This window comes from Pangasianodon hypophthalmus, chromosome 12 (genome assembly GCF_027358585.1).
Source record: "Pangasianodon hypophthalmus isolate fPanHyp1 chromosome 12, fPanHyp1.pri, whole genome shotgun sequence".
Taxonomy (NCBI): domain Eukaryota; kingdom Metazoa; phylum Chordata; class Actinopteri; order Siluriformes; family Pangasiidae; genus Pangasianodon; species Pangasianodon hypophthalmus.
In genome coordinates this window covers 10,296,052-10,417,947 of record NC_069721.1, presented here as the reverse complement: position 1 = coordinate 10,417,947, position 121,896 = coordinate 10,296,052, and the positions used below count along the sequence as shown (strand labels likewise).

Below are 121,896 nucleotides of genomic sequence, written 5' to 3'. Positions count from 1 at the left end.
GAGGTGCCAATAATTTTACCACATACATTTTTTGAGAGAAAGTTCTGTTTAACAAAAATCTTCTTATGATGACGCTTTTTGCTAGAATAAAAGGAAGCAATTTCTCCAGTTTTTTTAAATGAAAATAGTGACTTTTTTAAAAATTGTCCAAAATTGTCCAACAACTCCACAACTTCCAGGCATCATTCACAAACTCAGCTCACACATCCGAACCAGTGGTAGCAGCTACACTCCCAATTAGTCATTTTCTAAAAAGAGCATTTTATTAAAACAAAATGCTTATTTACATTTTACAGTAACAGTCCTTGGATTGGCACAATGTATGTACCATTAGAAAATGCAGGGACATGTACAAACTTGAGTCTAGGCCTATCAGTGACAAACGCATCAAGAGGACCAAGAACCTAAAAGTAGCTAAAAGGCAGCTTCATATTTAGCTTTCTGTATAGCTTGTATGACTGGATTGTATATGTTTTGTTCATTTGGGTGGGTAAAATAAAATATTGTCTCAACACTATTGCTTATTTCTTAATGGTAACACGTATATGTGCTTTGCTGTGTCAGAATAGTGTATAGTTTCTCCGGAAGAGCAGAGAAGATGGCAGAAGTGAGAATTTGGGGTTTGACAGTAGTGTACCAAATATACTCACAGTAGGGTTCACAAAAAGGGTAGAAAATTAAACAATACAGTGGGGACTATTCACATAATGCACATAAAATCCAATGTCAATAATTTATATGAATCCTAAGTCACAAACCAATTACTATAATGAAGCTGAACATTCTTCAACATGTGGCTTACTGGCAATAAATCCTTGGACCTGAGACTTATAAATCATGGAGAATTAAATCTTTTGGGACAATTTTAATGCTGTCCCTGGCTGAGAAAACACAAAAAGCCACTTTTTTGCAGGGCTGTTCTGCTTGCTGGAAACTTTATGCTAAAAACCATGGATGTTGCAACCAATACATGTTGCTAAGCACATCAGGTGAAGAGCAGCCTTTATCAGCTTAAGTACAAAGCAGCTTTTAATGGCTGTGGGAAACACTCAGCCAGAAGCCCTCTATTGACAGGAATAACACAATTATCACAATAAAGCTCATCTGACATGAAAGTTCATTTTTTTCTGAAGTACAGTTTGCACGTAATTTCATCATACCCGCCGAAAAAGTCCTACATGTTTAGTAAAACCCAGTGCCGCAAGACACATTTAACCTGGTCAGTCAACCAAACTGCTTCACAGTGACCCTTCCCTGTTACTTAAAACTATAGGAGTGAGTCAATGTTTCTATAGCCACGGGTGCCAGGCTGGGTCCATGCGACACAAGTTGTCCAGACTGTTAGCAGCTGCCACCAGCGTGTTCACTTTACTCTCTCCACCCTCAAACTGAGCCAGGCTGTGCAGGCGCGTCATGATGGCTGTCACAGCCTTCTGGACAAGTGACACCAGCTGCTGGCTGTCCATGTTCTCCGGTTGTCCAGCAGGGGACAGAGGCATTGATGTGTCCTCTTGGGTCTTCTTGTGCCAGGCAATGATCTCGTCTCTCAGTACTGCCTTCAGAATGCCATCCACCTGAAGGAATGGATATAAGAAGATGATGGAGGATCAGCAAATGTTTGATTCAAAGGCACTACTTTGTTTTTATATATATATATATATATATATATATATATATATATTACATAGAAAATGCTACCTTGAAGTTGGGCTGGGCGAAGCAGCGGGCGACAGCAATCATGGAGGCTGTGAGAGGGCCGGACACACCGATAGTGGTTAGAAACTCTGAGATGTTGGGTGTCAGGCGGAAGGGAACAGGCCGGTTGGCATCCAGATCTCCAGTGGCATCATTGATGTCAAAGCGGAAGTAAGAGACGTTGAGCTTCCCCGTGTCCTGGTAAAAATAAAAATATAACGTAAAAATGCAGCACTAGTGCAAGGAAATCCCCTTCATGTTCAGAACATTTCTGCCTCTCAGAGGGAAGAAGTATAGACGACATGAAACTGAAGATACTGGTCTAACCAACAAGCCCCAATGTGGCAGTGTGCCAATAAAGTCTATTTTAGTTGGAAAAGATCAAGTGGGTGAGTACTTCTGCAAACTACTGCACACACGAGATATGTGCCATGGTAGAAACTCTAAGCCAGTATTTATATGTACCCATCATGGTGAAGCAATTTAGAAAGTTCAGGAAGCTTATTAAAGAAAAACAAAAAGGGTACTGCCTTACATCTAATTCTGCATTTCCATTGTTAGTAAATATGTAGACACAATAGGCCATGTGGGACCAAATTCCCATAATGCATGCATATCTAATGCAATAACAGTTGACTCCTAAATAGAATATGCTCAAGACAACCAAAGTAGACCAGGGTGCAGAAAAGGTTCTCTCCACAGGCTGACCTCAGACACAATCAATGAGCAAATATACCATAATAAACCACAGACAGGTGAACGCACACTTGTGCTTGGCTCTGTAATCTCACTGCGCCTAATAAGATCTGTAGAAAGGAGCACGCAGTGAGGAGACTTAATAGTGTCGCTTAGCTGCCTGCTCCTCTGCTTGTCACAAAAAGCAGATTAGGATCAGCGGATGGAGCATCTGTTTAACAATCATTTCTAATAAAGACTTTCAAATGTGCTCTTGTGCTCTCAAATCAACTACCTGCCCCATTGCGCTAAGGATGTAGAGCCAAATCTTCTACACTCAGCCTTTTTAAACTGAATCAAGGCTGACAGCTGGAGAGTGACCGGATAATCAGGCCATCTGAAACACTCCTCACATCCGAGAAGCACACCGCCGCTCAGCAATACATGCTCAGTGCCATGGGGGTGCATCAGTGCTTCATCTGCCGTGTGATAGGCCACACAGCATGCAAGCCTTACTGAAGTCGCAAATCTCAGATGGATCCCTAGAGCTGATTGAGTCGGACTGGACTGTGAGCATCCATAATCACTAATGTTTAAAAAGTGCAGCTATACAAAGAACTATTCTTTTATATCCAGATCTAGCCGTGTTACAGAACTGGATATTTATCGGTAAATCTCAAGCACTTTGTGGGCTGTAACTGTGTAGCTGAGCAGTCGTTACCTGGGCAATCTGTAGCATTTCAGGGTTGAGGCGGTTGAGGTGCAGCATGAACTCGGCTAGGCCGATAAGAGCCAGCTGTATAGTGAACATCTTGCGGAAGGTCCAGTAGTCTGTGGCATTGGGGAAGGTGTGCAGCGCCCATTCCTTCAGCATGCTGCGAGGAACCATGTTGCCCTGTACTTCCTTCAGAATGTCCCGCAACACCTGCACACATACACAAGGAAGAGTTATGCTGTGTTCAACTAAAAATCATTACCCCCGTTATATTTTATGTACTAGTATTTGCTTTAGATCAATCAAAATACAGACATACTAGCTTGTTAAATCTAGAATGCCGTCTATACAGTTCAGTAGTTAGCTTGCTAGATTTTTGCTAACAAAGGACAAACACAGGCATCCATGGTTTTTCCCCACTTCATAGCTCGAACACATGGTTGGAGATGATGCAAAATGTGAATAATAAAAAGCCTATAAAATGATGAAGGCAGACAGATTGAATAAATGATGATGCATTTAAATCAATAGAAATCTGTGGGACTATTTTACTTTAATTCTGTTTAAACTAATAGGTATTCGTTGCTGCATTTTATTTCTTAATTTATTCACTTCTTATTAATTTTTAATAATAATAAAAAATGTGGTCTTCTGCTGTTATAGCCCATCCATCTCAAGGTTTCATGTGTTGTGCATTATGAGATGCTTTTCTGCTCACCATGGTTGTAAAGAATGCTTATTTGAATTAGGAAGAACCTTCCTGTCAGCTTAGATGATTTTTTGCATTGCGCTGCTGCCGCATGATTACATGATTAGATAACTATGTAAACTGCATAAATGTGCAGTTTTACTGGTGTTCCTAATAAAGTGGGTGGTGTGTGTGTGTGAGTACACACACACACACACACACACACACACACACACACACACACACACACACACACACACACACACACACATACATACATACATACATACATACATATACACACACTAAAATGTGGATTTTTTGCCTTTGAGTAAGTAAATATTACAAAAAATTGAATAGAAATTAAACAGTGATGTTCTGACAGCTCTACTTGATCAAGACTACACACACTTCAGTATGCCATCAGACACAGCACTCAGTGAATAAATGTAAGGCTCCAGCATAACAGATGTGTTTTACCTGATGGCTGGCCTGTGTTCCTCTGGCCTGTACCGTAGCTAATCTGTCGTAGTAGCGGGAGATGGGGTTGTCATGCTCGATGCCTTTCTTAGCACAACGCTGTTTGTAGATCTCCACCAGTGAGAGGGATGAAGGATTATCCTCCACCAAGCGCATCTGAGGAGACACGGCCACCACCCTGGGCACTGCACAACAGCACAACACAATCACATTTAATGGAGTCAGACAAAGACTGGCTTAGTAGAAATAAGGCTTGCTTTCAAACCAGACAGTATTAGGCTATAAGTCTCAAACTGAATTACACGACAGAAAAACAGCACAATGCATTAGCAAGTGTGGCCATATATTTAAAATCCTAAAGAACCCTAGACTATGAAGAAACCTAAGCTCATCCATTAACCATCTTCTAAACATTTCCACAGACGCGCCACTGTCGATACAATCGTTCCATTTACACAGTGAGTGAACTGAGACTGCAATTCCCCAGTCATATCATTTTTAAACAAAAGCAATCCACGGCTGAGAGAGCCTGTGAGAAAACACCTGTGAGGAGAGAGCTCTCGGGAAAACACCCACGAGCTCTGAGCACGAGCTGCAGGAAACGACTAATATGCTGCAGGTTTGCACTGCAAGTACTTTATTTGCTTATAAAGACAAGTGACCTGATAATATGCACTAAAGAAAACCAACGCAAACAAAGACAGACTGAGATCAAATTGAGACAAAGTTTACAAAAAAAAAAAAAAAACCCACACCACACAAAAAACAGCCAATACAAATATTTAAAATTGTTAAGCTGTAGAAAGAACGCTGTAAGGCATTGCAAGGTGTCCTTGACATCTATCATGAGAAAATGATTTACATTGTGCTCCATTTATTTCTACCAGGAGACAGGCAAATTCTTTTCTTATTTCTTCTGGTTGTCGTACAGCAGAGAGAGGTTGAGCCATTGTAGCCTCGTCCTACATCATTTTCACTGCAATATCACACTCCACTGCTGATCTTACTGGCAACAACCAGGCCATTTAGCTGAGCTCTGTACAGCAGGTCCAAGTACAAAATATACAGGCCTCAAATGCCAGCCAGATCAAAAATATACTGCACAAACAGGGCTAAGATGCTAAGCAATTATTTAGCTAGATAGATAGCTAGATAGATAGCTAGCTAGATAGATAGATAGATTGATCTTTTCCTACATAGCATAATAAACAATTCTTTTAAAATGAAATGACAGTTAATAATTTATCCATTTTAATACACAATAGCTGAAAACTGAAATTTCATTTGACCATTTGCCAAACGCATATCTCTGGACTTCCACTTCTAAAAACACTTAAAATGGCCTTTGCCTAGCAGCTCAGTGATAAATGTGCAGTGTGCAGCTTAGTGTGCTGCACTTAAAGATATATTTTTTAAAATGTGGACCTCTGTGTGATTTTACATTAGTGATGTTTTGTCTTTGCGCAGACCAACCTCTCATTACACAACACCAATAACGTAACTCACAACTCTATCTCCAATTTATAAGATGCATATTAAAGCAGTCTGTAATTAAGATATATTGTGATGAAATGTGAGGATGGTACCTGTAAAGAAGAGGTGTCTCTTGGTGGTCTCCTTCCTCTTCTCCAGGCAGGGGTTGAGTAGGCGTAGGAGCTGCAGTACCCGTTCTTCTCTGCGTGACTCTGTCAGACAGGCATCATTCATTACCAGGTATGGGTAAATCTTTCCGTTGTGCCCACGGATGTACAGGCGGCGGGCAGCAGTGTTGTGCTTCTGAACGATCTCTACCCTGGGCATGAACCTGAGGATGAGAACATCACCACATGGGTTAATCATTGCATGGGGAATTTTCACAGCTGCAGGGAAAAAGAGGTGTGTCAAAACATCTTTCCAGATGAGTAGGTAGGCAAGTGTGTGGGTGGTATAAATTTTCCTTACCTCGCTATCTTGATGTAATAGTGTGTGGGCTTGGGCATGAGGAATTCTCCTGGGATCTCCACTTCGGCTGTCTGGGCTGAGAAGTTGCTAAGGAAACGGCATTTCTCCTCAATCAAGAAGAACTTTGGCAGCTGTTTGGTCTTGGCTTCCAAAATCTTGATCCATTTCTTTAGTTTAGAGATGAGATTGTGCAGCTTCATAGAGCCGGGTACACTGAAGTCGAAATCTGCACCAGCAGACAGAGACATGACAGAACGACAGAGACAGTGATAAGACGAAGGAGGGATGGGTTGTTTAAAAAGGATTGCAAAGCAGGAAGAGGAAAGGAGACAGGTGAGAAAGGGGGAGAGAAAGAGAGATGTGTTATCTAGGGATCAGGAATAAGAATAAGTGCTGTGCTGTACTCTCTCCCATGTTCCTCTTGTGATGCAAGTCTACAGATAACATCAGCGTGCATGGAGAGGGAAGCAAAGCGATTACATGCTCAGTTCAACTTTAAAATGACATTGGCTGAGAAAGAAGGCACAAAAGGTGCCAGCTTAACACAAGCCATGCTCCTAATTCTGGAGACAACCTCAGGGCACAACTTTATCAAACAGGCTAAAACCTGTTTCACTTTCATAATGCTGTTGTGCCTCTCCCGGCCTGCAAAACAATCAGAAAACGGCCTTGCCACTCAACTTGAGCTTTAAAAGAAGGGCAAGGTTGTCAACATTTCAGAATGATGTGACAATCCTCACACCCTTCCCATGTCTTTAAATATTTGACTGAAGTGCATATGATTCAAAGCCTGTCACACAGAGCTGTCAGTCAGCTCGGAGTAAAGCAGTGAAATGTGCCTCATGCATACTGATGGGCCACTTAAAGAACCCTGACTGCCTATGTAACAATGTCAGTGTTCTGTGTGTCATTTTGAGTGGAAACAAACTGCCATAAGCAGCACCACAAACTCCTATTTTAACACCCTCTAAATAAGACACAGCCATCATTAGACACACCTTATAATATTTGTGGCTAAATTAGAAGATTTTCTAATGCTTTTCCTGGGAAAGTTTTAGGTACTCTTTAGGTTCTTCACAGCTCCAGGCTCATAGTTTGATCCTGAGTTCAGATTATGGTCTCCCCGTGCCCATGTGCGTTTCGTCCAGATGCTCCAGTTTCCTTCCATCCCCCGAAAACATGCCGTTTGGTGACTTGACTACTCTAAACTGCCCTAGGTGTGAATGAGTGTATGAATGTGTGTATGGTGCCCTGTGATGGACTGGCATCCCATTCTTGCCATGTGGGAAATTAAAGCCCCTTCCTTTGTTTTTCACCCCAAAACACACAAATAAGTGCTCTCTAGGCTAGAACACTTGAATGTCAGTGCAACAGAGGAGCTTTCTGAATGGACAGGTAACATGACTGGTTGCATGTCGGTGGTCCACATCATTTGTTTTCTCTCCTGTTCACAGAGCCTGGGGTGCCAAAGAGGCTGGAGTTTTCCCATTTAACAGGTGCCACAATATCAGGAAAGCTTTGGAAAATATTTTTTTTAAAAGCTGCTAACTTAAAAATCACAGAGCTAATATTTACAAATAGAACATAAAAGCATATAATCTAATGATAATGTAGTGGACTGAGATTCTCAGGAGCACTTGTAGGAAGTCTCTTTATAAAGGCACAATTCGTACTGTGTGGGAAGAACATGATGTTTGCTGATAAACATGCTGCCCTCGAGAGGCTGGCTACAGAGTGTGTGTGCACAGACACAGCATGAAGCAGGATTTCAGCTCCAGAGCGTGCCCCCAGATCTGCTCTGCTCCTTAGGGTATTGCACCTCACAGCATCATGAAAACAAACACCCTGCTCTCTGACCTGTGGACACCAAAAATGAAAGGAAGAAGTTTTCTCCACCTAATAACAACCAGAGTGCAGAAGTGGCCAAGTGCTAGAAATAGGCCCAGAGTGTGGTGTCTGTGCCTCCCTGTGTGCACAAGCTCTCTGCTTTAAATTCCATCACAGGACCACTCGAGTGAATGCAGCCTGGCTCTGGTAGGCCGACCAGAAGCCTGAGCCAAGCCCAGTAATGCAGGGATTTCCAGCAGCCTGCTTTTAGTACCTGGGCAAGGTTATCACTTGGCTAGAGCAATACATATTTCATAGCATCAGACTTATTGTGCAACATTACATTTTCCACAATGTAAGTGAATAGGAAACTCAAAAAGCAGCAGAGGACAGATTTTTTTTTTTTATTGGGATATGATGGATTGGATTGGAAAATAGACAAGACAAGAAGATTCTAGAGGAAGGGATGAGAAAAAGTAATAGAAATGCATCCAGCTATGGCAGCCGCCCACTATAAATAAGGCAAATGGTTTGGCTATGATCAGATTAAATGGGCTCTGCCTGGCAAATTATGTGCGGTGTAAGCGTGTGTACTCTCATGAATAAAATTATATTTTCTATCCTTCGTCTCACTTTTGAGAACCAAAGTATGTTGCACAGAGTGGTGGGAGAAGGAGTGTGAGTTATGCTGCACTGCCTCACTACAGAGGAACAGCTGGCACCACCACATCTGCTTTACACCCTCTTATAGTCCCCCAGGAGCCCTGTGATCGAGCATGCACGCGCGCGCACACACACACACACACACACACACACACACACACACACACACACACACACGGAGTAGCACTTTGCTTTAGCTATAGCTGGCATTTCCGCGACTCCACAGGCCTGAGGAGCTGGCCAGAGGAATACAGGCAAGTGAGCTGGACAGATGTGAGCTGTGTCCTCCGAAAGGGAGGCCTTATAGGATATGGGGGTGTTTATACGAACGCTTCACACATTTCTTGCCATGCTTGTCCTTCTGCCAGGTGAAACAGGGGAACTTGGAGGGTCGTATAATATGTTCAGAGGGTAAGGGAAAGTCTTCTGCCATTCAGAAATTATAAGCAAAGTGTAAGAATAGTTTCTTGCCACAAAGTAGTCATATAGCCAACTCCACCAATACAAGGAGTTTGTTTCTCTAATTTGTTAAATGAGAACATAACCACATGCAATCCACCATCTTTCTCAGAAACAATTTTGCAGGCATTACGTAAATTGGGGAAAAAAAAAAAAAAAAAAAAAAAAAACATCTTCTGAGCACTGAGTCGAAACAATGAATTAAGAAACATGCTGAATTAAAGCCTACATAATCAAACCGTTACTGAGCACACCCAGTGTCCTATAGTCATCCTGCCACACCTTATAAATATAATCATATGGTTCATAGCCCCAATTATCTCCTGAGCCAGGCGTGGCTAATGCAGCACAGAAACTCTTGTGTGCACCAGATGTTTAAAGATCATAAACTGCAATCCTGATATTCCACCATAAACACACACACACACACACACACACACACACACACACACACACACACACACACACACACAGGAACGGAGTGGACTAGAATTCATATCCTGTCTACTAAAGAAGGATTATATATCAGTATATATATCCAAGATCACTAGTGTTCATTACAAGAACAAAATGCAATCAATAGGGGCTATCAGCATTACCGTTTCCCCGCAGTCACATGACTTAGGCCTTTCCTCTATGTATGTATTTCACACCATGATTTTCATTAATAGAAAGTTCTCTGACAGAGTGGGTAAACACACAGATAATCAACTAGTGAAGTAGTTAACATACACATCACATATTTTTGTCTACTGTGTGATGGGCACTGTGATCACGTGATGTCATTTCTTGATTCCTTGACTAGCTTTACTAGTACATATTTATTTTGTAATTGTGCTTAATTCTGTCCATTTTCAAGTGTTTTGTTCCAAAGACTGAGACAAGCCTTTTTTTCTATCCAGTTATGACAAATCAGCTGAACAGTATACATGCAGTGAATAATCTGATCGAGCTTACTTTAGTAAATATTACAGAAAATGGGTACACATAGTGACTAACATTTTTGTATAAACTAGTCTCTTCTGGTTACTACAGTGTTTGCAGTGTTTTTTTCTCACTGGGATTCATGCAGTGGATGTACACCTAACCCCTAAACTATGACAGACATATTTCACATGCTCATTTGTTGATTTGGTGCAATGAAATCCCACATGCTCTAGCTGGCAAAAATAGATGTAGGTCAGACATATATGGAGGGCACTGTAAGAATAAAGAAAACAATGGCTATCTGTGTGTTGTGTGTGACAGGAGCCAGACGTCATGTTATCTATCTCCAACACTAATGAAATTTGAGCTAGGAAATTTCTCAGGAACTGAGAACTTTTCGTCAAAACACTGCATGTTTAAAATTTGGTGGACTTGTCGCCTTAAGGCACCACTTAATAGGGGTGAATAGGGGTGTGTATGGGCATGTGTGTGTGTGTGTGTGTGTGTGTGTGTGTGTGTGTGAGTGAGTGCTGACCTGTGGTAAACTGGCCCTTCATCTTCTGGAACACAGGGTCCTGGGCAGTGGCCTGGGCTCTGCGAGCCAGAGACTCAGAGGCAGCGCTGGAGAACATGGTGGAGACGTTGGAGACATTCTCCAAGCCCACTCCGAACGTGCTCACCAGCTTCTTCACAAAGTTCAGTGTGTGTGGTGTAATCTTAGCATCTGACACTGCACCGCTCTTCTCGAACGCCACAGAGTGGCACTTAGCCAAGCCTTGCTGGAGCTGCCGCAGTACCTGAGGATGAGAGCAGGCTGTGAGGGGAGAGCCTCCAAATAATCCAATTTTAGTATTTTTCAATTCCTCACCACCCGGAAGTGTGTTCTTTTTTTAGTCCAGGACAAACCTTATACATACCTTCTTTAATATTTCTACATTTTTCAAAAAAAAAAAAAAAGGGAAAAAAAAAAAGACATGATATTCCATTTTCCCCTGATCTGAGACTCCCTCATTCCCCCAGTGTGCCAGATGCAGAGGACCGTCCCTCAGGACAATGTGTTCACAGTCGCCTTCCATCGTCCCTGTCCGGCCTCAGCACATCACTGCATCTGCTGCTGTCTTGGGCTGCCCATCTCCCAGTGCCCAGTCCCTCTCGCTCTCCACAGCCATCAATCATACCTCTCTGCTCACCACAACCCAATTAGCATGAGAGCAAAAACCTCCCCAGCACTGCAAAACCACTTTTCAGCCTCACTGAGCCCTGCTTCAACGCCTGTGTCAGCTTTCATCTGCACAACTATAGAGACTCTATAGACACCTAGGTAGAGACAACTATAAACGCATTTCTACAGCAGCGCTGTAGAAATCTCATATCTGAGGGTATGGATTAATTTTCTATAAAATTAGTCACAACTCTGACTTTATTTCCAACCATAAAAAAATTAGGTTTAAATTAATGCAATTGTTCTAATATGTTATTGCTTTTTAGTGCCAACACATTCAAGGGGACTTGCATAGCGCCCAATCTACATAATCTAAGCCTAATAACAAATGGATTAAAATTTTGCGTTGCTTTTTTAAAATGAAAATGTATAATGATAATGTTTGTTTATTTAAAATTTATGGAAGGAGTCTCAAGTGTCAGCGCTTTGTAACAGCTTGTAAATTTTCCATCATGGCAGAGTTGTAAGCATAAAGGACTTTGCACTTTCAGGTTTTCTCATTTATGCGACAAGCTGCATATTTTTTTAATTTATTATATTCAAGTGAGGGAAAAAAAAAAACAGAGGCCAGTAAGGGAATGCCTGTTTATCGCTGCTATAATGTAAGTGATAACAGCAGCTGACTTCTCTCACCAGATGTTTCAAAACATTAAGTGTAACTATAAACCATTAAAAAGCATGACATGTCATTATTAAATAAAAAATTTAATCATTGCAAATCTCTGTGGTATAAGAGGAATAGAACATAATGGAGTGTGCTGATCCCACCACCCACTATGGATTATTTTTTTAACTGCACGCCCTATTGTTTTATATTCCGGACTTAATGTTAAGACACAGGAACTTAAGACGAAAACTGCAGACAAATGCCCCTTGTTTAATATATATTTTGAATTGGCCTATTCTCATCTACACCAGTCTTATTCCAACCATTACATGTAAAAAACCTTTGTGTGTATCATGCATCAATCACATATCCGCACTCAACTCAAACACAGTCATCAAGCTCTCTTGGGACCAAACGCATTGCACAGTTGGTGGTGTAGCCTACCTCCTCATGCCAATTCTCTCGGAACCACACCATCTGGTCCACAATGCCCTCCAGAGATGAGAGGAGTGTGGGGTGCAGCTCTCGCTGCATGTGCATGATGCGGCTGCAGCGCCACATGGGTGCCGTGGCCCGGATGGGGCCTGGATCTGATGCAGAGTGGCTCTGAGCTCCCACTGAGCTCGGCTGCTGCTGCCCAGAGTCTAAGGAGACATGAACAAGCAAGCACAAAATCAGTAATAGCATACACACAAACTACTGTAAACATTCATGATGCTGCAGTAATAGTATATTTTTAAAGAAGATCTAATATAGTGTAAATTGAAAGGTCTCAGACAGTTATTATGAATGCAGGTACCAAAAGACTATTTTACTGGGAACCTTCACTTTCCATCTAACTACTATGAGCATACATAATACTGCAGTAATAATACAAAGTGTATACATTTATCATGTCATATTGTTATTATAAATGCAAGAAACAGGAGAAGTCTAACTTACCACTCTTGTAGCGCTCCCGCTGCTCGATCTTCAGTGTCAGATACAGAGTTCGGATGGGAAAGTACACAGCCTGAGGGTAGACACGTCCCACCTGAAAGACACAGGCACAGATTACACTTAAGATGGTCCCTGCAGGGCCGGTGCTGGAGTAGCACGTCGGTGACATGTCTTCAAACTGCTGTGCGATAGCATGGGATTTTGAAAATGAATCCGCAGTGAGGAGAAGCAATAAAAATGGACAAACATCAAGGGCAGATTAAAACCATGGCTCAATATGACATTTTGTAAAAGCTCGTCATGTCTGGACAGGCCCTCTCCCTTTGAGATCTGCAGTGCCCTTGAACAGCCTCAAAGAGAGCTTGGAGAGCAAAGCCTATTCATCAAAACCCTACTCAGCCATTTACACTAAAGACGCTAAGAACAATATCTGTGTGTAATCAGAGCTCAAGGTCAGGAAACAATTTTACTTCACACCTTGATGATGATCAGCATTTTCCACTTGCTTGTGGGCACACCTTATTCCCAGCTCTAACTACAGGCGTAAAAAAAAAAAGCCTCCCCAGGTCACACACACGTTATCTTTGTGCTGCTTCAAAGCACCTTCAGGGAACCTCAGCTCATACGGCATCAATACCTGGCAGACAGTATGCTGGTGCATGAACACTGTATGAATGTTGGCTGGTCTGTTAGGGTGAGACTGTAGCTAACGGGAGGAGTTCTTCTCCTCCAGCAGCCCCTCTACTCCTCATGTCTCTCCTGGACAAACAGCCATTAGAGTGGACACCGGATCCGCAACGAAGCAGACCGCAGGGTGAGTGCTAGCTAGGTGTAAAAAGACACCTCAGTGCCTGGAATGGCCTTCATATGAAAATAACCAATAAGTACAGAGAAGACCTGCCTTTAAGAGCTTGGTAAGTAGTGCATTAAAAATTAAAAAGGAAGAACGAGAAAAGAACACCCCAATAATCGGAGACACTGCTTGTTATATTATAAAATGTGTATTCTCTATGCGAGTGTACAGCAAGGTGTTGGGTTCCCTTTGGTTCTGTTTCATCTGTGAATACTTCATAGCTCACCTTCATCAATTTTTCAGCAAAAGTTTTAAAAACGTCCCGCCAACTGAAGTGAGGCTAAATAATTCAGCACCTGAGATTAAGGTACTCCATTCACTGGAGACTTCACTTCACAATGCGGAGAGCTTCTGCGTTCACCCTTCAATCAGCACCAGGCAGTGACAGCTCTTAAGATCAAACTCAAAATGTCCTCCAGCACCGAGAACGCTGCATGGCTGGACTAGCCTCAACAACTCTGTTAACTGAGACTGCAGTATGCGAACATCTCTATTTCACTTGGTGATTATTGGTTTAAGTGGCCTTAATCTCTCAGCAAAGCATCTTGAATGCAGGGGATCATTTGGGGTGAAATTGGCAGATTAAGAGGCATTGCGCTTGTATATGCATACAAGAAAGAAGAGAGGCCCAGCTGCATTCTAAACATCTAAAGAGAGGAGGGAACAGAGAGAGAGGGAGGTTCAGGTTTAAGTTAAAAGTTCAGATCGCTCGCTCTGCTGCAGTCCGAAAGGCCCCTGGTGCTGCTGCCTGCTCTTTGAAGTGGAGGTGGTTTTGAAAGGTTCACAAATAAAACTCCATCAAGCAAGGGAAATTAGGCCTTCATTTAATTTGCTTTGTTCCTGCATGTCCGGGGTGTTTGATATTAACTCAACAATAATGTTCTGCATAAATAATTAAAGAGGTGGAGGGAAGGCAGTAAAATAAAATTGATAAACTAAATTTACAGCATGCCAAGAACAAAAGGGACTGATTCTGATTAGTTTACTGATGTGCAGGTTCACAGGGGTAGACAATACTCCTGAGTCTTAACATCTACGAATGAGACAACACACCAGTATACATCTCTTGTTCAGTTTTATTGAACATGACAAGCGATCATGCCAAGCTCTTGCCTGTGTCTGCCAACAAATAATACAAATGCACCGTGGGCCACATCAGCACTGTAATAAAGAGCAGGATAATTGAGGCACACACCTGGCTGATGAGGTTGAGAAGAGGTTTGCCTTCAGAGCCCACCAGGCAGGTGAGGAGTTGAGGGATCCAAGCGAGCCACTGGATTGGCGGCACTCCAATGCAATACTTATCCACAGCATCTGCCAGTGTGTTCTTATCATCAAAACTCAGCAGCCACAATACCTGAAAAAAGGTTCATTGTTGATAACATCATATCCTGAAACATGAAATAACAATAAAAACAATCCTGAAATCTAGGCGACACAAGTGTCTGATGACATTCTAAGTGAGGAACCAGCTGTCTGTCTAATGAAAAGTAATTTACATGTCCACACATCTCAGTGAATCAGACTCATCTACACAACACTGGTCTGATCTTGTCCATATCACGATCCAAATGAGCAATCCTCACTCGTGTGAATTTAACACCCGCTCAGCCGTACAAAACAGGCTTAATGGTTTGTGAAATCATATCATTGCCATCACACTCCGCTTGCTTGTTAGAAGCTTCTGGAAGTGGCGGCTGGGGGCGGGGGTTCGGGGGGGCAGCGGGCGGGTGGGGGTGTGATGGCAGGTGAGGCTCAATCCCTGGAGGCACTGATGGAGACATTAACCCCACGATGGGCCACCAAGGCCACACAGCTTGTGGGTAATTACTGATAATCAGTGGCCATCTATTCTCATTTATCATCTCTAAACTGCACCAGGGCTCTGTGTAGTACACAATTGGATGGTAGTACTCCCTACATAATCAAATGCCCTCCCGGTGTCAGCCCACCGGAAAAATAAATACCCACAAGCAACTGGAGTGAGAGTGCACCCGAGAGCACAGCACCATGTGTGCAATGTTCATACAAAACCAAACATCAGCTCTAATAATATAATTGCACACATTATCCTTGGTCTATATCTGACTGCCACCTCTAATGCTACTGGATTAATTTCATAAAGGGCTGCTTTTGTTTACAAAAATTCAGGAAAGAGATGGAGTTAGGGGAGCTGATAGGGCTGATGTATCCCTTGTTCTTTGAGTTTCACAAAATGTCCATGACAAAACTGAGTGGAGAAATCTGATGGAAAGTACCTATAACAGTAATTCCAGCATACTAAGGCATTTGTATTTGTAACAGAAGTTTGTTCCCCTTTCACCTAAACAAAAATTTTGATTCAATACTGACGACAAGGTACCACAAGGTACCCTACCACCATCAAGGTATTGATTACTTGCGTGAAGCAGCAAAATGGTAACACAAGTCACAAGAATACCATAAATTAATTTATCAGATCATTGCTACAATACCTGCTGAGGTAAAAAGACCTTATAGCTGCTGGTCACTATAAGTGAGAGGTTTGAGAGTGACGGAAAAAGGAATGCTGCTTATATAAAGGGGAATGTGGCCTTTCTCCTCCTGACCTGCTGCTAGCAGATCACACAGTGTTTATTGATCGACTGAAGCAGGCATCTCTGTGGTGAAGGGAAGGTAGGGGTGGGGAGGTGGGGGGTCCAGGCTGAACAGAGCTGCTTAGATTGGACTGACAGGGGTGGAATTAAGCTCTTAACCTCTAAGATGGTGGTGGGGGATCCAGCCAGGGCCTGCGGGGGTGGCAGTAATTGTTAAAGGGTTTCTCAGTGTGCAGCTCCAGGCGTTTAAATTGAGAATGAGCATTTATCCATGTAACAGAAGACCAACAGAAACAGGCAATCAGAGAACCTCCTTGTGATTCTGTTCAGCAGTCTGCACTAGAACATTAGCTAGCTATAAGATGTCTTTAATGGAATATACTTATCTCCTACAACCCTCATTTAGGCCAGTCTAGCAGAGGACAGCGAAGGCTGCTGTAAGGCAGGAGATCTTACCTTGGCTAGGTACTTGCGCGACTTGCTCTCGTTCTGATGGCGGCAAGCGTGGAGGTAGCATGTGATCGCCGACACACCCAGGTGTAACTGACGGTCTTTCACAAAGATGTTCTCCAGGTAATCGCCCCACATGGCCCAAGCCTTCACTAGCACATCGTGCATCTGCACAGCTGCTGAAAAGGCTTTATTGGCTTCTTCAGATCTGCAGAAATTGAGAGCAGGGGAATAAATCAACTTCTCTACAGATTGACTGATGAAGATTAAAATACTTTCCAGTGAGCCCATGTGATGGACATCTTTGCATATACAAAGATTCCCCATACAGAAGTGATAAAGAATCAATACAAATGGGTTAATGACTCATTGGGGAAAATGGAAAACAATCTGATACACAGTTATAGCAAAAAGAGCAAGGATTGCAGATATGTGGCAATAAATTCAATATTACATGAACATGCAGGTCTATAAAATAAATATGATTTCAGTGTATTAGGAAACTTGTGCTTGGTAAATCCTGCCAAGGCAACTTGCATCTCACTAATATTAGCTGACAGAGTCCAATATTTTCTTTCATCAGCCACTCTGCACCTTTGCGAGCCTTTCCTCAGTGATTATGCTTTCCTCAAGTTGGTTATGTGCTGCTTTTAGAACAGACCAGCACATGAGCTCATGAAACGACTTTATAAGGGACTAAAAACAGCTGAGAGGGACTTAGTAGCATGGCTTAAAGCCTCAGCCATTACCACCATCCCACACACGTCTCCAAGTATGGACCAATGTGAAATGTTTCCCAGGGCAACCACTTATAAGAAGAACGTATAACGAGCATGTGGCATGCAACAGGATTGAGCTTGATTGCGATGGGAACCAGGGGAGCCCACATCCACTGAAGCATTCACTTCGTTTTGGACATTCACCATGTGCATCAACACACACACACACACACACACACACACACACACACACACACACACACACACACACACACACACACACACACACTCTGAGCTGGGTACAGAGTGTGTGGCTATTCCTTTGCCCAGTCAAGTGTTTAAAGCCTCCCTCTGACAGCACCATTTCTTTATCAAATCCCCTGTTAATATTTGCAGAGAGTGAACATGCAATGATTACATTAAGCACTGCTGAGGCTAGGGAAAGTTTTGCTGATCCCAGAGATTTTACAAATTGCTACTGAGTTAATTATTCTGCGCTTTGTATTTAATAAGGCGTTGCGATTCAGCAGTGCCCTCCAGAGTCACCATCACCCTGAAGGGCATTGTCACAAGTGGTGAGGGCAAATGTGGGCATGAAACCCACTGAACTTCAGTATTGCAGAGAAGATTAAAAGTGATGTGCTAGAACCAGGGAAACCAAACAATGGCCCCAACAAAGTTTACTCTAGCCCCAAAACTTTCAACACCACTTTGTCCAGTTACATAAAAATTATGTAGAATCTGTAAAATAGGGTGAAGTATTGAATACTGTCCTTGTCAAGAGCATTGCACTGCCTCGTACTATGTTCTGCTGGGTAACCTTGGGTCCTGGCACTCATGTCGATGTTACTTTGACACGTACCACCTACTTAAACATTGTTGTAGAACAAGTACAACCCTTCATGGCAATGGTATTCCCTAATGGCAGTGGCCTCTTTTGGCAAGATAATGCGCCCCACCACACTGCAAAAATTGTTCAGGAATAGTTTGAGGAACATGACAAAGAGTTCAAAGTGTTGACTAGAACCTCCAAATTCTCCAGAGCTCAATCAGATCGAGCATCTGTGGGATGTTCTGGACATACATGTCCGATCCATGGAGGATCCACCTTGCAACTTATAAGACTTAAAGGATCTTCTGCTAACGTCTTGGTGCCAGATACCACAGCACACCTTCAGAGGTCATGTGGAGTCCATGCCTCGATGGGTCAGAGCTGTTTTGGAGGCACAAGGAGAACCTAGACGATATTGGGCAGGTGTGTTTTTTTTTTTGTTTTTTTTTTAAATTGTTATGGCTGATCAGTGCATCTAGTATTTCCTATTACAAGAAACAAAATACACAATTTTAAACCTCTTTCTAGAACATGTTTACTAATTTCAAGCTTGAAATAGTCTTGTTCTACTGGCATATACATTCTTTTTTAATTTTAAGCATTTATTTCTAGAAAGAAGCAAAATTATCTGCCAAGAAAATTTAAGGCTTGAAATGTGTTAATCATCAACAGTCTGAATAATCTTACGTTTGCTGCTGTAATTATGATAATCATAATTAAAATAACAAGAGGTATTAGAGAAATTTGCCTATATTCAAGATAGTTTATATGCTAAGATATCATTTTTAAGCAGTGAAGTATTGGAAAAACACTGAAGAATGAAAATGTTAAAAGGAAAGAAGAGACATTTCAGTTTTAAATGAAATGACCATGACTGTCTGAAGAAATGTGCAATGAGTAGCAGTGTTTTTTTTTCTTTATTCATAAGAGTAGTTTTATGGTGGATTACTTTTAATTCTCACTTGTGATGTAAACTTACCATGTTATATTCAGCTATTTTTCTGCCACATTTTTTCTGTGGTTGAGTATCAAATGATTTAAAATGACTATGTAGGGTATACAAAGCAATTGTGTTATCCTCTCTGCAGAGCACATGACATACGAGTTAAAAAAAAACAAACAATATATCGTTGCCACGTTTTATTAATCCATTCCCTCATTTTGTGTAAATCATGGCCATGTTTTACTAATTCGTTCCCTCATTTTAGGTAAACACATTCGAGGGAACGAATTAATAAAACGTGGCCATGATTTAAATAAAACAAGGGAACTAATTAATAAAACATGGCCATGATCTGCCTAAAACGAGGGAACAAATTAATAAAATGTGCTCAAGTATTAATAAGTCTTGGGAAAGAATTCTTAATTCGCGGCCACGATATATTATTGTTTTTTTGTTTTTGTTTTTTTACACGCATGTCGTGTGCGGGGCGCCGTATAAAACACAGTTCAAATATATATATATTTTTTTTAATTTTTATTTTTTCAAAAAGCGTTTGGTGGATTTTGATCCCCTGTACTAAAAGATGGAATGGAAAGCAAGAATAGGCTTGGCAGTGCCTACAGACTTTCTCAAAATGAGACTGCTTCTAAATTAGTCTCACATTCAAATATTTCAACGTAAATCTTGAGAACCTCCAAACTGAGGATTCAACAGTGAGCAAAAACAGAAAATGTCACTCAATACGACTCTGACCAGTCGCGTCAATCATTGTACGAGCGCCCATAGCCATTATCTCCATTCGTGAATGCAGGATGTGAGGTTAATTAGTCATCATCCACTCATATTGGCTGCTAACGATTGCCTTGACCTCATTATTGGCCTAATGCTTTAGGAGTGATCATTAGCGGGGAAAGTAGAAACACACAGCTGTTTATCCATCTTCTCCGTAATGACTCTTCTCTGAGAATGTTCATTTAAAAAAGTCTGCGCTCTAAATGGTCAAAGCTGTCTCGCAGACCATCATCCCATTTCTTTAATGTCACTTTAAACCAGCATTAAACGTGATGAGAAGTAAAGGAGAAAAAAGGCTCGATAATGCTACAAAGAAAAGAAGAGAGACAACCAGACAAGGACAGAGGAACTTCAAAGACGGGAATCCACACTTACTTATTGATCTGGGCTAAGAACATGCCCTTGAGTGCGTAGAACTCCGCGGTCATCTCCTTGGTGAAATACTTGAGATTGGTAGACTCAATCACCTCAAGCCCCTAATATGACAAACAAAAGGAGTTCATGTGATTTCACAATATTGTAAAAATTATTCACCATCCACATTGTCTTATTTGCTATTAAAAGATGGCATTTTGGTGATTAGAAAACATATGTATACAGTAATGGCTGGGGCTGATTTCTTTGTAGCCAAGACTGTTGTTCTGCATCATTGATTACACCCTGTACATTTAGTGTCTGTAGGACCTAATCTATTTAAGCCTGCAATACTGTCACATCCATAATGAGCCATCAGCAGTGATTGAGAAGGTGCACATGCAATACAACGGCGGGCATAATAAACAAACGAGATGCTTTACTTCTTCAAAAATACATGGTTTCAGTGTTTGCTTTTTTTTTTTCCCCAAAATGCCTTTAAAGGAGATACTACAAGTAAACAGACTATGCAAACATCGGGCAAATCAAGGTACAAATTACACAAAAAGAAAAAACGGCAGAACCCTAAGTTCTTGATTTGAATGAAAACGCTGGATAACGGCAAGGAAGAAAGAAGAAACCAAACAGACAGCGAACTATAAAAAATAAATAAATAAATAAATCATGAAAGAATCATTCTGCTCCCAATCAATTCCCCTGAAGTCTGATGAAAGTTTCCCTTTAAAAAAAAAAATCCAAACTAATAGCAACAGTCCAAAATGATGGAAAGATCTCAGATAATGGTACCTGCAGTGTTCTCAGAAGTGGATTCTAAGTACTAGAAAAGTCAGGAGCTACTCCTAAGAACACTGCAGGTGCCATCAGCTGGCATCAGGCAGAGGCTGAGACTGAGGCAGAGTAATGATGAAAGGAAGGAGAGTGGAGCAGCCCTATTAATCAGGCTTAAGAGGATGCTGAGGCCATTCCTTACACTGCTCGTGACTGACAGCAGAGCAACGCAAGTCCTTCTCAAAGTAATGGAGAGCAGAATTATTTGGACTAAAGGCCTTGTTAAAAGCAAATGTGCAAGGGAAGAACAGACCCAATAAAAGAGAGGTGTAAAGAAGTGGAACAGGGATTCTGTAATTCCATGTTGAACAAAAATGGCCTGATTTATTGAAGAGGTATGGGTGAGTAGTATTCGATGCACGAGTAGTTAAATATGCAGGTTTACCAATAAGCATGAATAAGCAGTTTTACCAATTAATTAGTCAGAGTCAATCAACTGTCTATTTCTTACCATTCAGACTAAAATGGAAAATGTTATACTTCTGTTATAAAATGTTATCAGCTAGAATACAAGTTTTAAAATTACTAAGTAATAATAAGGATTCTAGTGTATTTATAATTTTTTTTCAAAGCCTGACTAAACAGCACTACTATTGACAACAGTGAGTGTCTCGCTCACCTGCATACACTCGTTCTTGCCCATCACTCCTGCCAGCTGCAGATAGCATTTCACTTGCTGCCGGATTTTCTGAAAGCAGTCAACAATCGGCACGGTGGGGATGGTGTGGATGCGGCTCAGGATGTCCAATGCAACGTTGACCAGCCCCTGCTTGCGAGCGATCTTGCCATACTGGATGATGGCAGAAGCTGACGCGTGCACACCCAGCATGGCATTGTTGGTGTTGGGATCGTGCTGTGTGTTACTCTCATAAGCTGACACAATGGCTGCACAGATATTTAACAAGTTAGCAGACAACTCCCCTCTAAAGCCATAAACACTTTTACAAATTACAGTGATGTGTCAGAAAAGCAAACTGAACCCTTCTTGATTACTTTTTAACCTACAGCAGCACACTGTGCATTACCTAATGACCTCTGTGCAGGCAAAATCCAGTGGGGCACAGCAGGCCATATATCCCACTTTACCTTGGTAGTGGTGTTGGCGCCACATGAAGATGCTGCTCCAGTGTGACAGGTCATCAGATACAATAGGGAGCCGGTTCCTCCACGTCTTCACTACAGTCTTCATGTCATGCAGGCTGGTGTTGCGGCCCAGGTTGGCTGGCTGGAGACCCACGTTGATCTGAGCAGCCTCCTGCAGCTCAATAATCTGTTGGGCAGCCTGTGTGAAAGAGACAGAAGGTTGAACATATGAAACTTTAACTGTGGACACAGAACATCCCATTCCTCAAAAAATTTCACAAATCAGTTGCCTCTGATTAGTCTCACCATCAAGATTCCAAAATCAAAAATACCTCACCGATTACATTAGTAAATGAATCTTTTAGTTCTGCCTATCCAAACCCCTGGCAGGCACCTTGCACTCTCCTGCACACAGCAATCTCAAACCCATTACTGCAGCTGTATTGCAGGCTTATGATTCTTATTGGAGAAGACAAAAAAATAGAGTGAAATGACGCCTGAGGTGGCTGGGCAAAAAGGGTGGATCAAAGTATCTTCTAACCCATTTATCCCAAAAGACAAGAGAGAGACTGTAAGCCGCCCAATGTGCTCCTGCCTTTGTATAATCATCCCATCAGAGAAAATACAAGAAATATGAACAGAAAATGGACTTGCAAAATGATTTGACTTAGAAATGTAATCTATTTCTCACTACATACTTATGTGTAACTGATTTTAACACATCATGCTATAGAGGAATAGAATCAGTAAATGTAATGCCAACCCTTATACACACATATTTATAAACTTTATGATTATTAGGCCTATATGATGTATTGTTCTATGATTACTCATAGAACGACAAGTAGAATGGTGATTTATAACATGACCACTCATTGTGAGTACACAGATTACACAGACAGAGAGAAACAAGAAGGAACCAAATTCTTACACGTACGAAGGTTGAATGTGCTTGAAATGACAATTTCTGTGGAGCAAATCAAAGCTCTCGAAACAAAATAAATGGGGAAATACAATATTTTTCACAATTATCAGTTAATATCAGCTGATGCCACATTATACTCTTCATTCCAACTGCCCATTCATCATGTAAATGTAATTTTCTCACAGGTATTTAATCAAACGCTATCTGATGAGGGGGGGAAAGTAATTACTGCCATTTTAAACTTACTGCTTTACTCTCTCTCTCTCACGCATGCCCTCAATGCCTGCGTGCCTGCCTGCCCCATCACTTTTAATCGCTTTTATTGGATGAGGGAGGTGTTTTTCCCCCCCTCTGTGGTACCTATGAGTCACTATAGCAGCAACAAGAGTAAACAAAATTTCTTGAAAACTCCCACAGTAAACTGACCCGAGCAGAGAGACAATCATCTGCTGGCAAAGACCAAGGCATTATTTCACCCATCACCCTAAACTCACAGAAACGCAGAGGAGCCACATAACATCAATTCCATGGAATGATGCACATTATTTCCAGGCTATGGCACAAATATTAGTCACCAAAATCCATTATAAAACCACTTTATGGGACATTAATGCCATCATATTAGCCTACATTTACATATTTTCTTATATTTTAATTTCTGAAACTGTACAAATTCACCAAAAACAGAACCTTACACAGTTTTAAAAGTAACAATTGTCCTATTTTTTAATTACATTACAGTGTGCAGACTGCACAATCATTGATCTGTTTTACGAGCTCCACCCAGTGACAGTACTGCTAGCTTTGTGCAGCTACAGAAAACACCTAGCATGGCAGAAGTAATCTACAGCCACACATCACCTTCCCTATTGTGTGCATGGTCTGATTATGCATGTGTCACTCAAGAAGCTGTAACACACATTGAATATTAATACCTCTTCAGAGACTCAATAGTCCAGTCAACACACACGGTCATTCCTAATGACTTTAGAAGCCATAACCACAGGAGACCTACGGTATTACTCAGAAAACAAACATTTAGCGAATAAATGTGCAAAAGGGAAGGAAGGAAATTACATACAGGACACGGGCAAAGCAGGTGTTATCATGAGTGATCATGCATTTTATACTTAGAGCAAGCAATATGATGCAAGAACAGATTTCATGTTACTTCATGGTCTTCTTAACTGAGTTTGAGACATTATTCTTCTGAACTGATTGTGAAGTATGGCTATTTTGCCAGGGCGATGCATGTACCTCGTTTGTATGTTAATTTGTGCAACATAGACAACAATAACCACTAAGTATACTGTGGACTGAGATCGCCTGCTAGCTGGTAAGTGTGTGAGAGGTTCCTGACCTGCAGCAGTGGGGTGTGGACATGAGAAACGATGTGAGGCAGTCTCCGCCACTCTCTGATAGCCAGGCTGCTGGCCATCTCCACCAAGCGCTCAATAAAGTTGAGTTGCTGCTCCTCTGGGTGACAGATGGCCAAGTACCCACGGTGCATGTTCACTTTCCATGCCATCTCCTTAGGACAGCTCAGTTCCACCTGAGACACACACACACACACACACACACACACAGTCAAGTTCCCTTAAAATTCCAATCGGATTTTAATTATTTAAAAGATTTCAGTTTACTGCCTCCAGAACATAGGGCAAATCCCAAATGGCTTCTGATTAATTACATATCCTCACTACATAGGGTATAATGTAATGGCACGGTGGAACCTACATAGTGCACAACACATTCAATAAAATGTCATTTGGAATTCACAAAGACAACACCAATAATTACATGTAATTTTTTGGTTAATCAGAACTTTGACACCTGATTTTAGAAATATGTGAATATTTCCCACATCAAGTGACACTGGATCCAAAAGGTTGAGGAAACCTCTTTTAATAAACTTATGTTTGGTGGCTAAATGCAAAACATGGAGACTTAAACATAAACGTAAAAATTATGAAGTAAGTATTAACATTTTTCCAGGCACCCTAACACACTCACTCTAATTCAGTACTCATTAGGCCTGGGTGGTACACCTTAATTTTTTCTTATACTGATAATGATGTAAATGTAAAAATGTAAATGTGTTTTTGCAATATCTTAATCAACTGTATATTTCTGCTGCGTATTAAAATTGCTCAAAGCAAAAGTATAAGAATTAGAATAAGAATTTGTGACGTTCACTTTATATGAACAATTTCACATCCTGACATGAGGCACTGCATTGGTATAGCAGTATTATCCAAGTTATTTAACCAAGATGTTGGTCAATGTTAAATGTTACAAAACAGATTATTAACTACGTCAGGGAAAACAAGAGAACAAAAAGTTGCTGACATTCAGCTGTGCAGCATGTTGATGGGAGTGGGGAGAATTACAGCTGTGGGTCACAGCACATTTACCCCGCTCAACATTTTGATGAATATCCCTACAGCAGCATTTGCAATATCGTCTATGCTTTAATTGAAAGCTGGAATATTCCAACTTCCTGAGAGCAAAAGCTACTACGGCACACTGCACCCTGGCACAGCGCAAACAAATCTCTTCCCAGCAGATGTTTGCGCAATTATTCGTGCATGTATCCGTAACTAGTAGATGCATAGCGAATGAAGGGAGAAGGCAGAGAAGTGGGCCGACAGTGCCGGACAATTTAATTAGGTGTCACCTTAGAACAGAAACCTCAGTGGATTCATTCCCAGTCTCCTTGAACAGGAGCAAGAGTATTTATAATGTGTCAAGTGGCATCATGTCCTTTTTCCTCCTGACTTTAAAAGACAGGGTCATAAATTAACCACCAACAGGGAGGCTAAATTTCTGAAAGGTTGTAAACAACAGCTTCCTGTTTACCACACACCACCTATCAGTGTTCTCCTGATATTCAGTCTGAGCTTTTAATAATGATTATGGGTGTGTAATTTGGGGTATTATCCCTGCTCTTTAGTCAATCAAGGAGAAGTGTAGGAGATGATAGACAGCTGAGGGCCTGGGGGGGTGTTGCATTTTAATCTGGGCTTACCTGCACCAGTGCCTCCTTCATGGCAGCCCAGTTGGAAACTCTCCACGCACACTCCAGCACCAGGTATGGGTTGGTGTGGCCTTTGGACTGGCCGTATTCAGTCAGCGCCTCCCACTGGTTCAGTTCCTTAGAGCAGCTGGAGCAGAAGAGAAACAAACACAGCCCATGGTTAAACCATTTCTGAATACATGCCTCACAGCAAAGTAACTCAACGTATGCCAAATTCCATAAATTGAGTTTTGGAAGGATTACAACATCCAGCGTGGATTTAGGAGAGGAGCCTGTCATCTTGGGCCAAGTTCTGAGGGAATGTTTGGCTATGCAGCAGAGAGCTAAAACAGGTCAGCTTCAAATGATTTAAAAAGGCTACGGAACCTACCGGATCCAGTGATCCTCCCATAGCTGGTACTCAGGGAAGATGGCAGGAGACGTGTTGGTCCTCTCATGCTCTTTGCGGGCTTTCTCCATGGCTTTCTCATAACTCTCTTGTGCCTGATGGGAAGAAAATGGCAATTAATGTTTACAGATTCAACAGGAAATGTCGGGGGTTTAAGCTCAGGGTACACAGTGTTCATCTACCTGCTCAAAGAAGCCATGCTGCTCATAGGCAATGGCTGTGCTCGTCTCGGGGAACTTGCAGCGCTTCTGCCACAGCCCCGCCCACATGTCCTCTTCCTGCAGCAGGGAGTACAGCTCTGCCAGCGAGTCCAGGATCTCCTAAGGGACATAAACACATGCTTACAGGCTATTGAACAATACTGAACCATATCAAGCTTGTATTTGGGGATGTGAACATTTTATTCGTCCATATAATTTTTTACATCAAAACTTACATTGGCTCAAGAGTAAACTGTAGACATGGGTAGGATTAGATTAATATATTAATATATAAATACGAGTAAGTCTGTTTAGGTTTATGAGTGTATGCATCAGCTGTTCATCTGTTGGCCCGTTTGTATCACTAGCAAGCAAAACTGTCAACGTTTGCAAGTAATATTATTGTAATTTTAAGCATATTTCATTTCTTAAATAATACAATCAAAAGTGTTTAAGGTTTGCCTTCATATGGTCAGTAAAATTTCAACTTGTGCACTGTGTGATGCTAGTAAAGATCATTTTCATTAAAATGAATAAGATGCAGTGCAGCAAACATGCAAGTGGACTTATATCTGTATCTATGAGGTCTTTGCTTAGAATAAGCCTTAAGTGAAGCTGGGCAGATCTCCAACCTACCACACATCATTAAAATACAAGACAAAAGAATTAGGACGGAGTCCTGAGTCTACCTGCTGAGGGGGTGTGATGCTCTCCTGCTCATAGAACTCGGTGCTCTGTTTGGGTTTGATGTGAAGACTGAGGCCTTTCTCGAAGGCCTGCTGTTCCAGCATGAGGGTGGAGCGGAGCCACAGATTGTGTGTCTTGCCTAGGTACTTGAGCACACAGGGCCTGATGGGGATGGGAGGAACACACTGCGACATGGCCTCCACAAAGCAGTTGAGTGCACTGGGCTGGCAGTCTCGCTGAGCCTGGTGACTGCCGCTGCACAGGAATGGGCCCATCTCCCCAGACAGGGCCTGCAAAGGGGCCATGGGGCACAAGGGCACTTTCAGTATTCATAGAATATGGTTTAAAAAAGAAGATTATTCAGCTCTGGGAGCAAGCATATCGAATGGCTTTAAAAAGCATCATTCTCTTGGCAATACATACCTGGAAATATTTTTCAATGAATATTTATCATCAAAAATGGCAAGTGGAATAAAAATGTAAATGACAATCAGAAAATCATATTCACATGACAGATCTTGCATTATGTACGCTAATTCAGTTCTTCCTTGCCACTTAGCCAAAACAAAGCCATAAAGTACTCCATTTCAATACTTTGGAAATGCAGTTTAAAGATTCATAGCACCCATTATCACAAATCAAAGCTATTTAATTACAATCTTAATGCTTGAGACATCTGGCCCATTAAATTCCTGATATTTGCATAAATGCATGAATTTCTTCCTCATTACCATGTCCTGCATGTGTAACTGCTATTGAAGAGGGCAAAGAGTCAGAGTGCCTGTTTCCCATGAGCCTACTGATTGGCCTGGTGTGAAGGACAACACATGACCTCTGACACTATAAGGGCATTTAGCTTGCAGAATAGGTAGTGTTGCGATATGCATCGTGAGTACTGAAGCACTTCAATGGGTCTAAAGGTCAAATGAAGAATTTGGCACAGGGCTATTTTTAGCAAAACTAAGTACTGAAAGGCTTTTTTTTAATGCTAGGCTGTAGCTGAGAGGAAAGGACAGCGGGACTCACATGCTGCTGGCGGTCTGACAGGATCTTCCAGAGACGAGGGAAAAGCTGCACCCATGTCTTCTCAGCCAATGGTGTGGAGATGTGACAGAGCTGTACGAGAGCATTCAGCAGCGCTCCCGTCTAAGAAAAACACACATACTTTCAGCTCAGTTATTTACATCATGCAGGTAAAAAGGCAGTTCATTTTCTAAGAGGTGGTGGGCTCTCCTGTTCCAGATTTAGATCCAAAGGGATATAACTGGGATTCATTATAAATCCATGCTAAAAGTATGAAAACATCTCTGACATCTGCTCCTCTGGAAAATCGTGTCAGGTCTCTGATCTCCCCCAGCCCTTGAGCACAAACAAAAATCACAGCTTAACCCGAAGCAACCTTGAGTCTATATGATGCCTTTTATACAGCAAATCTGTCTTATTTTCCATAGAAGAAAAAGTGTGTCATTGTGTGTTCTGCACAGATCAGCTTGAGTCACGCATACTTGAGTAGCATATGTTGAGGTGGCCACTCACCTTGACCTCTCGAAGGGAATCCAGGAACTTGTCATGGCGGTTTGTGAGCATGTGCAGCTGGTTGCCGGCGTCACGCTCTGCCTGCTCCTTGGTCTTCGGCAGGCTGGTCTGATCCCCGGGTGCCAGCTCAATGTCTATCTCCACATCCTAGACACGAGGACAAGGCATGGATTTTAATGAGGCAACTTTAAATAAGTGACTTTAGTAATATTAGTTTCTATGTCTTGATAACTTTGGGACCAGGAAATGCATACTGATGAGTAGGGATATTCAGATCAAAAGAACTGCAAAAAATGCTACACCAACCTCTTCTTTGGTCTCACTGTTCTCTCTCTCACGTGGCTCCTGTTTGATGTGAGTGGCCATGGCAAAGGCTGCGCGGTCGTGGCTGTCAGCCAGGTTGATGACATTGGTGATGGAGGGCAGCATAGAGCCTTGGCAGCTGGTGCCTATGATAGTGCCCTTCTCGCACACAGCCAACAGCAGCTGAGGAACACAGAGTAGAGGTCTCAGTCACTGGAGTTTGATGCCAGCCTCCATTATAACTGTTGCCCCCCTCTTGGGGGTGGGGAGTAATCAATCCCCATTTAGGTCTACACCCTGGCCATGCTTATTGATATCAGTACAACACAGGGTTGACTTCTGATCTGCTGCACACAACTGCAACTGTTGCAGATTTCTACACTGACAGAGGCCTAGAGGGCACGAATGCCAGAATGTAGTTCCGCTCCAGCACAGCAGGATGAATCAGTACACGCCACTAGGGTGTGTAGGGCGACATTAATAATTCACCAGCAAGCAGTCGCATTGATTGTTGCAGAGATGAGGGATTTTTTTTACGTATGAGCTGCAGCCCACACCGCTACCCTCAAAGTCAGAGATGTGAGATTGATGGCAATCACTTAACACTCTGAAAACCGTTTGCAGAAGATTAAACTGAAGTTAAAGAGAAAGGACAGATTTCTCAATATTGTGTAGGTTCAGGTTGGGTTTCTGGGGGAAGACACCAAAATATATAGGGTGGGCAGGGTTAATTCATGACAAATACTATTTGCAAATGAAGTAAATCTGTATAATTCATCCATTTACAGATGGGATTACTTCAGAAAGGAAAGGAAAGGATATGGAAAGAAAGGAATTTGTGGTTAGGAGTTACCAACTTAGTGCCAGACCTTGAATGGGTACCAGGAAACTTTTGAGAGGGTGCCAAAAGTATCTGGAATTCCTTTATACTATACTGTTTCAATGTTGGAATGATACAATAGCTCTAATTCAAAAATGAAAAAAAAAACAAAAACACAGTTTTTTTTTTTTTTTTTGGTCTTATACCAGAACTTTTGAATCTGAGTTATATAGCTGTATTTTGTAAATATCAACAACTGCCTTTAGGTTGATGTGTTGTCTGTTCATTTCTCAGTATGAGAAAGCCTGTTTAAGTTTTCTCATGGCAACTTCACATGCTATACAGTTGCAGTATACAGATTAGATATACCACTGCTGGAGTATTCCTTCAAAGCAGTGTATCTCCACCCTGCCCACCCTGCATATTTCGGTGTCTTCCCTGCTCCCAACTCACCCGAATCAACGAATCAGCTAATTAACCATCCTGACCCAGATTGCTGAATTTGAGAAGGGAAAATCCCCACTATGTGAAGTGCTGTGGTACTCCAGGACCTGGATTAAGAAACACTGCTTTAAGTAAATGTATTTCAGTGTATGTGCTTGCTCTGTACCTCAATGCACTGTTTGATCCAGAAGTGACTGCCCATGGCCTCCCAGTTCTGGGAGCAGCAGATGTAAAGGAGCCTCTCATAGACACGTCGCTTCATGGAGGCATCGAACACCTCAAAGAACTTCGCTCTGATTAGCGGCTGAGCACAGCGTAGCCCCGACAGGAAGGCCGGCTCCAGCTTCGATGTGATGTCACTTCCTGACAGGCTCTCATCCCTGAACAACAGTGAATAGAGGAGGGCTCAGAAATTTCATATGTTTGAAAAACTTTCATTTAAAATTTGTGTGAGAGAGAGAGAGAGAGAGTGGGATATTCTTTGAGAAGCTCAAACATAAACAGAAAGCAGAAAACACAGGCACTGGCTTCAGTGGTGTCAATGTTGACTAAGGATGGGCACCAGGACCCCTTCATGCCACCTAGCTCTTAAACACCAAGGCCTGCTCAAGCCCTTCAGCCATCCAAAATGGCCCTGCACCCCATGAATCAGCTGTGGCCTTGTCGCTATGGCAATAGATGGACGGGGCAGCACAGCCACACAACCCATGATTAATTGGTGCAATTACCTGTAGACGTAATTAACGAGGTCCAGAAATTGTGCATTTAATTCAAGGTCGTCAGGAAACCGCTTCTCAATGTAGGTCATCATTTTCACCAGCAGAATGGACTTCTCTCGGAGATTAGGCATCTGGGCCAAAAGAAAGAGAGATGAATGAGAAAGACAGGTACAGGGAATAAAAAGAAAAAACTAAGCCAGAAAAAGAGTGAAGAGGAGGTAGGCACAGGGTGAACAGATTGATACAGTCCATTTATCTCAAATCCATCAGGAGGGCTATGCGCAGCACCGTCGCTCAGCTCCTTTCTCTCAGTGTCAGTTCTGTTGCCTCAGGCTAACTGAGAGAACACCTGGGTACAGCCATCCAGCCAGGGCATGCTGCCCACTAAACAAAGCTATGGGAGCGTTACAGAAGCACTGAATACACCGACATACCCACAATCATTAAAGCATGGGGTCACAGCCTAACATGTTTGCATCTCAATGCTTACGCCTAATTAGCAATATAACCCAGACTTCTATTTCTAAAATGTACGGATTTTAAAATATCTACCTGGTTGGATGCCATGGGAGAATTGTTCTTCACCCATTCCTCCACAATCTTCACCACAGCGCGGAGGACCTTTGGGTCAGGCGATTTCTCGATCAGGGAGGTGAGAATGACCTGAATGAAGTTCTTCCTCATTTCCATGTTCATCACAGACAGCCTTGTCTTCACCAGGTCCAGACTCAGCATGACCAGCTCACTCGTGACTGACACACAAACACACACAAATATATATCAGTAGAGGGAATCTGAGGTTAAAATATCATGTAATTATCTGTACAACTAGAGTATATTTGGCAAAGGAAGCTTTTACAAGTCGTGGCATGGCCCTCTTTCACACAGTGGTTCATTTCAAATTCAAATTTCACTCTCAGCTTGACAAAATCATCCAGACCCATACTGTCAAAAGATGAAAAAGAGATCCCTTTACAACCCACCACCAGAAGGACTTCATTTTAGCATAGCGAACTGAAGCTAAGGAAAGCTAGAATCTGAATGCATTTTCTGGTTGATTTGTGAGCGGTTAAGTGTGAGTGCTGATCAGCTGTAGCAGTGGGGAGATGGGGATTGTGCTAGCTGCAGATTGCTGATTTGAAGCTCTGTGTGGAATCATGCTGTGTGCACAGGGCTTTGACACAACTGCCTTGGTGACACTGCAGAGTGAAGATGAGTGACAGCTAAAGTGTGTGCATATGTGCACAAGCCTGTTTATGTGTGTCCTGAAGCACATCATCCATGACCAAGATAGCACTTTGGGAATGTATGAGCCAAGAAGTCGGATTGGAGTTGCTAAGCCATTGGACAAGGTGAGGAATTTTCTAGCAGAAGTTTCTCAGTTCAGAGAAACTATTGGTCCCAAATAGCAATGGTTACACTGGTCCTTCTGCAGCACCCAGTGGTCAAATGCAGACACCACAGGATACGCTCGCCTGCTCTAAGGTAAAGACCATGACATATCTGACTTGAGCCCGGTCACTTACTCATACGTATAGCTGATTCTAACTCAAACAGCAAATGGCATACAGGAGTAAGCCATGGTAATTACACATACCAAACAGATGTGACAGATAGTGACTATTCCCTCATAAAATCTAATTATACTACAGCCAGCTCCGGGCCAAAGAAAAGAATTGTTTCTCCACAACATACAGAGTCGTGGCATCAGAACAAAGCAGGCACGAAGGAAACTAATCACAGGAATGAGGACGGTCGCATGTGTGCGTGACACAAGATCAGGAACAAGCACCTGCAGGTGGCGTGTCGACAGAAAGAGGCCAGCACTCAAAGCCCATTTTCGTTCAATTTGGCCTTGGCAAGCTACGTTATATCACCTTAATGCATCAGCTCTGAGACAGCAGCTAATAAGAATTAATTCAGCATCGTGCAGGTTATCTGGAGTCCTTTAACAGCTCACAATAGTGATTTAGCCTGTGAGGATTTGGGTGGCTTACCTGCGCTGGTCTCTGTAGCTCCAGGGTTGGTCTGTGGGCTCAGGTGCTCTCGTACCATCTTCTGAAGCGAGCGCATGAAGACGGAGATGAGGCGGTCAATGTAGCTGGAGTTGTAGCTGCAGGCTGACTTCAGGATCATCAGAGTTCCTGTAAGGGAAAGAAGGAGGAAGAGAGGGAGAGAAAGAGAGAGTTTAGATGATCTATTTGGGGTCTCTCTATTGCACCAGTGCAGGGCCATTTAGTGGGGACACTAACAACTTTGAAAGCAGCTTGTGTCTCACACTCGTTGAATTACAAGGTCATTTTAAAGAAATCTGACTGAGATAGCAGCTGAGGTGGGGGTTGAGAGGATGAGTAATGCTTTTTTTGGGCTGGGACTCTGGGGAGCAGAGACAAATGTAAAAAGTCACCCTGGGCGAGACACATACATCATATCAGTGGTGCATGTGCAATTGTATGCCTCCAGCAGGGCAGAATCAGGAGGTATTTATTGACCAGCAGTGCCATTTTGGGCCTGGATCAAATACCACTAACTATAGGATGTAATTCAATAGTGTTTTATCACCTATTGTGTGTTTATGGGAATTAAGAAACCTCCTGCTTTATGGAATTTGAGAAATCGGCTTCAAAAGCACTTCCTGTGACAGGATGTAATATGCTTGCAAAGATCTATGTGAAAGTAGACTAAATATACAAAAACCTTTAATTATTAACACTACTGACATTAAAGTGGTCTTGAGAGACACCTCTTACCAAACAGCTGAGTGGGGTTGGCACTGGTGGCCTTCTCATAATTGGTAAGACCCTCATAAATGACTTTCCCTACAGCTGCATACAAACACTCCAACTCCTCATATTTAGAGGCCACTGAAGAGGTACCTGAGAACAGAGAGGAACAGAAAATATTAGATATTAGAAACAAAAATAAGAACAAAATAAGACAAAAGACCTGTTCAAATGATGTTTCCCAACAGATAAACTCCAAAATGTTTCACAGGTGTTCAAGTGGACTGATATCCGGTGACTGTGAAGGCCACAGCATGAGATTTACATTGTTTTCCCCACTCATCAATTCATTCAGTGAGTCCTTGTGTTCTGTGGATGGGGACACTGTCAGAAATGTGTCATCATAGAACAAAGGCGAACAGTCAGAAGAACTTCATAATGATTCACAGTCACCTGATGAACGTTCTTCTTCAAGTGTTTCGGGGCATCGTTGTTGACGTTCTATTGGTACCCATGTCATTGCGCTCTTGGGGATCCAATGGTTCTCCATTCGGAGGACATGGCCAGCCAGAGTCTCCTTCGCGTGACGATGACGTGGAGCTTGTACGTACCACTTCTTCGGAGCACCTCTTCATTGTTGATATAATCGTAATATCAGATCTTAAGTGTTCGGCATAGGCACCTCTGCTGGAAGACGCTGAGCTTCTTGTTGATGCTTGTTGATGCCTTCCAGGTCTCACCGGCACAGCTTGCCATCCTTATCACAATGGAGGTAAAGGACCAGATATTGTTCATCCTCCGAAAGACAGCTGCTGCTTTTCCTATGCGGTATTTGACGTCCGCCTCCGCATCCCCATTCTGGGAGATCTCACTACCCAAGTATGTGAACTTCTCCACCTCCTCCAGTCACTGCGGTCTGACCACGATCCTCCTTGTTCTACCCGTGGCATTCACGTGCATGATCTTCACCTTTTCTGTGCTTTTCCTGAAGCCAACTCTGCTTGCTTCTCTTTCCAAGTCAGTCGTCGCCGTTTGCAGCTTCTTCTCGTCTTCAAGCAGAGTGATGTCATCGGCAAAGGCCAGGTGGTTTTGGTTGAACGAGTGGATATCGGCCCCAAGGCATGCTCCTGCTTGTCACATGACATAATCCATGGCAACAAGGAAGAGGAGAGGGGAGAGGATGCACCCTTGTCTGACCCCGGTGACACGCCAGTAAAATATCCTCCACAGCATAACGGAGCCGAGATTTTTCTTGTAATTTGCCACCCATCTGGATGTCAAAATAAATTTACCAATACATCTTAAGTAAGCTCAAGCTTTTGCTAAAGGGTCTAGTACCTTTTGTTACTAAAAGCACCTTTTTTCAGTGTACAGTGTGGCTCAACATGCCTTGGTAACAAATGTGAACCCTGTATCCCGCCAACTGTGTGTGTGTGTGTGTGTGTGTGTGTGTGTGTGTGTGTGTGTGTGTGTGTGTGTGTATATATTTCTCATCACATAACTCCAGCCATGAAATCAGGAGTTTCTCTGGAATGGGTGGTGACTTGATGGGTGAAATAGTGAAAGACTACTCAAAATGTTTAAATAAATAAATAAAATTTAAACAAAACCATCTCATTTGTTATTAAAATGTTCATGGGGTGAACTCTTGAGCACAAGACACAGTGAGTTTGTTAATGGCAGCACACGTCATTGCCAGTATAGAAGCAATTCCAGTCAGACTCATTAATTGGGATGTCTATGAGACTGTGTTTGGACAACTGATGATCTGCACTCCTTTTTTTTTTTTTTTGTTTTTAACTCTAGCCGTTTGTCTCTGCTCAGCTCACATAGTACCTGAGCAACAAGGGAAACTAAATTCAGCCGGAAAACTTAAATATGGCACAAATCACTTGGTGGTAGAAAAGGCAAAGACATGGTTGATTATGGGTCATTCGCGGAGCTGAGCCACGCTGCACCATCAGGTGGAAAAGCACTATAATTGTGGCCAGGGACCACCTACTTAAAACAGGAAGAATTCATGACTGACACTGCAGTCAACCAAATACAGGCTTCTGCAGTAGTAGATCAGCAAATATCTTGTGTACTCACCAATACCTGTTTCAAACAAACCTTTAATAAAGAATGCTGTTAACTAGTTTACAAGTCAATAATTATCTTGTTCAGAAAAGCTAAATGAGTTACTATTTGTTTTTCCTGTCAAATGTTGCATGTATGTGTGTATACATGGAGGTCCATGTAGCCAATCAAACTGATTCAATATTATGAAGTCTGTACCCAGAATGGTGTATAATATCAGATGTATCAGATGTTCCTTTAGCTGTTCTAATGCATAGCCACTAACCGATAAACAAGAAAGAAAAACAAGATGCCTCTTTATCAGAAAATGTTTGTGTTTATCTGCTTTTTTTTCTCTTTGCATGTTTTTGTCTGATGGAGACTATTATGTGATGCTGTATGCTTGAGCACTTCTAAACCCACCCCAAGAACGATTCATTCCTCTTGGTACCGTCTTGACCAGCATACAAAACCATAATAAAGGAATCTTTGTTATTGGAAATGGAAATGCATACTTGTATATACCCTTTAATGGTACTTTGTGCAGTGGAAAAAAATCTTAATAATAAATACTGCTGGCCTACATCCAGGGTGTTGACCTAGGCTCTTTAACTCACTGGGCTCAGTGGGGAAGATGCTCATGAGTCTGGAGAGCAGAGAGTGTACAGCTCGGAGGACTTTGGTGTTGCCGCAGGTCATGCAGGCTGCAATGCCTCGCTGCAGAGGCTTGAAGTGGGTCAGGATGGCTGGAGACTGCAGCACGGTCAGCAGGAAGCTCAGGATCTCCAGCCCTGTGCAGATGTTTGAGAAGTTGGCCTGGTTGGGCTGCTCCTATATAAAACAGAAAGAAGCATATAACAGCTTAACAGAAACATTCAGCTTTAAAGTCTGATCTCTACCAGAAAACAAAACTGAGACATTGCTCTTCAAAGAAGCAGCAGTTTCACAGATTGAAAGCTTAGCACATCAAGTTGCAACTGGGACTGACTCATGAAAAAGAGGCCTGCACGAGGCTCAGATGTGTCTCCAGGAGACACACAGGTAGATATGCAGTGAGCTGCCCAACCCAGATGTATGTCCCTTAAACACAGACAAGGCAGCACAATGAAATGATAGCAATCAGATTTGTGGTGCACTTCATTTATGAGAATGGGGCTAGGCAGGTAGTCTACTCCCTTATGAGACCCAGAACAACCCATAACAACTAGTGTTCTCTTTGTCAGAAAAATAATGGAGGGCTGTCTTCCATGGGGCAAGGCTAGGACTTACTGATAACCTTGCTAAGACCTGTCTGTATAAGGGCACATTACATAGCTGTAGAAATTAATCCAGGAAAAAAGTTTGTTAAAACAAGACTCAGTGGCTTGGAAGAAGCATAATAGCTACACATACCACTTTGCAGTTTGGACATACATCATCGAACACACCTGCTCATAGAAGAGTTTTCTTCATTTTCACTATTTAAGAATAATAATGATGTTCACACTATGAAATAACACATATGGAAATATGGTGTCATAAGTAGGCTGAGCAGTAGATGGATGTTTCTCTTAAATTCTAAATGAAAAATAATTAAACTAAATTACAACAAACACTTATTTGTTTCATGAAGAAAATACCTTATTAAAAAGGAAATTTCTTTTGGTACATGGACATTAACTTCATTATTTGCATTTGTCTTAGAAACAAATTTCAGCCATACGTCTTTATCAAAATGTCTTTTCATATTCTCATATTTTGACCATGCATGTAAATACACGAGCCGCCAAAATAAATCAGGAATCCAGTTCACAGCCACTAACTGCTAAACTGTTCAAAGTGAGAAAAACAAGATGTTTCCTGGTATTCAAGACAAGCAAATGCCAAACTCCAGGAATCTACAATTACACAAGCTCCAAACAGACTGCGCTGTCATTTTATTGCAGCCTGGGGAATAAGGCCCCATTTGTGCATTTCAATCAAACACACAAGCCTGGAGAAGGGCACATGTGTCTGATCCTGAAAAGAATCAATAGGATGGTGTGTCTGGAAGACAGGAAGGCCATTCCAATGGCAGAGGGAGGAAAAGAAGGAAAGAGAGGGCAAGTGAGAAAGAGAGCACCAAAAAGGTGGAACAAATACAAAAAAAAAAAAAAAAAAGTGAGTGAGCTAGAGGAAGTGATGGAAACAGAGAACACACCCTGAAAGAGTGGATAGACTGCCTAATTGAGACCCAGTCTCCTAGATGACAACAGAATTAGTCACAGTGCTGAGCTCCAGAGAGTGAGAAATCAGTCATAAGCCAGAGGATATCGATTTGGCTCACATCAAAACAGCTTTTGGAAAGGCAATGGAAAGAATGAGGAGGAATGGGACAGGACGAGGACAAAGAGAACGTCTCTATCAAGACAAAAAGGGCAGAAAAACTTCAAAAGAACAAAATATTTAACAAGCTCAGAAACATAGCTGAACTGCCTGGTGGGAGGTCTAACCACCACGTTCTAACTTAAATGAAATAAACTTTAATAAATAATTCATCACCTAAAGCCAGGTTTAACTGTTTTCAAGCACACTCACCACAGTCATGAGCAGCTTGTCAAACCACTGCAGTTTCAGCTCAGCACGCGGCCACATGTCTGGCCGGAGGGCCATCTTCATCAAATTCACGCAGCGGCGGGAGAGTAGTTCACCAGGAGAGCCTGCCACGCTAGTGCTGTCATTCACCTAGGAACAGAAGACAATTAACAAGCTGTAGAGTTAAAAATGGTACAATGCAAAACGCCAGCTATGAAAAAAAGCTCACATGAAAATGATCTCATTGACGTCAAGTTACCTAACTGTATTCCTTCTATTGACAACAAGAGCCTAGGACAAGGTGGTTTAAATACCTGGCAGGCGATGCGGATGAGGAAGTTGACCACGGTGTCGGTGTGCTGCTTCTCTACAGGTTTGGTGAGCAGCGCCTCAGTGCCAGGCATTGACTGACTGCGGCCAAACACCTGATGAGAGAAATACGAGACTTTGTGTTCAAACATGGCACTTCGAATCATTTAAACAGATACAGACAGAGAGAGAGAGACAAGACTACAGTTGTGACACATCAAACTGACGTTGGGTTTAAGATTTCCTCACCGTGCCCACTGCACCGGTGGCTGTGCGGAACCTCTTAACATCCTGAGCAGAGTCCACAGATGCTCCCCGCTTCAGCGCTCCAGAGCTTGTGCCCTCGCCACCAGCAGTTGCGTCTGCTTCCGACTCCGGCTGCCACCAAAACATATAATTCACAAAAGGGTTTTATCTCTGAGAAATGGAGAACTCTGCGGGAAATGCAAAGGTTTGTAGTGGCATTTAAGTTATTTTAATCTAAATATGAAAAGGTGCCTAACCTGCTGATCTTTGATCCGCTGAAGCTCCCATTTGATGACCACTTCAGCCAGGTCCACAGCCAGCTTCCTCTGCTCGATAGTGACACTGGGGGTGAAGCCAAGTCGCTGCATGGCGCTGATCATGTGCTGCACAAGGTGATGCCTCACAGGGTAGTAAACCTGACCACAAACAAGCACGATGTCATCAAGAATAACAGCAAATGGACTGTCCCTTTCTGTTTGGGTGTAACCTTAAACTGTATTCATATTCTTGGTCTACAATATGAGCTGAATAAGTGGAGGCTGACTCATACCCTGAAGTGCTGCACAATGAGGTGCAGTATATGGACCAGCTGTGGCACAGTGTGGCCCTCCTCCACAATGATCTTGCGAGTCCAGTGAGTGAGCATCTGATGCCCATCCTCCATGCGGGCGGGTACAGCTGGGGTGAGGATAGCCATGGCCTGCCGCACGATGGCACGAGCCTCCATAGTGTGAGCTTTCAACAGACTGTGGAACACCTGAAAACAAAACATTCATGGGTACTCAGGTCAAGATAACAGTTTACAAAATAATATAAAAAAAAAACAAAAAAAAAAAAAACAACATCTTTCTAATGGATCTGCAACATTGTACTTATAAACTGCATACAATTTTAGAAGGAAACTTGTATACTCCTACATGTATGATCTTAGACTTTGCTCTTAATTTTCTAACCTGCAGGACAATCTTCTTGTGAATGGCAAATTTGGCGATTATGTGGGCCAGGAGCAGATGGCCGCTGTATTTGCAAGCTGGGTCCACGCAGGCTTTGGGTAGCAGACAGGGCCAGGCGAAGGTCATGAGGCGCCTCAGTTTGCTGTTCCTGCTCTTGTTGTTGTCATGAATGTGGTGGGGCGCGTGTTCCACCAGCAGTGTGGAGAACTGTAGCAAGTTGATCCTCAGTGAATCCAGGAGGTCAGATTGCTTCTCTGGGTCCAGCACCTGCGCGACAAAAAAGGAGACAGACTTACAATTTTTCATCCTTCTAAATACACTATTACAGCCAGTAAATACAGAGATTTGAGGTGGCTACAAAGAATCAGGCCAAGAGAGTAACTGATAGGCCAGGCTCTTTGCCACGGTTAATGCCAGACTGGGGAAGAGATAATCAATTTGAGTGTGAAACAAATGGAGGCCATTATCCTCCAGCATTTTGTCTTGGCTATAATCAGATTCGAAACACCACAAACACTATGACCTTTAACAAGGTTGTGATATTTCTTTCAGCCTAATATTAGCCCCCAGTCAAGAGTGAATGACAGCTCGGCTGTGGACGCCTGCAGCATTACCTTGGTGATGAAAACACTAGTGATGCTCTCGGGGTTGTCGCCCTCTGGGTTGGGAGGGCCCAGGAGCTGCTCACCTTCCCCTTTCTCAAAGCTGTACAGAAAGGCTGGGTGCAGGATGTGCTGCAAAACCTGAGGAAAAAAGTCACAGCAATGCAAATAAACAAAACATCCATTATAATTAACAGATCAAAAACACTTTGGACTAGGAATGATACAATGAATGCTAAGCCCAGGCTGCAGGAGTGACCAAGTTGTCAAGAGTGTGCTATAATTGATTGCTTCCACAGAACAACTGCTGCTGGGTGGCAGCTCTGATTTTGAGTCATGGGTGGCAGTTCATTCTCCAGCTCTGTGATATTAATCACAATGACATGAGAGCACATTACAATAACGTCATTAGACTGTTTGTGTTCCCCTCTGGCTCTCCTGCTCAAATTCCAGGAAGGAGAATGATAAATGTAGAAAAAATGTAACATGTTTTAAGTGTACAAAGGAGGAACAAGAGATAGAAGGAACAAAAGAAGAAGAAAAAAATTTTGTAGCACAGCCCATTAATAGGGGGTTTACTTATGGAAACATCCAAGTTATGATACTAGGCAAAAATCTTAGACAGACAAGCTGGTGGTAAAAATGAAAGGAAAAATATGTATTCTGAAATCTTTGTACAGAAGTCTTTTTGCACAGCTTCGTATATATAACAAACCCCAAAAGCAAACAAAAAAGATCAAATCCTCTAACTGTTCTTTTCTTATTATTAAGACTGACTTTTGCATAAAATCTTTTGCATTGTCTTTTGCAGTATTTATCACGATGTTGCAAGCTGAAAGAGTGAGTGGTTGTGAGGAGAAAAAAAAAAAAAATCATCCAAAGGTGTTGCTTAGCCAAAAATATGTAGTTGTTTCATTTACTTCTACTCAATGTCGTGTTCTTCTGTATGTTTGACAGCCGCTGTGTATGATAAAGTTAAGAACATGTTAGAACAGGCAGCAGAGTTAGCAATGTACCGTGTTTACAAGAGTAGTGAATTACACAGCCAGTGCTTCCAGTGCAGTTGTGTCCTCTGTACAGAAAGTTGTAATTTAGGGGTATTCCAGAGAGAGGGGAGTTACGAAATCCAACCTATTTTTTTGGGAGTCACAGCCGGACACAAAAGGGATGAGAACCACTGAAGTAAGGAAAAATAAATGGGTAAACAGTAATAGAGGAAATGCTGTTTAATCATTATTTTGAAAACAATTCAACCATTATATAATTGTCCTTTCATATATCATGACTAATACTAACAAACCTTACTGTTACATATGTGGGAACATTTAGAGGAGAACCTGTTCTGCAAAATCTTATGTAGAATAAATATTTTTATACTTACATAAAATGTCTGATTAATAAATAGAATTATTTCTGCAATTCCCATTTCTTAATTACAAGTAAAAATCATCATCTTTATAAACTACTGATATCACTTTTCTGAAAAAATACCAATCAGCATAAGCCCTCGAAAAAGCAATCAATTACTATATATACTGTATATACACACACAATACTCAATATAAAACACCACATTTTGAAAACACTAATGTCATGTCTAAACGCTCAAGTTGTTGGGCTCTCTCTCAACTCTATCTCATTAAGCCCTTACAGAAAAGCATCTGGCAGCATCACTTGAGCTAAGACACTTCCCATTAGAGAAAGTGATCAATAATCATGTCTGCTCATCCCCCAGGGTAATTCAGACCAGTGGGCAAACCCGCTTTTGTCTGTCTCTGCAGGTGAGACAAAAACTGGCTGTGTGTCGTGTTGTTCGATAGTGGCCGGTGCGTGTATGTTTCTGTTGTGTTAGCGTGTGTGTAAAATAAATGACGGCACGTACGGTGCTGGTATCAGGCAGGCCGCAGGGCTGCAGGTGCGCCTTCATTATCCCCCACCCTAATGAGCCCCTACGCCGTTAGCATGAGTGATGGAGCAGCACAGACTCCATTACACACTATCTATTATGGCAGCACACAGCCCCTAAACACAGACACCCCCCTACACATCCACTACAAAACCCACAGAGAACACCACTCAAAACAAGCATTGCGTTAAAACGTGTTGCTGCGTCTACTCTCGGAAAACGTCTCTGCATGCACTTTTAGCGGCAGTGATTCAGATGCGGACTGGCAGGAGGTGGAAATGGTTACTATGTACGGAGCTGCAGGAGTGTGGTGATGGCTAAACCACCAAAAATCAAGGAAATAGACTGTGTTTGTAGAAGGGAAAAGGGAAATTAATCAAAGGACATTGAAGACTGTCAATAATGAAAGGGTGCATTAAAAAAAAAAAAAAAAAAGTGTGCATATATTTACATGGATAATTCTTGACACTAAAATGGGTTCACTAGGACACCATTCACTGATTGTTTAAATCTGTTCATCAACACCAATGTTAAGCAAACCTCCTCTAACTGTAGCCTCTACTTCTGATTGATGCCCTACCTGGCTGGATATGATTTGTGTAAAGTTGCATAATCCGCAGAAAAATATTCATTAGCGCTCCTCAGAGAGCTGCACTTGTGTACATGCAGTGCCTCTGAGAGCAAAGCTGAGTTTGTCTGTGATAAAAGCTTCCTTCCTGCTTTAGTCCATGTATATTCAGCAGGTCCTCTCAAATACAGGATTATACTCCCAATGCCCAGGTAGCATGACAGGAGCACATTGCGATCTCATGCCTCAGCCCTTTTGCCTCTAATTAAGTATAGAGCTAGTGTTTATTATGCGCGAGAACGCTGATCCATGTCATAAAATCAGTCACACCCCCAAATAAGTCCCAGCTAATAGAGAAAAAAGAGTCACAGCAAAGTTAAGCCAGATCAGGCATTCTAAATACCTTGGAGAGTTTCTGGACTGGTGATTTTCTAGGGTCCAATTCTCAAGCCTTGGAAATTCACTCCTGTATTATACTTAGCCAACAATCTTTTGGACTTAGGTGAACATTTTCACCAAAAGGTGTCTCACCTTGGCTTTGAGCTCATCATTAAACTGCGGGTCGTTGAATTCCACGAAGCGGAAGAAGAGCGCTCGTTTGTGTGCAATGCTGTAGTTCTTTGGAATCTCTTCCTCCATGTACTCCTTTAGGAAGGTCATGTTGCACAGGAAGCGGCCAGTGAAGGCTCGCAGCAACTGGAACAGCAGCTCGATCTCAGAGTAGTTACGTCTGGCAAAGCAACAGTCCACTCAGTCAACAACCAAATATGAATTCCTTTAACATAATCATACAGATTTCTGCATAGTCATGTGATTGAGCAACATTAAGAATGTCTTGGTCATACTTGCAATAGCTGAGCAGGCAGTAGGCCAGCAATTTAGGCTCCTTCCAGTTAGTAGCAGCCATGTTGTCTTTACGGTGGCGCTCCTGGAAGGCCTCGCTGACCCAGACACGCCTTAGCTGGCTGACCAAAGAGTGCTGACCAGCCAGCCAGCCTTCATCATTCTTCACTATGATGCTTATGATCTAAGACAGAAGAGAAATAGTTACACTGCAGTCCTGTGAGTGAACAGTCACTCTTCGGATTAATGTTGAATGACGAGAATAATGACCCAAGACTTCTGTTCACCTTAATGGCCTGGAACTGCAGGTCGAGGCGAGCTGTGCTGGTGGAGGGTGAGCCGGGCCGCACTGTACCTGGAGTACCTGCCGGAACTAGAAGGGGGACAAAGCGGCTCGGGTTCGAGGCCAACACGTCTCGGAGGGGCTTGGCATCTTTGTGCTTCAAGAAACTCTGAAATAGGAGGTTTATCAAGTCAGCAAACGATTCAACCGTATGCCGGTCCTAAAATAAATATGTGCCTATAAGCAAAACAATCAAAAGGTTTACCATGAACATGCGGCTCCACTGTGGGTCATTCAGCGTGGCCTCCATCATGAACAGTTCCACTGTCTGGGAGGGATGACGCGTCAGGAACTTGATGAGTGGCTCTCGGAAAGGACTACCCGCCTTAATGGACACACACAGAAAAGTTCATACACCAGTTGCCATTATGACAAAACACAACACACGCAAGCCAATGGTTTGACCTTTTTTGATGATAAACAGTCTGGGGGAAGAAATAAATAAATAAATTAAGAAGCCAAAAAAAAAAAAAAAAACCACTGTACCTCAATTAGCATGGCTCGCTCAGTCTTCATCACTACCTCCAACAGAGGTTTGACCAGAGTCTGAGGAGCGGCCGGGATCAGGTGAAAGAGGTTTATGATGGCTGAGCAGATCTTCATCTCCTATATGAAAAAAAAGAGAACAAAAAAGTCATTCTGTTAGTAATTTGTACACAAACGTTATGACTCAAGGCACAGACTGAACAGCGAGGAACACTGGGAAAATCCTCAGGAACAAAACAGAGGGTTTTACATTTTTTATGTTGAATAGTAAAAATGGGCTATGAAATAAAAAAAAAATTTTCAGATATTTCTAAATTAAGATTCGCGGACTGTTAAGAAGAGTTCAGTAATTTGGTTTGTTTTAGAGGACTACACAAGAGATGCTTCTTGCTGACCTAGGGCAGTGTGCATGTACTATTCCGGGAGGAAAGCATCACAGCAAAAGGCTAATTTCCCCAGGTATCGAGTGCTTGAGTTTCAAAAAGTTTGGTACTTTAAAGCACCTCAAGCACCTTCAGACCATCAATGTTTAAAAACAGCAATTTTGTAGAAAATGTAAAACCAGCATGAAAATATCCTAGTTCAGTACATGTATACATACACTCCTGATCACCAATCAGCTGTCTGAATACTTCACTCAATAATGACTAAGTCTAGACTTGAAAGGGACGAGCATAGAACAAAGGTGATACTCAGAACTCAAACACGACACCACAGACACAGAGGCACAGTTACAGTTACAAAGCACTCCATCAGCACAGAGAGAAAAAAAAGCACAAGCACAGGAAAAACGCCTCCTAACACAGGACCATCTCACCTCCACACCCTCCATGGCAGGCTGCTCCGGAACAAGAGAATAATGGACACACAATCAGCAAAGCAGTGAGTGACAGGACAGCAGTGAAGAACATCAATGATGGAAGGGTGGCTGAGGTGCGAAAAAGAAAGGAGATGCGAAGAAGAGATGCGACGTGACAACCAAATGAGTGGAGTGGGCTGGTCATGAAGCACAGACTGACACAGGGACTGAGTGGGCTCTAAAAATTGTAGAGATAAAGTTCTAAACTGTCCCACGACACACTCAAAAGACAAGGTTGAAGAAATTTACAAAAACATCAGTGTTCACTTTTCCCAGCTCAGTATCCTGAGCCCCACCCCCTGCACCTGGCTGACCCCGCCTTATAAGCATGGCCGCTCATTAGTTTCATCTACAGAAGTCCGATTTGCATGTAATTACAATATGTTTAGAGGAAGTGGGTGCAAAGAATGCACCATAAAGGATGTCAGTTATCTATGAGGTTCCATCCTCTCACCTTTTCTTCCCTCTACAAGGTTATCTGCCCACCAGATAACAAGGATCCAGTGCTCGGAGGCTTGTTAGCAAGCCGACCCTTGGGAGCCTGGCGCCTAATTAATCATTGATTGTAATACGGCCACCCGCACCTCATATTTGAGCGAGCTGTTCTGGGGCAGAACACAGTGCAGACACCTCAGGCCTCTGCTACCACTCTCATTACGCAGAGCACTGCTAGAACGGTGCTACAACGCTGACTGCACAGACTTGAGCTAAAGCAGAGAATCACTCAGAGGAATATCTACATTTGGAAAAATTTGAAGGTCACAGTAAAGACACCAAGAGTCAGCACTGACTCCCAATAATAAGCTCACTCAGCCCTGCTGAACCCTGCAAGCAAAACGAAACACGCTCACACTTACACTGCCATCACTGCGCTGGCCTCCTTTATGAGTGAGCACCACCACCTCCATCCATTTCCTCAAATGTTGCTGAGAGAAACAAAGCCGAAAGGTTACACAGATGTAATACGACTGTCTTGACATTTCAGAATAAATGACAAGGAGCAATATTAATTGAAATGTCTTGTCTCACCATCATCTGGTCACAGAACTTGTCGTTGAAGGAGTTGGGGAAGAGTCTTGTGACGGAGGTGAGTCTGTTTACCACATTTAGAGTCAGACTGCGATAATCTCCCAGCATCATCAGCAGAGGCCGCATGTGGGTGTGGATCTGATCCACTTCAATGGTGGCTCCCTCCAAGAACTGGGGAAAAACATGAAACCTTTTGAAACATGAAACATGAAACATGACACACACATTCATTTAAATCGGCTTTTATGAAGCTGTTGGCTGGGCAATAGAGTTCTGATATTGACATCATATCAAAAATGGGAAAAATGACTCAGTGAATCACTGAGCAATATCTAAAAGTCCATACCAATACAAAGGATTTTTTTATCTGCATGTTTGTAAATTTTTAAAGATCACCATCTGCGCACACTAGTCAGTCAGACCACACCTTATTCACTGTGTGTAGTGCAGCAGATGATGGCATGCACACTAGTTACAGCATTGAGGTGAGTCCCATCACTAGGAAGAGCATTTGGTTTCGTATGTGCGTTCAAACATAACATTTTCTCTTGCAAATATCAATAAGCAGAGGGTACTTCTTATTCCTCTGGTTGTTGAACCTACTTTTCCATGAAACAACTATTAAAAAAAAAAAAAAAAGATTATTTTAATAATGATATTTACTACAATTCTGCTCATTTAAAATATGCAAAGAAAAAGTACATATTTTTTACTTGATTGTTTCAGCCTGTGAAATGGATCCATGAACGCTTCATTGAGAACCAGACGTATAGAATTTGGAATATTATGATAAATTCAATGCCGCATCAGGTATATTAATGCAAGTGATTTTACTAACACATTATAATATAATATCATGGCAACAATATACATCATTACCCAGACCCGATATGTGTAACTTCTTAAAAGAGGAGAAATGTGACTTTATTCTACAACAGCATCATGCTGCACAAAAACAGCACGCTGCCTTTCAATCTCCTGTCAACAGTGGGGAAGAAAAACTCAAAGCCCAGTGTATCTCCATTAGCAGAGGAAAGGCCACTCTAATAAAGGCCAGGCCAGTCTTCCATAGCAAGATGATGCATCACAGCCACATTCATTTTCCTCACCGCCTGCCTCACTCCATCCTGTATTGATTGTTCCAGGCAGAACTCATTAGTGGCAGCACGGCAGGGAAAGATGCAGAAAAAGAGGAATAAAAGAAGACCTGTGTTGTGAGAAAGCTGACCTTTCTCATGCAGGCCTCCCCAGCCTCCTGCAGCTCACTGTTGGTAGAGTTCAGGGCCTTGAAGAGCGCTGCAATAATCTTCTCCCTCGACTGGGGCAGGTAGTTACAGGCTGCCAAAGCATCTGAACAAGCACACACACAAAACACACACGGGTAGTGGTTTATGCAAGATGCGTATTAATGTTCACAGGAAGTTCACAACTCTTTTGCAACTCTTGATGTGGCATAACACACATCAAATGTGTGTGGCAGTTTGGGAAAAACTTTTGGATGTTGCTGAATTCTGGCAAACAGATAAAAATTACAAAAGAAAAATGTTATAAATTATAAAGCTATAAATTAGGTTATAACAATAGACAGTTCTGAAGGCCATTAAAATTGTATCTCATAATTTGTATATCTTATTGAAATCTAAGGGAAATTTTGCCATACATAGTACAAGCAGTAGATCTTTACTTACGTACATTTTAAATTCATCAGGAGGAAGTGAAATACTTACTGAGTGCAGCGATGCGCAAGGGCACCAGAGAAGGCAGACTCTTGTAGCAGGGCAGCTTCATAAGTGCTGCATCTTCAGCCTCACACAGATTCAACAACTGCAAAAGACACAAACACTGCTAAAGGCAAAAGCACCTGTAACAAGCAATGTCCTAAAAACAGCACACCCTATTAAAGAAATATCCCATGTTTAACCTCTAACGAGTCAGTTTTTAACTTCGGTAGTATGTGTGTCATTACCAAAAACAATAACTGACTTGTACTGGGAAAAATGCTTTTGACTTTAAACAATGTATAATAAAGTTTAAGAGCAGTTATTGTATTTAGTCAAGAGAGATGCAGTGGGTAAACATTAGGAAAAATTATTTTACAAAGCATTGCAAATTTTCTAAGACAGTTGTACTATGAATACCAGGCGTGATCAGTTACACTCAGTGTGTGTGTGATTTCTGGCACTCTGCAGTGTATGTGGTCACTGAGCTTACCTCAGTGTAGAAGACCTTGTGCTCGACGACGCTGAGATCCATGGTGAAGAGGCGAGGCTGCAGCGTGGTGCAGAATGTGTTCCCTTCCATCAGCCCTATCTGAGCATTGGCAGGCTGGTGACGAAGAAGGTGTTTCTTAGGAGGAACCATGTCCTGAAGAACCTGATAGCAAACAAACATCATTCTTAAACTTTTCTAGATTACATGTGAAGGCATACAATCATTTATGGGCTTCTCTTTGTAACGACAAGTTGTGAGGGGTTATATCCTAAGTTACATTTGTCTTTGGTTACGTTTATTGCTTTTAGTATCTTTGTGAAGCATCTGGAAGCTTTGTGTGCACAATATAAAGTTTTTCTTTTTTCTTTTTCACGACTTGTGCTGTATTTCATACTCCAGCTGTATTTCAATCAGGTTCATGTACATCCATCAGTTTGGACAAAACAAAGATGAAGTGGATAAAAACGTCATCATTTACAGCCCTGATGGTACACCACTTCAACACACCTCTTTGTGAGGCTCCATGATGATGGTGACACTCTTGCCAGTAACCTGGGCCAGAACCTGCAACGAGTGCATGGCTTGCTTGCGCACAGTGGAGTTGGGGGACGTGACCTCGCGCACCAGGTCGTGGGTCACCATGTGAAAGGACTTGTCCTGTGCACTGAGCAACTCCTCTGTCTTCTCCTCCTCCTTCAGTGGAGTTGCACAGCGCACCAGAAGCTGCTCCAGGGTGGTCTTTGCCATTGCCACTGCACCATTAGATACCTGCGACAAACAACAGGAGGTCAGTGCTTAGGGTTACTGTTTACTTATAAGGTTTTGGTATTAGTACAGATTCAGGGAACTGCAATGAAGTTCACTGTCTAACAGCATAAATATTTTATTCCACAGTACAACAATTTGTCAGCAACCACTTTTTTTTATCAATTAAAGAACAAAACATAACTTATTCATTTATAGTTACATTTAACGTTGTGGAACATCCACAAAACAAGTTTCTGTTATATGTTATAGCAGCTATAAACAGTTATACAATAATAGGCTTAGATTATGTACAGCATCTGACATACAAGTCCCTGTGAATTACCTGTTACTATAGAAACGATAACGTATTAGACTGAGCACATTAATATAAACCTGCGACTTGCCTTGCAGCCAGCACTACTGTCAGGGCCACAGTTACAGAAAATGAATCAGACCAAACAGAATTCAACAGCACTGTGGTATAACTGTCAGAAAAACACCATCTTCCTGTTATCACTGATTCTGAGTGGAAATATTTATTTTGCGTTTCTGAATAATAATCCACCCATAGCTCACATATTTCATAAACGGTAGTCAGAAAATCATTCAAGTTGTAACGGAAACAAAATGCTAAAGCCACCGCCATCACAAGTTGCCTGTTCTTGATCATCCAGTTTTGCTAGCCAAGAAGCAGCTCTTTTGTGACGGAAATGCATAGAATGACTTGAGATCAGGCATAGCTGCAAAAACAGTAGCAGCACCTTCTGGGTGGAGCAAAGCTAGTGTCTCCACTTGTGCATGATTCTACAGGGACAGGTACTGTCGTCTAGTAAAAGCTTCAAAAACAGAAACATGGAGGTGCAACAATGTGACCGTGTTCCTACCTCACCAGTGAGATCCATCATAACAAACAGCAGAGCCTTGAGGAAGGTGAGCTGGTTCTGCAGCACCCAAATAAGTGGCAGCCTCTCCATGAGGAACTTTATAGACACCACTCCACCAAGCTTGGCATACCAAGCCTGCTCGTAGCAACACGCACACAGACGCTCCACGATGTAGGAAAAGAGTGGCAGCTGGCAAGCCTGGCAGGAGCAAACGCTACACTTTAACTCAGAACCTATCTCAGAAAAATGTCTTATTAAATATCAACAGTCATTTGGCATGAACAGGGTGCGAGTTGAAAGACTCACCCTCTCTTTGGATCCCAAGATAATGCTAGCGACATCAAATATGACGGCCAGTGCGACTTCGCCGATCTTGCACAGCTCCTTCTCCTCGTACGCCATGCAGATGGCAATGGCATCGATCAGCACCAGGGGATCCATTCCCTTAGAGCCATTCTCCTCGCTGTGGAACATAGCAGTACTTGGCTGACTGCCTAGCTGGTAGCACGGCAGCAGGAAAGGACCTACAACATTAAAAACCAAGTTGAAGAAAAAAATGCTCATCTGCATTCTGTATACTGACCATCAGTTGCAGTACTCAAATCTAAAAGTGCATCTACACAAGTGCCAACATTGTTATTTATTGGGCTTGGATTTTGAAGTAAAAAGACAATTCATGGCCGACTGCAACAGGAATATAGGGTCGTACATACCACACTGCTGAGCTACAGCCACCATGGTGTAATGGCGGATGAGACTGGCCACGAAAGGCAGAGCACTGGGACGCAGATCTTTAATGACTGCAGACATGAAGGCTCCGGTCAGGGCCTGTTCAAATGTCCTGCGTGCAGGTGTGTCCTGGGCCTTGTACCGGTGGGAAATGATTACATTGGGGATCCATTTCTCTGTAAAGCTGCAAGAAAAGGAATTTAATGCACTCTTCATGCCAACATTAAAAGAGCAACACAAAGTTTTCAACTCAATCTACCGTACATCTACCACATAGCGCATACGTGATCACCATGGAGAAGAATTTTACACATTACATTTTCCTGTAGTGAGAAACTGATCTATTTGAAATTCACTTATAATGGGAATCTGTGTCAACGCTTACACAGCTGATGAATACATAACATACTACAAAAATAAATCGTGCTTTCAGAGATGAGAGGCCCTTCTCTGGGAATAGAATTTGTATTTTACTATACTGATTCAGAGTTTGAAAGTTAATGATAAAACTACACATTCACCCTGACCAGGATAAAGCAATTACTGTAGAAAAATTAAATTAATGAATAAATCGACACTTGAATATTCTTTTGGAAATATTCTCTATCCATCTATCATTTTCCAAACACTATATTTAGACTCCAACAGTTTAGAATTCAGGTTATTGGCCTAGAGTTATGCATTTCAAATGTCTATTGATGGAATTACACAACTGCCTCTGAATTTCCATTATAACAACGTTTATACAACAGTTAGTTCCGGTCCACGAATTTGATTAGTCGAGTGACATTCCAGGAGTGCCTTTATTACCTATAACCGCACTGGGACATTTCACTGTGTGCACTGCTCCGATCATCTGCGCTCGCCACGTAAAATTCCACTTCCTAGTTCGAAACCGTTACTACAGTAGTTGTTAGTGACATCATCAGAGGACATGACAAACAATATTTCTGGGCAACAGAACTTTTGACTTAAAATATGAAAGCTCGTCAGATCAAATTTTACCAGAAGCACTTTAAAGCTAGCCGACTGTGATTAACTACGGCCAAACCACAGCCATGTCGATATTTAGTATAACTGCATTCTCGCCCGTGTAATATCACTTAATTAGAGCCTGTTGAAATTTTTTTGTATTGGCTGATGTAATAGCTGATGGGTTGCGTGTCAGGTGGTGGACTGGAATTTTCCAAAAAGGTGTTTATATTATATATCAACAGCTCAGTCCTGTGGGAGCTTCTGCTTTGTATTTGACTGGCATTTGGTTGGATGTTTCATTATTTACCCCCACTGATAGGAACGCCATGATTGAGCGGCTGTTTTATCCATGCCTGAGCTTGTATTCTATAAGGCCAAATGCCAGTAGCAGCAGTGATGGATTGTGCCATTTCATTATCGCTTTTTAAAAGACTTTGGCTTTGGCCTAGACAGAGCCGAGGAGCTGGCTAGCGAGGGAGGGAGTGGCGGATCAATTCAAATTCATACCACCGCCACTTGAATGGGACTCCATTATCCGGGCTGGCATTTGAGATATTAAGAGAGCATGCTGCATTCTGAAAAGGCGCTTTTCACGGTGACCGGCGCAGTCTGCCGCCGCTCAAAGTGGGAAAGAGAGGATGTCATGAATCAAGACATCTGACAGCGGAGGCTGCTCTTCCCCCTTCATAACTGACACACTTCATTATCTCTGTGAGGGGCACAGGCAGCAGGCTTTTGGGGTAAACAGACAGAGAGGAAAGTCAATTAGCCACAGCGCGGAGTTCAATGCCTGGGTAATGTGACCCAGCTACCCTCTATGCACAGTCGCTCGAACTGTCTGAGTAATTAGCCCTTTTTAACAGGGCGCACGTGGCTCTGAGGAACTGCAGAGGTGAGGACAATACAGAAGCCAACTGTGCTCACGTTGCGCTCCGAGAACTGACTGAAGCAACAAAAGGAGGGGACAAGCATAGCGGAAAACCAGAGAACGCAACACAACTCCTCGGAACCCAAACTGTATACTGCCTGCCTTATTTGAGATGTCAAGAGTAATATTTAAGGCTTGTGTGAAAGATAAGTGGATCTTACTTTGTATGGGCAAGGAGCTGGTATAGGGCATGTTTGTTATCATCCAGGCTGGTCATAGCCACCAGGAAGCATTTGATCACCTCCCAAGCTTGTCGCCTGTAATATGGCTCCGTGTTGGCACTCTTCAGACAGTCCAGCGCTGTCTCTATGGCCTGGAAAACAGCAAGAGATCTCTCATAGCTCAAAGAGAAACATATACATAAAAACATACAAGCATATACCTGTGGAGTTCATTCATCAGAGAGAACCACTGATTTAATTTGTAAGAAAATAATTCAATAATCATAATAATAAAAAAAAATAAATAAAAAATAAATAAATAAATAAAAAAAAAACATTTACTAGATGTCACCATATTATAGCCCAACTAAAAAGCAAACATATTAAATGTTTTAGGCATTTTCTCCGTTGTATATTCTGTTTAGTTTCTCTCCCTGGACTGTACTCCCCATTATACACACTAATCCTGCTCTGCCATGAACACCAGCAGAATTATGAACAGACAAGCTTTAGTGACGGAGATGATGAGTTAAATAGTCTGAGTCAAGGATAGATCAGGCAGCATTGCCTCAGTGAGTTCAAGCCACTGTCAAAAGGATATATGACAGCTGCTTCATGTGACAAGGGGAAAAAAGATTATAGAAAAAAAGTGAACCAAGCTCTTTTTAACTTCCTGAAACCTTTTTTTCATGAAAAGTGAATGAAGTGGCAAAAAGACACACTTAGAAGAGGTACACACTAAAAATGAGGGGGGAAAATGGAATACAACTGGGGTTCAATTCCTGACGGACTTGGCTGTTCTGCCTTGTGACACATTTATAATAGGGTCAGCCTTAAGCTCACATACAAACCCCAAAAGGCACGCCTATAAAGAAAAACACTATTTTTTCAGATACACATTACATTTCATATTAATGCAGCTTAGCGGTTCAGTAACTAACTTCCCAGAAGAGATTTCTGAGTTACTTCAGTGCGAAATCTACATACATTGTAGTATTCACCAGCAAATTCTAGAAACTGCAGTGTGTGTTAGACTTTATCACCTTGTCTGAAAGCTAAACCTTATTAAAGTCACCATGCTTAGACAAAAGACAAATACAGGCAGAACCTCCAAGGTGACGGAAAATGGGGGAGATTAATCAAGTCGGCTATAAGAGAACTTCGGCATGAGAGCGCTAGCAGTTCTGACTAGAGTGCTGACTCTGCGATACTGGAGGGATGGAAACCTGGAGGGCTAAACTGCACTGCATCATTTATTAGCTCTCAATTCCAAGTGTGTAGCTCAGGTGAGTACAATCACCGAAGTTTATCACAACTTCGGAAAAAGAATGGTCGTTATCACAATCAAGAGTTCTCCATACACTCAAGGAGTAGTCACACTTGGTGCTGGAGCAAAGGGCTGACTGGGGGTTGTTGTTGGTCCTGTGGGGGATATTGAGAGTTATGGAGCATTGGAGCTTCTCTTAATCCAAACCGACAGAGCTGGGCTCCAGGCTGCACTGAAGAGCAGCTGCTGCTCGCCGCAACCGCAAGGCGTATGCAAATGAAATTAAGCTGCGCCAGCGTAATGGCGGGAGGCATCCATCTTGGAGGCACGAAGGCAATTACAAAAATGACAGTTTGTGTTTTCCCAAGTAGCGGCGGGCAGCAGGAAGAGCCATTAGCTGGAGCAAATAATCCCGTCTGCATGGCACAGAGAGATTGATTAAGGAGGGGGAGGAGCAGGAGGATGGGGACGGGAGCTGCTTACAGCCTGATGATCTCTTTAATTACCTGGGGAAGACACTGTCTCCTCTCACACACGCTTCCCTTTGACAAGGATTCATTACACAATAAGAATCTTGTCCCCGGACCCTCCCTCATAGCCTTGGAGCTCACACTGAAATGCAATAGGAAGCAGACTTTGCTCACATATGAGCTTGCACACAATTCAGACAGACCGCTCTCAAATGTCCTAAATATTTTAGGTTCAGTGAATGTTTTGTTACTGAATGCTACCTGCTAAGTGGATGACTGTTAGCTAGCTAATTTGCATATACAAAGCTACCCCACATTACTGCAGTATTTACGGCTGATATGAGAATTTATCTAACTGATGTCATTATAACCATGTAATTATTTATTAATGAATAATTCCTTTTGCAATTCAAGTCATCAGATCCCAGCTGATAGGTCTGCTGCTTTAACCTTGCATCAGTTAAAATCTGAACTGAGCTATGGAGTGAATAACTTCTTGGATTAGTGACCTTTTTTTTTTTTTTTTTATTCATATACAACAGCAACACCTGTTCATAAGACTCTGATGGCTGAAACAGTCATTTGCCTTTTATATGTACTAACCTAGTACAAGAAATAATGGCACCATTCTCTGCATACATTGAGTAATGCACATGACATGTCCAGTGTAAACTGAAAAGCTTCACAGAGCAATGTCTCTTTTTGTTTCTGGTGTAAAAACGGGCTTTATCTTATATATTTGTGGGTTAGACAGAGATTAGGTTTGAAAAGCAATGGAGCATTCATTTAGCAACATTTTGAAATTCAACTTAACACCATGTATATTCAAACTTAAGTTAATTAACTCAATTAAGTTAACTCAAATTAACGTAATACTTATTAAGGCACAGTACACTTTTCGAACGTCAAGCATCTTAACTAGAACAGATGAGCAGCAGCTTTTTTTTTTCAAGCATCTGGTTACTGTAAAATCCAGTATATACATGCACTCCAGTTTCCACTATGATGGGCTTGATCACTGACTGGCAGGAGAGTAAACAACGATTAAGTTGATTTCTAATCATCATTACCATTAATTGCATTTATAAAGCGTTAGATTTAACACTTTGTAGGCCTATTTAATCTTCCCCAGGTCAAAATCTTCAGTCTTTTCTCTTTCATAAAGCTTTTGTGAAGGTGTAAAATGTCAATTCAAACAAATTGAGACTTTTTAAGACCCACAGACATGTTTATATTGAAATTCTAAATCTTAGTTCTAAATGTAAAAATATGCTTGTGAGAGGAAAAAAAAAAAATGCAAAAACCTTACTGTGTTTTTTAGACTAAATAGTGAGTTTTGGGTTGAGTTAGACTGGTGCATGTTCTCATTTGCTTGGTAAAGTGTTGCTTTAGGAGCTATAATGAAGTTATCAAAATTCAACAGAAACTCTCTAACGCGAGTTGTTCTGAACTCAGCATTGCTTCAAATCATTGAGGAAGCATTTGAAGGAAATACCTTCTCCATGGGCAGCTGAATAGAGGCTTTGCAGTCAGTGAACTCAGCCTTAATGCTGGGGCCCTGCACCTCAGTCACCACATACTGCAGCCTCTGAGACTCCTTCAGCATCTTCCGGTTGCTTCCGCCAAACTTGCCCAGCACCCGGTAGGCTACATGAGAGATGGTCTCTGCAGGATTCCTCAAAGTTCGCCAAAGGGCCTGGACACAAAACAGAAACCGTGTGGTTTTAAAACCAGCAAAAAAGAAACACATCAAAATATCCTCAAGTTCAACGTTTAAAGGTGAAAGACTACCTGCATGAGCTCGGCACGGACAGGCTGGATGTGATCGTATAGGAAGTCTGGCTGCAGGTTGTCCACGCAGAGCTCGAGAGTGCGCAGGCCCTGGCTTACCAGTGTCTGGGAGCCATTGAGCGCTGACACCAGCGGGTCCATGAGCATGGGCAGGTAGGGAAGCAAAGAGCTCAGCCTCACAGGTACGGTCAGACACAGCTCCACAAACAGATCCTTCATGTGCTGCTTATGGAGGCCACTCTGCAGCATGTTCAAGCCTGAGAGGAGAGTTTTTTTAAACAATAGGCTTGGCCAATAAAGATACAGACATTGAACAGACATTTAAGACATATCTGGCATGATATCCACGCTTAAGTTAGACTAAAGGAACGTATAATAAAATATCAATTCTTAAAACTATGTTATGGCATGGTTAGCCACTAACCTTGGGTAAATGGCAAATTTGTCCATTACTGTGTTGATTAATATATGATGCTGGGAGGTCATCAATGCTATTATGAAAGCATGATCACTCACCAAAATGACCATTTTTAAAATGTGCTTTTTATGGAGAACTTATGAATTAGAATTTATGCTTTAGAATCAATAACAAAATGCTGTGGAAAAATGCCCATGCTTATGATCATGGAAAGCCTGTATAAATAAACAAGCAAGGCTTTTTAGTTGTGGGGGATCCTTCTACAACATGGCAGCCTGCCTATGTACTTACACCCTATTGACAGCTACATCCATCAATGATATAACGTTTTCAAAGCTGAAAGCCTTTCTAACCCATATTGGATAAATGAACGGCTTTTTCATTTCTACTGGATTTAAAGTTGGAAATTACAAAACAAGTAGCACCATTTAGTTATTCTCAAAGTGCACAACACACTTCAATACTTAACAGCATAACAGAACAAACAGAAGTGTTTGCTGACCCTGCAGCAGGTTGGGTAGAAGAGGCAGGAACTCCTGATACAGCAGGTCATGACTTCCTCCACCAATAGAACGGAACAGAGCCCTGAGCAACAGGAAGTAGTTGTATGGCTCTTTGGCTGACTGGGCAAGTTCCATGGAGCTATTCACAATCTTATGGAGATGGGGCTGCACAGAGAAAAGAGAGAGAGGGAAAAGTGTTAATTTTTGTAAACACATGCTTTTGTGTTATTTACAGTTAATTTGCATGAATCAAAAACATAAAACCTTTAACCAGGAATCTGAATTTAGAGAATTTAGAGAAACACTAACATGCTCCAAAAAATTCTCAAAGCGATGGCACTGAGCATTTAAACTAGGGCAATCAATACATTCATCTTTATCTGTGAAGGCCACATAAAGTATGAGAGTGTGATGTAGCACTAAAAAGCTGAAGGATGAATTACAGTTGTCATATTGAAATGTGACAAGAGAGAACAAGTCAATTAATATTTCTGAATATCATATCATGCTCTCAATAAACCTGGAGCTATGGGTCAGAGAAAGGAAGAATGGGAGCTCTTCCCTCTCTGCACCATTATTTCACAGTGACCTTCACTCAAGTCCTTGCTGTCAATCCGAGGCACAAGTGTCATTTCTCATCTGAGCAGCTGACAGAACGCATTAAAATTAATGTAGCGAGGCTGCTAGCACAGACGCGATCAACGGCATGGGTGTTGTCGTAGTTAGGAGTGTGTGAGAAACTCTGAGCCATCAAAATCCACTTTCTAACCCAGCTATCTTAGTCAAAAAGACTAGGAGGACAAAGGTTACAGTATCTGACCTTAAGCATCTGCTCATTCTCTGCAGCAAAGAGAGAAACAGAGCCAAACACAAGTTTGAAGAGTTTGAGGTAGAGGTTGGACAGCTCCACGTTGGAACCCATCTCAGGTAGCCTCTCCAAAAGGTACTCCACTAGGATAGTTGCAAACAGTGCAGAGGTTGACAAGTTAGCCAGGAAAGAGTTCGCCACAATCTGAAAAGAAAAAAAAATTGACATTTACATCACTTAGCAGAAGCTCTCAGTCTGTATACATATGGCTTCTAAAGCTAACTAGTTAAACACAAAGTTAAAGATGCACTAATCAGTGTGAAAATTCGCTGTTTGATTTACGTGTTACTAGGGATGTGCGCTATACCAGTACTGGAAAAATACCGGTATATGTTATATTTCGAACGGTATGATATCATAATTTTGCTCAGTTCGGTATTTTATTCAGTTCGGTAATTTTACGCAAAATGCAATATCCGCCGTGTTACTGTCATGTTTTCACCCTTTCTTTCCAAACCGCGACAAACGCCAGTCTCCCTTCTCTGCAGAATGCGATACATCCGCTCAACCAATCACAGCGCACCATTCCACGCATTGTAAACAGTAATGGCGGCGCTTTGAATACACCCGGCATCCTAGTTTTCCTCATCTACTTTGTACTTTGTGATCAACAAACAAAAAAAAAAATGAATAATTTTGACGGCATTGATGAACCCGAGTCTGATACATTTTCTTTGCACCATTTGATAAAGACTGAAAAGATATGAAGAGATGATCCTATTTTAATTTCATCTCTTCAGTTTTTTTTTTCTTCCAAAATCAAAATTTGACCCATGTTCCATGTAGGTTTTTTTTTTTTTGTTTTTTTTTTTAACATTTTCTTTGCAAAATTGTTCATGCAGAGTTTCAAGCAGTGTGTTTAATAAATTGTTTTCAATTCACTTATATTTTGAGGCTGGTTATTTGTCACCTATTGTATCGATTTAGTATCGATACAGAGTTATTAGATCCTAGTATCGTACCAAAGTCAAAATTGTGGTATCGAGCCATCCCTACATGTTACTTCCCAGGTTTTGCCTCAATTCACATGTCACATGTCTTTGTGTCACAAATGAATGGCATCTGTCAATCTCACACTTGCTATTGTGATCATAGGGTGATCCAGATTGACTTACAGAAGTGCACTGAAAACCAAATACCAAACAGGCCATGGTCTAAAAATACCATAAAAAGTTAGTCTGAGACTAGCAATAATAATATTCTAAAACACTCAGCATTTGGTTGATTGCCATAAGAATCATACAAATTTTTTGTGCATCATACAAAAAAAAAAAAAACAGGCTCTGATCTAGAGCAGGCATGCTTACCTGCAGTGCGTAGTTTTTGGAGATCCTCTCAACCATGTACGGCACAGTGGTTTGGAAAATCTCTTTAAAAGTGAGTGGGTTCATCATGGTAAAGACTCCAGCAAAGTGCTCCAGGACCTCCTTCTCCTCCTTCATGCGGACAGTCTGACAGTTGGCCACACGAATGTATGTCTGCCCGTTGCTGGCAATCTGTACCTAGCCAAAAGTGGGGGGGTCATCTCTGTGATAAGCTGTAGAACTTCATTATCAGAATTAACACTCTGTGCCTGAGTCATGAGCTCATAAGCCACAGAAAACTAATCAAAAAGCATTATCATTCTACTCTTGTATAGTTTTATAGTCATGATAAAACTGCATTCATCTGTTCACAAAACCAGTTTGGTGGATGTCTATCACAGCCAAGACTGTACAATAATCAGGGGTCAGTCATACCTGGTAAATATCCAAAGCCTGCATGGCATATTTGACCAGCTTGATGTAGATCTGAGTCTCTTTGGGTTGAAGTTGCTTGTTGGGAATAAATTGGGCTTCTGCAGTAAATAGCAAAATGTGCAATATTGCAAAATATCATATTATGATATCTGAAAACATTATGATACACGATATACATAATATTTCGTTCCGCTGAGGATTGCTTATGTGATGCCGGCAAAACAGCAGACACAGTTTAAAAAGCCTACAAAATCAAATGCCATCCCCTTATTTAAAAATCAATTGGAGGAAAATAGTGTTAAGGTGATACTTATACTTCAGCATGACCATACTTGTTAAGTTGAGGGTAATATGTGATGGAAGACAAATCCGAAACTTCTTATTTACAATAGTCAAAAGCTCTTACCTCCCGGGGCTTTGCAGGAGGTGATCCCCCATGTGATGGTCTTCACCCCACACACGAGGGTCTTCACCAGGCTGCGGCAGTCTGACACCTGGAAAGTTTGTTTGTCCTCTTTCTCCCCTGCTCTGTCAAAAGGTGTGGCAGAAGGCGGGGCCGGAGGGACTGGAGTGGGAGGGGCAGGTGGTGGTAAGGCTGGTGTGGTGGCTGTAGGAGTGGCTGGGACACCGGGCAACGCTCCTGGATCCACTACGCCCATCTCTGATTGGGGCTTGCACTTTTTGAAGATGGATACGAGCTGATAGCGTGCAATAGTGTGGAATTTTAACACAAAGACCTGGTGGAAAATATAAGAAAAGGGATTTGACCAACTTTTGATACAAAACATGGATGGAAAAATTTGGAGTTTTGGAGATGCTCTGACCCAGTCATCTAGCCATCACAATTTGGCACATGTCAAAGTCCCTCAGATCCTTATGCTTGCCCATTTTTCCTGCTTCCAAAACATCAACTTCAAGAACTGACTGTTCACTTGCTGTCTAATATATCCCACCCCTTGACAGGTGCCATTCTAATGAAATAATCAATGTTATTCACTTCACCAGTCAGTGGTTATAATGTCATGGCTGATCAGTGTGTAGTACAGAGATATCCACCTAAAATGTGTGAAGATCCAGCTACATAGAATTACTCGCATACAAATGTCAGGATAAACAATTAATATGACTGAATGGTGACAACAGTCTGGGAAACCTCTTTCTTTTCTGAATTAATGTCTCTAGCCCTGTAGCTCTCTGGCCCAATGAGCTGCCTTCAGCTACATAATTTACATAAACGCATAAACTGCCACAGACAATCTTCTACAGAAAAAAGCTGGGCTGGTTTAGAAAACTAGTCTCACTGAACTATGGTTACTTTTGGTCATATATTGACTGGCTCTGCTACAGTATTTTTTCTAGTACTCATTTTGGTTCACTGAAATACTTTGCCGGGTCCACCAGATGTTTAATCCCGGTATAAATCCTGCCTCACCTCCAGCATCCTCATGAGGATATCTCTGCCGTTGCCGTTCTCCTGTTCACTTTTGGAACGGATGCAGTCCACCAGGTTGAGCAGCAGTTTGCAGGACATGGTCTGAATGCTGCTGGGAAGGGACTCATCATCAATGTTCTTAGCGAACAGTTGTACAGCCAGTGAGAGGTCTGTCAGAGGTAAGTTCTGCCTGACGTGGTGTACCAGGTCTGCAAGCGTGCTGTAGGCCAGGGGTCTAAAAGAGAAAAGGACTTTAACTACACATTCATATCCTTATATTATTACTTTCACCTATGTGATGAGAATAAGATCAAACCACAGATGTTGCCCTTTTTTTTGGTTAATTTGTTTGACGATGACAGATCTTTTGAGACAAACACTTGAGACAGGCCGGCCCAATTTTCAAAAAAGCAGTCCAGAATAAACAACTCTAATCATCCTGACAGATCCAAATATGAGCCAGATTTGCCTGCTGAAGGCTGAAGGCTGAGCCTACTCTGAGTGGAAGCTATGCTGGCAGGCGTGTGACACTTTGTGTCTGAGTGATGGACAGTGACCAGCTCCAGGACAGGTTCCCCGCCCTCTATCCCACAAAGGTGCTGACAGACTGGCACTCAGAAAGAGGTACTTGGACCTCCTTAGTCCACCGGGCTTTTTCATATCAGCAACGCATCATTAACTAGTCATTTTCACATTTTCTGATCACTGCATTTCCCCTCTGCACAGATTTGTCAGTAAAGTGGCAGAGACTGCAGTGTGAGGAGCTTTATGAAGATGCCACAGTACCACTGCCAACCCTAATAAATTTCAGCACACTCTGGGATCCGATAGAAAATGTGCCAACACCTGCCAGCATCTCTAATGGGACACAATGATGCAGTCATGCTGACTGGTGTCACATTAATTCACACCTGTCCAAGACATCCAAAGAAAGGGGTTATCAAAGGGTGCTCTTACCGCAGAGTCTCCCTCGCCGTGTAGCCTGAGCCGATGAGTATCGACTCATCGAAAAGCTTGTCCATGCATGGAATGAATTCTGCAAGATAAATAGTCTATCAGATACCAGCAGATCCTCTTAGCATTACAGAAAGGGCAAACAGCCCCTGAACCACGAGCCATCAATGCTGTGTCTTTGTAGTCAGAGCTTCTCATTGATTCATTTATTCTCTACAGGACTAATGATTTAGCCAAGTGTATCACGTTGCCTTCTCAACTGCTATTGACTGAGAACTGACGCTCACAGAAAACACTGCAGGAGTCTAGCACAATGCGGCTCCATCAATTTTGTACTTCATTAAAATCTTTGTAAGATAATAGACATAAATAAATTCACAAAGATCATTAGCATCATAAAATGACATTTCAAAACACCCACATTGTGCTAAATATTTTCCCACATCACATCTAACCACAGTTTCAGATATTCAGCATACTTTGTTTGTGTACCCACAATAAAAATAGTGCTGAAAGTGTGTGAGCAGTGTGGGAGTGTGTTATAGTATAATATGGTGTATGGAGAGGGGGGACTTACGGCTGCGCAGATCTGTGGTGAGGATGTGCTTAGCAGCGATCAGCAGCTCTTTGCGCAAGTGAGCGGTCTCAGGAGGACAGTTAGACAACAGCTGCAGCATCCCTTTCACCATCTGCTGAGAATACTTCCCAACCAGATCCTGACCAAGTGCACACACACGCGCACACATACACACACACACACACACACACACACACACACACACACATACACACACACACCAATTCAGTAATCACACTAAGAGAAGTCTGTGGATGAATTAAGTCAATGTCATTTACAACATACCTGATAGATGCGGATGATGTAGGCCAAAAAGGACAGGGTCTTGATTTGAGCAGCAATGAAATCTGCATAAAGTTCTTTATTATATAGTTTGTGTTGCCTGTAATGATCAGAGATAAGCACAAATCAGAATTTGATAAACTTTAAGTTCATTTATACCATAGGTTCTCATCTTTATGGTTGTAACCCAATAAAGAGAGGCCTGAGATGTGGGAGATTTTTAACCAACTGTTATTTATAATGTAGTTCTGTGCAAATGAACTTAATTCATGCAATATTTTTAAATTAATAATTAAAATTCTCAGAAAACTCCATTAGCCTTTATGCACTTTGAAGTGGCTCTTAAACCCATTTTACAGCAGACTGCACACAGTGCCATGACCAACATACTGTCATGTTAATCAAAGTGGCAGTTCGCAGATAATCTCTTTAAAAATAAACATAAGCTTATTTTTACACAGCACGGCCATGGCTCAAGCTGGAAAAACTAATAATACGATATTTATGCTACATTTTGCAGTATATGCCCATAATCTAAACATCACATGGGTGATACTTCAGTCTGTAGCCCATTGCAGCAGTGCCGCTTTGACATTAGTGAAAACCAAAACTTCATGAAAATTCTAATGATGTGAAAAAATCTCAGTATGATCATAAACTATGATTAAATACAGCAATAATGCATGTTTATAATATTTACTACGGCAATGCAAGAAAGCACAAAGACGAATGTTTTTGGTGTAAAATGGGTTTTACGCTCACGAAAATATCATGTGACACAGAATAAGTGAACCTGACTTTACAGAATATTTTATTTAGTATTTACAGTAACACACTAAACTTTTAAAATAGCAGTCCTATAGTTTCTTTTAACTGCCACAATATGAAATATTAGGAGAATTTTGGGCTCTTAAAATAAGTTCCCTAGCCAAAAGAGGTTGAAAACCCCTGCCATATACAATGCCAAACTTTGCACTAGTCGGTTCTTAAAAAGAAGAAACTGACCGTGCTTGAGGGGACACTTGCAGCATGATGGTGTTCATGATCAGCGGAACAAACTCAGACACCACATTGTGAATGTTTAGTTTGTAGAGCTGCAGAAAAATTACAGAAGTCATTAGAACATTGGCAGAATGTACAGCTTACTAGGGTACAGGTAACTTCTACACAGAGTACTGAGAAACCGTGTTCTTTTATAAGGTTTAAGTCTGCGGCTGTATGCACTGTTATGCGTTTTCTTCACCTGATACATGAGCACCACAATGATTGGCAGTTCAGCCAGGACCTTGAGAGACAGCGACCCCCGGGGAATGATGGTATGCTGCAGCACAGAGGGGAGACAAATGAGACACACCCTGCGGGACAACATCACTCAAACAACACAGAGCTTGGCTGCTCAATGGTGCACCAGCTGTCACTAATAAAATATGACACAAGGAGTAATTAATTGAAGCGCTTTTCCCTAGCATGCGGCATAATGATCACCGTGTCTATTCGAAAGGACATTAATGGATTATCAAACAGCTGTAGATGATGCAATGTCTCTCGGTTCAGACACTAAAGACCATAAGCACTTGTAATTGACTGGAAACATGTCAGTCACAGGTGGATGACACCCTCTAGTGGCTGTAAAGAAGAATGCCGGCCAGAGCAAACAACAGATGAGACATGCTGAGTGATAAAAACAGATCTCAGACATCACATAAGCATCAGATTCTCAGCTAAGTGTAAAGTAATCTGTAAAGTGAGCTTCAGTGTCAGAGTCAGAGCAGCAGAGACACTCAGATCTTATCAGTTTTACTTTCAGCGCCCAGGACTGATGGTACTTTAAAGAGCACACTCGTGCGCACGCACTCACTCACGCACACACACACACACACACACACACGTACCATTTTCCGGGCTAAAGCACATCGCTCTCATCATCGTGTCTCAAATATTAATGGGTGCAAAAAACACAAAAACAAACAAACAAAAACTATAGAGTAACATGCAGAGCTCAGAAGGCACTGACCGTGCGGGTCTCGCTGTCCTCCCGCTCAGGAGCGGTCTTCACCAGCACTGACGTGATCATGCCCACCATCTCTGGAGAGGGCACTGTGTTCTCCGCTATCACCTGAGGATTCTCAAAGTACCTCGTCTAAGAGAAACAGAGGACAGGTAAAAAAAAAAATCAGCACTATACAAATAAGGTCTGCACAATAACACGGACAGTGACGATTCATTATTATCATAAACACAGAGCAGCAGGTTACAGTGGACAGTGAGTGATCACAGTTAGTTAGCTCAATGCAGAAATCACAGTTATTCATCCAATTTAAAATCAAAATTTTATTCCACGCTGTACAGGACCAGCTTGTCGTCCTTCAAATGTACAAATCTATGAATCGGAATAAGACGTCCCTCTTAGTCCCATTGAGTGAATCTTTTAATAAAGGAATAATACACAGTAACAGGACACCCCAAAGTGTTTTATTCCTCTTGTACCAAAATTAGCAAATTTCCCAACACTATAATAATTTTTTTTATTTATTAAAGCAGATGAACTTTTGATCAGTTTATAGTTATGTTTAATGTTTATCTCTAAAATAATAAGACAAAAATACAGCTTTGCCTCTGACTGTTACAAATAACTGACACTTGGGACACCTCCTAATAAATAAATAAATAAAATAATTGTCTTCTTACAGAATGTTATTATTATTACATTATTACACATTTTATTATCTGTTCATGTGGAGCCTCTGTTATACAACTTATACAGCTTTTGTAAATTGTTACTATAAAAAAAAAAAAAAAATCTGAAATTGTTTTTTACAGAAAATCAATCAACAGCTCCTGACCAATCAGAATCAATAGTGAATTCAATAATGCTGTGGTATAAATGCTAATAATTTTAAAAATCCACTCAAACAAACCACAAAAGTAAATGCATACATTGAGTAAAATGCAAGTAACTGTACAGCCCAAATACAAATATATAGCACCAAATGAATGATATTTTATCATTTAATATTACAACTACATACCACAACTTTTGGCAGATCTTTGTAGATTTGCTTCACGAAGTCCAGAAAATGATGAATCTGTTAGGAAAAAAAGTATAAATAGTTCCTTTGGCTGCTTAATACTGCAATGAAAATAACACAGCTGGAGATGATGCAGTGTTTCACCTCTTGAGAGATCGGAGGTCTAAACTGCTTATGCAGTTCAATGATGATGCGCAGACAGATAAGCACATTTTCCTCACTTTCAATCTAAAGAATAAAACAGAAAAATTCAAAATGCAGTACTAACAACTGGAGTCAACAGGTAATAGTTACTATAATGTGTAAATAGGGGGACTGTGTTGCAGATATCCTGTAGTGAAATCAAACTGACCTCAAGGAAGCGAAACATCACAGAAAGGATGTTCTTTACGTGAGGTCGCAGGTGCTCATTGGTAGGGATGCGGTGGATGATTTCAAGCACCAGTTTCCTTAATTGCTGTAAGAGAACATCAGAATAAGAAACGTGACTGTGCTTAAACCAAGGCTAAGAGTTACAGCACAGAGAGATTGTTTAGGTAGAAAAGAGAGAGTAAATCACCTGGGTGGGCTTCTCCTGAAGAAACTGCACCTCTCCATCCTGAAGAAAGGTAAGAAAGCGGGGGATGATGTGTTCCAGAAAAGTTGAGTACTGCGGAGACGACGTCACGTTCTAGAAAAACAAGATTTAAAAATATAAAAATTATAAATAAATATATTGTAGATAAAATATAGAATTAATAGTGCAAACTTAAGTGAAAGGGGGGAGAAGAAAAAAAAAAACTAAGCCCTAATTTTAGGACTTTAGGGCTTACCTCAAAGTTTTCACTGACTTCCTGCATCATTTTCAGCTTGGTCTCATCCTCTGAAAGTGACATTAAAGAGAACAGCGCATAGTCGGTGACCCAGATATTACCAGTTTTTCCCTTTCACCACCAAATCTTAAACACACACAACACAACCCTTCACAGTAGTCACACTCTTCCTCATACACACCTCATAGTTCAGGCTAGAACCTTAAGAAGACCTTACTGCTTTTCACCCAGTACTGCCAGTATTTTGGTTTTTGTAATGTGTGTTTATGATGTTTTTCAGTCATCCAGGCCGACACCCCAATCGAAAACCAATCGTGCACTTACTTGGCATCACTTTCCCTCTCACACAGCAGCGTCAAACAGGAAATTTGACCATATTTGGGAAACTGACTGCGAACAATTGGCTCAAGTTGTAAAAGGTATGTTCAAGATGTATGAGGTGTAGTCACCTTGACATTACGGCTGCATTCAATTTATCTCAGAAGTGTTTAGTAAGAGCTCAGAATGACACCATTTTCAACCTCCCTACATTCGACGTACAAAGTGTGTGTGTGTGTGTGTATGGTGTGTGCAGGGTTCATGCACGCTTTCATGTCCGTCTTTTCTTAGCAACAACCTAGCCAGCTAGCTGTGATGAGTGATGTATATTTTCCTCCTCCAAACAGCAAACTGTATAAACAATGTTATAGATTTAACAAGTGAATGTCTGTATGATGATTAACCTAAAGCAAAATAACAAAAAAAAAAAACTAGTATATACACAACTCAGTTACTCATTTAAGAGTAAAGAAGTGCTACTTTGTTTTCTTTCTGATGCTGTGAGAGACATGTTGATTTGATTTGATGTGACGTCACTCGGTAAACTGGGAAGAAACTTACAGTTGAGGAATACTAGTTGACGAGTAGGAAGGAATATCTTATTTGGCTTTTCCTGGTTCAAGGTTTGGGAGTCAGAACCCACGGCCAAATGAACCCATTCACAACGTGAGATTTTCGTCTGTGAGAGTAAAACCAGGCTGAAACAGTTGCCCTCTCGATTGGGGAAGTCTTTTTTTCTTTATATATATTATATAGTCTTTTTGAGTACTCATTGGATATGCGATGCTGACTGACACATGACCATGATGCTCGGTTAACTTGGAGATGTCACTGTGAGATCTTCGAGCACCACTCTGATGTTACCATCAAGTCAAAAACTGAAGAAGTGGCATGGATGCGTGCTTGATACTCACGCGTGTTGTTGTCGGTGAGGGCGGCTACGAACTGCAGGTACTTCTTCATGAGGGTGGTCTGATCCACCACGGTGGCGCTGGGCGTGGCCACGAACGCCATGACGACAGCGCGTGCAGCTCAATCAGGGGTGGACCGGTGTGTGCGGGGTTGATCAGCTCCAACTCATCCTGTCTGCAATGACATGTCCATCACACACACACACACACACACACACACACACACAGTCCATCAGTCACTCACTCACACACACTACACCTACGTCACTGACTTGCTGTGATGTGCACCAGGCGCGCGGGATTTATTGGGCTTTATAATCAGTGTGTGGGATCATTTAAGTAAAATAAATACAGAACTTTAAAAACAGCTGTTATTGATAAGCAGCAATGCACATGATGCATCAGTAAGGCGGTGTCGCAAACAGTCTGCAGTGCAGAACCCTGAGCTTTACAGTACTGTGCACAACTCCTACCATACACACACACACACACACACACACACACACACACACACCTAACACAGCAGGCTTTAAAAGCTGCACACAAACTTCATTAAGGATCCCAGTCAACTTTGAACTGCACGCGCGCCAAGCTGCAGGTTGCAGAGCTACAGAGCTAAGCTAATTAGCGCGCTAACAGCACGAGCTGCTGCTGCAGTAAACAGGACATATCACTGCGGTGTGTGTGTGTGTGAGAGAGAGAGAGAGAGAGAGAGAGAGAGAAAACACACAGGTTATCATTCAAACACGCTTTCATTCAGCCCTCAAGCTGTTTCAGGACGTGAACCATGGCTTAGAAGTGGCCTACCCGCCGGCGCGTGAGCTCTTACACCGAGAATAACACACAGGAGCTAACTTCGCTAACTTAGCAACTCGGAGCCATTTCCGCCTTTCTAATGCTAATTAAACCCGCGCTTTCATCTTTAAACATACAAACAAACAAACACGAGCAATACTAAGCGATTATATTCCGCCTTATATAAATAAAAGTACAAAAAAATAAATAGAAAAAACAGAAAGAGCATCCACGAACTCACCAGCAAACGGAAAGCGGAAGCAGTTTCATGTGTATTTCCGCTCACACTGAATCAAATACAGCGGAGGGTTTTTGAAGAATCCGGCACTCCGCCAGCTGACTGAGTCACTAATACTGTACACATCTAAGATTTCATATCAAACCACAGTACAGTGTATATATCTCCTCAAACATCTCACACCATTAAAGAAACTAAATGTCTAATATTTTTGCCATTTTCAATATGACAATATAGTCCTAGGCGGAAGGATATTCTACCATAGTAGAAGTGAGAAGACCATCAAAAGTAATGGTCTTTCATTTCCATTGTATTTAAACTGGTGAATAATTTCGATGTAGTTTGCTCTAGACTAAAAATAAAACCTGCTTCCTAGCCATCGAATGTCTATCCATGTAAAAGACTAAACACAGCACATACCAACATACCAAAAATATTTAGCTGACTACAAAAGTTCAGTTTACTTTAAACAGTGAGCTCTGGGTACATTTATCATTTACAACCATTTACACATGATTTAAAACCTCCACTGAGCTTAATCACTTCTGTAATTAACCTTCACACATTCAATATCATGCAAAAGAAAGAAAGAAAGAAAGGGCTGGAAGTATAAATATTCAGGTGTAATTCTATTGTAAGACCACATGAGGGCACATTGTACATGGATGGCAATGTACTGTGTGTAAAACTGAAGTGGTTAGATAGATAGATAGATAGATAGATAGATCACCTGTACACCTACTCATTCTTACAATTGTCTAATCAGCCAATCATGTAGCAGCAGTGTAATGCATAAAATCATGCAGATACGGGCCAGCAGCTTTTGTTCACATCAACCATCAGAATGGGGATAAAATGTGATCTCAGTGATTTTGACCGTGGCATGATTGTTGGTGCCAGACAGGCTGGTTTGAGTATTTCTATAACTGCTGATCTCCTGAGATTTTCACATACAACAGTCTCTAGAGCCTCTTGGGTTCCACTCCTGTCAGCCAAGAACAGGAATCTGAGGCTATCAAGGGCACAGACTCACTGAAACTGGACAGTTGAAGATTAGGGAAAAAAATCGCCTGGTCTTTTTCCAGTGTTCAGCTGTCCAGGTTTGGTGAGTCTGTTGTGCCCATGATAACCTCAGATTCCTGTTCTTGGCTGACAGGAGTGGAACCTGAAGTGGTCTTCTGCTGTTGTAGCTCATCCACCTCAAGGTTTGATGTGATGTGCATTTTTGAGATGCTGTTCTGCTCACCACGGTTGTAAAGAGTTATTATATGAGTTACTATAGACTTCCTGTCAGCTCAGACCAGCCTGATCATTCTCTTCTGATATCTCTCATCAACAAGGTGTTTCATGTTTTTTGTTTTTCATACCATTGTCTGTATATATATGTGTGGAGAGAGAGAGAGAGAAACACACCCTTATTCTGAATCAATCCGCATGCATGTCTTCGGACAGTGGGAGGAAACCTGAGATCCCACTGGAAACCCCCATGAACACAGAGAACATGGAAATGTTAGCAATAATAAATTACATCATTTATTTTCTAAAAACAAGGTATTAGATGTAGTTGTAACACAGCAGTAACAGGCTAATAATATGGTAATAACTACTTGTAGTTATAACACAGGAATAATGATTATTACACAGTATTAAATATGTATGGTAATAACACAGTAATAAAATGTACATAATACAGTTATAACTTCACACTGTACTGATGTGATTATTATGGTTTTAGTGAGCCTGTTCCCACTGTGGACTCAGATTCCTGTTCTTGGGTCACAGGAGTGGAACACAATGTGGTCTTCTGCTGTTGTAGCCTATATGCTTCAAGGTTCGATGTGTTGTCTGAGATGCTTTTCTGCTCATCACTGTTGTAAAGAGTGGTTATGTGAGTTACAGTAGTCTTCATGTCAGCTGGAACCCATCTGGCCATTCTCACCTGACTTCTCTCATCAATAAGGCATTACTGCCTGGAGAACTGCCACTTACTGGACGTTTTTGGTTTTTCACACCACTCTGTGTAAACTCTGTTGTGCCTGAAATCTCACAAGATCAGCAGTTTCTGAAATAGCAAAAAAACATACCATGGTCAAAGTCACTGAGATTACTTTTCCCCATTCTGATGTTTGATGTGAACATTAACAGACGCTCTTGACCTGTATCTGTATGATTTCATACATTGCACGGCTGCCACATGATTGGCTGATTGAATAACTGCATGAATGTGAAGGCGTACAGGTATTCCTAATAAAGTGGACAGTGAGTGTATGTTATCTGTCTTTGTGAGCAATGGCAGGCCAATGGACGGACCTGTTTGAGGTGGGTTTCATTATGGGTTTTGCAGTTACATTAACACTAGTATAGTGTGGATAATCTTGGTCAGGGGGTCCAATCATATCCATCCATCCATCCATCCAGTTTCTGTACCACTTATCCTACACAGGTTCGCAGGGAGCCTGGAGCCTATCCCATGAAACTCGGGCCACAAGGCAGGGGATACCCTGGACAGGGTGCGAGCCCATCACAGGGCACAATTACACACACATTCACACACTACTGACAATTTGGAAATGCCAATCAGCCTACAACGCATGTCTTTGGACTGGGGGAGGAAACCCGAGTACCCGGAGGAAATCCCTGAAGCACAGGGAGAAGCACATGCAAACTCCACACACACAGGGCGGAGGAGGGATTTGAGCCCCCACCCCCCGATGTGCGAGGCAAACATGCTAACCACTAAGCCACCACGGCCCCCCACAGTCATATTTGTAAATCCGAAAATGAATGTTCAGGTGTAAGTACATTACAAAACCACATGAGGGCACTGTGACATCATGTGCTGTCAATGTGAGCGTGGGGACTTTGTGGGGAAAAAAATAGATTTCTCAACCTAAATTAGTCTGCTGTCAGGGGTGGAACATACCTGAGCAATTGTCCTTCGTTACTGTATTTAAGCATTATTTTATTTTATTATTAAGTATATTCATTATTACACAAGTATTATTGAAATTATTTTACGCTAACTTAAGAAAATTTCCTGGATTAAGAAAATTGCTGGAGTTACCAATTCACACAGGACGAGCTGTCTCATTTGCTCCCCACATAAAAATGAAATATAGCCTCTACAATTCACCATCAAAACTCAAAATGTATGTTATTTTTAAGTTTGATAAATTTGCTAGTTAAATTGTGTAATTTAGCTAGTTAAATAAGCTAGCAATTCACGTCATGTATTAGCTTGTTGAATTTGCTAGATAGTTCTTTCTATAAGAGTAACTAAACATTAGCTAACCAGCAAGCCAAAATCTAGGTTTGTCTGAGTTAGCAGAATATTTTCCTTATGACTGTTTGCTAAGGGAACTAGCTAGTCATGCAGGATCGGCACGATGTGGTCAGCCCTCTTCATCAGTGAAAATAGCTCCGCTTTAATGTTTGGGTAATGTTTAAATGTAGATACTTTCACTCGAGGGTAAAATACTTCTATGTTTAACTAAATAAGATATTGACACAGTACCCATCTTGCACCCTCAGCTTGCACTATACAGTCATCAGGCAATATTTACATACCGCATCACACTACACTACAGCGACTGTAGCTATAGCAGAGGAAACATGTTAATGTAGATGTTCATGGGAAAAATCAAGGATGCAGGGTTCTGAGAGTGAATCAGGATTCCTTTAACTGCAACTACTACAATTATAATAATATATAGATAGCACATGTGTTACATGAATGGTACTTAAAATTCCAGCACCAATGTTAAATGCCTTCCCGCAATCCTGGGAAAAATAATACAATAAATTATCATTATAACAAATAATAACGAAAAAACTAGCCATCTGGTAACTAAAGTCATTTTCCAACTTTGTCATATGACTGAGCATGTTCAGAATAGCCACACTGGAGCACAATAAAATGATCCAGATGGTGAAAAGGTTGCATTATCATTTCAATGGCTTCAGCGTTGAGCTGCGCCAACATAAAAGAAGAGGTGACATCCTGTGACCCCCAGCGAATGAAACTTCAAAACAGATTAGCTCGATATATTCAGATAAAGCAGATCAAACAGGCAGAGCCTCAGTGTGGAGATAAAATGTGGCCTGCTTGTATGTTGCTTGAATGTTTGATCAGATGTAGACCCTCAACAATCTGAGATCATGTGAAATATTATTTAATTTGAATTGCTGAATTATGACTGAAGGCATTTGTGATTAATTTGGCTTATGAAAAATAACTAAGACACATGCTTTTCACGTCGCCATACAGTTTAGTACATTTTAGATGTAATGGTTACGTCAAGAACATATTTTCACTCTTTTGGAAAATAAATGGAATGACAAACAAAATGAAAATCTCTATAAAGTCATACAAACAAATGATAGCTCTATCTCTAACACATCACTGTTAAATAAATACTATTTTGCCTGTTTTAGATGTATGTTTTATATATGTAATTTTATTACGCTATATAACAGATTACTTGTTATTAATTAATTAAACAATTCATTAGTTAATTGTTTAATTGGTGGGATTTTTTATTTAAAAAACAGTTAAATATCAGTTTCATATGTAGATTTTATAGATATAATTTGAAAAATTTTATAGCATTCTTTAAAAAATAATCTGAAACAGAATCATGCTATGGATTGGTTCTGTAAATTTTGTATTTATGCGCTGGAACTCGTTAAAACTTTAATATCTCATTAATTTCATTCAAAATTATTCTGTGAGTTACTCACCTAGACAAAGATACAGACTGACTGTTAACAGCATTTGGTTAGTGGGTTATGAAACACTTTTTTCCCTACATAACAGAGTTCATTTCCCCAGCAACACAGTGTCTGAGAAATGATATTATTACAAATCTCATTTTCTGAATATGCGATTTTACATTGCATTTTTCACTGTTGTTATGAAACCTGAATGGATGTCTGCTCAGTGCTCACTGTAGCTGCAGACACAGCCCTTCTCAGAGCTTTTCATGAAAATCCTTGAGAGGTCTATTTTATCCATTTAATTTTACAGAATATAATGTTTGAGATTATGAAAGGTTCTATTCAAATATCAAGGACTAAAATCTACTGAAAATGGGGCCCTTTACTTTTTTTCAATTAGGAAAATGAATATCAGGTCTCTATTTCCTTTAGGGGTCAAAACTAATGGAGGATTGGGAACTGATTGCTCAGATTTCCAGGTAAGATATTTTTACTCATCCTTTGTAATATATTGGTCACATATACATATATATATATAGTGAGATCCCTAACAGCAGTGATGATCCTTTGCCAGTAGGATTGCCTGTGTTGTGTAAATATTATTTGTATATCAACAGCAAATATGAGCTCACTAGTGATTAGGGCATGATTATTATCTCACCAGAAAATCTTCTGGACACCTTTCATTCAAAGAAGATTTCAAAATGCACATTCTTAACCCATGAATCTATGTTTGTACATCAATATACACTGTATTGGTTATCATGTTTGGACATCAGTCAAATTATTAAAGCCACAGATTGTGGGTTTTGGTTTATATACTGTACATTAGATTGTTGCCTTGGCTACAATTTAAGTTCAGTTGAGGACTGACCCCCAACTGCTACATAATATTGCGGACGTCAGTGGTCAGAAGTTTTACGCTGACAATGAGATTAGAAGGCTTGACCTTTTAAAAAGTACATCTTTGCCATGCCAGAGCTCCATCCTGTGTCATGTAACACTACCTCCTATTTATATTCTAATTACTCATTTTCTGGTAGGCTGATGATCATCTTTGGTGTGAGTTACTCCTTAATGGTCAATAAGATGATCTACGCTTAAACCATACAACCGAGCCTAGTATCTCCTTTGCGTGTCTAATACCGTGAGTGTGGTGTGAAAGGTGTGAGGATTTTGATAGCTCAGCAGTGTACTGCTGGATCATAGACTGCATCTAGCATCAGCTTTCACTGCAGTGGCCGCTGCAGAGAGCCGAGCCGGGGTCACTCTGCTGCTTACAACACGGTTTATGCACATGACAAAAAAGATGCTGTTAAGGTTATATTTGTGCAATGTTTTTCAAATGCACAAAGAGTGTTTGACCACAATATGTTAGAACACTTATACACACTTCATACACATAGTACACAATATAAACACTTATACACACAATACATGCAATAATTTTACAGGATCGGTTTCTGTATAAAAACTGTAGTAGCCATAGACTAAAATAAATGTTAGTTTTATTGATTCATTTCATCTTTATTATTAACCAGTTCTCATAAGAAAAAAAACCTCCTACTGACAAATGGAAAAAGTTGTAGCATTGGTAATGAAGACAAAGTGTTTTTCTTCGATCTTATGCATGTTGCCGTCTGAATAGAATGCTACTTTTTATTGTATTATACAGTATATAGTTATACTGTATATTTGTTGTCCTTCTGACGTAAGAAGTAAGCTAGATACTGATAATAAAAGAAAAACAGAACTCTTTATTTAACTTAAACTTTAAAACAAATAAGTGCATATGAAATGTCAGGCCACAGCATGCCGGCTTTCTCCCTTCCATAATGAAATTTACAGGAAATTGAATCTTTTATTAACCCACACTTTGAATTAATAGATCTTTAAAGGTGATCTGATTAGTCAGTGTTTATCGTGGACTACATTAACCTTTTATATCATTGACAAGCCAATGCCTCATTGCACAAGTTATATTGCTGTATACAGCCCTGGTGTCACAGACGCGGTTCCCGTCACAGTTCCTTTCTTTTGTGCAAGTTATCTATAGCTGTCTTATAAGTGTGGTACACAAAAGAGAAAAGAAAGGGGGACAAAATTAAGTATTGGTTAACTCAAGGGAGTGTATGGCAAAATTCTTTAAGCAGAGTTTTGCTAGGGGAGAGTGGGGTCAGTTGTAACATTTTTCACTTTCTTTGTAAATATTTGAAGTACAACATTCTAAGACTCCAGGTTTTTTTTATATGTAATAACAACATTTGTTTGTTAACTATAATAAATACCTTTTTCATGTTAATAACAGAGCTATAAAATTCATTCAATGGACCAGAATGTTACAACTGGCCCCAATGTAGTTGTACATTGTACATGTTTGCAATAGGTGGAGCAATTTCCTTGCAAAAATTTATTTTTAGGTGAGTGCAAAAATGTTGGGCAGCACATGACACATGCCAAATATGTCAGTCACATGAATAACAGCTGAAATGTTCAGCTTTTTATGTTCAGGTTTTACACCATGATGTTTTCCAGAAAGGAAACAATTTTTCATGTAAATGAAATCTCTTTAGTGTTTTGTTAAATATCTGTTACAACTGACCCCACACCTTCAACCTTCTTGGAAATTTGACATGCTAGCTAACATCTTAGCATTGTCAACTATCAATCATGCTAACTGATACTCAGTAAATTCTTTAGAGCTGTGAATAAGCAGGCAGAGGAAGCATCACCACTGTAGGTTTTTGCTCATTGGGCAAGTGATAATGTTAAAACGAGTACTTATACTTAAAATACATTGATGAAAATGATGGATAATGTCAGCTAGCTAGCAAATAGTAGCTCAGTCAGTCATGACAACAGTAAAATCAATATATAACAACAGTTTAGCATTTACATATTAATTAATAACAGTGTACTTGCTACTTTGATTTAGCTGATGTGCCATTTTAAGCTGCACTTTAGATAATTCATCACAGACGTGCACATACCATGGCCATTACTGCATGAGCAGGTGAAAAGTGGACCCACTGCCAGTCCAGCTGTATTTACTGCACATGCTCTGGCTCCAAGGTCTAAAAGTATGTACTCTTTTTGTGAAGAAAAGTACATACTTCTGAGTGCGTAGCAAAAGAATATGCAAGTACTGGTACATACTAACACGTCATGTAACTAAAGAGAACGTTGTGGCCCGGAAGAAAACACTGTCGCCATAAACAAACTCCTGGTTGCATTTCAGTTTTTCATCATTCATTATTTCTGATAGATAGATAGATAGATAGATAGATAGATAGATAGATAGATAGATTCTTTATTGTCATTGCACAGGGTACAACGAAATTGAGTGTCCCTCCTAATGGCGCATAAGAATAAAATAAAGAGAGTAAGGGATGACATAAATCTAAAAGGATATAAATATTAACATAAATGATCAGATCTGTTCAGTTAAGATAGTAAAGCAGCTAAGATATTGCACTTAACATATTGCACATTTAAACAGGGTATCCGGTAAGATTTATACATTTTAAATATAACAATAGAAATTAAAATTAAAATAAAACTAAGGTATTGCACATTACAGTATTGCGCATTCGTCTGTTGAATTGCTATTTTGTCTTATGTACAAATTTTTGCAGTTGGGGATAAATAAATATGAAGTAAGAGTCTATAGACATGATTGTGTGTGTGGAGTGCAATTAGTTCCTAACATTCAGTAATATATAAGTTATATAAATTATAATATATCATTTAATTTACCATTCCATTGATTTATTTTTACACATCTCATTTACACCTCTCTAAAATGCGTCCTTGAATTCAGCGAAGAAAACCGTCACAAAACTCCTCCTCCCTTGCGCAAGGAGTTGTGGGCAATATTAGCTGAAAACGTATCCACGGATCCACACTTCGAAAATCTACCAGCAATAGTAGACGATCCTAGGGTACCTTTGGGATACTCACTTTAATATACTTTGATTTGGGACACACTAATTCTAATCTCGTATACCATTTAGGACGGATAGCAGGCGAATTGGGACGCAGCATCTGGCTCCAGGTTTTGCAAGATGGCGACTCCGATTTCAACCCAAAAAAGGCTTCGAAAATGCACCATGGGAGTGAATGGCACCATGTTGTCCACTCATATATACAGTCATTGGTTAAAACTGACCCTTGTTACAACTGACCCCACTCTCCCCTATCACATTAAATAGTTTGTACCAGCATGCACTGGGGGCCAGGTTGCTCCTCAAGTAAACTGAAAACTTTGGGTAAGAGCACACAACCTATCATTTTCTCAAGATTGGTGTCTTCTCAAGATTCTATTTCCTCATTGGCTGGTTTCATTGGTTCATTATTTCACGCGCATTCGTATTGTGACGTAAATACTATCAACCTATCAGGAGGGGAAGAGGAGGCAGTAATCTTACAGTGTCAGCGCGAGCGCAGGACTGAGAGGGGAGTCATACCGTGATTCAGAGTCACTGACTTCACTGATGAAGTGGAGTTTGGTGAGGAAATGACTCCAAAGAGCTGAGGACGCTGATAGCGCGCGCGCATGGGAGACAACCGTGAAAAGTTGACCCTGATTCTCTGAGGTGGACATTATCATCATCATCACCACCATCATCATCATCATCATAATCATCATCATCATCATCATCACCACTGTTGTCATTATTATTATCTCCGAAAATGAGGCGTCCTTCCGTTTTGCTCATGTGCGTCTTCTTTAGCATCAGCTGCGTTAAAGCAGTCCACAGCCAGGAGGACAAGGACAAGCGCTTTTTGTGCACAGTGATCCCCGCTGATAAAGACCCGAGCTGTCCCGTTCAGAGTGTTCAGGGTGATGAAGGCTTGAAGAAGACAGTGCTGCAGCTCCGGGAGACTGTTCTCCAGCAGCAAGAGACAATTACGCACCAACTGGGTGCCATCAAAGAGCTCACATCCAAACTGGCTCAGTGTGAGACCACCTCAGAAGACTCTTCATCGTGGAGGAATGCTAAAGACACGATGGACGATGTCCCGAGGGATCCAAACGAAACTCTGGACGCGCTGGGTAAGACCATGCAGAGCCTGAAGGACAGGCTTCAGAACCTGGAGGTGAGAGAGACTGCTCCCACAGTTACGCACAAGTCTACACATTATACACAGGAATGTCAGGTGTGGCTGATTCCAGCTCAGATGATCTGCACTCTTATTATAAAATACTCTTCTGTTTTGCCTTGTTTAGAATGCTCTATATATGTAAAGACACAGGCACACACACATGCACACACATAGTATAAGGTAAAGATATTAATTTTCATATTTCATATGTCAAATTTCATATGTCAGTTCTGTATCATACATGAGTCCAAATATTTTAGAAATGTTGTCCAACAACACTGTATTATAAATATACTGACATATGCGATAAATTTACTGTAAATCTTGTTTACTGTGTTTAAGAGCTTTTTAATTTTCGTAATTAAGTGTAGGCGGTGAGGATTTACAGGGATTATCCCCCCATCTTGTTCTATCTATATCTCTTACCCCGGGCAAACCCTCACGCCACCGTAATTAGTGAACAATGCCAATTAATTATTAGTCCACCCCTGCAGCTGAAACGATAAGTGAACAACAAAGTGAATGAAGTAATTGTAGTTTTTTTGATTTTGTTTATTTTACAGTGTTGGTGAGGCTCAATTGAGCCACAAGATTCTTATAAAACTCTTGATTTGATTCAGAGGCTCTCATTAGCCCCAAAAATATAATAGGTTTCATGCTTTTTTAGGCAGGTGTGCAAAAAATGATCACAGTATTACTGCATTGTTTATCATCTCCTAGATAATATGTGGATTGGTATTAATTCAGGGTAGTTACTCAAAATGATCATGTTACATACATTGTCAAAACAAAAGCAAAACAGTGCTGCCTTCAATTGATCTCTGAATCTGCTGATTTACTTTCCTGTTCACACGTCTTTAAGTGATGTATTGTGGGCATAAGTCAATATTCTTATATATAAATCATATCATGTTCTCAGCATGTATCAGGACATGCAGAAAAATAACAGCTTCATAAAATTTTCTCTATATCATTTTTTTTTGTTCACAGCAACAGCAGATGCGTGCCAGCCTCTCTGGAGCTCCATTCCCCAGTGAGCTGCGAGACCTTCTGCAACGTAGGCTGGACGATCTAGAGAGCCAGCTCCTGCGCAAAGTCAATGAGTTGGAGGAAGAGAAGTCACAGCTGTACAATGAGACATCTGTTCATCGGCAGCAAACAGAAAACACCCTTAACACCCTCATTAACAGAATCTCTGACCTGGAGCGAGGTATTCACAACCATTTAGACATCTGATATATTTCATATTAGGTCCATTCATCCTCAGTTTTCCCATTGCGTCGCCATTTAATTCTTTATGCAGTCATGAACGTGTATTTGTCAGAAAATTGAAAGTCTATGGTATTAGGAGAGTTGAGGCCTATTTTGATGTTATACAGAAAACTATGTTTCCCACCAGAGGTGACCCATTGCTAATTCACACTCTCTGCCAGCAGGTACAGGATTCAAGTCCCCTGAGGATTTTAAACTCTCCCTACCCCTGCGCACAAACTACCTTTTTGGCCGAGTGAAAAAGAGCCTGCCAGAAATGTATGCCTTTACCGTGTGCATGTGGCTCAAGTCCAGTGCCAGCCCTGGCATTGGGACCCCTTTTTCTTATGGTGTCCCCGGGCAAGCAAACGAGATTGTGCTGATTGAATGGGGCAACAATCCAATAGAGCTACTCATCAATGACAAGGTAAATATAATTGTTTTCAAGCTATTTCTGTGAGACCATTTCAGTCCTCTTAAGCTGGAAGCATCATAAGTTGCTAAATATTTGAAAAATGTATATAGCTGAAAATAACATTTACATAATAACATTTAACAGGGGTGTAGTCATTATTGACATTCACACAGTTGTGAATTTTCTCACCTTTCCATCCCTGTGGAGGTGGCACAGCTACCTCTGTCTCTGAATGATGGAAGATGGCACCACGTCTGCATTACCTGGACTACTAGAGATGGTTTGTGGGAGACCTACCAGGACGGCCAGAAATTGGGCTCAGGGGAGAACCTGGCCCCATGGCACCCCATCAAACCTGATGGAGTCCTCATTCTGGGCCAGGAACAGGTGAGAATAACAGCAATCATGTTGCAGGAAATACTTGAAAGAATGCATGTGCTTACATCATAGTCACTTTTCCATCACCTTGTCCTTTAAGGGGAATTCCCAAAGAAAGTTTGTTTGGTGACTCCTTGAAGACCAAAAGCACTGAGTCACTGAGTTGTAGCTAGGATTATGTTAAAGTATCTGCAGAGTTGACACTGCAATGTGATGTATTTTCCTTTTCAAAAGTGTGAAAACCATGTTGAATGTGTAAGCATGGGTGATAAAATACTTAACATTTAATATACTCTATGCTTTGCTACATTGAAATTGGATTTTGTGTATCCAATTATCGAGAAATGTCAGCTTCCATGTGGCGGAACAGAAAATTGTTCATCCTTTTTGCGAGTTTGCGAGTTTAAATCTTGACAATCTCACAATCATCTGTAGCCAGGAGCCAAGGGAGCAAAGCTGGCCATGCTCTCTGGGAGAGAGGGATGGTATTACTCTCTCCCCTGTCAATCACAGTGACAATAGCCAGTCGTGGGGATCTGTGAGCTCCTGTATGCAGAAGAGGGCAGATAGCACTTTCCTCTGAGTGTGTTACTCTGCCCTGTGATGCCACATGAGCAGCATTTCAAAAAGATGCAGTTGGCTGTCTTCATGCTTCTCAGAGATTAATGTCAGCTAGCTAGTTAACAAGCTGTGCACAGGTTCAAGAAATTTGACTACACAGTTTCCTAAAGAGCTATACCCTCCTCCACATGTGCTGCAATGGCTATTATTGTGATGCAAGTACACACTTGGAATCGAGAAGGGAAAGGAAGTCTGCCATCAGGAAATCTGTTGCTGCATTTAACCATGCCCTGTTTCCACAGGGTATAAATATGAAGTCTAAAACAGTTGGAAGTTTACCAGAATTGGAACCATGAGACATTGTCTTGACATGCAGTGAGGGGGATGGTGAAGCAGTAGGGGAAAAAAAGCTCTACAGTTTTTTTTATTTTTTTTTATTTTTAGAATTCCACAGTTTAGTTGATTCATCAAGTAAAAGAAAAACTACCACTACCACTACCATTAATTACCACTTCCATAATTAAAGATAATAAAAATGTTTGATCATGTACACCATCCTGTACACCATCCTGTTTAATGTCAAAAACTTATACCCACTGTAAAATATGGAAGTGCATCACTGATGATTTGGAGTTGTTTTGTGGCTTCAGGGGCTCTTGTGAAGAATGATGCTATCATGGATTTTGCTAAGTACTAGGACATTTCAGCAAAAAACTTGGTTGCCTGTGTCAGGAGGTTAACATTTGGCAATAGAGCTGTCAACATGATGATGAGCCAAACTTCTAAATCAGCACAAAAATAGTTAAAGAAGCACAAAATAAGTGTGATGCAATGACTGTCTCAGTCTCTGGACTTGAACCTTACTGAAAACCTGTGGTCTGAATTAAAGTCCACAAGCACAAACCTTAGAATATTCATTAAGTCATGTTCAGTAAACGCTTTATCTTGGTAAGGGTTGCACTGGTCCTGAGCCTAACCCAGGAACATTGGACCACTCCATATGTCTTTGGGAGGTGGGAGGAAACCAGAGGAAACCCACAGAGACATAGGGAGAACATGTGAAATTTCACACAGACAGTAACCTGAGCTCAGGATGGAACCGGGGAGCCTGGAGCTGTGAGGCAGCAATGCTACCTGCTGCACCACTGTGCCACCCCCTAAGAATATAAAGGAGTTCACCATGGAGGCGTGGAACAAGGTCCCTCTATATGTAGGCGTTACAGGAAGAGACTCAGTGCTGTTATTCTCTCCAGGGCAGGTGTCACAAAATATTAATTGCAGGGGTGCAGATCATTTCAAAACCAGTGTTTTGTAGAAAAATCACACTGCTTGAAAAATGCATTTGGAAAAAAAAGGTTCAAATAAAACTAAATAAAACACATTTCAAGAAAGTTGCCAAAAATTCTGCAGTGCAAGAAGTGTATGTAGTTCAGTCATCAAATGACCCATTTGACTCAAGCTTTTGGAACAGAGTCATTATGAAGCTTACAGTCATATGTTTGTAATGACAAAAGAGCTGTCAGTGTTTTGGATGCAGTTGCAATTCATCTCACAGACAGCAGAGGGTTCTAGAAATTACAAACTACTTCTACTTCTAATACACTTCACTATACAAGTTTAAATGAGGCGCATGTGGAAAAAATAGAAGGACAATTGATATTATTGTGCAGTTTTGTTTCATATAATATTGTGTTATCTGTAACCCCTCCCAGTATAGCCTCAGTTATGAGAGAATAAATAAAGCAATCATTTTTTAAATGAGGTTTGTTGTTTATGGCTTCAACAGGACGTGGTCGGAGGTCGCTTTGATGCCACGCAGGCCTTCGTCGGTGAGCTGAGTCACTTCAACATCTGGGACCGTGTTCTCCGACATGTAGACATCAGCGCCATGGCCAACTGCTCCTCCTACGTGCCTGGGAATGTGGTGGCCTGGGCTGACAGCAACATTGAGGTGTTTGGTGGTGCCTCTAAAGGGCCACTTGAGTTATGTGAAGACAGGCTTTTTAACAATTAAAGACTTACGTAAACTCAAACTGTGCCCAAATCCTTCTCCTTGCGTTTTGTGATTGTTTCATTTTTAAACTCATTTTTGTATTTTATGTTACAGGATATGTACGTGAACTTTGGTGGACTTAATATTAAAACAGTGTATGTGGGTTCACTGATTATCAGTGTGGACTTTAGTATGTTACTGGTTCACTAACAGACCTGTATTAGGAATATCCTTTTGGTATGGATCTTGAGAAGATATTCAGGGATGGGAAGATTTAACTGTAATGTAATTTCATTTGGTTTATTTTATTTAGGACTTATTTTGTTAGATTTTTAATGAACTCATATGTCATGAATTGTATTATATAGGTTATTGTTCTGAGCCAGTGAATGTATTATAGAGTGGAAACACTATTTTAAAAAAATATCTTATTTTAGCTTTCTGTCCATTTTATCCAGGCAACAAAATATTGTCATAAATCAGCACAGCCAAATAATTTACTCTAGTTGTATACATTTTTGTGACATATTTTGTACAGTAGTGCATCCAAAATGAATGATAAAATGCAAACTTGTTTTTAAAGGGAATCTTGTGCTTTGTGTTTAGGTTTGGCTCTGTAGTTTTGTGTTTATACAATGATTAATGATTCTCTTGCATGGTATGAAAGGCCTTTGTTGTTAAAATTTTGTGCCAATGCTTTTATTGCTGTTTACCAATGAGAGAATAAACGAACATTTCTGAAAAATAAAAACACTAAAAAAATTGTTACTCCATATTTGCTCCATAAAATTGACAGTTGTCAGAAATTTGTATCAGTTCATCTGATCCAGTTGATACTGCACTTTCCTTGCACAGTCCCTAACCTGTATTCAACATCTTGTTTAGAAATGCATTTGACTATTTAACTAAAAAGTGCCATATGAATAGACACATACTGCTAGAGTGTGAGGGAATCAGTCCAAAGACACAGGTGGCTTTACAAGCATTAGCTGGCATTAAGGCAATAAGACAAGCCCAAAGCCAAAGCTCATGGCTCTGAAACACTGCTTAATTGACTGGGCCTATACTGTATATATAACATGAATTAATAATGATCATAAGTTTAGAATGGTGCTGTGATTAACAACTCCAAATCCATTCATCATACTATAGTTTTTTTAATATACTTGAAAAGCTATAATTATTCTTATATACACTCCTTAATTTTCTGTAATTAGCTTTCTTCTGAGATTAATGCATTAATCTCATTGAACATAAATATAGCAATCTTTGTGGAAACTGTCAAGGCAAATGCTCATGACATGAGAGTGAAGTAGATTTATTTAGAGGATAAATGACTCTGTGATCGTGCTCTATAGAGGTTTCATTTATTTCTAATTGGACAGCAGTCTATATTCACCCCATTGTCATAATTCCATTATTTCTCAAGGTCTATAAGGATAAAGTAAGAAAAAAAAGCAACACAAAGAGCTTACAAGCCAACTGTGAATATGGATAAGGACTGAATCATGAGGGAACTGGACAATATTCTGCACAAGGCTTGAAAAAAGCCTCATACAAGCACATTTCCCTGCTAATAAATATTCAAAGATAACATACTGAAAAGCCATCACATTTATTACATACATACATTCATAATAAGTACAAAAGGAAAATATCTACTCAAACCTATGCTTGTAAAAAAGCATGGCAGCATGACCATTAGCAAAACTGAGAAAGCAGAAAGACACACACACACACACACACACACACACACACACACACACACACACACACACACACACCTCAGGGAACAGAGTGACGTAGATGGACAAAATGAAGCCTCTTTATGTTTTACAGTGGTTGATTCATCCGAATTCTGCTTTTCTGTTTGGTACTGAATGTAAGCGGTGAAAGACATTTTATGTATCAGAAAATGCAGAGAGAATTTTGAGATGTTAATTAAAACATGTTCCATCTGTGATACAGACTAATTGAAGGCAGTGAGGCTATCAGGGCTGTGTTTTTTATGTACTATTCATCATCAGGTCTGATGAATCAGAGGCTTGGTTTCTTTTTCCACGGAGAGAGCTGCAAATGGAAGTCCCTCTGAGGTGACTGTTAAAATTCAATGCCTGCAAACAAGAGATAATTCATGGCTGCTCACTAAAAGCATGAAATAGAAAATGGTTTTTAAAAAAGAGATCATGCTATCTTGTTAAATTAATTAGGTGCAGTTCACCCTCTAGTGGACAAAATAATTCCTATCTATTCCTATATATATAAAACATAAGGTATATGCCTATATATTTTTACCAAATAGTAAGGCTTATTCTGCAGTGTTTTCACAATGTTAAATTATGTGAGATGTATTATGATATACAGTCAGGTCCATTAATATTTGGACATTGACAAATACATATATTGTTATTTTATCTGTCTACCACACTATATTGGAGTTGAAATTAAATAATGAATGCCAAAGTGCAGCCTTCAGCTTTAATTTGAGGGCATTTACACCCAAATAGGGTGAACTGTGTAGAAATTATGGACTTTTTTAAGGGTTCCCCTTTATAAGGGACCAAAAGGAATTGGACAATTGTCTGCTCAGCTGTTCCAGGGCCAGGTATGTGTTATTCTCTCATTATTTCACTTACAAGTAAGCAAATAAAAGGTCTAGAGTTGATTTCAAATGTGGCATTTGCATTTGGAATCTGTTGCTGTTAACTCCTATATGAAGTCCAAAGAGCTGTCACTGCCAGTGAAGCAAGCCATCATTAGGCTGAAAGATCAAAACAAACCCATCAGAGAGACAGAAAAACATTATATGTTATGCCAAATACACAAACTTCATATGCCAAATCAACTATTTGGTACATTCTTAAAAAGAAGGAATGCACTGGTAAGCTCAGGAACACCAAAAGGCCCAAAAGACCATGAAAAAGAACTGTGGTGAAAGACAGAAGAATTCTTTCCCTGGTGAAGAAAAACAGATTGACTTATCTATGTTAAACTCAACAATCAAAAAAAAAAAAAAAAAAAACTTCACCAGGGTAAATACAGAGGGTTTACCACAGGATGTAAACCACTGGTGAGCCTCACAAAAGGAAGACCAGATTAGAGTTAGCCTGTACAGTTCTGCAACAACTATCCTGTCCTATCAACAGATAAGATAAAGATCAACTTGTACCAGAACGAGGGGAAGAGAAGAGTAGTGAGGAGGGATGGAACTGCTCATGATCCGAAGAATATCACCTCATCTTATGGTCTGGGCATGTATGGCTGCCAGTGCAACTAGTTCTCATGTATTTATTGATGATGTAACTGCAGGATGAATTCTGAAGTGTATAGGGTTATATTATCTGCTGACTTGCTTTGAGCTGTATTTCACATGCTGAAAGCAAAACTGAAGGCAAAAATGCCACAAGAACAAGCAGAAACTGAAGACAGCTGAAGTAAAGGCCTACCATAGCTTCACCAAGGAAGAAACCCAGCATCTGTGGTGTCTGTGGGTTCCAGACTTCAGGTAGTCATTGACTGCAAAGGATCTGCATCCAAGTATTAAAAATGATCATTTAATTTAAAATGGGGAGCACATATACCAAGTGCTGTAATTCCTCCATCTGATTTGGATATAGATACCCTCAAATTAAAGCGGAAAGTCTGCACTTGAGCTCATATAGATTATTGAATTTCAGCTCCAATATAGTGTCATAGACAGCTCAAATAACAATAACTTTGTCAGTGTCCAAATATTTATGTTCCTGACTGTATATTAGTTTAAATGAAAGAGTGTTCACTTAATCATCTTAGTATTCAACATTAGCTAAGGTAATTACTTGTGCTGTATACTTGAAAGTTTCATGCTGGGGCTAACATGCTGAGACAGTGATGAAGATGACAGAGCTAATCAGGAAGACACAAGACAAAATCAACTGACTCACAGTCGACACAAAGAGAGTCATTATGACACAAGTCTATGTTAATGAATAAATATAAAAGTAAGCTTATTGGCCACATCAAGAAGATGGAATGGTTTAATAGGAGATATTTTTGAGGTCCATAGGCCTGGTACATTTTATTATCCTATTTACACGAGTAGACTAGTTTATGGTGAGTCAGCATCGACTCATAGATCACCCACACATTTTAATTTTCATCAGCCCCAAACACACCACAAAGCAGTGCACGAAGAAAGCGGTGCCATGTGGAATTTAATGGCTGCTCAGTCACCCGACTGTAACCCAATTAAGCTGCTCTGTGAATTGGATTGAAAGGTTTGAGAGACTGCACAAAACTCTGGAGGAGAAGCTCTGGAAATGCTGAGACTGTTTGCATGTAGAAAGTGTGTGCAGCAGTTATTATTATTATTATTATTATTGTTATTATTATTATTGTTATTGTTATTATCATTATTGTTGTTGTTAATAATAATAATAATAATAATAATAATAATAATAGAAAAATTTGGCCCCAAACTTGCAGTGCACAACAATTCAAATAAATTATTGTATACCCTCTTATTCTATTCTATATTAATATAACTATATTTGTTAAGTATTCTCAAACTGTAACTCAGACTAACTCAAGAGAAAAGTAAATAAATCTTTTATATCACCATGTCTATACTAATTATAAAGTGTGATATATTTGAAGTCTGTCTGAAGAACAGACTGAAGATAATGTATAGTTTGAGATGTCACACGAATGTCACTCTTGAAGCTAGAAAGAGCAAAATTATCTAGTTAGATAGCTTTCAGAGATAGATGGACAGCAAAAACTAACTGTTTGAATAAAATGTCAGATGTTTGCAATGAGAAGGAGTGAAATGGCAGTGTGTGCTAATATTTGCTGCCAGACAATTAAATAACTCTGTCCCAACCAACTAAACAATAAATAAATAGTCCATGAAGTTCTTTATATTACTATTATTAATTACTACTGTGCATTATATTGATTTTTAGCATTTAGGTATGGGATTTAAAAATGCTATTCAGCAACCAGCTGGAGGGTTGTGGTCTAGAGTCTGCATTATCTTTGTTTGTAAAATTCAGCTTTCAGCTTTCAGGTTACTTTTTTTTTCTTCACCACTTTTAATAAAGGAATATGAGTTATGCTGCCCTGTGCGTAATGTCTCAGACATGGTCCTGGAGAAATGAGCTCAAGTGCTTATTAGTACACAACATTCTGAGAAACAGCTTTTGAACAGTTGTGAATTGAAGCATGACACTAAATTTAATTTTGCCCCTTCCTGAAAGTAATGACAGCTCTGTACTTCACTGCAGCATGAAGGTCAAAAATACCTAACAAGCTGTTTCTAATTCAGGTAGGTGTCTCTGCCACAAAGTTGGAAAACCAGGCCTCTTTGATAATTAGCAATAACTGTGTAACAAAACAGTGACTGTGGGAGCAGTTTGTGGACTACTAACACAACAGTGATACGGAGGCATTTAAAACATTTAAAACACTTATAACAACACCACACACACCACCATGCAACTACCATGTCAGCGTTACTGCTGTGCCTAGAATAGTCCATCATCCAGATAATATCTGATCACTGATTATCCTATGATAAAGGGATACATTTATAAATTTCAAATTTATATCCAGAATTTGTATATTTCTGTAAAACTGCTTTGTGACAATTTCCATTGTTAAAAGTGCTATGCAAATAAAATCGAATCGAACTGAACTGAACTTGCAGTGGTCCGTATTCAGTGATGGCCAAGGTAAAATGGGGCTGACAAACTATACATATTAAGAAATGAGCTACAATCACTATTTGAGGATGACACAGTATCTCCCAAGAAGATTCACATGCCTGAAATCCAAGACACATGCCTATGTCCACCAGAATAATGGATCTTATTTTATTATTCAGTATTAATTGTAACTAACTGTAAGGCCCACACTGTAAAGAACAAGGTCACATTGCCACAAAGTGGCTTTACAGAAAATATATATATAGATATATGTATACGCTTATCCTACACAGGGTCGCGGGGAGCCTGGAACCTATTCCAGGGGACTCGGGGCACAAGACAGGGGACACCCTGGATGGGGTGCGAACCCATTGCAGGGCAAAATCACGCATATTCATGTACTACGGACAATTTGAAAATGCCAATCACCCTACAATGCATGTCTTTGGACAGGGGGAGGAAACCGGAGTACCTGGAGGAAACCCCCGAAGCATGGGGAGAACATGTAAACTCCCCACACACCGGGCGGAGGCAGGAATTGAACCCCCAACCCCAGAGGTGCAGGCAACGTGCTAACCTCCAAGCTAATTAAAAAAAATTTTCCCTAATGAGCAATCCAGAAGCAACTGTGACAAGGAAAAACTCCCTGAGACGACAAGAGGAAGCAACTCTCAGAGGAACCAGACTCAAAAGGGAACCCATTCTCTTCTGGGTGACACAGGATAGTGCAATTACAAATCATTTCCCTTTTATAACTATCCTATAGAGTCAAATAGTGCTGAGTTAACAGGAATTTGAGTATGAGCATCATTAGAGTTTTAAGTCTATTATATCAGACTGAAGTTATTAACGGTTCAGTGACGGAGACTTGAGTGCAAACTGTTCTTAGCCATTGCAGTCTATAGGCTAAACAGCTTCTTTCCTTCTGCCATTAGAGAACTGAACTCATAACTGTTCTTCAGAGGCTGCTGCAAATCCCTGCTTCTTTAAATCTGAACTGCTATACAGAAGTTTTGCACTAAATTTTACCGCTCTGTTAAATCTGCACTACTAAATATTCTTCCATCAGTTCTGCTGCTTGTTTCAGTCCATCTATACAACTGCAACATTTGCACAGACTCTTTGGCTAAATTTGCACTCAGTATTAATGCACATTGTTTGCACGATTGATGTCTTGTCTTGCACTTTATTGTTTATTGGTGAATCCAATGACCACCAACACTGCTGTGTGGATGTTAAACCTTGGATCCATGTGAGAGAGCGAGAGCAAATTAAATTGTGTGCAATCCACTTAATGGCCATTAGGTGGCGTCAAATACAAATGAATACCACAATTTACCTGCGACTCTACTTGGTATAAGTTAAAGTGCACATTTTGATCTTGATCTAGATCTTGTTTTGATCTTTAATTATTATAAATATGGTTTTACATCTTTAATGTCTTGTGAATGCCTTGCAACATGACTGTTAACATATTTAATAAGGTCATGAACTCATAATATTCAAGCATAATATTGCTCAGGGTTGAAAAGTATAAAAGAAAAATGAATAAGTTTCAGTGAAATTACTTGCTATAATAAATCCTTCCAGTGGTGCTGTGAAGCGGGGGAGCAGGAGGACCCTGGGGAAGGAAAAAGTTGACCAGGAGAACGGAAGCATTTTGCGGGGTTAGTTGGGAGTCCAGTGCGTTAAACTGTGAAAAGACCCCAAATTCCTCGCGGCACAAGAAGTCTTTCTGTAGTGTTAAAGCAGTCCTTACGTTATAATGACGCAGCAGAAATGAATTAGCTGCTTACCTACGTGAGCTGCCTAATCCTTCAGGTCATTCATCAGCGAAAGCGGCGGATGACGTCACGGACCCTACCTCTGCACATGCGACCTGTGACACACTGCTGCTCCGCTCGTGCTCGCGCTCGCGCTCAGTCCTCACTGGCATCTCTGCGCGCGCGGGGTGGAAAAAACATAAAGCTCGTGTAGGGTTTTGTTGTTACGAGGCGACTGGAGAAACCAGCTGTATGTTACCAGCTGAAGGAACACGATAAAACTCGCTAAGTTTCGTCTGGGAATTTGGGAAAAGTTCAAGCGAAGTGATTTTTTTTTCAGTTACTTTTTTCCCCTCTAGTGTTTGAAACGATTTGGTGGCCAAAATGTCGCGAGACCCGGACGACGTGACCAAGCTCACTGAAAGCACTTATAAGGTAAATATCAACCAGAAAGAAAACCTGTGTAGAAAGACGAGAAATTCTTGTGTTTGGGAATTTGGGAAAAGTTTTTTTTTCCCCTGAGGAATATTGAGTGACTGGGATGAGACACAGAAGCAGGTGTAACCTAAATAGTGGTTCCATTTCTCTGCTAAAATTGACCTAAAGTCTGCTGTTGTTATTCTTTCAGGGAAACAAACATTTTTCCTATTTCTTGCTTTTCTTGGTTCTGCTTGCCTCTTGTTGAAAAGATTTGAAAATATTAAAAATTTCCTCTTTCACTTGGGTTTCTTGGGTTGTATAAGGAAACCAGTTTGATCTGGTGGTGGTGGTGGTGGTGTGTGTGTGTGTGTGTGTGTTGCATACCTGTCTCCTCATTGTTTTGTCATGGGTGTGTGCTTGGGAACTGAAAATGGAACTTGTCAGCTATTTACCTGAATCACAGGACTTTGTTCTTTGAAAAGCAGCTATCCAAAAATAAAAACATATTAATTATTAAACAACTTGTATGATGCTATCTTTCGAACATATTGTCAGTGTTTTTGGGCTTTGGTTTATGAGGACTCCATTAAATATTCATCACCACCACTGGAACATCACCTGAAATGGGACTGTGATACACTCCTGAGAGGATTAGTGCCTGTTGTCGTACTTTCCAGCAGCCTCGACATGCATATGGACCAGGCCCACACACACACACACACACACTCTGCAAAATGTAAACAGCTGTAACTCATCGTTGAACTCTAACCCATTTTAACACGATACTTGATTGCTTTTATATATAGGCAGTCTTTTTTTTTTTTTCTTTCTTTTTGTGTGTCTGGCTTATATGACATCTTAGCAACTGTGCATGAACTAATACCCAGATACCATCTACATATGAGAAAATAAGTTTCAGTGGGTGTGGAAGAAGCTCTTATCACGAAAACCCAGCAGAGAAATCCATTTTACAAAATAGGGGAAATATGTACATATCTGATGAATTGCAAACGATGCATAGACCTACGTTTTTGACCATCATAGTTTGATTAAATAGATATATTACACACAGTGCTATTCACTGGACTACTGAACCCTCCTGGACCTGTAGGCAGGTTTGCTTGGGCATACACAGAACCTTGTTTTCCAAATACATCATGTGTCAAGTCATGATGTTTGTGGCTGTGTTGTTATTGTGGATTTACGCTCTTTCTCAAATATTTAACGTTTGAAAATCATAAGAAAAATAAGAACGTTACATACAAATCTATCAATGTATGGAAGAATACTCAGAATTTCTGAATTCTTAAGTCCCAGGCCTTTATGATATTGACTATATTGTTGTTATTCTGCCATATCTCAGCATCTGAGATTAGACAGGATCCTCTGAGTGGACAATAAAAGTTTTGGTGATTGCTAGGACTGATAACACATGCTGATTGAAGGATTCATATCAGTATGTGTTATCAGCATTGTAGAGGCCAATGTTATTATATCAATAAACAAACAGAATAGCATTACCCTAAATAAAACGTCGACAGAAATGTACCTTTACTGACAACAAATACGGTATGTTTGTACTGGAAGAACACAAGTATGAACCCGAAGATTCATGTTTTGTTATCAGTTCCATCACTTATTATCATTATTATCATCAGCCTTTTCTGCTGTTTTGTCCTGCAGAGTGTGATGGATCAATTCAACCCAGGACTGCGCAACCTTGTAATCCTGGGGAAGAACTATGAGAAATCAGTAACAGGTAAATATCTAGATATGCTATGTGTTGGGTTTTCTGTGCATACCTGTAAGGGCATTCGGTTTATTTTAGTGCATGTGCTAATGTTATCGCATATAGACCTGAGCATCAGTAAACGCACAGTTCACTCTTACAGCGATGACGCTTGCTGGAAAGACGTATTTTGATGCCGTCTCGAAGATTGGAGAGAATGCTGCTGTGTCACCAGTCTCCAGAGAGCTGGGTGAGTGTCTTGGTCAGCGTCTGTAGGCCAGGGATGCTGAGGAAGAGGCCGATTATATCCTAATGTAGATGATTCACTGCTGCTGGTGTGGAATATTGCTAGCAGAATGTTTTGTACAGATTGTCCTGGTTGTTTGTTGGCAGTGACTAAGCAGCTATATTCATTTGGGGTGAAAATGGCAGGTCTTTCAGCACTAGCCTGTAATTTATTAACATCCATTAAGCAGATTTTAATCATTGCATTTCATCTCTGCATGCCACCGTTGTATAAATGCAAGGTACACTTGCTGAAGGAACAACCATGGTTCACTCTGTGTTGTTCAAGTTGTCCATATAAAAAAATCCATCTTTTGGTTATATATTGATTCAGATGTCAATACCAGGGTTTGGGTGTTATAATGTTCTGGTTTTGATTCATGGCCACCTGCAGAATGTCTGAGTTCTAGCGTGATTTACCGCCAACCTCAAGCCCAGTGTTCGACCCTGGAGTCCCTGTCAGACAGCTCAAATTTCTCCCAGACAGTGTGAATTCTCTCAAGTGTTGAGCAAAGTGCAGCAGCAAACATTTGCCTCTGAGAGCCTGACCACCCTGCACTTCCACCTCCTTAGTCCCCTTTTCTAATCTCCCTCCATCTGCCTCAGAAAGCTCTGATCTCCCTCATGACTCATCCCTCTGTCTCTGAAAAGAGAGTTAGGTTATCTATTTAATGTAGTTATTAATAGATAATTTTAACAGGCCTTCGATGATTTTTAACAGACCATTGCTCTTATTTCTGAATGGGAATCTGCTCACACTATTCTGCTTTCAGGTATAGTTGAACCCTGTGATGTATCAACTTTTTAGCATGTAGGGTGCTAACACTAAAGTTTAAGTACATTCTGTTAGAGAAGTAGAAATGGATTTGAGAATCGCTCTCATTCTTTTAGTATGTCATGGCCATGCCATGTAATTCTCTCATCACTCTCACCACTCTTGTTTTTTGCAAATGGCGCTGCATGATTAATTGCCATTGTGGCAGTCCATTACTGCAGTTCCAGAAGTGTAGAGCTCTGTAAGAGCCGCTGGAACACTCAGTTGGACTGGAATGTGACAAATGCTAAATTAAAAAAAAAAGCAGCTCTGTGGATTGTGTTGTCTGAGTGGCTAGAGACACTGACATTCAGACAAGGTTGTAGTGGGTTCACAAAGTGCATTTCTAACCTCTGATATAGTGCTTATTTAGAGAAGTGGAGGACAAATCCAATTGTGGAGGACTAGAGCTCAGCACGCTTAGATCATTCTTTTGCACTAACTTGGCTACTTAACCTGGTAATGAAATGGTAAAGTTAAATCGGGTGTCTTTCAACAGACGGATGTCAGTCTTCCAGTACTAGTTTTCTGCCAGAGTTAGAGCATTTGACTCAAACTTTAAAGGGTCTATTTGGCGTAGGACACTCACTTGGACACACTGTCCAATTAAGGTGCTCCTGCACTTGCTCAGTCCTACACTCCTGCTGTTCAGACGTCCACAGCCCTAATGGCTCCTCCAGCATTCACACAGTTCTTTATCAGTCTTTTGCAATTACTGTCTCTGAAGAGCACGTTTTCCTTAAGATATGAAATAGGAGTCAGTTTTAAGCCTCTTATCCGGAAGCAGCTTGTTATTTTGGGGGAACGTAATTGCTAAGATCTTAGAGACAGCCTCCTATAAAGGTGTAATTGGTGTTGCTGTTCACAAAAGACTCATTAATAGCCCCTCAATTTTTAATTGATTTAATTCTGGGTATTAAGACAAGGCTGTAGTGCTTTCACTTGTGTTTGATAAGTTTTTAGGGAGAGTATTTACTTATACTGCTCTGGTTTGGAAGTGATGATGTTTGTGATCTTGGGAATGTGTCATAAAACATCCTGATTTCACACATTTTGGGACATTGTAAGGTAATTTTTCCACATCAAGGCAGTTTGTCAGTTTAAGCCAACAAGTTTCCTTTAGTACCAAGATATATATAGAAGAGACATCAGGAAATGGCAGTCATTGGAGGGTGTGTCATTTATTTTAAATATCACTGTGTTGTTGAAAATGTCTTTGTTCCGCCTGGGGGTTCTTCCTTGTCATATTTCAAAAAAAAGATTTCAAAGATATAGTGACATAAATTCCTTCTTCCTTATCAGCCTGGATTTACATTTGGACAGTGACAACTTTTATTTTGGTTCTGTACTACATCATGCTTGTTTAGCAATGAAAATGAAAAGACTAACCACTTTATTTCAAGAGTACATGTTAGAGGAACCACATAGAAAGCTATTCAGTACATGGCTCCACCATTTCTGGGAAGTTGGCAGTTTACTTATGATCCCCAGAAATGATGTTTCTTTGCTTGTATACAATCATTCTTTGCTTGTATCATTAATTTGTGGAGAAGAAAGTTAACAGAGATTCTATATGTGGAATTTGCAATTGAAGACTGTTGCTGTTATCCCGTAATGTGAGAGAAACAAAAACAGTTGAGTACATATATCAGAAGTTCACATATACTCGGTTGAGCTCTGATACGAAGTGTTACGTACTGAACCTGTACCTGGTCTACAGAGAAATAGATAAAAAAGAGAGACGACACAATTATGATTTAAAGCATAGGACCTTATGTGTGAAACATGGTGGTGATAGCATTTTTGGCTTCCTGTAGAACTGTCTCTTTATTGATTGTGACTGCAGACAGTAGGAAGACGAAGTAGTTTGTAACCAATCACTAAAAATGGCTTATGTAATTGAAAACATCAGTTTTACTATTTAATGTATTATCTGAAAAAATTGGAGACCATGTATAAAAAGGTTAATTTTTCCATGTGGCTCAGCCAAGACATAGATTGAGGAATCACATCAATATACAGTATGTACAGTGAGTGCCTTTAAATTAAATCTGAATATAATGTACTCTGCAGCACCCAGCCTGGAGAACACAGCAGATCCAGCTCCAAAAGAAGTAAATTTTGAATCTTTTATTTCTTTTCACACCCATTGTACTGAGACATCAGCTTAAAAAAAGAGAGCAAAACAAATTGTATGTTTTTCCAGCTCGCTCAAGGTCTTGGTTGCTCGGTGGGGTTTGGAGGCGCACTCACTATACCCAGAAGACAGAGGGGAAAAGAACACATAAATAACAAGGTTCAAGTGTGCCAAATCAGCCCTTATCCTTTCCCCTCATCCCAAAATCCCTCTAAGCAGGATGTGAAAGCACATCTCAGCTTCATCATTACCCACTTGGTAGCCCTTCTTCTCACTGGTGCTGCACTTAGACTCCTTCACAGAGAGTTTGCTGCTAATCTGGTGCCCCCTATTTAGTGAGATCATTATTTAGGGTCTAAATAATGAGGTAAACTTATGATAATAAATCCATCAGCCCCAAAACCTCACATTTCTCACATCCTTTCTAGCTTTGGATTGTGCACAGGCCACAATAGTTTATCATGTGGAGACACACCTGCCCATGACCCAAGTGGAAGCCCATGATCGTTGTCAAGAAAATGGTGCCAGTTTTAGTATAGAAGAATAGAAGTTTTGCACAGTAGCACCAACTTACAACAAGGTAATATAAGCTAACTTGACAAGATGTCTAAATGGAAGCTCAGATACTGTACCTCTACCCATTCAGTCAAACATTTTGCCAGGTTTACAACGAGCTTGTCTCATATCAAGGACTACAGGACTGCCCTCACATGTTGCAAAGTCTCTGCCGTTCATTACTACAGATTGTTTCATCCAAATAAACTATGGCAAATGCACAGTGAGCCTGGGGAACACAGTCCAGTAGGTGGTGAAACTGGCGGCTGAAATGATAGTTTTATATAATTTAACTTAGTGTTTCCAGATATTAGTGGCCATGTATTTAAAGGGGAATTGGCTTAGCCAATATAGGAATCACATAAATATGTACAGTGAATAAACTCAGGTTAAATTTAGCAGTGGAGCTTTTATTTCTTGTCAAGCCCATAGCACTTGGGGCAGCTATAGAAAACTTTCCAACTTGCTCAAGGTCACAGTTGCTCTTTAAGTTTTGGAGAATCACTCCCCTACACGCAGAGCTAACTGTACCCAAAAGAGAGACAGTAAAAACAAAACACATAAGTACTGGTTAGATAATGAGGTTCAGGTGTGACACATCAGCCCTTAGCCCTCCCACTTGTCCCAAAATCCCTCTGAACAGAGAGTGAAAGGATGTCCAGTACTGAGAGTTTTCTGTTGCTGTCTATTTAGTGAGATCAGATGAGGTCGGAATAATGAGGTAAACCAATGATAATTTCCCACCATCCCCAAAAACTCTCACATCCTTTTTGGTCTTGTACTGCAGGCAGGACACAATAGTCTCTGTCATACTTTGGTGATGAGCCTACGATAATATCTTGCCTTTACTTATAACAATGTCAAGATGAACACAAGCCAACGTGACAAGATTTCTAACTTGACAGGGCCCAACTAGATACCGTACCTCCACCCATTCAGTCGCACACTTCGCCGGCTTTGCTGTGAGCCTGGCTCCTCTCAAGGACCACAGAGCTGCCTTGTCCTTTTGCTTATCATGCAAAGCAAATGTGTGGAGAAAGTCATTTTTTTATCTTGGAATTTGGAGATAAGGGAATACAATCCCAGTCATCAGATTTCCTTTGGCATAGATTTTGGTCACAAGCAGCTATCCTCTGGCCCATGGATATTTCAGCTGGCTCTGAGCTGGGTTTTTTTGGCCAAGAGTGCTTGAATCCAGAGGCTTCACTTACCCTTAGACTAGCCACATGTTGAAGCATTACCTTCAAACAAGTCTAGATACACTTTGGCATTGTCTTCGGGAGTCATTCTGACCAAGGCAATAATGGAGGGTCATTGGCCTGTTGCAGGGGAGGAGGAAAGGGTTATATGGGTCCTAAGGGTGGCTCAATTCTCAGCCTGTGCTTTTGCAATTCTGACATACATCTCTAGTTTTTGCAAACTTAGAGTCTGATGTTGCTGCTCTTGCAGGTTCTTCAGTCAAAGGGCAAGAGAGTTCTGCTCAATGTTTGTTGCTTCATTCTCTGAGCAGCATTCCAGGTTTTGGCTGGGTTTCCATCAGAGAATGTAGACCCAGGTGCTTGGGGCGGCAGTTTAAAAACAGTAACGCTAAACAGATGCTTGGGGCTCATTTCGAGGTCACAGTTGCTCAACGGGTTTGGAGGGTCACTTACGTAGGTCCCATTCACAGATCACACAGATAAGCATAAGATAATGAGATTTACTTGTGCCCCATCAGACCTTATCCTTCCTACTCGGTACAACAGGTTACAATCCCTGCTACACTGACATTCTGCACGTTGTCTCCAACCCTGTAGTACTGTTCTGGAGTACAGAATGAAAAAAAAAAATCACTGTACAGTTACATACTGTATTAAATATTTTTTAAATGTACTTCCCTGTCTGTTAAATTCATAGACAGTCTTCTTCCAGGACTGGTCCCAGACAGCAGCGATATTGACTGTGATATTGATGGTGCATTCGTATGGTGTTTACATAGACAGAGCTCTGAGTAGAACCACCTGCTGCTTTCTATGCAGAGGTTTTGCAGTGTTTACTCACATGGCTGCTCTAAATTGGTATGGTTTTTGTTATTTGTATTGATCGTCGTTTGAAATGAGCCCTTGCTTGATGGTTTTTTTGACAGAGAGATATGTTTTGTGGAAAATAACTATATGTATTAGAGTAGTCCAACTGCAGACGTGAATGGCGGGCATTCTTTATTTGCCTGCTCAGAAACATCTAGTAAACACACTCATCAACTGAGGAGGCAAATTGGGTGTTTGAGCATGCCAATCTGTGCTGTACTCTCATCCTCCAGGATAGGAGTTGTGCACTGCTAGTAGAAATAATAGTCTGGGTATTGGATTAGCCCAGTGTAGAGCTGCAGTATGTGTCTGGCAGAGAGTGACAGGACTGAGAGAGTGCTAATCAGGCACACGACAGTGGTGTGCACACACATTAGTCAGTAGAGAGCGAGAGATGCTTTTCATCTTATTTTGACAGGAACTATTAGGCATGTATCCCATCTTTTTGAACAGTGGTTCAGAGAAACAGCACATTTTTCTGTATTTAGCTTCTGATAACAGTAGATGTCATAGAGCTGATAATGTAACCCAAAAAATAGTATAGTTAGACATGCAAATGTGTTAGTAATTGTATCTTTTTTTTTTTCTGTTAACCTGGTTGAAAAATGACTAGGGTAAACGGTCAAACCAGGTTGGGGGTGGGGGATGGGGGAGGTGTTAAGGTTAGATTGGTTTTGCATGGATTATAATGAGGGAGAAGGCCTTGATTATTTATTTATTTTATTTATTTATTTTTTTTATTTTATTTTATTTTTTTATTTTTTTTTATTTTTATTTCTACCACATGATGCTTTTTGTATAGGCTAGGCATGATATCTGCATACCATGATGGCATACAGTGCCCTGCAACCCTCAAGCGCTTTTAACTAACGCGACTCATCTATTGTGTTTCTAGAACAATCTTATCTTTGCTGGGTATAATAAATGTAGTATTAATGTAGGATACCTTCCAACATGTTTAAAAATTCATTTATATTCTCTTGTGGGACTGCTGAAGTTTTGTGATGATTTTCAAGGTTTATTTAAAATTTTTATTTATTTATTTTTTATTTTTAGTTTTTTTTTAGTTTTTGCCAGTAGTAGGGGTTGCTACTGCAGTAACTCAGTTAACCGTCACTGGGAACAGACCAAGTCAGAGTATCTGAGTGGGTATGTCCCCTGAAAACTAATAATTAGAAGTTAAAAGCAAGGTGTTGAAGGAAGGGCAGGTGTTCTGGACTTAATCTAGAAGGTGATGGAAGATCTGTGGAAACATGGGCCTTGCTAATGATGCATACCTCAACTTTCTAAACCATTTTCTATACACCTGTATTTCCTTCTATGCTGAGATCGGCCCGTTCCTATTTGCTTTTCATGCTAGAAAGCTATGCTTAAGCATGTTCTTGTTTTGGAAGATAAACATATCCATGCTTTCTCTGTTCATGAAGATGCAGTGAAAACAAAGTCCTCATGTCCCCCTTTCTACAAAGGCAGCATTTACCAGCTTAATGTGCTGACCTTTACATGGTAATGTTGTTGTAGCTGCTATTAGAGCACCACTGCTCATGCCCAGCACCGCTAATGCATATCGTGATGTAGTCCCTTGCCTCTGTTTGTTTGCTTTGGGGTCCAGATTATATGAGTAATGCCAGATGAGTGCTAGCAAGCTGAAATAACACTCACAGAACCCTTATTAGTTGCATAAAGTAATGGTTTAAAGCAGGTTTTGAAAAACAGTATGATGTTTTTTTTCTTGTACCTATTTTGTTGATACATGCAATGTTTTGTATATTATGGTAGGATAAAATATCCATTGATCTAACAGAACGTATATGTTACTTACAAAGTGGCTGTGATTTTTCTGCATAAATGTTGTAACTACAAATAGTTTTATCTGCTGTACTAAGCTGACATTTCTGTCTGCAGGGGTGGTCCTGATGGAGATTTCTGAAATGCACAAGAAGGTTCAGATGGAGTTGGAGGAGTCTGTAAGAAAGCATGAGTGACAATACAGATCTACTTCTCTTTTTCTTTTGCCTTCTTTCTATTTTACCCTCCAGCTGTGCCATTGACTTCAGTGCCTGCTGTGCCACCCAGACCCCAGTTCACAGAAATCACATTTCACTTAAAATAGCACATTTTTCTGTTCAAAGGTAGTCTTTCCTCCTTTTCTCACCCGTCTATCAGTAGAGAAAGTATTGGGTGAGCAGTAATTGAATGATTTCTATGAAAGATGATGATGTTACCTTTAGCATGGCATATGTCAAGGTCTGTGCACAGATTTTTCACAATCCACTAGTCATTGTAAAACCAGTTCTTGTCATAGAGACAGTTCATCTGTTCTCAGAAGGTCATGACATTCCGCAATCTGCACAGTGTACGATGATCTTTCCATTTTTCTAAGGTAGAATTCCTGTACTGTTCCAAATGATCGTTGTCACTGTAGATTATTTATTTTTGATTATTATTTTTGTTTGTTTATAAATTGCAGGGTCATATGTAGCCTGTTAAAATATTTCCTCGTTCCTAACCTTCAGTATTTCTTTGAGAAAACCTCTATCGGTTTATCTTGGCTACACACAGAGCATTCTCAGAGCATTGTGAATATTTAACTACAGATAAGATATGCCTCTTGTTAGATTTATTTAAGTGTGTGGAATGCAGCACAATTATCATGTTAGTGTTATGACTGCTTACCTATTACTCATGACAGCTACTTTACTCTTATCAGTTCAAAAGGTTCCATAGAGAACTCATTGCAGAACTGGAGAAGAAAACAGATATGGATGTCAAATACATGACTGTAAGTATCTTTCTCACTGAAACTGTAATTAAACTGTTGAATTGTTTTTTGTCTTTCTGTCGTGTTGCTGAGCAGCACAGTGGCGCAGCGGGTAGCGTTGCTGCCTCACAGCTCTAGGTTTGATCCAGAACTTGGGTTACTGTATGCGTGGAGCTTCTCAAGTTCTCCTGGTGTCTGTGTGGATTTCCTGTACAAGGGTTCTCCGGTTTCCTTGTACTTCCCCAAAACATGTCAGTAGGTGGACTGGCTACACTCAGTTACCTCTAGGTGTGAAAAGGTCTGAATTGTATCCAGGGTGTTTTCCCACCTCATGCATAGCATTCCCAGGATAGGTTCCAGATCTACCATAAACCTTCCTAAAGATGATTGAATGAATGTAACGTTGCTCTGTTTTGGGCAGAATATTTAATGTATTGATAGATAAATAGTAGAATGCACTATCCTAAATATGAATGAAACATTTTTGCGACTGGTCCATTTCAGGAGACACCCATCCCCTCATTCATCTCAACAGTCAGTGATTATATTCAGTCTAATGGTAACAGACAGTATAAGAACACTGCTTTTTCAAAACGTATGATGCACTGAATACAAATACTGTGGCTGAATTCAGAGTATGTACTGCAATTACCAACCCTGCTGATACTGTGTTTTTATTTTATCTCAGGCCACATTCAAAAGATACCAGTCAGAACACAAAATGAGGCAAGACTCGCTGGATAAATCACAGGCAGATCTGAAGAAATTGCGTCGAAAAAGCCAGGGAAAGCATTCCAGCAAGTACAACCTTAGGCAAAATGAGGTCAGTTTCCTTCATACATTTCTTTTTTTTTTTCTTTTTTTTTTTTTTTAATGTTTGGTTTTTAATCAGCACTGAAGGATTTTTTTTTTTCCCCCTCTTCATCCTGGGCAGCCTCTTTCCCTTCATAATATGGCTAGCTTCATGAAGCAATTATTGATGTCTTTTGTAGCTGACAATTTCCTATTCAAGTGTACACCTTCTCTCTGGTAATTATGTTTAATAATTATGCACTCTGATGACTTAATGATGCTGCTGGTTTTTGATTTACCAAGCATGTTCTATTCAATAATGTTTGCATTTTTAAAAAATCTTTCACTGCTTGAGATCTTAATGCCGTGCTTTTACATCTGAAGTTTTATTCAGAATATGTCTGGATATTTATTACTTATTACTACTTTTCATATTATATTTATAATTATCATAATTGTAATACATATAACACATTGTGTTGAATGACACAGTGAATGACATTGTGTTAAATTCATTGTGTTCAACGATTGTCGTAATCAGATGCTGTACTCGGATCTGCATGAGGTGTGCCTCCATCTAAAACATTATAGTTATGTTTTAAAAAAAAAAAAAACGCACGTTGTAGCCTGATTTACAATGTTACATCAGGAAGTCTGTGGTATGGGTGGTTTTGTTCTCTAAGAGAGTACTGATTGCCCTCAGGCAACAGAAATGACGTCAATAAAGAAGCTGACGAGATTTGGCTATTGTGGAGCATGCTTCTACTTTTAGTGTAAGAAGTGCAGAAAGTGTTTCTATATTTAGGAAAGACAAGTAAAGTTTGTTGGTTTACTGTATCTCAACATTCTTTCAATCCTCTGGGCATCTGTTCTACAAGGCTGAAAAAGTTTATTTTGAGTTTGAATGTTAGATTATTAATAGTTTTTATCCATAAACAACCCACACCTCATTAAAATGTGCAGAATGTCACATGTATTTCTGGCTGATCAGTGCAAAGAGGCAGCAGAGGTCAATAGTGTGTGTTTCCCTCATGTAGAGATGAGGTAAAAGGTTGTGACAAGAGGCTGAAATGGACACCCGAGAGAGCCCACTTGCATGGTCGCTATGACAACTCAGCCACAGCAAGATAATAGGAAGGGGAATCCTGTGAACAGCGGAGATCTGCTTCTCATCTGCCGCTTAGCTTCACTGAGTTTGTTGTTGGTCATAGTGGGTGGTGGATGTCTTCCGTCTACAGACATCATTACTCACTGAATAATGACTATGTTGGTATTGGGGGGTGAGAGATGCAACTTGTTAAACATATTGATGCTTATCCCAGTTAATGGCACTATTATAGTTTGTCCTGTTTTTTTTTTTTTTTTTTTTTTTTTTTTTTGGATGATACAAAACTTCCTGCCACAACATTCTAACAGTGTGTGACTGACAACATGTTTGCAGTGTTTCTTAATAATTTGGCAAACTAATTTTGGTCTTTAGTATCTGGAGACGATTTCCTCGCAGCAGACAGACATGCAGAAGTTCATAGCAGATGGCTGCAGGGAGGCCCTGGTGGAAGAGAAGAGGAGGTTCTGCTTCCTGGTGGACAAACACTGTACCTTCTCCTATCAGATGGCAGAGTTTCATGACAAAGTAACCAAATTATCCTTTATAATGCATATGGGATAGATTTACACTGACTTTTTGTCATTTTCTCCGATTTAAGAAACATTAACGAACCCTGTTTTAAAACACAGCTTTGACATTCTGTGGAAATAACTTTTGTTTTCCACTGAAACAATTTTAGGTCTGTGTCAACAACCTAATATTGTGCTAGTCTAATAGACATCACAATACCATTTGTACATTTTGTAACAAACATAACCATTTGTATCTTTCCTCACAATTTTGCAATCACAAGACCAATAAAATTTAAGGAATACTTCAACCAATATGTTTAAAATAAATAAAGCCCAGAAGGCTCCAGTTTGCATAGACATCATGCATAGACCTCATTTGAATAGTGTTTTTACTTATCTAGAAAATTTGTTTCTCAAGCTAGACAAACGTGCCAAGCATGATGAATGTTAAGTTATGGAGAAGTGGCTGTGTTATACATCCAGTCCCACTAAAACCTTTCTGTGTGGCCTGCGCCTGTTCCTTTGTCGTCTGTCATGATTCTCAGGCGAAGGAGATACTCTCTCTGAAGCTGCCCAGCTGGCAAAACAAGTGCAGTGATGCCCTCCAGGTGCCAGACAATATAATATCCATGATCGAGGGCATGCGCAACACACCCAAGTCTTCACCTCTCATGGAGCATTTTGACAGGGTGAGTCTGTGTGCTGGGTTAACACTGGTGAATGATTAAGAAGGATTTTCAGCAGAATTTTCTCATAAAGATGGTTATATGTTTATAAAATGAAAATAGTTAGCATAACTGTTGAGTAAAGTAGATCTTTTGGGCTTTAAACCTAGGTAAAGTTTGTTTCCTTGTGTGGAACTTCTGTTGACATAATTATTATTGCACACTATTTTTAAAGCTCTTCTTGGTCTGGCTCTGTAGCTTTCAGGGCTGCTTCATTCTTACAGCCCTTCTCATACCCTGCTGTGTGAGCTACATTTTCCTTGATAGGTTCAAGCTTTGGCCTAAAACTTAACTGAAAAGTTTGCTATTCACTCAGCACTACACTTCTCCTTCTAATTCATAGTATTTGTTTTTGTCATAGTACTTGTTTATCTGTTGTTGAAAAGCAACACTGGGTGTTGAACAGTTTTAATAAATAAAAAAATTGAGGGCTTCAAATTATGATGAATCACATGTACATTATATGGCCAAAGGTTTGTGGACACATGATCTTCACACCCATATATGCGTTTTGAACATCCACTTGCAGATTTAGTCCCCTGTTTGCTGTTATAATAACCTTCACTCATCTAGGAAGGCTTTCCACTGGATTTAAGAGCATGACTGTGGGGAGTTGTGTTCATTCATCCATAAGAGCATTAGTGAGGTTAGGCTCTGATGTTGGGTGAGGAGGCCTGGGGTGCTGTCAGCATTCCAGTTCATCCCAAAGGTGTTCAGTGGGGTTGAGGTCAGGGCTCTGTGCAGGCTCTACTTGAACCTTGGCAAACCATGTCTTCATGGATCTCGCTTTGTGCACAGGGGTACTGTCATCCTGGAAGAGGTTTGGGCCACTTATGTCCACTGAAAGGAAATTGTAATGCATACAATGACATTCTATACAATTGTGTGCTTCCAACTTTGTGGCAACAGTTTTGGGAAAACCAACTGTCAACTGTCCACAACCTTTTGGCCATATAGTGTATATAATGAGGTATATGATGTTTATTCAAGTAAGATATATATTACTATAGGTTCTTCAATTTTGTCACAACCTCCTCTTGTATTTGTTTTCTTACTTTCAGAATTCTGACTCCATGGTTCCTCCACCAGCCCCGCCGCTGAAGGCTCAGACCAGTCCATTGGCAAATATGTTCTCACAGGAGATCCCCATAAGCCCAGTGTCCCCAGAGCCTTACTCAGGCAAGATAGAGACACCCCTCCTTTAATCCATCAACACTGTTATAGAATATATTTTTTAGAATGAGCTTCTTCGACTCTGCCTCACCATTGCGTTGTTGTATGGGTTTGTCATACTTAATTATGTTATTGGGATTGGAATGAGAATGAACTGATGCATGTATTGTGATCTGAAATCAACAGACCAAGACAGTCTGGATGGCAGTAGCATGTCCAGATCCACATCTGTGTCCAGTGGTATGAACTTAATAAAGAAGCCACGAGTGCAGACCATTTTCCCACACACAGCTGGCAACAACGTGTCCCTGCTCAGCTTTGACGATGGAGAAATCATCACTTTGCTGATTCAGGAAGAGAAGGACGGTTGGCTCTATGGGGAACTGGAGAAAAATGGCCAGTAAGTCCAAATACAGCATAAGCTTGGTGTTTCTCTATCAGTACCATGAGTTTTTCCACTGTAAATGGTGCAATATATTTTCTGTTAGTTGGTATCTAACAAGTGTTTCTGAGATTCACGATTGTATCATTTCGGATGTATTATGCAAGATCATTTGTGGCAAAAAACAAGAAGTGGAAAGACTGGTTGTACATTTTTCGTCGTCAATTTTGCACTCCTGAAATGCGTACAGAAATTGGTGTGGTATGTTTGGTATGTCAAAGATCCAAAAGATACAAAAGATAAAATGAATGTTCTGGTGCCTTATCACATGACTTAGTCTTGCCATCTTGTTAGAGTGGCTAAACTTCTTTATTATGCTTAGCACAGATACTGCTTAAAGGTAAACAACTTTATGATAAGACAGAAGATATCATGAAGTCTCTCTCAGGTCTTTGTTTCCATTCTGCATGTGTTTAAATGGGTGATGGAGGGTTGAGAAGAAGCTAAAAGTTAAATCTCATTGATGCATTATAACTAGCACCACTTTAATAAATGCTCATTTTAGCATACAGGCTCTGCACACTGCATTCTGCACTGCAAGCAAGCAAACAAACAAACAAAAATGATGGAAAACTGAAAGTGAAATGCAAAACAAATAAAAACAGTTTTAAGGATTTTGGAAATTACAATCACAGCATGTACAGCAGCTACCACTGTGTGGCTTGTAAAACATTATTGAACCCTGATTTTCGATGATCTCTCGTTAGTGTTAGGTAGAGAAAATAGTTTGTGTCTGTTACACCAGGCAGTGTGTGATTGAATAATCCCTGATCCCTGGACGAGCTGTGGTCATGGTCTTCAATTTATGTCTAAGGCCAACCCCTAACTTTTTTGTAAAATACGCTAATCATGGAACATTTAGTTTAAAGTCAAAGATGATCAAAATACCATATACACCTTAAGAGAATGTTTTTGCTACATTAAAATCCACTGTAACACTTAGGAAGCAGTTACAATGGTTATGAACACAAAAGTGAAGATGTTTTGAAGCTATTACTCATTCAAGACATCAGTGTAATTACTTGTGCTTTTCTAGTCTTTTTTGAAAAAGGAACAAATGAAAATGAGCAGTGTGGCTACCACATGTCTGGGCAAAGTTGCCCTTTGTCATGATTTGACCACACTTTTCTCCCAGAAGCCATTATGTTGTCATTACCGTTTTGAGAAATGAAATGTCTTTGTGTGTTGCTATTACTGACGCAGGTAAAAAGCGCTCTAGTTCAAAGTTACGATTGACTTTCTCTATATAAGACAGTTTCTAAGCAACCAAGGCTTAATGCATGTCTCCCACCGGTGGCAGAAATGCACCTCTACAGTGACTCGCTTGTTCTCGATAATAATGGGAAGATTGCATCTTTCTTTTTATGCAGCCATAAATTGTATTTATCAAACATGATTTATGAAAAGGATAAAGATATATATGTCAGATCTTTTTTTGAAATATGATGGTTGTTTTTACAGGAGAGGCTGGTTTCCATTGTCATATTGCCGACCTTACAGCGAGCCTGTAATCACAAACCTGTGAGTCTTTTCTCTAAAGAAGTAAAAGACCATTTTTAAATAAATGTTATTATGGTAATACTGCTTTTTTTTAACATTTAACTTGGTACTTGGTTTGAAGGACATCAGTGATTTGTTATTCTTATACAACCTGCTGTATGTGTGTATCCCCTTTGCACAGCATGAATGTGGCAGATCTCTCTAAGCAGTCTGAAGAGGAAGAGGAGGAGGAGGAGGAGGAAGAGCAGCCTGTGCTTCTGCCTCCCCCTGACTATGGTGACTCATCCAGGAAGCCCTCCACCCCCTCACCACAGAACACGGTATAACCCACACCTACACTCCAGTCCATCTTTTCTCTATTAAGTCTGTCTGATTTAGAAAACAGAGGCAGGGAATGCCTTTAAAGCTGAGGCTCTTTCAGTGCTTAATGCACAGTGTCCTCTGAGGTCTGCATATTAAACAAAAAACTTGAGGGGACAGTCCCTCACCAGCAGGTCAAGTTTCCCTCTGGGGATGAACCTGAAACCTAATGTTTGCTCTGCAGGTGTACAGTGCTGCTCAATAACAAGCAAGCTTAAATTAGTCAGCCTGCGCTCCCGGCCCTACACGTTAGATTACACGATTACAGTCTAACCAAAAACTAATAGAACCCGATCAAAAGAATCGAGGAAAGTAAGATAAACAAAGACAAACCTCTGCATGACCTTTGTTCTGGGGGAAAGTGAAGGTTTGCGGAATCCTTTGCATTGCTGCCATTGTGCAAAATAAATTAAAAAACAGACATGTGAAAAATGCTCCCTGCCTAGTTTTGTCTTCTCACACACAAACACACAGGGGAGGAGGGAGGACAAAGAGGTGAGTGTTAGATTCCAGCACATAAACATCTTCAGTGCACACTCTGCCAGGTGTCTATGGCTGCACTCTCTGAGTGTCCCTGTACTGTACAAGAAAATAGTTGTTGAACCTGACTCTCTGGCTGTGGGAGAAATGGGATAAAGCTGGAACTGCAAGGTGCAAGAAAGTCTACTTCGTGTTGCCAGTTGGCTGGGATTGAGGATTGTTGGGTAACTAGTAGGGCTGCAATCTGGGAACATGGCATTAGTCTGCCCCCTAATGGACACAATGTGCTCCAGGCAAGGTTTCTTTACGCCAGTGCTGGGGGCCAGCTGACCTGCACAGGTTTCCTAACTTCCAATACAGCTGATCAACATCAGGCACATGATCTTCTCAGTAGTCGTGAGCATTTTCACCTGCCAAGAAACACCATTACATCAATTTCCAGTGATACTGATGTAATGATAAAGCAGTGATATACTCAGTCAGTCATGTTAACTGTTTAACCCTCAAAAACATGTAAAGAAAAATATTCACAATTCACCATCAGTTCTTTACTTTCTTTTACTGAGTTCAAAATTTTTTACTTCTGTAGCTCATGGAATATTGTTGTGCCTCCTGGCGTCGGTCGTTCTCTACAGCACTGAAAGCACAATGAGCTGATATTCCAATCCAACCAGTCTGACAGGACAGCTTTGCTTAGCCTGCACTGAGCCAGGGACCACAACTGAAACAATGTCAATAGTACTAATAGTTCTGATGTTTTTATTTAACAGGTGTCGTTGTCAAATGGCACATCGAAGCCTCCTTTCCTAGGGTGAGTAACACACCAAGAATGTGGCTTCTGTTGAATTTCCTTTGGTTTCTTCCTCTGTGTGAATAATAATCCCTGTTCCTTCTCAGAGGTGGGAATCCCTTTGCCACAGTCAGGTTGCGGCCCACGGTTACAAACGACAGATCAGCGCCAATCATCTAACGCCATTCAGCATGAGCCTCCATGTCGATTTGGGCCTCACTTTCTTTTTGGTTTTTCATTTACAGCTGTTTGGGCTGCAGTTTTGAAATTAAAAGGGCTTAATCATAAATGCTTTTAATGTTACATTTTAATTGCACAAGCCCAAGTTAACATGTGAAATTGCATGGATTTTAATTAATGATCAATTTGTTTTACAGTTACTATAGGTTCAACTGAATTCCTTTATACAAAAGCCAAAAGTGTTTTCTTATGTTCTATCAATATAACACATTGTTTGACCATATTGGTCTTTGTAGCTGTTAAACCGTGACAGTTCTTAGTGTATCTGTCTAGCCTTATGTTAGAAGCCACAGCTTGATCAAGATCAAGTTTAAATATGTAAACTGCAGATATCACAATTTATGTAGAATGCTAGATGAATATACAATATTCTGTATGGTATGCAGTAACATCTGTTCTTGTTAACTTTGTGTTGTATACAAAAATACAAATTTTTCTAATGTTGAGTGTTTTCATGTTTGGAACGAGGTAACTATAAAAGCACATTTATGTAACACGGTGATTTATTTCTCCAAATTTAGAATAGAATCCTGCCTGGTGTTGACTGTGTACCAGGGAAGATAACAGCGTAGCTCAATATACAATGTAAAAAAACGGGTTCTGTCAGTGATGCCTAGTTAAACCGATGTGTATTCTTATTTTTAATTTAACAAATGTCATTTATAAAGGGAAGTGTCTTAATCAATGTTGTTAGATATATTTTATTTACTCCTGTTTTAACATATATATATATATATATATATGGGGTACCATTTTATTCTGTTTTATCATTGATTGTTTGTGCTATTTTCTGTCAAACAGCACTGGAATAAAAGATATAGGTTTTCATATGACCATGTCTCAATATTTCCTTTGTGTGCAGGGTTACTAGTGCACAAAGCTGTTAACTGTTTCATGCATGATATTAATTATGAACATACAGACAGGTGACAAATTGAAGGAAAAACCAGCATACAGTCAGGTCCGTAAGTATTTGGACAGTGACACAATTTTCATAATTTTGCCTCTACTTCACCACAATGGATCTGAAATGAAGCAATCAAGATGTGATTGAAGTGTAGACTTTCAGCATTAATTCAAGGGGTTTACCAAAAAATATTGCATTTACGGTTTAGGAATTACAGCCATTTTTTACATAGTTCCTCCATTTTCACAGGATCAAAAGTAATTGGACAAACTAACATAATTATAAATATAATGATTATTTTTAATACTTTGTACAATTTTTTTTTTTTTTAAATCCTTTGCAGTCAATGAATGCCTAAAGTCTGGAACCCATGGATATCACCAAATGCTGAGTTTCCTCCCTTGAGATGCTCTGCCAGGCCTTTACTGCTGCTGCCTTCAGTTGCTGCTTGTTTGTGGGTCTTTCTGCCTTCAGTTTTGTCTTCAGTAAGTGAAAAGCATGCTCTTGTGCGTCACTTCCCTGGGGAAGAGATGGCACCAGGATGCACTATGGGTAGAAGGCAAGCCGGTGGAGGCAGTGTGATGGTTTGGGCAATGTTCTGCTGGGAAACCTTGGATCCTGGCACTCAAGTGGATGTTACTTTGACACGTACCACCTACCTAAACATTGTTGCAGACCATATACACCCCTTAATGACAACAGTATTCCCTAATGACAGTGGCGGCTTTCAGCAGGATGTTATGTTTCGAAGGTACAGATTGGAATGTATTTTTAAAGGACTGTGGAAATTATGTTGATATGTTAAATGCTTCTATATCTGGGTATGTGGATTTTTGTGTACACAGTGTTATTCATGTGAAAAGTGTAAAATGTTACCCTAATAACAAACCTTGGGTTACAAAGGATCTTAAACACTGTTTGAATCTTAAAAAAATAGCTTTTTTAAATGGAGATAAACATGGTGTTAAACTCTTGCAAAAAGAATTAAAGCAAAAAAATTAAAAAAAAAAAAACTAAGGAGGCTAAACAGCAGTATAAACAGAAGGTTGAGGAAAAGTTTAAAATGGGTAATGTGCGGTTGGCCTGGCAAGGCCTAAACAGTATGATGGGGAGGAATCAGAAGCATAATAAAATTCAGTGTCCTGATTCTGCCTGTGTTGCTTCTGAATTGAATCATGCTCGTTTTAATAATAATTCTGATGAGAAATGGATTTTTTTTATTATGAGTTAAACCCCAAAAGACAACAGGGCCTGATGGAATAAAGGGGAAAGTGCTGAGAGAATGTGCAACACAGCTGAAGGGAGTGTTAACACAGCTTTTTCAGTTGTCGTTTGATTGTAATGTTGTACCTCAGGCCTGGAAAGAGAGTACCATTATTCCACTGCCAAAAAAGGCACATGCTAAGGATCTTATAGACTACAGACCAGTGGCTTTAACATCTGTGCTGTGTAAGTGCATGGAGAGAGTAGTCTGCCAACAACTCTCCCAAGAATTGACTGGGAAACTGGATCCTTTGCAGTTTGCTTACAGAGTTGGGCGTGGAGTTGAAGATGCCACCCTCACTCTGATGGATAAGGTCGGAAAATACTTGGATGCGGCAGATTGTTGTGTTAGGATTTTATTTATGGATTTTTCTTCCTCTTTTAATACTGTGAACATAAATATTCTTTTGAGGCAGCTGGAAGAGTTGCAGGTTCACCAAACCCTTATCTTATGGATTTACTGTTTTTTATGGGACCGTCCACAGCATGTATTGGTGAATGGCAAAAAGTCGGAGAATGTGGTTTTAAACACTGGCCTTCCAAGGGGTGTGTTTTATCACCAATTCTATTTTCTATTTATACAAACGAAGTGACCTGTGATAACGATAAATTGACGCTTATAAAATATGCAGACGATATGGCACTGGTGGGATGTGTAAAGGATATTCAGTCATTAGATACTTACCTCAGTTTTGTTAATTTTATCACAGTTTGGACAGAGGAGAGTTCTTTGCAGCTTAATATTAGTAAAACTAAAGAAATGTGTGTGGGGCAAACAATGTACGAGCACTACAGAGATTGACTCCCAATTTTCATTTGATAAGCATTCAGACAATGTTTTTAAAAAGGCTTATCAACGTTTAGGCCTATTGAGGAAACTGAGGAGTTTTAACATTGAAAAGGACATTTTGATGGTTGTATATAAATCACTTATCGAATCTGTTCTTACTTTTAATATTGTATCCTGGTTTAACTCTCTTTCTCAAAAACAAACTTTTAAGGATTATAAATATGGCGAGTAAAATAATTGGTGAGAGACAAACACCTCTCACGAATCTCTTTACTGTGGCATTAAAAGGGAAAGCCTCTGTTATTGTGGGAGACTCTTCTCATCCCCTGTATAGTTCTTTCCAGTTACTTCCCTCTGGCAGACGGTATAAAGTGACTTTAGTGAAAAGGACCAAGTATAAGAAGACCTTTATCCCAACTGCGATTGGTATTTTAAATAGGATCTTAAAATGAATTTTTATGTATTATTATTATAGTTGTGAAGTGATGTATGTAATGTAAAGTGTTGTTGTGATGATTATTTGTATTGTTTGTGTGTTGAGCCTTTTGTCTAAAGACAATTTTCTACCCTATTTGGGATAGACAATAAAGCTTTTGAATTTGAATTTGATAATGCGGCCTGCCACGCTGAAAAAAATTTGTTCAGGAATGGTTTGAGGAACATGACAAAGAGCTCAGGGTGTTGACTTGGCTTCCAAATTCCCCAGATCCTAATCTGATTGAGTATCTGTGGGATGTGCTGGACAAACAAGTCCGATCCAATGGGCCCCACCTCGCAACTTACAGGACTCAAAGGATCTGCTGCTAACGTCTTGGTGCCAGATACCACAGCACACCTTCAGAGGTCTTGTGGAGTCCATGCCTCGATGGGTCAGAGCTGTTTTGGGGGACCAGGTGGTTTTAATGTTTATATGTGTGTGTGTGTGTGTGTGTGTGTGTGTGTGTATGTATGTATGTATGTGTATATATATGTGTGTATATATATATAATATATATATATATATACATACACACATATACATACATACACACACACACACACACACACACACACACATATATATATATACATACATATATATGTGTGTGTGTGTGAGAGAGAGAGAGAGAGAGAGAGAGAGAGAAATTATTTATATATAATCACATAAATACTTTATAGAAATACAGGAATAATAGCTAGATAGAAAACCTGAAGGACAAGTTGCTGTCTCACTGAAGAATATGAGCAACACTGCCAGAAACCAGGCACCCCATGTGACTTGCGCGTGTCCTGAAACTTCAGTGTAAAGCTGCAGCGCCGCCTGCTGGCTCACTAGCACATTTCTCCATCCTGCCGGTAGCAGAGGCCCTCTACCGCCATCAGCAGTTTCAAAACATAGCCGATCCAAGTGGCTCCCTCCTCCCTGCATAACTGCACTCTGTAGGGTGTCAAATAACGTCTTCTACGCCCTGTCTAGTGCACTAGATATTGGCTAATTACGCATTTCAGATGCAGCCGCTGTCAACACGTTCGGCCACTTCCTGGTTGGGGATTAGTGGTGAGAGGTGGGAAATAGCAGGTGAATTTGTAGCAGTTTACATTCATTGAACTGCTTCAGTGAGCTGTGAATAATCGCAGTGGATAAGCCTTATGTCAGATAACGTTAAGGTAAGTGACATAACAGCAGTGTTGTAAGTGAAAGTGCTGTAACGGGGACATCCCTTTTTAATACCCGCTCTGCTAAAATCTCAGCTCTATCCTTAGTTAGCCTTTTCCCTAATCTAATGTGTTTTCCAGGAAGATAGTCAAGCACACGCTTCTGTCATTCACTGTGTATAAACACTGCCATCTCACTCAGTGGGTGCTGCTTTTAGTTTGCGTTTCCTCATCAGTGTCACACAGATCAATAACCAGAATTACAGGCTTTATACCAGACAGAAACCATGAGAGAGATCATGTAAAGCAAGTCATGGTTAAAATACTGCTTTAGTGAACGTTATATTCGACCCTGACACTTGTATTTGGTCATATGATTTGCATGGGAAGCCTGTGAGAGAACATCCGTTAGCTAAGCTGAGGTTTGCTGTTTGTTTATGGTTCATTAACATGGACGCGGCAGAGCAGAGCAAAGCAAAGCAAAGGGACTTGGTTTGTTTTTATTGGATTATCAGAGAGACTTTTAGCACTTAATAATCTTGGATCTTGGAGTGGTTTAAGGAATTGATCAGCTACGACTTTAATGAATTAAAATCAAAGTATATTTTGTCAGAAGCAGCTGTTTGATTGTTAGTGGGAACTCAGCAGTTAGTTCAGCCCATGTCAGTGAAAGGAGAAAGCAGAACATGAGACTATATTAAGACCAGTACAACAGCTAATGAATTTAATTAGGTGAAGTTAATTAAATTCAAAAACACATAAAATGCAAACCAATGGCGATCCAGACTTTAAAGCCAATAACAGTCCAACAGCTCTACTCAGTTGCTGTTCCTCTTTCGGCTGTTTCCTTTAGAGGGTGGCCACAGCAGGTCATTGGTCCACGTATTTGATTTGGCACAGTTTTTAATACCGGATACCCTTCCTGACACAGGAATTATCTGGGCTTGGGACCGGCACTGAGAGCGCACTGGCTGGGGTTGGTTCCCTGGCCAGGAATCAAACCCGGGCTGTAGTGGTGAGAGTGCTGTGGCCTAACCACTAGTCCTCCAGGGACCCACAACAGCTAAGTGACACTAACTTGCCAGCTGTGTGTATGTGTGTTGCAGAGTGCACCATGCCGAGCACCCTCCTGTGGGCTGTAGATGTGTATGGGAGGGTTTACAGCCTGTCGACAGCAGGTCAGCAGTGGGAACAGTGCCGTGATGCCCACCTGGAGTTCAAACGCGTCACAGCTGCGTTCCAGTGCTGCTGGGGCATCGCCTGTGATCACAACATCTACCTGTGCGTCCACGCCAGCGAGGTGCCAATCCGCTTCCGCGAGGAAACCTATGAAAATCAGGTAACCCTCAACCAGCATGAGCACCGTGTACAGTATGTGTACAGAAAGTCGTCTCATTTGTTTGTGTGTTTGTGGCAGCGATGGAACCCGGTGGATGGTTTCTCAGACCGCCTGTTGCCTAGTGATCGCTGGCAGTGGAGTGATGTGACGGGGCTGCAGCATCAGCCGCTGGACAGCTTCCAGCCTCCGTCTGAGAACTGGGAGTGGGAGGCTGACTGGTACGTGGACGAGAACTTTGGAGGAGAGCCCACAGAGAAAGGAGTAAGTGAACATGCTGGATCAGCTGCTGATGCGTTTGTAGCTGTAGCTCATTTAATGCACATTTGCAGGGTTGGACATATGCTATTGATTTTCCGGCCACTTACACTAAAGACAAGAAGTGGAACTCTTGTGTGCGCCGCCGCCGATGGGTACGCTACAGGAGGTACAAGTCACAAGACACCTGGGCTAAGGTGTGTGTAATTGGGTCTTATTTTGTTAGTTTAATGTTTGCAAGTTTATTTGTTTTGTCAGAAGTTATTGCTTATTTTCTTTCTGTGTTGTGTGTCACCAGATCCCCTCAGAGCAGACGGGTTCCCTGCCAGACCCATTTAATGATATAAGCTGTGGTGGTTGGGAGCTCACAGAGGAGCCCAGGGGGCGTATTTCTCTATGGGCTGTCTCTCTGCAGGGGAGGGTCTGTTTTTACACTTTTATTATATGGGATTTTTAAAAATAATTGCTAGTTACATAAAATAAGTCTAATTGTATAAGATGCATTTACATTATGTGCACTCTCGCTGTGTATTGGTGTAGGTGTGGTTCCGGGATGGCATCAACCACTTTAACCCCGAAGGCTCGGTGTGGGAGGAGGTGCCTACTCCAGGCGAGGTGGTGCAGATTAGTTGTGGGCCGGCTGACCTTCTTTGGGGGGTGTTGTGGGAGGGACCGTTCCTGGTCAGAGAGGGCATTAGCAGGGACTGCCCAAAAGGTGAGTTAGTATGTACAGCGATACATTTAGTACACCGTAATATAATTAAATGTATGATATGAATGTGTAGGTTATTGTATTTATGCCATATTAATGTGACAAATATTTCTGCATTACAAGGCACCACATGGGTAGTAGTTGAATCACCAAGCCCAGAAGTCGGAGCTATACATGTAGCAGTGGGCGTCAATGTAGTGTGGGCTGTGACAAAAGATCATAAAGTAAGAAAAGAATCAGAGATTAGTCACTTACTGAACAGCCCTTTATTCTTTTTCATTCACTGTGTTTGTTACAGCTGTCAACATCTGACATTGTTTATTTTTTCTCCTGCCGTTTTATAATAGGTCTGGTTTAGGCGTGGTGTGAATTCCCACAATCCATGTGGCTCAGGATGGATTGGGATGGTTGGGGAGATGGTGATGATTAATGTGGGCCTCAATGACCAGGTTAGACATTAGAAATTTACTTTTAATGCACAGTTTTGTAGTTCAAGTTTTGTGAACCCCTGTTTTGAGATAACATTATTAATTATAATTAAAATTGTAAGTTTCTACGGACTAAATAAACCTCTTGGAAATAGTTTATTAAGAAAGAATACAATTTAGTCATTAGTGCTCTTGGTGTTTAAAATTTTTTTTGTTTTTTTACTCTTGGTCTTTTTTTCTTTCTTTCTTTCTGCTAAATATTCTTTATATAAGGAACCATTAAAAGAACGCTACAGCATTTTTGTAATCTCATGAGTTGTGTATGTGCAGTCACCACAGGAATTCAAAACTGCAAACTCAAAGGTCTTAGGATGAGACAGCCATGAGATAATGTCTAAATAAACAACATTTCAAGAACAAATTTCCAACACTGGATTGAAACTGTAATAATAATAATAATAATAATTGCAAATATTTACCGCTTTTCTTAAGGTTTTATGATATCCATGCACCATCAGGCCAAAACTGTTGAAATTATTTTCTGTTGTAACTGCATACACACTATAGATGTGGTAGATAAAAGTTCATTTAAAAAAAAATGCTGTAATATTCCTTTATTGTCCATTTTAGATATGCAGAACCACACAGGGTTGAATTACTGTAGTTGTGTGTTCACTGGTCTGGCTTTCCAGTTTCACCTAGTTTAATCTAAATCAGACCCATATCAGTGACTGAATCCCCCACAAGCACCACAGAGCTGCAGCATGTGTTTCTGACCACGTTGCTATGTTGCAGGTATGGGGCATCAGCTGTGAGGACCGGGCAGTGCATTTCCGCCAGGGTGTGACTGTCAGTGAGCTGAGTGGGAAGGCCTGGAAGGCTGTGTCTGTGCCCAGAGACACTGAGCGCTCTCACTCCAGCACCAGTGCTAGCAGCCTGCAGAGGTGAGTGAAGGACAACAGTCTGGTGTTGTTTCAGTGGCGAAAGCTTGGGGGAGCTGTCAGCACGCTTTGTGTCAGCAGCGACACTGATTGGCTGACCTCCAGTGATACTACATGAAAAATCAACAGCTCTGGCCACCAGCTGGTGTCATTCATAACGTAAGGTGATGTGTTGTCTGATAATGCCAGTTTGAAGTGTCTTAGTGTGCAGCTATAATGTGTGCGTGTGTGTAGACTGCCGTCCTTATAAGGAGGTAATGCTCTAGCGTCAATGATATTGCAAGTTGTCATATGGGAATATTTAAACAAAACTATTAAAATGTGTTTTGCAGTGCCGGGTGTTTTTTTGGGGGCGAGGTCCGCCTGCAGTCGCAGGACTCTGAAACAGAGAAAGCAGCAGCGGAAGGAGTGCCGCCCTCCTCTGAGGCTGATGAGGCCCCTAAAAAACGAATCCCCAAAGTGACCAGCGACAGCTTCATCTCAGAGCTGGTGTCTGATAGAGATGGTCAGATTGGGCAACGCGCCCTCACACAGGCCGCGTCCATTCCTGAGGAGGAGTGTACAGAGGGAGATACAGAGGGAAAGGACAAGGCTGTCATGAATGTGCTGCTTTCCTCTAGCCAATCAGGACAGCTGGACCCCCAGTGGAGCAACGTGGACCTGGAGGAGGCTCAGACACACCCGACCATGGGAACCAGTGGGGATGCTGCTGATACCTGCAGCCTGTCTTCTGTAGCCACCTACAACCTGGGCATGGAGGAGCCATATGGGCCTGATGATCACCCCTTGTGGGCCTGGGTTAGTGGAGGAGGCTGCTGTATTGACTCCCACTCCCAACTCCCCTGGTTCAATTCCACAGGTCAGCTGCTTGTCTCAGATGTTTCTAGTCTTAGCAATGTTTATTTTTCTATATTTTGTATTAGCAGTGTTTAGGATTTAGATATTGGGGGGTGGTGGTGGTGGTGGTGGTGGTGGTGGCGGTTCAGTGGTTAAGACGTTGCCCTACTGATTAGAAGGTTATGAGTTCAAATCCCAGCACCACCAAGATGTCACTATTGGGTCCTTGAACATGGCAAGGCCATTAATCTTTTACTGCTCAACTGTCACTTTGTGTAAAAGCATCAGCCAAATGAGTAAATGTAAATTAGCACCGGTTGGAGCACTGATAGCCCAGAGATTTAAAGTTCTGACCCTGCATTTTGGACATTGGATATCTTCCAAAGTTGTGTCACAGGACAAACAATGATTTCTTCATGGAGATTAAATGACAGGGGCACACTTAGTGGTTAGCACTGTTGCCTCGCACCTCCGGGGTTGGGAGTTCTGTGTGCATGGAGGTTGTATGTTCTCCCCGGGCTTCAGGGGTTTCCTCATCCAGTCAAAAGACATGCATTGTAGTCATTTTCAAATTGTCCAGAGTGCGTGTGCGATTGTGCCCTGTGATGGGTTGGCACCCTGTCCAGGATGTCCCCCGAGTCCCCTGGGATAGGATATAGGATAAGCGGCACAGAAAATGGATGGATGGATTAAATGACATGTCTAAATAGCTCCACATCTCCCAGGGTCATCCAGTAACTACTATGAATTATTCAGTGACTATAGTAGTGACTATGCTTAGTTTACTTGTTTTTAAGTTAGGGTCATATTGTTTTCCACAAAATGTAAACTTGGCTAGTCCTTAATATATTAAGCTGTTGCACAGAGACCAAGAAAACAAAAATTTTTAAAAAAAAAAAAAATTTGAAAAGCTAAGTGTCCATGAAATTTTGACATGGTGAAGTACATACATCCTCTCTATGCAGGTCTGGCCTCCTCTATGCAGGCCATGTCGCTCTCCATCACACCTGCGCAGACCGCAGCCTGGCGCAAGCAGATCTTTGAACAGCTCAGCGAGAGGTCAAAGAGAGAGATGGAAAACTTCCAACATTATGAACAGGCCATTGAACAGGTGCTGCTCTCAGTGAATCTAACCTAAAAGGTGAATGTGTTCTGTATTTACTTTATCTTTCAATTTTGTTATCTTCTCTTCCTCTTTCACCTCCTTCAGTCTGTTTGGGTGAAAAAGGGTTCCATGCAGTGGTGGAGGGACTGGAAGCCTCACAAGTGGCTGGATGTGCAGTTTGCACTGGAGCAATTCTCAGGAGCGGAAGGCAACAAGGATGGCATCCTGTTCATATACTATACCTTTAATGATGAAAAGAAGGTGATTTCCACACAAATCTGTGAGCGTTCACTGCTCCTTAATACTCATGTTAATAATAAGTATCCCAAATAGAATTTTCAGTAAAATTAAAGACAACAAGGACATATAGTCTTACTACTGGTATACAGCACTGCAGGTATTTCAGCCAGGTTATCTCCACAACCTGGCAGAATATTTGGGTTGAATACCAATATCCAGTGTACATGTAGCCTTCCATACATATAACATTACAGCACATTGCATGTAACAGTAATGTAGAGTTTAGAACCAGTGTCCTCTTTCTTGCTTCTCCCTCCAGTACCTACATGCATTCATTAACGAAGTCACCATCCTAGTACCGGTGCTGAATGACTCCAAGCACACGTTTGCAATCTACACGCCAGAGAGGACTAAGCAGAGGTGGCCCATCCGCCTTGCAGCTGCCACTGAGCTAGAGATGTATGACTGGGTAAGGAAAGACAGTGCTTAAAAACAGCGCTTCTAATTTTACTCTCCGTTAATTAGTGTAATGAATAAGTGAGGTAGGAATACTATAGCTGGTAAATGTTCAGTTGGTGATGTTCTTTTGTCTGACAGCTTTACACCTCTCACAGATGTATAGTTGTGACAAAACTTTGACTAAACCCTGACATGTGGGTTTAGTTGTTATTGTTATTGTGATGGTTTAGGAAGGCATTCCACAACCCACAACAACCAGCAGACCTTGTTTATCTTGCTGGTTTTTGAGTGACACTATGTATTTTCTCTTAGTTGGCCTTGCTCAGTGTGTCCTGCTGTGATTCCCGTGGTATCCAGGGTCCAC

At 40.8% G+C, this 121,896-nt stretch overlaps 4 protein-coding genes across 9 annotated transcripts in view; 3 read left to right on the top strand and 1 right to left on the bottom strand.

Moving 5' to 3' along the window:
- Positions 1-241: 241 nt before the first annotated feature.
- On the bottom strand, positions 242-69,920 carry trrap (transformation/transcription domain-associated protein). 4 transcript variants are annotated; one of them, XM_053238656.1, is made up of 72 exons: positions 69,869-69,920; positions 68,836-69,007; positions 67,604-67,653; positions 67,351-67,461; positions 67,144-67,248; positions 66,936-67,019; positions 66,792-66,848; positions 65,777-65,902; positions 65,006-65,083; positions 64,768-64,856; positions 63,766-63,862; positions 63,481-63,619; positions 62,907-62,985; positions 61,950-62,184; positions 60,924-61,254; positions 60,518-60,615; positions 60,086-60,280; positions 58,731-58,922; positions 57,910-58,075; positions 56,990-57,246; positions 56,694-56,894; positions 53,462-53,613; positions 51,382-51,581; positions 50,975-51,192; positions 50,669-50,866; positions 49,545-49,805; positions 49,038-49,199; positions 48,554-48,650; positions 48,055-48,176; positions 46,827-46,997; positions 46,655-46,723; positions 45,756-45,776; positions 44,939-45,058; positions 44,658-44,777; positions 44,397-44,561; positions 44,112-44,293; positions 43,798-43,996; positions 40,805-40,933; positions 40,191-40,457; positions 39,788-39,994; positions 39,495-39,653; positions 39,241-39,369; positions 38,997-39,107; positions 38,686-38,832; positions 36,747-36,960; positions 34,099-34,224; positions 33,346-33,492; positions 31,901-32,100; positions 31,358-31,479; positions 30,796-31,009; positions 29,369-29,548; positions 29,063-29,209; positions 28,553-28,672; positions 27,529-27,816; positions 26,822-26,959; positions 26,622-26,734; positions 26,243-26,378; positions 24,575-24,766; positions 22,293-22,488; positions 21,826-22,091; positions 20,379-20,479; positions 16,724-16,925; positions 14,887-15,048; positions 12,842-12,932; positions 12,344-12,543; positions 10,606-10,867; positions 6,195-6,420; positions 5,840-6,057; positions 4,254-4,438; positions 3,092-3,295; positions 1,699-1,893; positions 242-1,574 (listed from the first exon to the last, which is right to left on the bottom strand). In XM_053238656.1, exons 2-72 carry the CDS (start codon positions 68,933-68,935, stop codon positions 1,290-1,292), a joined length of 11,526 nt encoding a protein of 3,841 aa, XP_053094631.1. In that variant the 5' UTR covers positions 68,936-69,007; positions 69,869-69,920; the 3' UTR covers positions 242-1,289. The 4 variants fall into 4 exon arrangements, with proteins under 4 accessions (XP_053094631.1, XP_053094630.1, XP_053094632.1 ...); XM_053238655.1 differs by lacking the exon at positions 69,869-69,920 and adding an exon at positions 69,640-69,833; XM_053238657.1 differs by lacking the exon at positions 69,869-69,920 and adding an exon at positions 69,640-69,833 and having other exon boundaries at positions 60,086-60,274.
- An 8,912-nt stretch (positions 69,921-78,832) lies between these two features.
- On the top strand, positions 78,833-85,015 carry nptx2b (neuronal pentraxin IIb). Of its 2 annotated transcripts, none has more exons than XM_026915659.3 (5): positions 78,833-79,681; positions 80,678-80,897; positions 81,124-81,365; positions 81,561-81,740; positions 84,079-85,015. In XM_026915659.3, exons 1-5 carry the CDS (start codon positions 79,274-79,276, stop codon positions 84,304-84,306), a joined length of 1,278 nt encoding a protein of 425 aa, XP_026771460.3. In that variant the 5' UTR covers positions 78,833-79,273; the 3' UTR covers positions 84,307-85,015. The 2 variants fall into 2 exon arrangements, with proteins under 2 accessions (XP_026771460.3, XP_026771459.3); XM_026915658.3 differs by having other exon boundaries at positions 81,121-81,365.
- Positions 85,016-91,876: 6,861 nt separating this feature from the next.
- On the top strand, positions 91,877-111,454 carry baiap2l1a (BAR/IMD domain containing adaptor protein 2 like 1a). The gene is made up of 14 exons (XM_026915504.3): positions 91,877-92,167; positions 93,836-93,911; positions 94,045-94,131; positions 101,644-101,705; positions 102,449-102,520; positions 103,188-103,322; positions 104,772-104,924; positions 105,457-105,600; positions 106,698-106,815; positions 106,996-107,209; positions 108,713-108,772; positions 108,933-109,071; positions 110,362-110,402; positions 110,489-111,454. The coding sequence occupies exons 1-14, from the start codon at positions 92,117-92,119 to the stop codon at positions 110,559-110,561; spliced, it is 1,425 nt and encodes a 474-aa protein (XP_026771305.1). The 5' UTR covers positions 91,877-92,116; the 3' UTR covers positions 110,562-111,454.
- Positions 111,455-115,068: 3,614 nt separating this feature from the next.
- Positions 115,069-121,896, top strand: part of tecpr1a (tectonin beta-propeller repeat containing 1a) — a 14,673-nt gene continuing 7,845 nt past the window's right edge. For both annotated transcript variants that reach the window (XR_008303078.1, XM_026915349.3), the window contains exons 1-14: positions 115,069-115,228; positions 116,323-116,555; positions 116,634-116,816; positions 116,885-117,007; positions 117,109-117,231; positions 117,351-117,525; positions 117,646-117,746; positions 117,870-117,971; positions 118,746-118,894; positions 119,224-119,750; positions 120,694-120,839; positions 120,939-121,094; positions 121,393-121,542; positions 121,845-121,896. The exon at positions 121,845-121,896 is cut by the window's right edge and continues 106 nt beyond it. Coding sequence is in view for 1 of the 2 variants with exons in the window: in XM_026915349.3 (XP_026771150.2) it covers positions 116,331-116,555; positions 116,634-116,816; positions 116,885-117,007; positions 117,109-117,231; positions 117,351-117,525; positions 117,646-117,746; positions 117,870-117,971; positions 118,746-118,894; positions 119,224-119,750; positions 120,694-120,839; positions 120,939-121,094; positions 121,393-121,542; positions 121,845-121,896 (2,212 nt within the window). In the remaining variant the exon portion in view is untranslated. The remainder of the gene's footprint in view (positions 115,229-116,322; positions 116,556-116,633; positions 116,817-116,884; positions 117,008-117,108; positions 117,232-117,350; positions 117,526-117,645; positions 117,747-117,869; positions 117,972-118,745; positions 118,895-119,223; positions 119,751-120,693; positions 120,840-120,938; positions 121,095-121,392; positions 121,543-121,844) is intronic.

What these genes read in the sequence shown, in the direction of transcription:
- trrap (XM_053238656.1), bottom strand. Translation starts at nt 68,935, where the DNA reads ATGGCGTTCGTGGCCACGCCCAGCGCCACCGTGGTGGATCAGACCACC. An exon ending in ACAAGGTCTTCTACACTGAG is followed by an intron (nt 48,651 to 49,037) that starts GTAAGCTCAGTG and finishes TGTCTTTTGCAG; the next exon opens with TTGTTGAATCTGTGTGAGGC. An exon ending in TGTCAGACCGCCAGCAGCAT is followed by an intron (nt 27,817 to 28,552) that starts GTGAGTCCCGCT and finishes GCCCCTTTGCAG; the next exon opens with GCCCTGTCTGGGGAGATGGG.
- nptx2b (XM_026915658.3), top strand. Translation starts at nt 79,274, where the DNA reads ATGAGGCGTCCTTCCGTTTTGCTCATGTGCGTCTTCTTTAGCATCAGC. An exon ending in ACAGGCTTCAGAACCTGGAG is followed by an intron (nt 79,682 to 80,677) that starts GTGAGAGAGACT and finishes TTTTGTTCACAG; the next exon opens with CAACAGCAGATGCGTGCCAG. An exon ending in AGCTACTCATCAATGACAAG is followed by an intron (nt 81,366 to 81,560) that starts GTAAATATAATT and finishes ATCCCTGTGGAG; the next exon opens with GTGGCACAGCTACCTCTGTC.
- baiap2l1a (XM_026915504.3), top strand. Translation starts at nt 92,117, where the DNA reads ATGTCGCGAGACCCGGACGACGTGACCAAGCTCACTGAAAGCACTTAT. An exon ending in ACAACCTTAGGCAAAATGAG is followed by an intron (nt 103,323 to 104,771) that starts GTCAGTTTCCTT and finishes TTTGGTCTTTAG; the next exon opens with TATCTGGAGACGATTTCCTC. An exon ending in CCCCCTCACCACAGAACACG is followed by an intron (nt 109,072 to 110,361) that starts GTATAACCCACA and finishes TTTATTTAACAG; the next exon opens with GTGTCGTTGTCAAATGGCAC.